We start from the raw sequence: 140,135 nt of genomic DNA, 5'->3' as shown, positions 1-140,135 counted from the left end.
CTCATAAATCAGCCACATCTTCAATTTCAGCAGTGATGGCTCAAGGAAACACCATCCCAACCAATGAGAATTTGATATCTCTCAATGCCTCATCTCAAATCCCATTCAAACTTGCTAAGAATGGTGAAAACTATGCATCATGGAAGTCCCAGATGACCAATCTTCTCTTCGGTTATGGACTCTTTGAATTTGTTGATGGCTCTCGATCCTCCCCCTCGCAAACAGACCCAAACTTTCTCTTCTGGAAACGTCAAAATCGTCTTGTGCTTCTGGGCATTCAAGCCACTGTTCATAGCACAATTGGTCCAACAATAAACAATTGCACCACATCTGCTGATGCTTGGCATAAGCTGGAAACCAGTTATGCAAATCGCTCCAACACTCGGATGCTCTCCCTCATGACATCCCTAATGACAAACAAAAAGGAAAGCAAATCTGTTGCTACCTACATGAGCAGAGTTAAAAGCCTTGTTGATGACCTAGCTCTCATCGGTCATCCACTAAATGATGCTCAAATCATGTCCTACACCCTCAACGGTTTGGGCAATGCCTTTAAAGAACTGACAGCATCAGTTCGTATTCGAGATACTCCCATTTCTTTTGAGGACCTCTATGACAAATTACTCGATGAAGAACTAATTCAGTCCAGCGGGGAACCGAAGGAAGAAGATGTCCCAATTACCGCACAATTCACCCAAAAGAGATTCAATTCCAGAGGCAACGCTGGCAGAAATCGTGGTGGCTACAATAACACTTTCGCTGCCTCAAACAACCATGTTCATGGCTACTCTTCTCCATCTGGTCACATTTATAACAATCCTCAACGCTCTTATTACAGGCGAGGTACGTATCATTCTAATCCTCAATCTAACTCTTCACCCTGGTATACAAACTCTTATCAGGGAAATCAAAACCAAAATCGTATTGTCTGCCAACTATGCGACACGCCAGGCCACAGTGCAAAATATTGTCGATCTCGCGGCAAACCTTCCTCCAACTACTCTCAACCCCAAGCAAATATAGCTGAAGGAGAATCCAGCCGCACGACCAACAACAACAGTTGGGTCCTTGATTCAGGCGCAACACACCATATCACATCGGACCTCCAAAATCTCTCAACGCACTCAAATTATGTTGGCAACGAAGATGTGGTCGTTGGAAATGGTAATGGTATAACTATCTCTCATGTTGGTTCATCTACTATCAACTCTCAAACAAACTCATTTAGATTAAATAATATGTTGTGTGCTCCTTTAATTAAGAAAAATCTAATATCTGTCTCCCAATTTTGCAAACATAATAACACTTCTATTGAATTCTTTCCTAACCATTTTCTTGTGAAGGATCTGACTACGGGGGCATTCTTGGCGAAAGGCCGGAGTAGGAACAACCTCTATGAATGGCCATCCTTGTGCTCTCCTACCAGAATATTCGCCGTTCCACCTTCTACTTCTGTTGCGCTTTCATCTCGTCTTTGGCACCAACGTTTGGGTCATCCGTCACTATCAACTCAAAATAAAATCCTAGCTAGCAATAAAATTGTAACTTCAAACTCTCATAGTGACAGTGTGGTGTGTGACTCTTGTCTATGTAACAAAAGTCACAAATTAGCTTTTAAAACCTCATCCATTAGATGTGATAAACCACTTGAAGTTATTTATTCAGATGTTTGGGGTCCTGCCCCTATTACTTCTTCTGAAAATTTTCGGTATTATGTTATTTTCATTGATTATTTCTCTAAATATGTATGGTTATATCCTCTTAAGCTCAAATCTGATGTAAGTAGTATATTTATAAAGTTTAAAGCTCTTGTTGAAAATTTCTTTCAAACTAACATCAAAACTTTGTATACAGATGGTGGTGGAGAATATACTGCATTGTCTCATCTACTAGCTCATCATGGAATCCAACATCTCACTTCCCCTCCTTACACTCCCGAACATGTTGGGTCTGCTGAACGCAAACATCGTCACATAGTTGAAACCTGTAATACCCCAAAATATTTTAAGATAATTACGTCGTGCCACGTGTCGTGATTTCTGATAAATTAAATTAAGAAGAATTTAATTTAATTATATCGGGAAATTTGAATAAATTTTAATAAGTTAAATAGCGGGATTTGAGGATTTAAGTTTGGAAATTAATATAAAATAATTTATAAATCCCGTAAGGAATTTTATTTCGCCAAAGTCCGCGAAATATTTTATAGTATTTATGGTAAAAGTTTCAAGTCAATCGGAGACCGTTTAAAATTTGGACGCGAATAGGTTTTGGACTGAATTGAAACTTTTGAAAAGTTTCAAGGACCAAAGTGTAAATTGACCATTATATATTAAAAACCCTTCAGATGAAGGATCCAGACCTTCATCTTCATCTTTCATTTCTCTCGTTCCGTTCATCGTCGTTTCCGTCGCTCGATTCCGTTTCTCGTCCATTTTCGACGTTTAATAGCTCGAATTGATCGTATTCACGAGGCGAATCACGGTAAGCTTGACGTTTTACCGTTTCGTTGATTATATTTTGAGTTATATCGATTCAAAGTTTTATGCCACGAAACGATTTTATCGTTTTATTGATTATTGGATTCGATTATAGCGTTTAGAGTTTAGAATTAGTGTTTTTGGCACGTTTACGCTTCGTTTGGATGTCGAATCGTTGAAAGCATGTCGGAATCGGGTCCGGGGTTGAAGAACCCGTACTGTGCGAACGCACAGCACCCTGTGCGTTCGCACAGGTGCTGTGCGAACGCACAGCAAGACTGTGCGATCGCACAGTCTGAAACAGACTGTGCGATCGCACAGTCTGAAACAGACTGTGCGAACGCACAGTCAGCTGTGCGAACGCACAGTCTGCTGTGCGAACGCACAGTGGGACGTGCTCTCGCACAGCAGTTCGCCCGGCCGTTTTATTTTCAAATCTTACCCCGTTTCGCGTAGGATTGTCGGAATCGATTAGTTATCGATTAACTTGAATAGTTAACCTAATGAGTTTAAACGTGAATGGATTTTGAAGTGGTATACGGTCCGTAAACGAGCTTGATATCGTTTATCGGAATATACGTGAGAAGCACGACGATTAATGAAAGTAAAGCGTGTCGAATCTCGAGTCTAGAGTCAATCTTAGAATAGGATTCTGATGTGAGTCAAATGTTTTTATATTGCTTTAGATCCAGCGAGACCAGAAGGAGCTGGACCAGGAGTTCGGGAAGCTTGACGTTCTAAAGCCCCGACGTATTTTTGGATAAGCGTTTTCTGTGAGTTTATACGATTTGCTTTTAAAGTATTTATCTAAGCAATTATTTTATATTGCTTTATATTTGAATTGCATGTTTTATATGCGAAACACTTATATGAATTGCGCATATGTGTGATTTGAAACCGGTATTGATCCGATGGAACGTGCTACCTATTGGGCGACAATAGGACTGTGTGATCACCAGTTTTGATATGACTCAGCTGGGAGCTGATGATGAATATGAGATTTACGATTGGGTTATGATTTAGATACGCAGAGTGAACTCGGCTACGGTGTAGCCTGGAAGTCCCCGTATCTAGTGGCTGGGCCACCAGCGAGTTGGACTCGCAATTGATATTTATGATTGGGTTGATCGATTGATTATTAGTATGTTTGAGGATTAAGGTTTCAATCGGATCCTGTACTTGGCTGCATATGATTGATCAAAATTTTATGTTTTATTTGAATACTTATCAGTAAATGTATGAACTCACTCAGTATATCCCAATATACTGACCCCTCACAGATTTCCTTTCAGGATAAAGACGCTTTGAAGCAACGGACTTCTATCCTACTTCCAGAAGTCTGTATTTTTGAGTATGTAAAGAAACAGTACTTTACTCTTAAAGCTGCAGTAGATAAGTATTTTGTGAGTCAGCTGTAATATATAGTTTTCTGTAAATATAACTTTAACGTTTTAAATTTTTAAACGTTTTACGCTTGCTGCGTTATTTATATTGTGACTGCCAGAGGATATGTGTGCCTGGCATGTGTGCTTCTGCATGACACGTGTTTGCTTATGTCATGCATGACGTTTACATTTCGCGAAAAATTATTTTACGTTTTTAGACTTGCTACGGGTTTCGGAGCAACCACTCCCATTCCCTAGCGCCGGTCTCGGCCCTGAGATTGGGTCGTGACAAAGTTGGTATCAGTAGAGGTGGCCATGGGCCGGGTCAGCCCGTGAACCGGCCCGGAACCGGCCCGGTCAAACCCGGCCGGAACGTGTCAAACCCGGAACCGGACTAAAACCGGCCCGGAACCGTACAAAGGGCGGTTCCGGGCCGGTTCCAAATTTGTTGAACCGTGAACCGGCGGTTCCGGGTCGGAACCGGCGGTTTAAGGGTCGAACCTGTTAATAAAAAATATAAATTATATATTTAAAATATATATTATATCTTTATTATATAATATATTTACTTTTATAATAAAATATATGTTATATTTGTTTTAGTTAAATTTTTGGTTAATATTATAATTTAAAAAAAAATCTTTATTTTCTTGTAATACTATCTCCGTGTGAGTTATTTTATTATTAAAATACATTTTTAGTAATTAAATTTTAATTTTAATTTTAATTTTTTTTAAACCGTCCTAAACCGGAACCGGAACCGGAACCGTCCGGTTCCGAACCGTTATGGAACCGTCTCTTAGGCGGTTCCGGGCCGGTTTCACTTTTTCTTGAACCGTGACCCGACGGTTCCGAACCGGAACCGTCGGGTTATGAACCGTGGCCACCTCTAGGTATCAGAGCATGGTCCAGTTACCATTGCTTATGTCAGAAGAGTGATTGATTTTCTTAGGGTTCTACTGCAGCACATAGGACTCGAGTCTTGTCTTTGTTACGTATTCATTTGATTTTCAAACTTTCAGCTTTCCCTCGAGGTTGTGAGTCTGTCTTACGTGTGTGTTCGCATGTGATGAGATGCGCGTGTTATACGGTATGCGTTTGCGATAATATGTGATTATGTGGCTAAGTAACGCTGTTTGTCTTGGTCAGGATGTCTGACCAACGACAAGAAGTAGAGCGAGCTGCCGTTGCAGCACGAAATGTTATTGAAGGGGCGCATGACGTCCACCCAGAAGCTCAAGATGAGTCTTCTGTTCAGGGAGGAGGAGGTGGCCAAGAGGCCCAGGCGCAGGCACCTGGAGTGCAAGCGCAAGCCCATCAACCTAATGTTGTGGGTTTTGATCTGAATCAGTTTCTTACGGGAATTGCGGCTATGCAAGCCAATCAGGCTGAGGTGCAGAATATGCATCGTGAGCAACTACAGCAGCAACAGTTGCATAACGTGGCTTTCACTGACTGAGATATCGTATTGGCTTACATGCGCCTCAAGCCAACTAAGTTTGATAGTACAGGCGATGCTCTCGATTTCCTCGAAGAAGTAGAACGTAATGCTCGACGCCTGCAAGCTAATGAGAGACAGACCATCATTATGGTGGAAATGTCATTGAAAGGACCTGCGAAAGATTGGTTTCAGCAGCATATTCAGCCAACCATGGATACTATGACATGGGCTGAATTTGCAAACCACTTTAGGGAATACTTTTTACCTTATGCGGTGACGGAGAGTTATCGTAGTCAGTGGTTGACCCTGAGTAGAGGCAATCGGTCTGTGCAAGAGTATGTGACGGAGTTCACTAGAGTGAGTAGGTTTGCACCAGACCTGACTGCAGACCTAGTCAGAGTGAACTCAAGGTTTGTAGAGGGTCTAGGAGCTGAATTTGTGAGTCTGACGTCTGATATCGGAAGAACCCTAGTGCAGCTGATTGATAGTGCTAGGCAAATGGAAGTTTCTCTGATCCGTTTTGGAAGAATTCCTGACCCTTCCAATGATGCGCCTGTGAGAGATACTGTGTTTCGCAGCGCACAGAGCGCACCTACCCGATCATATACTGGGAGTTATTCTCGACCTCCATCACGTCAGCAGAGAAATAAGAGAGCTCGGTATGGAACTAGAGTCAGTACTTCAGGCACCGGATTTAGTACCAGATCGATGAGTGACATGGGAGGCGGAGTCCCTATATGTCTGAACTGTAATAGGAGGCACTACGGCGCGTGTTACACTGCTAATGGAGCATGCTTTAACTGTGGTCAACGGGGCCATTTTGCTAGAGACTGTCCGAGGCAGATACCCCAAGGTTCGATGACTACTGTAGTACAGCCTTCTTATCAGCAGCAGAGGACTGCACAGCAGACAGCATCAGGATACGATCAAACAGGAAGTACCTTCACTAGTCAGAGGGGCCGTGGTTATACAAATCGAGGAGGCAGAAATGGCGGAGGACGCGGTACTGGTCAGACTTCGCAGGCTGGCGGGAGTCAAGCCAGGGTCTTTGCACTGAATCCCCAGGAGGCTCAGGCTTCCAATGCTGTGGTGCAAGGTACCTTTCCTATCGCTTCTCGAGACGCACTAATTTTATTTGATCCGGGCGCTACGCATTCGTTTGTTTCGCCTAGTTTTGCTAGTAAGTTAGAAGTGCAACCAGCGTACCTTAGGAATCCTTTGTCAGTAGCTACCCCAGTTGGCGAAGGTGTGGAAGTTAGTATCGTTTATCCGTCCTGTCCTGTGAAAGTTCAAGGACGAGATTTGTTAGTTGACTTGATTTTACTCGAAGTATTAGCTTTTGATGTCATATTAGGAATGGATTGGCTAGCTCGGCACTACGCCAATGTGGATTGTCGAAAGAAGACGGTGACGTTTAACACGCCTGGAATTGAAGCGGTTTCAATTCAGGGCGATAAGATGGAATCTTCTACGAGTATTATTTCAACTATTAAAGCTTGTCGCATGTTAAAGAAAGGATGTCAAGGATTCTTAGCAGTAGTACGAGACGTGGAGAAGAAAAGTGTAAATTTAAGTGACGTGCCAGTTGTGTCGGAATATCCAGACGTTTTTCCAGAGGAATTACCTGGACTACCCCCAGATCGTGAGATTGAATTTTGTATCGAATCGGCTCCTGGAACGAAGCCGATATCAATACCACCTTATCGAATGGCACCAGCAGAGCTCAAAGAACTTAAGGATCAGCTAGAAGAATTGTTTGATCGTGGTTTCATCAGACCGAGTGTATCCCCATGGGGTGCACCAGTGTTGTTCGTGAAAAAGAAGGATGGATCGCTTCGGTTATGTATCGATTATCGACAGCTGAACAAGGTGACGATCAAGAATAAGTATCCGTTACCTAGGATCGACGATTTGTTCGACCAGTTACAAGGAGCGAAGTTTTTCTCCAAGATTGATCTGAGATCAGGCTATCATCAATTAAAGATTCGCGATGATGATATTCAGAAGACTGCTTTCCGAACTCGATATGGACATTACGAATTTCTCGTTATGTCATTCGGATTGACGAACGCCCCAGTAGCCTTCATGGATTTGATGAATAGAATATTCAAACCGTACTTGGATCAGTTCGTGATCGTGTTCATCGACGACATTTTAATCTATTCGAGTACAGAAGAAGAGCACGCACAACATTTGCGGATAGTACTACAGACGCTAAGAGAGCATCAGCTTTACGCCAAATTCTCTAAATGTGAATTTTGGCTAACGGAAGTGGCTTTCTTAGGTCATGTGGTTTCACAAAGCGGCATTAAGGTTGACCCAAAGAAGATCGAAGCTGTGATAGAATGGAAACGACCTGAATCTGTTACGGAAGTTAGAAGTTTCCTTGGTTTAGCAGGATATTATAGACGATTCGTACAGGACTTTTCGAAGATCGCTGTACCATTGACGAAGTTAACTCAGAAGAACGCAAAATTCAACTGGACAGATCAGTGTGAACTCAGTTTTCTGAAATTGAAAGAGTGTCTGACGACGGCACCAGTCCTAACGTTACCAGAAGGAACGGAAGGATTCACAGTTTACTGTGACGCGTCAAGAGTTGGGCTAGGATGTGTTCTTATGCAACACGGTCGAGTGATTGCATATGCTTCGCGACAGCTCAAGAAGCACGAAACGAACTATCCCACGCATGATCTAGAGCTAGCAGCGGTGATTTTTGCGTTAAAAATCTGGAGACATTATTTATACGGCGCTACGTGCGAGATCTTTACAGATCATAAGAGTCTCAAGTACATTTTTGACCAACGAGAGTTAAACCTCAGACAGCGGAGATGGATGGAACTACTGAAAGATTACGACTGCACGATACAATACCATCCAGGCAAGGCCAACGTAGTGGCAGATGCCTTAAGCAGGAAGTCAGCTGGAAGTCTCGCGCACGTTACAACGACATGGCGGAGACCATTAATCAACGAGATACATACGATGTTTAGCCAAGGAGTGGAGTTCGAGATCTCATCTCTCAGAAACCTAATGGCTCAGTTAACGATACGATCGACGTTGATAGATCAGATCAAAGAGTTGCAAGCAGACGACCCTCAATTGAAGCATCTAATTGAGGAAGTGCAACAAGGAAAGAGTCAAGATTTCAGTATTGTCAACGGAATCTTGAAATATGGTAATCGAATATGCGTTCCAGACGTGGAAGACTTAAGACAGAAGATCATGGAAGAGACTCATGGAACAATTTATAGCGTTCATCCGGGTTCTACGAAGATGTATCACGATATCAAATCAACGTATTGGTGGAGCGGAATGAAGAAAGACATTGCAGAGTTCGTGGCGAAATGCCCGACTTGTCAGCAAGTCAAATTGGAGCATCAACGGCCTTACGGATTTCTTCAGCCGTTACCCATTCCGGAATGGAAATGGGAGCAGATCACGATGGATTTCGTAATCGGACTACCCAAGACGCAAAAAGGTTTTGATTCTATTTGGGTAATCGTGGATCGTTTGACGAAGTCAGCGCACTTCATTCCTATAAAGACGACTTATTCTGCAGCAAAGTTGGCGGAGATTTATATCGATAAGATCGTGAGCCTACACGGAGTTCCCGTGTCAATCGTTTCAGACAGAGGTTCTGTATTTACCTCTCATTTCTGGAAGAGCTTACAAGACGCGCTGGGAACGCGATTGAATTTCAGCACTGCGTTTCACCCTCAGACAGACGGTCAGTCTGAGCGGACGATTCAAACGTTAGAAGATATGCTTCGACTATGTGTATTAGACTTCGGAGGTAGTTAGGATACGTACCTACCTCTAGTCGAGTTTGCCTACAACAACAGCTATCATTCAAGCATTGAGATGGCTCCTTACGAAGCGTTATACGGGCGAAAGTGTCGTTCCCCTATCTGTTGGGACGAAGTCGGTGAACGAAAGCTCACTGGAGCAGAGATTATTCAGATTACGTCAGAAAAAGTTCCGTTGATAAAGCAGCGTTTGAATACTGCTTCCAGTCGACAGAAGAGTTACGCGGACCCCAAGAGGAAGGATATTGAATTTCAGATCGGAGACTACGTGTTTCTCAAAGTATCACCGATGAAGGGAGTAATTCGTTTTGGAAAGAAGGGTAAATTGGCTCCGAGATATGTCGGACCATATCAGATCGTGGAGCGTATAGGCTCAGTTGCCTATAAGCTAGACTTGCCACAGGAGATGTCGCAAGTTCATCCTGTCTTTCATATTTCCATGCTTAGGAAATATGTACCAGACCCTTCTCGAATAATTCAACCGCAAGCGGTGGACGTGAGCGAAGAGCTAACGTACGAAGAACGGCCAGTGCAGATTGTCGATACCCAGATACGACAATTGCGAACAAAGAGAATCCCGATGGTGAAAGTTCTTTGGAGGAGTCAGTCCATAGAAGAGTGCACGTGGGAGACAGAAGAAGATATGAGGCAGAAGTACCCATATCTATTTACGCAAGGTACGTGGCTAACTTTTAAATTCGAGGACGAATTTATTTTAAGGGGGGGTGAATGTAATACCCCAAAAAATTTTAAGATAATTACGTCGTGCCACGTGTCGTGATTTCCGATAAATTAAATTAAGAAGAATTTAATTTAATTATATCGGGAAATTTGAATAAATTTTAATAAGTTAAATAGCGGGATTTGAGGATTTAAGTTTGGAAATTAATATAAAATAATTTATAAATCCCGTAAGGAATTTTATTTCGCCAAAGTCCGCGAAATATTTTATAGTATTTATGGTAAAAGTTTCAAGTCAATCGGAGACCGTTTAAAATTTGGACGCGAATAGGTTTTGGACTGAATTGAAACTTTTGAAAAGTTTCAAGGACCAAAGTGTAAATTGACCATTATATATTAAAAACCCTTCAGATGAAGGATCCAGACCTTCATCTTCATCTTTCATTTCTCTCGTTCCGTTCATCGTCGTTTCCGTCGCTCGATTCCGTTTCTCGTCCATTTTCGACGTTTAATAGCTCGAATTGATCGTATTCACGAGGCGAATCACGGTAAGCTTGACGTTTTACCGTTTCGTTGATTATATTTTGAGTTATATCGATTCAAAGTTTTATGCCACGAAACGATTTTATCGTTTTATTGATTATTGGATTCGATTATAGCGTTTAGAGTTTAGAATTAGTGTTTTTGGCACGTTTACGCTTCGTTTGGATGTCGAATCGTTGAAAGCATGTCGAAATCGGGTCCGGGGTTGAAGAACCCGTACTGTGCGTAGCACAGCTTAGCTGTGCGAACGCACAGCACCCTGTGCATTCGCACAGGTGCTGTGCGAACGCACAGCAAGACTGTGCGATCGCACAGTCTGAAACAGACTGTGCGAACGCACAGTCAGCTGTGCGAACGCACAGTCTGCTGTGCGAACGCACAGTGGGACGTGCTCTCGCACAGCAGTTCGCCCGGCCGTTTTATTTTCAAATCTTACCCCGTTTCGCGTAGGATTGTCGGAATCGATTAGTTATCGATTAACTTGAATAGTTAACCTAATGAGTTTAAACGTGAATGGATTTTGAAGTGGTATACGGTCCGTAAACGAGCTTGATATCGTTTATCGGAATATACGTGAGAAGCACGACGATTAATGAAAGTAAAGCGTGTCGAATCTCGAGTCTAGAGTCAATCTTAGAATAGGATTCTGATGTGAGTCAAATGTTTTTATATTGCTTTAGATCCAGCGAGACCAGAAGGAGCTGGACCAGGAGTTCGGGAAGCTTGACGTTCTAAAGCCCCGACGTATTTTTGGATAAGCGTTTTCTGTGAGTTTATACGATTTGCTTTTAAAGTATTTATCTAAGCAATTATTTTATATTGCTTTATATTTGAATTGCATGTTTTATATGCGAAACACTTATATGAATTGCGCATATGTGTGATTTGAAACCGGTATTGATCCGATGGAACGTGCTACCTATTGGGCGACAATAGGACTGTGTGATCACCAGTTTTGATATGACTCAGCTGGGAGCTGATGATGAATATGAGATTTACGATTGGGTTATGATTTAGATACGCAGAGTGAACTCGGCTACGGTGTAGCCTGGAAGTCCCCGTATCTAGTGGCTGGGCCACCAGCGAGTTGGACTCGCAATTGATATTTATGATTGGGTTGATCGATTGATTATTAGTATGTTTGAGGATTAAGGTTTCAATCGGATCCTGTACTTGGCTGCATATGATTGATCAAAATTTTATGTTTTATTTGAATACTTATCAGTAAATGTATGAACTCACTCAGTATATCCCAATATACTGACCCCTCACAGATTTCCTTTCAGGATAAAGACGCTTTGAAGCAACGGACTTCTATCCTACTTCCAGAAGTCTGTATTTTTGAGTATGTAAAGAAACAGTACTTTACTCTTAGAGCTGCAGTAGATAAGTATTTTGTGAGTCAGCTGTAATATATAGTTTTCTGTAAATATAACTTTAACGTTTTAAATTTTTAAACGTTTTACGCTTGCTGCGTTATTTATATTGTGACTGCCAGAGGATATGTGTGCCTGGCATGTGTGCTTCTGCATGACACGTGTTTGCTTATGTCATGCATGACGATTACATTTCGCGAAAAATTATTTTACGTTTTTAGGCTTGCTACGGGTTTCGGAGCAACCACTCCCATTCCCTAGCGCCGGTCTCGGCCCTGAGATTGGGTCGTGACAAAACCGGTCTAACGCTCCTTCATAATGCTGCTGTTCCTCTGCGTTTTTGGTCTCATGCTTTTCAAACCGCTGTCTACCTCATAAATCGTATGCCTACCCCCGTACTACATAATGCAAATCCATACCAAAAACTGTTTGGACATACTCCCAACTATACATCTCTTAGAGTCTTTGGCTGCCTATGCTATCCTTGGCTTCGCCCATACAACACACACAAACTCGCACCGCGATCTCGTCCTTGTGTATATCTTGGGTTCTCTATTCCTCATCACTCATTCATTTGCATTGACACGAAAACTAACAAAATATTCACTTCTAGACATGTAGTTTTCTTCGAGCACATTTTTCCTTATAAAAATAATGCATATTCAGATTTATGTGATACTAACAGTACCCTCTCCAAGTTTTTTTCCACATTTACATGCAGGGACTTGGATAATAATTCACGTAACATCTCTGATTCAGCGTCATTTCACAGTACACCATCATTGGCGCCAGTACTACTTCCAACCCAATTCTGCACTACTTCACCGCAACTTACTCCTTCATCACCACATGACAAATCCCACTCTGCTGCTACGCCCATATGCACATCTGCCACACCTTCCAAGCCATTAGACATAACCCCTATACCATCAGATATCCCAAACCATGAAACTACCCAATCCAATGTCAGCCCAACCCCACCACCTCCACAATGACAAATGATCACTCGTGCCCAAAACAATATACACAAACCTAAGCTTCCTTTCTCACTTCACACCACAACTTCATCGTTCCCTTCTCAAAACGAACCTACCTCCTTCACACAGGCCAACAAACACTCTGAATGGCGTGAAGCCATGCGCGAAGAACTTCGTGCTCTTCAAAAGAACAAAACATGGTCCCTAGTTCCCCCATCACCTGCACAAAATATAGTTAGCTGTAAATGGGTATATCGGATTAAAAGACTTCCAGATGGCTCCATCTCTCGCTATAAGGCTCGCCTCGTAGCTAAAGGCTTTCATCAACAAACCCGGAGTTGATTTCACTGAAACCTTCAGTCCTGTAGTCAAGCCTGCAACTATTCGGATAGTTCTTACACTCGCCGTAACTCGTGGATGGACCTTAAATCAATTAGATATTAACAATGCCTTCTTGCAGGGTACTCTCTCTGACAGCGTTTTTATGCAAGAACCAACTGGATTTGTGAACTCATCCTATCCTACTCATGTATGCAAACTTCACAAAGCTATCTATGGTCTTCGTCAAGCTCCACGTGCCTGGTACAATGAACTTGGCTCTTTCCTTACTGCTAATGGTTTCAAAAATTCTCGCAGCGACGCTTCTCTGTTCATATACACATCTGGGTCGCATATAATGTACTTACTTGTTTACGTGGACGATATCATCCTAACTGGAAATAATTCAGACCTCATTCGCAAATTCGTTATTAAGCTGGCTGCACGTTTTTCTCTTAAAGATCTTGGCCAGCTGAGTTACTTCTTGGGCATTGAAACTCATCGATCAGCTAATGGTATGTTTCTATCTCAGCATAAATATGTTCATGATATTCTTCATCGTACTAACATGCATGCAGCTAAAGAAATAAGCACTCCCCTATCACAATCTGAGACTCTCAAAATTGATGACGGATCTCCTGGTCACAATCCGACTGAATATCGCCAAGTTCTCGGCTCTCTTCAATATCTGTCACTTACAAGACCAGATATCAGTTTTGTTGTTAATAAACTAGCTCAATTTATGCACAAACCTTCTGCCAATCACTGGAATGCAGTGAAACGTGTGCTCCTTTACTTGAAAGGCACATCACATTATGGAATATTTATCTCTGCTCGCTTCACGCTCTCCCTCCATGCATTTACGGACGCTGACTGGGCAGGTGATGCCGACACTCGACACTCTACATCAGCTTATGTTGTATTTCTCGGTTCCAATCCTGTTAGTTGGAGTTCCAAAAAGCAATCTACCATTGCTCGGTCCTCTACTGAAGCTGAATACCGAGCCATTGCCTCTGCCACCGCCGAGCTCAACTGGATCACAAATCTTCTTCAAGAACTACATATTTCAATTCCTGCTTCACCAATAATCTACTGTGACAACATTGGTGCCACCTATCTCTGCTCAAATCCCGTGTTCCACTCTCGTATGAAGCACATTGCCCTTGACTTTCACTTTGTGCGTGAACAGGTTGCTAAGAAATTACTTCGTATCTCTCATGTTCATTCTTCGGATCAACTTGCTGACTCTTTAACTAAACCGCTAGCTCGCCAACAATTTCAGCTCCACCGTTCCAAGCTTAGCATCCTTCCCGGACCCTTGCGCTTGCGGGGGCATGATAGAACACAAACATAGCAATCTTCCTTAATGGTCTTGATCATTCTTTATTGACCCCTTGATTATTGTAATATCTTTGTGTATAATTATTTTCCTTTCATTCATATTTTGTTTCTATTGTAGCTCCTTGATTAATGGGATTGTTTCTCCTTTAAGATGTATTTATATTGTAATTCTACTCAATCAATAAACACAATTTCTCAGAATTCTATATTAATGAGTTGATGTGTTGAATGATGTTAACACTATGGATTGCAAAGTGTTTGACAAAGATTTGAAGTTATTTTGATTTTTCAAATAACAATAAGCTAAATCTTTAAGTGTTGCGCTATTTCTATAAAAAAAATTCCAGTCACGTTCTAAAGAAAAACAAAATGTTTCTTTATCAAAGTCACTTATTGTTGTGAAACCCACCGAGTCATCCACTTATTTTAAATTGTTGGCTTTGATATTCAATGATTTAGATCAATCATTTCATTTTGTTTGCTACAAATGAAAAAGATTCTATCGTTAAATGATAACACTATGTACAAAATTAAATAATATATAGGGAATGTATATAAATAAGTAATTGTTATAGAAAAGTATCATTTATAATTTAAAATCAGTGACAAAATATATTTAAATGATAAATAATTATTAACTTAAATAATTTTACAGTTATTTGTAAATTAAATTTCAATAAACTGAAGTATAAAAAAGTCTTTTGTTTTAACTATTATTTAGAATCGAACATTAACCAACTCATATATTAAATATATCTCAAATGTACACTAAACGTATATAAAACTTGTGTATTAATTTCTTTCAATATTTATAGTTTTTGTTTCAAATATTTCGATAAATAACACTTTCCAAAACCACAATACTAGGATGCATTTGGTCCAAATTCAGTCCGTACGAGGACCTTGATGAGTGTGTCAGACTTGTCCAGCAAGAAAGACCATCTCTCTTATTTTCTTCCATTATTTGCATTGACTTGATCTTCACGGCCACTTGATATATCCAAATAAAAAAAGACCGATCTGAATCCTTACAAATTTCAAAAAAGAGTTCTAGAACAAAAATGATAACTACTTCACATAGAATTGTCAATTTTGGAACCACCTAACATTTCTAGAGGCCACATACTGTTTAAAGAGGTTTCCTGGAAATCCAGGTTGAAAATAATGCAACTACACTACTTTTTGAAAAGTCCTTTCTTAATTTTGTTGTTATCAGAAATCTTGAATTCTAACTATGAGTATGAAGCAATTTTACAATTTGTGCGATTTTTTTTTATCGTTTTAAAGGTTTTTATCTAATTCAGTCTAAATTAACTGGGACAGTGATGAAACTAGAATTTATACATTAGAAACATCAAATCGTAATATGCTTTATATGTGATGAGACATTTTAAAAAAATTGAGGAATCAAATTGTGATATAATTTAACTTTCTATGCTAAATTAAACAGTTTTAAAAAGTTGAGGAGGCCAAGGCTATTACATATCCCCTCATCTCCCTCTGTTATCGGAGTCCGGTTATCAGACAATATGTATTTTTAATAAAAGGATTATTTGCATATACAATTTTGATTTTTCATATTTTTAACAATTTAAGTATAATTTTTAGAATTTGTCACAAAAATACAAATACCGAGGAATATTTTTTCATAAAACGATGTCGTCATGACGGTTTTTAATGATGGAAAGAACATTTGCTAATGATATTGAGCTCTAAAATAAAAGGTTGAATTTTTGTATATCCAATTTTAACCGATGTGCTTAAATCACTAACAAGTTGCCATAAAAGAATCACTTACAAACAAGAAGAAGAAAGTTTCTTTAATTAGAACACGGTACCGTTTAACTGAAGGAAAAGCCAATGCGCTTTCGTTTTGTGAGTAGTACTGATAGGCCTATTTATGTTGACTATATTGACCCGTAGACTAATGACGTTCTTCTAGTTGACTATCACACTATAAAACTCTTCCCTAACATCTATCCCTTCAATTCATTTCAATCATCTCCCTTTACCTTATTCTTGTTCCTCTATTCTCTACTTCTTCTTTAATTTCTGCTTCTCGTCCGTTCTTTAATTCCGATCGCCGATAGCTAACGCGTTTTGTTAATCACAGCTCCACGAACACTAAAAAAAATGAAGGTAACAATTTCTCTTATACTGTACTTTTTAGAATATTATGTATGCTCGTCGTGAACGAATTATAGCTCAAATAGTACAAATAGTATAAACGCTAATCAGCTTTCTGTTCAAGTCGTGAATTCAATATTTTCCATTTTCTTCCCATAGATAAAAAACATTACGCGTATTGGATGATTACTTTTGGCAATTGTATTAATAATTTGATTGTTTATTAATGTCATATGGATCTAATTATAATATATGAATATTCTTGCAGAAAGTTGTTTTGAAATTGGATTTGCACGATGATAAAGATAAGAAAAAAGCAATGAAAAGTGTCTCTGGCCTTTCAGGTACTATTTAAATTCTTTATATTATGTTGATTAACTTAACTATAACTTAAATCAAAGGAAGAATCTGAAAATGTAATTGAATTATTGCAGGGGTAGAATCATTAACCTTGGACATGAAGGATAAGAAATTGACGGTAACCGGAGATGTTGATCCGGTCAAAATAGCGAGCAAATTGAGAAAACTGTGTCACGCAGAGATAATTTCAGTAGGTCCGGCGAAACCCGAACCTCCGAAGAAAGAAGAGCCTAAAAAAGAAGAACCCAAGAAACCCGAAGAGAAGAAGAAAGATGACGTGGCTGATCTTGTTAAGGCGTACCAGGCTTATAATCCTCATTTAACTCAGTACTACTCTGTAAGAAGTATAGAGGAAGATCCTAATGGCTGTGTGATTTGTTAAATTAATTTATTGTTTGATCACCTTAAGATAATCAAAACCTGTACAGTAAGATAATGGTGAGTTGTTCAACTCCATGTTTGTTGTTGTTTTAGTATTTGGATGTATCAAATTTTGATGGTGGTTTTCATTAATTAATATTTTTTAATAATTGTTTTTCAACAATTGTTATGTCATATACATATGAGAAATTCTTACGATAAATGGATGGTTCACAATCCTACGTGGTGAAGTTGGTTCACATAAGTAATCGTCCATATACTACTAATCAATTGTTGCCTTAGTTTTGGATGTCTCAAATTTTAATGGTGGTTTTCTTTGATTAATATTTTTTTATTATTATTGTTTTTCAACAATTGCTATGTCATATACTACTAATCAAAGCTTGAGATGTTGGAAAATTCGCCTCTTAATACTGTATTTGAACTTAGAATTGATCGTTTCAATTTTCCTTCTCATTCAAATAAAACAAAACATCAAGTTAAATATGGAATTATGATTTAAAGTTTATGTCATTAGGATTAGGGGTGTCAAAATATGTTAGAGGACCGTATTCCTGTCGTGCTAGAATTATCACTAACACGATCAAGACCTATTTAATTAATTGTGTCAAAATCTTCAAATCTGACACGACATGAGTTTTAAACGGACGACACGACACAATTTACACATTAAAATAAATAGATAACACAATTACATTACTAACATAATACGATTAACGCGACCCACTTAACCTATAAAATTTTTTAAATCATGTAATTATCAATTTATACTCAAACCATAAAATATTAAATATAATTAATTTTATTTATATATTAATATAATCATATTTAATTAATTTTATTTTTTGAAATTATAACTATTTTATTTTCATATTATAAGATTAGACAGATTTTTTTCAACTAGTAACACAATCCATTTATTTTGTGTTATAAACAAGTTGACATGTTCTCGACACGAACATGTTAAGTCTCAATATAAATTCGCCGAATTATGCATTAGACGAATCGTGTCATTATCTTTTGATGTTGTTGTTTGTTTAAACAAATCCAATATTGTGTCATGATTCATTTTGACACTTTCTTTTTATCACGAGTTTGTTACAAAGGTCCAAAAAATGATTATTATGTCATGTTAGATGGATTTAGCATTTTTCAATAGATTTTTACGGTGAATATTTCTTGCATCTCATATTTGAAATGGTATTTTAAAATTCTTAATTCATATTTTTAAATAATTTATTAAATTTACCAATAATAGTTAATTAATACAATTCAAATAATAATAATATTTGAAAAAAAATTATGATTTTTTATGGATTCCTTAAAATTAATTGTTGACACAGTGATACACTTATCTATATAGAATAAAATGTCAAACCATATTAACAAAGTTGAAAATGATTTTCGGCTTTGTTTAGTGGTCCTATGATTAAAAATTAATTAATAAAAATATTCATTTGATACGAAATGTAAAAGATACAACATGAAACATACATTGACGAGTAAAAGAAGTATGACGTACAAAATAATTTTTGTATTAATGTTTTATTTGATATGGAATATATAAGATACGAAATAAAATGTACATTTGCAGACAAAATTTTATTTCATATATAGTATACTAAAATTAAATTTATTTTCTTTTTTGATATTTTTTTAAACAAAATAAATAATGTTTTCTTAAAAAACGTAGCTCTCAGTTTTATTATTGAAAATTATGCTGATTTAAAATTTAAACAAAATAATTATACATAAACACCAATTTTAAAAATAAGTATGAATTATTTTTCTAAAAATTTATTTAATTTTATAATTTTTTTGTCAAAGAAAAATGAATTGAGATATTAAAATAAATTTTATTTATAACATTTTACTATTTCACTAAAATTAATATAGCTGACTTAAATTCTATTTTGGTAACTAAGTCACATAGATTTTTCCTACTTCTGGAACCACCTTCGATGTTGCTGAAGGAGGAATGACTGAAACCAAGTAACATGTCTAGAGGCCACATATTGTATTAAGAGATTTCCTGGAAGTCCAATTTGAAAATAACATTACTACACTACTTTGAATAACTTAGAAAAATATGACAGACCTTTATTGTAATTAAGAATTTGCAGTATTAAAATATAACTAAATTAACCAATTGAATTAAATTAAAATTATCTTTTTAATTAATTAAATTTGATCTTATGTTTTTTTTATATATAATTTAGTTCAGTTCGAATTTCGATATATTTTTAATTAAGTGATCCAATTAAATTAACTGAATTAAAAATAATGTTATTTAAATTTATTTAAAAAATTAAGATATTTGTTTAATAATAGAACTTTAAATCAATTTGCCCTCTACATTTATAAGTAATGAAAAGTAACATCCATTTTTCTAATAATTAACATTAATATTTTTTTTTTGTCTAAAGGTAGTATATTAAGGAAATAACCCGTCTTACAACTTAAGCAGTACTCTATATGAATATTGATTTCGGTTGATCATTTTATAAATATTTTAGTAACAATTAGATTTATTAAAAAAATGGACAAATTCAGTTACATACAGTTAACTCGATTTGGTGATCAAACCGACTAATGCGCACAATTAGTTCTAATGGATACTACCTGACTCAATATAAACTGTATCAAAAAAATATAGAAAAACTTGTGTTTTTCAGAATACGGTGTCGTTTAACTGAAGGAAAAGCCAATGCGCTTTCGTTTCGTTATTAATATTGATAGGTCAATTTCCTCACTGCTGAGTATATTGACTTATAGACTAATGACGTTCTAGTCGACTCAGTCTTCCTCTCTTTTACTATAAAACTCCTTCATTTCAATCATAACCCTTGCCCTATAATTGTTTCTCATTTACTTCTTCTTTCTCCTTCCTATTATTCTCTACTTCCGATCGCTATTCCGTTCCGCAAATTACACTCTCTCGAGTCATTAAAATGAAGGTAACAATCTTCACTTATATTATAATTATTATAATATTTTGTGATCAACTATCCCGTGACAATTGTTTTTGTTGTAATCCTCTAGCTCAGCGTTTCTGGCTAGAATTGAGACTTTTCTAAGTCGTTTTTAATGAATTCATCTTTGGCATAAAAAAAATATCCGTGTTTGATGATTATTTTAGCGATTTTAATTATAATTCAATTGTTTGATTGCAGAAAGTTATTTTGAAATTGGAGTTGCACGACGACAAAGATAAGAAAAAGGCCATGAAAATTGTCTCTGGCATTTCAGGTACTAATTAATTTATGCATTCTGTGATTATTAATTAATATATACTTTAAAAAACTGTAATTAAATAAGAGATTGAATTATTGCAGGTGTGGAATCAATAACCTTGGACATGAAGGACAAGAAATTGACGGTTACAGGAGATGTTGATCCGGTGAAAATAGCGAGCAAATTGAAAAAACTGTGTCATACAGAGATGCTTTCAGTAGGTCCGGCGAAACCCGAACCTCCGAAGAAAGAAGAGCCTAAGAAAGACGAACCGAAGAAACCCGATGAGAAGAAGAAAGACGACGTGGCTGATCTTGTTAAGGCGTATCAGGCTTATAATCCTCACAACACGCAGTACTATTTCGTAAGAAGTGCAGAGGAATATCCCAACAACTGTGTCATTTGCTAATTCATAGTAAATAAATTTATTGTTTGATCAACTTAAAAATAAAAAATCAAAATCTGGATCAAACCAATAAAAAATGATATACTGCTATTTCTGTACAGTAAGGTGACGGTGGGTTGTTCAACTTCATGTTTGTTGTTCTTGTTTTTGAATGTATCAAATTTTTGATGGTAGTTTCCATTGATTAATATTTTTTTAATTAGAGTTGTTCAACAATTGTTATGTCACGGCATATAATTATGATTATAATACTAATTAAAGCTTGAGATATTGGAAACTTCACCTCTTAATTTGTCACATTTGATATCTACAACAAATAAACTCTACAAAAATTTATCAGATTTTTCTATGGATCTATGGTAGCTCAAATTTGTTGAGAATGCAGTATTTTGATCCTGAGTGTTCGACCTTTGGTAAGTCGGATTTTCACCGTGGAATAAAATATGGAATTTATGTTAATCGTGTGATTACCAATGCACTTTAATTCAAATGGTATTTGCCTTAGACAAATTTCTATTAAGATTTAAAATCAATTTTTTCTGTAGGTGCTAAAAAACTTACCTCACCATTTCTTAAAAAATATGCTTATGTTATTGGGACTAAAAGACTAATTAGTGGTATTAATCTTTTTGTTAAAGTTGCTAAAAGGTGAAACTTTATTAATTTTCAACTCGTTTTTGCACGTAATTTTTTAGTTAGCATCCACGTTTTGACTAGCAAAACAACTTTTAGCATGAACTTTGACAAGAATTAAGCAATCATTCAACAATTTAAAGACTAGCATTTAGCTTTCTTCCAAATTAAAAATTTCCCATTTTATTATGTGAACATCACCTTGTCTTTTTCATAATATATTATCATGATAGACTGAAATATAATAATTCCAATATAAGGATTTAAATATTATACGTGGTTGATATTTATCCATGCGCAACGCAATTATATACGTATGTATGGCTTTGTGCAATTCACCATTTGATGTTGAAGTGTTGCATATAATAAATTAATAAGAAATTAGAAACTTTAGCCGGCAGTCTTGTCCAGGTTAAGAAAACAAAAGGGCATTTTTATGGATAGTACTACAAAACTAAACTTTCATATCCATCGTCTCTATCTTCTTACCTCTATCAAATAACGTATAATACCAGATTAAAAATAGCACTAATAAAATTATTATTTTAACCTATTTTACAATTATGCCAAATTAAAAATAGCACTAATAATAACAAATAAAATTATTATTTTAACCTATTTTACAATTATGATATCAATTTGATAGAGGTAAGAAGATAGAGACGATGGATAACAAAATTGCACTTGGTAATAAGTTTGAATTGTCAAAAATTAAAAATTAATGTTTAAAATTATTAAAATTAAAAATTAGCATATTGCACTGAAATCATAATTTTATTTATGATTAACCCTTTTAAGTACAAGTTTTACTTATTAATGGCTACTAATACATGTGATAATGATCAATTAGTCTTTTTCAAAGAATTAATCTTATACTAATAATGACTCCAACAATATATACCATCAAACGTATAAATTAAACTTCATATATTAATTGTGGACCATGTGGTCTATATTTATCTATATCATACATAGACAACTCAGTTAAAAAAAATTCAAGAAAATGAATTGCCAATATTTTTTTATCTCTCTTTTTAATTTTTAATTTCCACATTCATTAAATAGGTCATAGCAAAATATCCCGGGGTTTGACAATAATATTGAGTTTCGACTCAGTAGAGTGAGTCCTCGTCACCAAAAAAAATAGCTGTATGTATCATTAAATAATACAATAAAATTTTCTAATTTTTTATATTTTACTAATATATAGTTTTTGACGGCACATCTTTAACAAGAAAATTTGGAAAAATTATCAGACAGAAGAGAACATGATCAATCAGTGATCTTAGATTGATAGGCAGATGATAAAGTATAAAATAGGCAAGTGGCACATATAATAATTCCTTATAGTTGATTTGCAGCGTTTAGGTGAAGTAGATACTAAAATACTTAAAAAAGCTGTTGGTCTTTTGCATATGCTTTGTTTAATTATTCAGGTTTCAGTTGATGTGTGCCGACTGAATAAAACTTAAAGATACTAACATTATGTATCCCCAAGGCATATATGTATACACATATACTTTGTTATCCATGTAAATAATATATCACTAATATTTAGTATTAAGTTATATCCCATTTTTGAAAAAAAAAATAGATATCTAATTACCGAAATGAATATAAAATAAATAAAATTACCATAATTTGGAAATCGCAAACATTTTAATCCGTAATTTGCACATATTGATAATTTGGATTGCAAAAAAAAATCACCAGTCCAAAAATTATAGTAAGAAATTTTCAAATGCATAAATATAAATTAGTTAGTTCTTGATAGAAACTCCGAAATAATTAAAAAAAATATAGATTGAGTTTTAATTGGTAATACAAAAACAAATGAGTAAATAAGAGTATATTAAAGACAATTCTTTTTTCTTATCTTTCAGGACTCATTAATTTAAAGGGGAAAAAATAATACTTTTGAGATATAAGTATTTAAATTTGGGTCATCTTTCAGAGCAAAATAGTCAAAAAAATGCAGCCACGAAGAATAGTTATACGTCGTAATGTACCCATCAGTATCCATCTTAATTATAATCAGAGATTATAAATAATTAAAGCTACTTACAACCATAAGTCATAGTCATGGACAGCCTATTTGTAGCTACTGATTTTTGTTAATGTTAACAATTAAACTTATGGCAAGCTCAACGCCAATAAGAGTAGAGAGCACTGAGTCAACCGGTAATCATTTAATATTTGGAGCTAGTAGCTGAGGCGGTTTACTCATAAGCATCCACAAGAGATTATCATAATTAATTGGATGATTTAAAAGGTTAAATTATTTATTTGGTGAACTAAACATAATTTTAAACATATGGCAGCAATAAAGATACTGGAAACGGTTTGTCAATGGCGTACCTTTTAAAATAAGCAAATAACAACTTTTGATGAACAAATTTAAAAGCTCTTATTTTTTTATTTTAATAAAAAAATAAAAAACTTATATTTATTTTATGTTTTAAATATTATAATCTTAGAAGTACTCCATTTTTGGTGATTTACCAAAAAAAAGACTATAATCTTTTTAGATCCGCCATTGTAAAAACATTTTGATCAATATATGTAAAGTTGAAATTAAACTTATCTTTATATTAGAATCAGGGTGGTGATCGGAGTGGGACTTAGTCGGGCCGGCTGTCCCTATGTACATGCCTGGGACTGTAAAACCGAACTACTCATGAGCGGCACGGTGTCCGTCTCGATAAAAGTTCGGTTCATGTTTATTCGTATCCTCAATGAATCGAGTTTGAGTCTAATTTCATATTCATATATTTAAATGAATTGAACATATAAACAATATAATGTTCGATGAACGTAAATGTACATGAACAATGGGGTACTTTTTTTCTTCACATTTCACTCACCTCCTTTGTATTTCTGGCTACACTACGAGCTAGGCCTGTGCATCGGTCGGTTTCGGTCGGTTCGGTGAACCGAACCAAAAAACCGAAACCGAAAATAGGCCAAAATCCAAAACCGAATCGGTTCCGAAAAATTCGGTTCGGTTCGGTTAAAAACCGATTTTTTAATTATTTTTTTCTTCAGTTTTTTAATATAAAAAAATTAAAAAATATTGATTAATAATAATTTTACATATGTTATTTGTATATTTTATCTATTATAGTAAATTTATTAACTTATATATTACATATTATTAAAGAATAAATACTAAAAAAGTATAAATAAACATATAAATTTTAATTTTTTCAAAAAAAAAGATAAAAATAATTTGTTATTCGGTTTTTCGGTCGGTTCGGTTTACAAAAACCTAAAACCAAATTGAAAACCGAATATCAAATTTTTAAGTTGACAAAAACCAAATTAAACCGTTTTAACCAAAAAACCTTACCAATATTAAAATTTTGGTCCGGTTCGGTTCGGTTTTTCGGTTCAATTCCTACTACGAGCTGTAGTTAAAATAATTAATTCTAACATGTGATGTTTATCATGGTGCTAAACAAATTTGGTGTTTAAATTGTATTAATTTTCAAAATATACATTTTAAAAAAATTTGTTCATGTCAAGTACTCTATAACATCCCTATTCATTCCATATATAACACAAAAAGAAGCAAAAAATGTACTCAAGTTAAACAAGGGATCAATCTACTATCAAGAAAAGAAATAAAAGTAAAATTACAAACATTTCAAGAATCAATGTGATATTCATATCACCCTCTACTTAATTGTATTAGTATATATCATCTTCTTTCTCTTCATTTTCTTCTTTCCACATCTCAACCCAATTTTCTTGGATTTCTTCCAACCCAAGCAAAGAACCTTCCCTATTTGCATCCAAACTTGAAGATAAAGCTCCATAGGCAATTCCCAAAGCAGAAGCCCCAAATGTTAGAAACAATGTACCAAATACAACCCCAATAGGCACATCCCAAATCCCTTCCTCTTTAACATATCCAAAAAATTTCAAGGATGCTAAGCCAAGAGCCATAGGTCCACCAACAGATATCAAGATTCTTTTTATAATCCTATAGACAACTTCTTGTGGTATTTCGTCGTCTTCGTTCTTTTTTCGATCTTTCGAGTTGGTGGCGGTGGTTTTGATGTCAAGCTGAGTGTTTTCTTTTGCATTTTGCGGTGGTTTTCTGCTTGTAAAGCCTTTGCCGGCGTTTGTGTTGAGTTGACATTTTATTGATGAATTAATATTGTTTTGGTTTAATGAGGTTGAAGAGAAAAGAACAAGTGATGTTTGTCCAAGAAGTAGAGTATTCATGGTTTGTTGGATTGATTTTTTTTAATCATCGTCAGTGTAATATTTGAATGTTTTTTTATGGTTAGTTATCTTATCCGAGAATAAATGAATGGTTGAGTTTTATTTTCTTTAGATTTTTCTTGTTTACCATTTTTATTTTTTGTGTGAGTAATTTAATTCCCAAGTTTTTTGGCAGATGGACAAATATCTATAGGCCGAGGCATATTAATTGGGTTGGACAGCATTCAGTTCAATAGCAATTCACCAGCCTGCAATGGCCCAAGCATGAAGTAATGTTAAAAGAATATCGGTTTTCAGCTTAAAATTCTGTTTGATTCACATGAATTTTTATGATTTAAATGTGCATATATACTCTAAATACAATATTTATTTTATTTAAAATTAATGTTATATTTAAAATTCGAAATACCAAACACAAAACTTTATTTTTAAATGAATTTCAAATAAGATTCATTTAAAACTAAAATAAAATGAATTTACATTATAATTAGACCAAACAGAGTGAGTTTCCCTCACTTTCCCACTAATACTATATATTAATTTTATTCGTTAAATTGTTGATACACATAATACGTATTATATATATATAATTGAAATATTTTACAGTTAATAGACAAGAAAGTACATTTTTAGGAAATTTCTTCTTTCTTATTGATTTATACCCAATAAAACAAAGTCTAATTTTACATCTAATTCCGAGGTATAACATTTTCAGGGTTTACACACTGCTCCTCAAGCTCTTAGCTTCTCGTATGAATTTCTCAAAACCTGCCAAAAGAAGAGCTAGGTTGATGATGAAACCAAAGTCTATAAATATCATAGTTTATAAAAATGTATAAGATATTAATGATACTTAGCAGTCGTGAACTTGGCCACGTCACTGACAGTATAAAAATGGTTTTATTTTAATTTAAGTAGCAATTTATCCCTTCAACTTATAAATAATGATTAACATATAAACAACGAACTTGCTGGTCATAAACAATTAGCTTCATTTTAACAAATTAATTTACAACTTGACGGGATAAATTGCCAATTGAAGGGACAATTAGCTTATAAGTTGAGGGTGTCAATTGCTAAAATGAGGCTAATTGCTCATAATCAGCAAGTTTATAATTGATTTGCCCACAAAATTAATTTATGTATTAATTACCCATTACTTACAAATTGAGGAGACAAATTGCAACTTAAGCTGTTTTATTATAATTTTGTGGTGCAATTTTTGTGATTGTTAACTTAATTTTATTTCAACATAATATTTCGTATCAAACTATACACATGATGTGACGAGTTTCAAGTAGAAAACCCGATTGTCATATAGTCAATTTTCATGATAAAATATACATATGTAACAATTTTTTATGTAAAAACAAGTGAACACCTGGCTGTCATGTTACATGTATGCATTACCGGCTTGAAAATTTTCTATTTAAATTAAATTAACTTTTAATATTTAAAATAGAATAAATTAAAACTTAGTCACTAAACGATAGTAATTTATGCAGAAGAAATACAGAAATTTTGTAAACGTACCCGATGGGAGGACGGTGAGTTGCTAGCTATGGCAGCCGGGGGAGATTTTGCAGGACAAGCTAAAAGAGTTGGTCTACTTATTAAAGGAGACGGAACAAATTGTGAAATTGGAGAATGCAGTACTGGAGAAAGCGGACTCTGATGATACGAAGAAACTGGGGAAGACATTGGAGTTCTCCACTGAATTTGGGTAACACATGATGCGCCTGCTAATGGTGACCTAATTACCAGTGGTGATCTTCTCGTAGGTAACATGTTGATTTTAATTCTTCCAAAGGAGGAAATTAAATTGGTTAGTCAATGAATCCATGGCAAAATAAAATTTGATCAAATGGTCAATCTGACAGTTAACTTGTATCTCGAATTCAAGTTAATTACTTTTAAGTTTTTAGTCAATTAGATTATAAAGTTTGTGTCTTGGAGTCAAATAAATAAGTCATTTATAATTTTTTTTTTTAGTCAATTAGATCTTAAACTCTCTTAATTGACATCGAATAGCTCTTAAATCTCTATACCTCAAACGCTACACTGATTTGATTCTGATATACAAATTCTATGATCTAATTAACGAAAAATATTAAAAATAATTTATTTGACTCCAAAACATAAGTTCGAAAACCAGATTGATCTTTTTCTCAATTACATGCTGATTTTTTTTAATTTTGTTATAATGTCAGATATTTTTACTTGGATTATTTAAATTGTATTAGGAAAATTGAATCAGTGATTAAGTTATAGCCCTTACGTATTGTGAACTTCGGTGTACTCGTCCGTCTCATCCAAAATTTCTTCCTGCAAGAACCGGAAGTGCACATTTTAGCTAGGTGCGACAAAAAAAAAAATCATAAAAACTAACAGCTTTAATTTTCAGTTTATATAGTTCTTAATTTATCACCTGCAACAGTTCCTCCATTACATCTTCTAGTGTTATAATGCCGATAACTTCGTCATCGAAATCTGAAAGACAATCCAGTTCTTCTTCCGAATGGTTTTCAAATTTATGTATTTTTTGTTGCAAGCAATTTTCTAAAGTGCTGATATTATTTGGCATTGTTGGACTGTCAGTGTCGTTGGAGTATAGCGGTGGCACGTGAATGCAGATGTTAAAACGCTTGTTTCGATCAGACTGGCAATCAACGTTCCCTGAGTACATTTGTAAGAAGTAAATGGTCAATTCGGTTTCTGAATTTGACACTCGAAATTAAAATAACTCACTTTCAACTATTTTAATCAATTAGGGATACTACTCTAGATTTTTGGATCAATTAAGAACAACATTCTCTATTTTTATATCAATTAAAGATAAAATTGGGTCATTTCAGTCCCTAAATTTATTCATATTATCCTTAATTGACTAAAATATAAAGAATATTGTTTTCTAATTGATCAAAATATATAAAATTAAGTTATTTGATCCTGAATTATAAGTTGAAGGACCAAGTTGATCTTTTGCTCCATTTTAAAGTGATGACCCACAATTACCTAATTTAAGTGATTACTTACATTTGTGTATACATTAATTTCAAGTGATTATATACCTTTCATGTTTGTTTTTCTTTGGTTTTTGTTGGGCTTACTATTTGGCTTGAACATGCTAGGATTTGGTTCTGTTTTTTCTCCAGTCTTCTTAATGTCATCATTCTTACACTTGATGACAACAGCCATATGGCTGTTGCCGATTTGAAACTGATTTAATATATCATAAAGAGGCAAATGGTGTTGTACCCTGAGGCAAGAGAGAAAATGAAAATAATAGGTTTTAAATTTAGGTGAGAAGAAATTAAATTAAAAAAATGAGGAATTACTATAAAATGAATAATTCCAAATCCAATTGAGTAGTTACCTTGGGATTTTCCTGATGGTTATATCTCTTAGAGGGGTTTCATCATCTGGACGAAACTTGATCAAATTTTTCACCTATCAAAAATTGGGGGCATCAACTTCTGAAATAATTGTGCAAGGTATGTAACGATTGTATCATATGTCATTCGTTTAAAAAAACTAATATCGTGTATCAGGATATCTAAGAAGAAAACAATAAAGGGGTAATGTTATATAAATTTATAAATTATTTATGTTTTTTCAATTTGACCACGAACTTTAAAATGTCTCAATTATATGTAGAGAGTTTAATTTATTTTTTTCTCAATTCGATACACGACATCATAATCATAATATGATGACGTGACTGTCAAAAATGATGTACACCTCAGCAAAATCGCACCAATAAACGAGTGCTACGTCAGCATATTGAATTGAGAAAAAATAAAACTTTCTGCATACAATTAGACATTTCAAAATCCATAGTTAAATTGAGAAAACATATATCGTTTATGAATGGTCAAAGGTACAAAAAACCCCTCGTAGTTTTCACAAAAGTACAAATCAGCCCTTTTACTCTTTTAGGGTATAATTAAGCCCTCTTTGTTTTCAAATCGAACAAAAAACCCCTTTCATCTAGCATCATTAGAAACACTCGTTAATGGCTGACATGTCTCTCATAATCATATTGGAAAAAAGTTCAAAAATAATTTTAACGTTTAAAATATTTACCGAAAATTTGAGGGGGTAAGTGACCCAAAAATAAACTAAAAGGGTTTATTTGTTCGATTTTAAAACAATAAGGGTTTAATTATTCAATTTTAAAAACACGGGGGTTTAATTGTGCCCAAAAAAAGTAAAAGGGCTGATTTATACTTTTGAAAAAAAGTCGAGAGTTTTTTTGTACCTTCTGCCTTTATGAATTTATTAACATTATCCCAAGAGTAAATAATATTTTAATACCGCACAAATATTTACTGACTTGTTGTAAAAATGTGTTCTTCTGTATTATTTTAATAGTGATTGAGGTTTCAATATCAAATGGAATATATAAAACTTTGGTACTACTTTGAGTTTTAACCCACAATTTTTATTTTCTACAAAATTTTACCAAAATCAAGCCGACTATGTTTTCTGGGTTTCCTGAATAAATGGGCACACGGCTATGCCCTTTGCTTATGATGAGCCCCATTGTTTCCCTGAGAGACAATAACATTTTTTTATCAGATTATGATGATGCAAATTAACTACTGCAAAACTTGACATAGTTTTAATTAAGCGGCGCCATACTCGTCAAGTTTAGAATTGATGTCGAGCGAAAATATTTTAGATAAAGGAGTCATAGCATCTTTAGCAGTCTTCTGAATCATGTCTAAAGCTCCAGTTATAATTGTGGTTTCATCATGTGTCAGCTCCCCACCTTTCCCTGCCTGATATTCAGTTACACATGCAATTATTACTAACTTGTGCAATTTAGTTTTAAAATACTGAACCGTGACATTCTTTTAAAAATTGAAAACTCTGATTAACCTCATTTCCATGCAAGCTAACTAACGTCCGAAGCTCCGCCCGTCGTAAGAGTGCAGAATGCTTTTTTCCAAGAATCCAGTCCAACAACTACATCAAACAGATTTTAAGTTAATTAATTCATGCACAAATCTAATTTTATCAGCCAAAAAAAATAAAACTGAAGCAGTTTACCTTACTGATTGGATAAGCTAATGGGAAAAAAAGAATAAGTATGAACCGTACTACCACAGACATTTTAGCACCAACACGCAGTCCATACCGAGAACATACAGCTTGAGGGATGATCTACACAAACAAACAGTTACACAAAATGAGCTATAATTGGATTGGCTAATGAACAAATTAATTAACAGACTGTAGATGTAAGTTTCAATTACCTCTCCAAAGGCAAGTATTAGGGTCACTGATATAAGTATAGCACCCCAAGCCGGAAGAAGCGCGTCCAGGAAGATAGGCAGAGCCTTTCAGAACAATAATTCAGAATTAATCAACTTAACATAAAAAATCAATTATTCATGGACGCAAAAAATTTAAGCCTACATATATATATACCTCCATTGCAAGGGCATTGCCTATGAGGAGGGTACACAAGAGCAAATGCTGATTCTTAACAATTGGTAGAATCTTTTCTGCATTTTGGCGGTCTTGTGGCTGACCAGCCTTGATGAGAACTTCAAGATCAACAAGGCTGAGAGACATGAGTCCGAGTGTAAGACCAGACATCAGGCCAGCAAAAGACACTAATGCTATGCATATGATTAGGTATGTCCAAAACATTGGTTCACAACATGGAACATCATTTGCTGCCATTTAATCAGACAACAATTGTAGAATCAAAAGGGAGTGTTGGATTTTGTTATAAAGTGATGAGCTCTTCAAATAATTAAACGAAGCATGAGTGGACTTAATATATATAGTGAGATAATGCATCATTAGGCAAACAATTAGTGGGTTTCTAATTATAAAGTGGATTACAAAAGGGTGATAAACTGACACCGACTCAGTCGTCATTTAATACAAAATTCTTAAGCTCTAACTGTGTGTTTATGTATGTATATGGATAAGAATTTTGAGGGTCACCAAACTTTTGGTTATTTTATTGGTTTAATCATCAAAAAATACCTCACATTTTCTACTTTTTTTTCTTTTATGAATCATATTTTCAAAATCGTCAATTTTATCATATTTCTTAATTTTCAGTTTCAATTATAGTCATTTGTTTAAATTATAGTAAATAGAAGCTCAAATATGTTATTCATATTGTTCGCATTTACCTTTTAATCATAAGAAATTCCAAATATGAAGGGCATATTTGATTTTTCTTCTTACTCTAATTTAAAGAAATGGTTGCAATTAAAATTGAAAATTATAAATTGGGTTAAAATTGGAGATTTTGAAAGTTATGCAAGAAAATAAAAATTTAATGGCCGTGAAAAATCAATACTCATTTGGTATGAAATTACGATGCTATAAAATCCAGGTAGACTCAGGGATCATTTTAGAAAACACTTCTGAAATTGATATATTTTTGCAAATATGTCGTTTGACTATTTTACATTCTGATATTGGTCGGTATAAACAGGGTAATTGATTCTGACCATCATTGAACTTTCGAATTTTTCATTTCAGTCACTAAACTATTTTTTTTTTTCATTTTGATCACTGAACTTTCATTTTTTTTCATTTTAATATTTCAGGCCAAAAATGTTTAGGTGGCAGCCGGAATTTGACATGTGACAACCGGATTTTACAAGTTTTACTTTGAAAATTTATCACATACATACATACTTTCACTTTAAAAATGAGTTTTTAGATCAAATAATGCATATATGGCAAGTTTTCAGGTTAAAAAAAATTAATTCCGGCTGCCACCTAAGCATTTTTGGCCGGAAAATACCAAAATGAAAAAAAATGAAAGTTCAGTGATCAAAATTAAAAAAATTAGTTTAATGACTGAAATGAAAAAATTCGAAAGTTCAGTGTCTTCAGGATCAATTACCCATATAAACATTTTTATTTCCGTGCTAGATATCAAAGAGCAATATAGATGAGTATCAGGAAGCGATACTCAATTTAGAGTATTAGCAGAACTGGCAGAATCACATGATCTCAACAATTAATTATTACTCAATGCCACTTAGTTGATGCTTTTTTTAAGACCTGTTTAAGCTTTGGTAAGATGACATTGCAGCTGTACCAATAATTCTATAACTAAATTCGACGATGATGCTATACAAATATATAAAAATGAAGCAGGTAACAGAAGTGCATAAATTTACATCTTATTTGGTGTTATCTGACTGGATTTGCAGCAAGTGAAATGGCATACAGGAGTAGGTCTTAGATTCGATCATTAAAAAAGGCTCAATTATTAAAAAATATCTCGTGTTTTCGACTTTTTTCATTTATATCCTTCATGTTTAAAAATTTGGCAAATCAAAAGTGACTTATTTAATTTGCTTCTTATGTGGAGAAGTTTCGGTAGAGGTCGCTATAAAGATCTTTGTTTCAACATTTGGTTATACTCATATTGGGAAATTTGGACGGCGCGAAATAGAAGAATTTTTAATCAAGAAAACACAGACATTTATTGGCTGGTTAACACAAGCATCTCGAAGACGGTTGGTTTTTACAAAAATTCTCATAGCCAGTTTCCTTAATCGGTTTTGGATGTTGTTAATAATCTTGATTTTCGGTTTTTCATCTAGTCTAGTTTTCGTGTTCTAGATTGTATCAGATTATTCATTTTGCCACTTTTTGTGACTTTTTATAAAAACTCTAATTCATAAAAAAAATGACTTATTTGACCAGCCTTCTTTTGACGTTAATGTCCTTCATATTTTACTTCATTTGAACAAAATGGCTACAATTGAAACATAAATTTGAAAATAGGTTAAAATTAACGATTTTGAAAGTTTGGTCATTAAAAAAAAAGATGAGGCATTTTTTTAATAAGCCTTAAAAAAATATTACTAGAACAAATGCATCCTTTCAGAATTCGAAGGGAAGAGTCATTTTCAAATAATAAAAAAAATGTAAGGTTTCAAATTTGAACAATATTTTAATTAAACTAATAATCACAGAAGCTGAAATAAAACTCAGAAAAAGGAAATCCTATCAAAATATGTCAAATTAAACGATCATAGCATAGGACTCTAATAGAGCCAAACTTAATTTGGTAATGTTTATCACCAAAGATAATAATGATAATAAAAAAAGCAATTGAACAAGGATAAACCAAGTAATGCAACAATCCATAAAACAAATTCGGTGATGGAACAAAACTCATCACTTTTAGTCTTTGATTCCGTCGCCGATGCAAGGGCAAATTAAGTGCAATATATGGCGTTGCCGCCAATGTGCCAAATGAATTACAGACAAACTTGATAGGAAATTAGTATCATACCATAAATTAATACATCAAAGAATATTTGGATTAAGTTATTTTGACCTGAGATGATCTTTTTTGCTAATATGAGCTTCAAGAATCACTAGCTAGAATGTCTTGGCTACATCCACAAACTCCAGCTAAAGAATTAATCTAATTTCAGAAATTCCTATAGAGTTGATATTTCAGGTGGTGGCTGAATGTATGTACGTATGCAACTATCAGAAGAGGGAGTCTATGGCTCCGGAATTATCCGATGAATATGATGAGAAAAGGAAGGTCTTCTGAAAGATCCTGATGACGTTCTTGAAATTGGCAGGTTGATTCTAATTCTGTAAAAACATAGATTCATACATATACCTCAATTTGAGCAGAAAATGATACGAGATAGAATGCATTAATACATGTATAGATTCAAAAACAGTACTACTTACTTGTTATGGACAGCAACATATTCATCAGTTTCATCCAAGATATCTCCCTTCAAAAAGTTCGTGCAAGATGAGAAACGTAGGAATAAGAAGAACAAACAAGACATGAACAAAGACTAACCTGTAACAGTTCCTCCATAACATCTTCCATTGTTATAATACCAATAACCTCTTCAATTTCATCCAAGTTGCTTGGAATAAATTCTAAATCTTCATGTACAATGTCTCCTGCCCCTTGCTCGGAGAGTTTCTCGTGCAAATGCAACTCTTTTTCCTCTTCAATTACAGTCTTAAGTGGTAGACTTTTGAATTCTCCGTCGCTCGAGCTCATAGATGTAGTATTTGTGATACCAATACTTGCATTCTGATCGTATATAGATCTGATTCCTGTTATATGTCAGCCCATAAGGTTAAAATCTGCTACAATTTGTTTGCTGGAAAACTCGACTTCCAGACCAAGAAATGGCAAACAAGAAAAGCTTATCAGAAAAAGGACCTGAATTTTTATAGGTTTACCTTTCTTCTGTTCTGAATTTGAGTTGATGTCAATATTCAAGATAGTAGACTTTCCTACTTCATCATCACTAACAGAAATCTTCATATCCGTCTTGCTCTTTACGACAATAGCCATATGGCTGTGACCACTCTGGAATTCACTCAGCATATTATATAGTGGCAAATCTTCAGGGACCCTGTTGCAAATGATGTACAGGGTAATATCATCTATTCAAAAGATCACAAACGCAGGCAAATAAAACAATGCATGCAAGCATAAAAGGTACCAGAATCCGCGACCAACTATTTTTTTAAAAAAATTGGTAGAATCTGAATCTGAGAGTTATTTGATTTAGTTAAGAAAATGATACCTAAGAATTCTCCTGATATTCATATGTTTGATAGGAGTTTCATCTTCAGGACGGCAAAAGATCAAATTTTTTGCCTGATTTAACATAAAGATGCAGTGAGATTAAATACAGAAGTTGGAATATCAAAATATTCAAAACAACCTACACTTATATCTTTATAAGAATTATAGTAAATGCATAACTGCAAATTCTGGGATTGCTCACCAGAATGATGCCAATAACATTATTTCGGCTTCCAGAGTAGATGGGTATACGACTGTGTCCTTTGCTCACTATTAGTCCCATTGTATACCTGAAGATAGAAGATGAAAAATAATTCCTATGGTAAGTAAAAGAAACTCCACAAGGAATGATGGACAGAGCAGAAGCTAAATACAGGTCAAGCTTGGAATTAATATCTAGACAAAAGGTTTCAGATATGGGCGTCATTGAATCTTTAGCAGTCTTCTGTGTCAAATCCAAAGCACCAGTTATAATAGCAGTCTCGTGATGTGACAAATCTCCGCCTTTCCCTGCCTAAAGAGTAAAGATTATTTTCATAACTATAGTCTATAAGACTAACACAGTACAATAGATAATGTTCAGTGAATGAAAGTTACATCATCGGCATGCAAATCTACTAATGTCTTCAGCTCTGCTCGTCTTAAGAGTACATAGTGCCCCTTCCCTAGCAGGCAATCTAGGAGCTAGCAGAATCAAAACAAAAGAGAAAAGCCATTTTTAGTAATTAAGAGGGTTAAATATTCATTGTAAATTACTGCAAAAAATTAGCTTGCTACAATAATGTCATTAGTACTACCTTGCTAATCGGGTATGCTATAGGATACAAGAACAGCAGAAGAAGGCGAACCAAGAGAGATAAATTAGCACCAAGAATTAGTCCATATCGAGCACACACAGCTTGAGGGATGATCTAACCAAAAAAAATGTTATCATCAAAATCTTAGCGACCTATTGAAACAAATACTTTAACGTATAACCTTTACCTCAGAAAATCCAAGAACAAGAATGACCGACACTAAAATGGCAGCCCAATCTGGGAGCATAGAGTCTAAGAAAATTGGCAGTGCCTTGCAGAACATAATTATCCACAGTAAGGTTAATAAAAAAACAAGAAATATAAACCATATAAAGTGACTTTTAAGAATGCACAAACCTCGATCGCTAATGTTTTGACTATCAGGAGTGTACACAGTAGTAAATGCGTATTCTTTACAATGGGCAGAATCTTTGCTGAAATTATTCAATAAACAAATATAGACTGAAAAATGAAAAACAAGAAGTATATATAAAGGAAAGACACTCTAAACAGAAACAACTAACCTGCATTTTTTTGGTCCCGGGGCTTACCAGCCTTGATAAGGACCTCGAGATCAACCTGGCTGAATGATAAGAGTCCTAAAGCAAGGCCTGACGTGATACCTGCAAGTAACACAATGCCGAGACATATAATTACATATACCCAAAATCCGAGCTCACAACATGGCACACTCTCAGCCCTCATTTTGCACCTTGAGGACTAACAATCAGAAGTTGAAATAAAGAAGTTGCTTTTATAGATTGTTAGTGAAAATGCAGTATTAAAAGACACTAGAAGAAACAACAATGCAAACGTTAATATAGACTACTCATTAGTATGAATTCCAATCTCAGCTGGAACAGAAAAGTTAAAGTGGAAAAGCTGTACACTTTTTTTTGGTGACTGAGGACTCACTCCCCTTGTGCCGAAGCCGAGGAGCCGAGGATCAAAGTCAAACCCCGGAATGTGGACAGCCTGCAAACCCACATACCTAATAATTCCCGACTATAATGGCAAGCAGGCAAGTCAGAGTCCCTTCATTTATTAGAAAGGGCGTAGTCAGGGTTTGAACCCGCGACCATTGCGCTCAGACGGCTGAGGATTTGACCACTAGCCCAAACCCCTGGGGGGTGGGGGGAGGCTGTATACTTGCTAAAGGTTAAAACATAAGTTCAAAAGCAGGGACGACCAAACAGACGCCGTCTTCACCACAACTTTCTCAAATTCTGATGGGAAAAACAACCTCATTTTGGTTCAACTTAAGGAAGAAATAGTATTTGTCATGAACCTAATTAACAATCAAATAAAAACAAATACTATCATTTACATTTAGCGATGGTAACAAGATGAATCTGTCATTTTAAATTTATGAAAATAACAGAAGATTCAATGATGCATGCGCATACCTTAATGAATCGAGTTTATAGCTCCATTGAGTAATAATCATTTCTAAGGTTGTAAGGCGAACTGAATTATAACTATTTTCAAGATTGTAATGTCTTTAGATTAACTTGAAATTTTGTTTGTAATCTATCAAAACGAATAATGATGATTCTTTGACTTGAAATTTTGTTGGAGGTAATTTACCAAAAAGCTTTCGCTGCATATCCATTTTGTAGGAACTACCACAAACAAATGTTCAGAGTAACCGTTCACGGGTATTAAACTTGAGAGTACTGAACTATGAAAAGTAGGGGTGAGCTCGGTTCGGTTCGGTTCGGTTCGGTTTAGAAAAATCCGAAACCAAACCAAACCACCTCTATAAAATGAAAACCAAATTTTAGCATTTCGGTGAGCGGTTATTTCGGTTCGGTTAACATCTTAATAAGAAAATATATACAATATAAACACAAAATTTTAATTACAATTCTTAATAAGAAAATATATACAATATAAACATAAATATCGTTTGATTACATTAACTACAATTTCATATATTTCTTTACATTTTATCCACTGTAAATAAAATTATCAAAAGAATAAAACTTGATAAGATAATGGCCATACCAAACAACCTCCTGCAGAAATCAAAAAAGATAAATTAATTATTTATTAAATAGAAAAGAACAAATAAACATAGAAAGTGAAGGCAGAAGAAAATTTCAGAAATTGTCTTAAATTAAAATGAAAAAAAAATTAACCAAAATTAACCCTAATATTCTGTATCTCCGCAAAATTTAAAGAAGGAAAGAAATTATAATCAGTTCTCAAAAATGGAAAATACAAATATATATAAGAAGACCAAGAAATTAACACAATTTGAGAGATTTACCTTAAAAGATTCCAAAAAATTAACAAAATTTACACTATAATCTTGTCTTTCTACTAGATCTGCAAAAATAAAACAAGAGCAAGTTAGATCTATGGAAAAAACTTTATATATAACACTAAATCGAATTTATTAATTTTAAATTTCGAAAAAGCAAAAGCAAAACGAAAAAAATTAGCATGCTCAACATGTGAAGTTGTTTTGATCGATAGAAAAATATCAAAAGTCTTGAAGATCCGGAGAATAGAAAGGAGAGAAATCAAAAGATAAGATTTTGTAAGTTATATTTAATGGATAGTTGAGAGAAGATGAGATGAAGGAGAGAAGTGAAAGCTTGTTTAAGAAATGAAAAGAGAGAAGCGGCAAAACAGTGAGGAAAATTAGGGTTTGTGGTTTTAAGGGGGATATTTATAGTATGTTAAAAATCTATTAAAACACAGCCGTTTTCACTACTTCGGTTTTCGGTTCGGTTCGGTTAACCGAGCCTCAAAACCAAACCAGAACCGAAAACCGTAAATTTTAATACTCTCAAACCAAACCACTCCATTTAGACCATATTAATCACTCCATAATCTATTTCGGTCTGGTTCGGTTCGGTTTCTCGGTCCGGTTCGGTTTTTGCTCACCCCTAATGAAAAGTTTGAAAATGGATGGTGAACATCTTTTTGTTACTAAATGGGTACTGAATTTATTTTTATTATAAAATGTATACTGAACTATGTAAAACGTTACAAAATGAGTATTCTTAGCCACTTTTTGTTGACGTGGCTTCTTTTTTCGTCAAATCAATGAAAAACACGTTGCTGAGAGTAGGTCTGTGCATTCGGTTAGTTCGGTCGGTTTGGTCACTGAACCGAACAAACCGAACACCGAATTTTGGTAAAAATTCCAAAGCGAACCGGACCGAATTTTAATTTTAGCTTACACCAAACGGAACCGAAAAGTTCGGTTTGGTTCGGTTCGGTGAAAAACTAAAATTTTTTACTTTCTCCATTTTTTAATTTTTTTATCATAAAATAAATTCTAAGATTAAATAATAAGTGTCTAATAAATATTTTTATATGTTTATTAGCATAATTATGTGTTGTATGAAATTTATTAACTTATATATCAATTATAATTAAAATATTAAGACCAAAAAATGTAAATTTACATATATTTATATATATTTTTTATTTTTTATTTAATTGTTCGGTTTTTTGATTTTTTCGGTTTTTAAAATGCTCAAACCGAACCGAAAATCGAACACCAAACTTTTACCTAATTACAAACCGAACCAAATCATAATCACCAAAAAAACCGAACCGTAATTGTAATTTTGGTTCGGTTCGGTGAAACGGTTCGGTCTGGTTGCCCTAGCTGAGAGTATCCATTTTTTATGGAAGTATTTATTTTTGTAATTTTTTCCGTTCTTTTTTGTAATTTTTCTGTAATTTTTCCAAAAAGTCCGTACAGAGCCCAAATGCTCAATTAGATAGGCCCACTATGATTACCCCCTTTACAATTTTCAAGTTCCCGCTTTGTCTGCCATTGCTGAAGAACAAAACACTACAATTTGGTGAGTAGAGTGAAAGAAATGACATCAATGGACGACGTTGATCGATTGTTTGAATGCTTCAAATGCGGCGTTTCTCCTCCACGTAAGTTCCTCAGTGCTCAATTTCTCACTCTACAAAAGAAACATGATGCAAATTTGATTTTTATGAAATTTCTGATGCCTAGGTTTTAATATCATGTTTTATTTATTAGTTTTAATTTTTTAAATGTTAATTGAAACTTGAATTTGCTCATTTTATTTTTTTTGATGTGGCGGATTCATTTTCTAATGCGACAATTTACGTCGGCGATTTTTGTTGGTGATGTTAGAATCTGCGGTGAGAGAAAGAAAAAGAAGCAAGAGCAAATTGAAGCAAGAAATTCCTGAAACTCCGTCGCCAGGGTCATCCATCCAACCGAAGAAAAAGAACAATGTAAGCGCTTCACATCTTATTATTTATATTCAATTCTTTTCAATATCCTATATAAATGTTGTGTTACATCTCATGAGAATTGTGTCAATTAATTTTTAATTGACTTTATTAAAGTAGTTTATTAAAGTCGTAAAATCGACATCGTTTCTAGGATTGTTTTAGCTGGACTCATTTGTGTGGTAAAGCATTTTGTGCTATAATCTTAGAGCTTTCTTATTATGAAATTTGGAAAAATAAAGACTGTGTTGCTTCAGAATCAGATATGTTTTGGATTCTTTTTGTCCAGGTTGGTTCAACAAGTGAGAAACGGATTTCTCCTGTTGTATTTTACGGATCTCCAAATGGAGTGCCGCCTAAAAGGCCAATTAGTTTGTTACGACTGCTTCGTGAAATACGTATTGATCTTGCACAACAACAAGAATCCAACTTGAGGTACTCATCATGCCCCTCTGTTTTGTTTTTTGGAAGCAGCCTTATGTTTTCTCTTATCCTTTCTTTTACGTCATTTTATGTTACATAATCTATAATTTCTGACTTCAGTTACTGGTTTTCTTAGGACGGAAGTATGGGCTACATTTCCAAGGCAAAATGAGGCATTGAACTTCGCAAAGGAGCATGTCAATGTGCATGTTTTCAGTTATCAGGATCACCATAACGGACAAAGAAGGTTTCTTGTTTCTTCATTCAAGGAGTTCTGGAGAAGGTATTCTTGTTTACATTTCTTTCAGTGATTATGAAATTGTGTGAAGTTTGACTTCGAACTATATTCTTGTTTGAATAATTTTCTCATAGCAATTTTTTTTTTGATTCTTTAGATACAAAATCATGGATCCCAAGTTTCGCCACCACTATGAAGTAATTCAAGAGGTGACCATCTTTATTTTTTGCTTTTATTAATTAAAAGTTTAAAACACTTTGATATGCATGTGCACACTCATGACTGTATAGTTGGTTTACTTAATATTGGGCATGGCTTTATTTTAATGCTTCATGCTTACCTTCAATGCCTCCTTTCTAGTTGCTGTATGAAACCGGTCTATTGGACTTATTTATGTACTGTTGTTTTTTCCCTCAGGGTTTTCCATGCCATCTCTATTTCGATTTGGAGTTTAATAGAAGAGAAAATGCCGGAAACAATGGAGATGAAATGGTTGATCTCTTGATATCTGTCGTTCTAGAAGCATTACTGGAAAAGTATCTTATTCAAGGAAACTGTGACTGGATAGTAGAGCTTGATTCCTCCACTGAAGGTATTCTGTTTTAGTATGAAAGAGTATCATCTGTGTGGTGTCATTTATTTCATGATATGTCACCATATACTTAGATAATGCAACTTCACATAGTTATGGAACTGGCTACACATAACTGAGTTTTAAATCACATTTTAAGTGCACGTGAAAACTCCGGTCCTTTTTTTCTTTTTTCCTGCCTTTTGTTGCTGTTCTTCAACGGCAGATTTACCTGGGAACTCTTCCTTCTATAAGTCTGTCTTAATGTTTTTGTTTTTGGATATTCATACTTCAGATATGCCATGCTATGCATTTCATTTTGCAATGCATTGGTTTCCAAACTCAATAATGCTCGTGCAAATGCAGAAAAGTTCTCACGCCATTTGATTTTCCGCATACCAAAGACTGCTTTTAAGGACAACTCACATGCAGGTGCATTTGTTTCAGAGGTATCGTTTGAGAATAATCATATTAACAATAGAGTGCAGATGGGGTGTGGAACATCATATCCCATGCATTATTTGCATTCTGATTCTTGTGAGGAATCTGCATTTGTCTCTGTATTTTTGTTTTTGTCCCCATTTCTTGTAAAGGTATCATTGTTTTCACTAGTAATGACATTTTACAGATATGCTCTCGGATCTTAAGTTTGAAGGAAAAAGATGGAAGATATGGCAAACTCTTCATAAGAAAAGATTCATCTTCTGAACTTGCTACCCAGTCTTTTATTGACACTGCTGTCTATTCTAGAAATCGGGTATTTCGTTTAGCTTTATCATCCAAGGCAGGGAAGAGTTCTGTCCTGCTACCCACTGGGCGCTTCAAATGTAAGGACATGGTATGCTACTTTCCTTACCTATGAATAACAACTAAAAGTTTAGTAATTGAAACTTCAATATGTTGTTATCAACGACCGCTTTTCAAGATATATAAAATGGGCTTAGCACTCCTTTTAGGTTTTCTTCATCTGGTACTGTTCTATATACCTGAGCAGTTTCTTAGAATGTAAATTAAATGAGACCAACAATAAGCCAATCTTGTTTTGCACAGAATTTAGTTATCTCTTCTAAACGTCAGTAATGTGCCTGTATTGGTGAATAACAGTGTGAAGAGGAGATGTTTATGGAATCATTAATCTGCAATATGGATGCCAATTGCAAGAAGCTTCTTGTCTGCAAAATGGACTTGGATTGTGTGAAGACCCTGCATTTTGATACAGAGGTAGTTCTTGGCTAGCATTAGTTGTTCCAATATAGAGTTGTCGTATAGACACTTCTATGACTTTTTCAGTTGTAACAGATTTTAACATCTTTATTTTGCATTAACTTGAGATCTTTAGAACCCGGTGTTAAGCTCAAGATCATCTAGTGTGCAAATGTCTTTAGAAGCACGCACATATTGTGTTACTGAATGGCTTACAATCTGAAATTCTTCTTATGCAGACAAACTATTCTAGTAGAACGTATGCTATCACTCAACTAAATGATGCTCCAGTGACATATAAATTGGGAAAGTCGCCATTTCCATATATGGACAATTTTGTAGAATCTATTGCCACAATTGGAAGTGTATCAGGTAATTCCACTTTCGCATGTCTATTAGGATGTCAAGTCTCTGGCACATGATTTTTAAAGAGTAAAGAGTGTACTTTATGAAAACAAAAACTTATAATACTCTACCTTGCACAAATTGACAGAGCTTGTTAAGCTATTTGGGCAAATTGTTTTGTTTTACTTCCGTTACGTTAAAGAGCATCACCCCTTTCTCCAGCTGAGTTTTCCTTTCTAGTTCTAATAATGCCACTTTAATCTACAAAGTTCATTGGAGGTCCTCACAACACACTAGTCTATCGAATTCCGTGTTTTAATATCTACTCTTTAGAAAAACAAAAGTTCTGCATGATCCTTATACGAAATAAGACATTTACTAATGCTATCCAAACTTTTACTTCTTTTTTCTTTCTTTCACCTTTCCCATCATTCAGGGAAAATTCGCAGCTGGTATTGGTTCTCTGAATTTGGATTGATGGTCTACAGCATGTCAAGAAATCGATATTGTGAACGAATTGGCAGAGAGCATAAAAGCAATCACGGTATTTGTTTGTTTGTTTTATCATTAAATATTTGAAGCTAATTCAATATATTGAAGATACTTAACTGGGATATTAATTGGACGATTACACAAATTTAGTTGCCAGTCTTTGTATTTCGGAAATTTTCATACAAATAAGCTCATGAGAAGTATTTTGTCTTTCTTGTTCAGTTATATATGTTGTTGACCTCAGAAGGGCAGTGTATTATCAGAAATGTCATGATCCAGATTGCCAAGGTGCTGGACGGTTTATTTTTGTGTGTTTCTGTAGATTTTACGACTCGATCATTTGATGTTAATTTTTTCTGCGTAACCAGGCTACCGATCTCCCTTGCGACCAGTTCCATTAAATTTGATCCCAGATCCTGAAATTCTCTGCGGTTCAAAGCAGGATTCAGATTATATAGGGTTAAAAACTGATAGCCTGGGCTGTCACTATATGGATGATCATGAAGGTATTCTGCTTTACAATGATGAAAATGATACGGACAGTGGTTTTAAAGATTCTTGGTGGCTTGAAGCTGTGAAAGTTGCTGATGGTATAGAAAATGAAAAGACATTGCAGCTTAGCATTGCGGTTAGTTACTCCTTAACTTCCTCACCGACAGCAGCTGTATCAGAACTTATTGCGGTTGTTCACTTTTTATTTGCTAGCCTCAGAGGATGGACAGCACAAAGTCCTACAGGCTCAAACCTGAATTTGTTACTTGTTAAAATTGAACAGATTCCTTGTTAATATAATCATTAATCCTATCTGTATATTTCCTGATTATTGCTGTATTTCCACTAACAGAACATTGACGAAGAAGATGACAACTGGTGGATGCTTGTGGAAAAGACTGCATCCCAAGCTGAGCTAACGCTCGCTGGTTAACATTTTACATCCGTTCCAGCAGGTTATATTAAATTCCAGCTTGTGTGCTGATAAGAAATGCTCGGTGAAGCCAACAAATGAGGGATTTGATCTGCAAGACCTAGCTCTGCAGAACTCTTCTCGTGAAGTAAGAAGTTCATCAAGTGACACATTGATGAATTCTCACAAGGTTCAAGCTGCCATTGTTGTTGGATTTAAAGAAATGTTGGTTCTTCATGTTTATGGAGACGACAGTATTCATTTCTTGCTTCAAATTCTTATGTAGTCGGAATCAGCTGCATGTACTACTTCAAATTCACTCGGAGGTTGCTGTAACTACAAATTAAGTTTGATCAAGTGAAGTGATCATCCTTCAGGAAGCAGACGTACTCCGGCCTTGTGCGCATGTTTTATCTGATTGCTATTTTTTGGTCCTCTTATACCGACTACAAAATTAGCTTAACTTCCCACTTTTGTACATTAGATTTTAATGATTGTGTTGTATCGAAGTCTTAGGAAAAATAAGAATTATATGTGTAATTATTTAATCAAACTGTTTATTAGGAGGAATTTGTCTGAATTCACAATAAACAACGGTTACATTACTAATATTTCATTACCTACTGATATTTTAAATTGCTAGCTGATATTACTGAAGCTCACAGAAACTAATTTATATTAATATTAAAAATGAGTCCCAAGTGTCTAGTTATGTTTTAATATTTCTTTTGTTTCTACGTGTAATTAAGTCTTGGCAGAAGTCTTGGGATGCAGCTTCCAGTGGTTTCTAGTTCTACTAGTAGTACCTGCGTTAAAGTCGCTGCAATTATACAGAACCAATGTAATTACAGGTATATCCTTTCTACTTTTATAACTGTGGATTTATTTAAGGATAATTATTATTTAATCATGTTGTTTTAATTATTAGGTGATCACGTGCAACCATACACAGGCTAGCTGTATAGGGCCGCTAATCCCCTCTCTATCTCTACAAGTTAGAATTTGGCAGTTGTGGTCAAATCGACTATCTTTGCGAAGACTTCCTTTTTTTTTATTGGTCTTTGTCCCATTAGTAGAAGCTGAATTGGTCAAGTTTGATTTGATTGCAAGTCCAATCCAACTTAGCATGTTATTGCTTTATTTTAATTCTTTATTTTAATTCTTACTAACAACTTTTTGATGAACTCTTTCTTTGCTTAATTCCTCACTGTTTCTTTTTTTCTTCCTTAGGAAAATGGTTTCCTTAACAGTCTTTCTTGATTATCTTATGATTGCTTCTTCCTTATTACTACTTGCCTCTTCTGCCCAAATTACTGCAGAAACAATCCCCATGGGTTCCAGAATGACAGCTGGGAGTAATTCTTCATGGAAATCACTTTCTGGTGATTTTGCTTTCGGGTTTTATCCCCTTCTTGATGGTTTATTTCTAGCTGGTATTTGGTTTGATAAAATCCCAGAGAAAACATTAGCTTGGTCAGCTAACCGCGATGATCCTGCTGAGATTGGATCAACCATTAACCTGAAAGTCAACGGTCAATTTGTGCTCATACATGCAAATGGAACAGAGTACTTGATATACAATGGCACATCCACTACTTCAGCTCTTTTGCAAGACAATGGCAATCTTGTATTGCTAAACTCTTCCTCAGAAATTATCTGGCAAAGCTTTGCTTTTCCCACGGACACTATGTTATTAGGCCAAGTCCTGGTAATGGGACAGAAATTGTATTCTAACGCTAATGGAACCGTGGATTACTCGACAGGACGATACATGTTGGAGGTTCAGCCTTTTGATGGAAATATTGTTATGTCTGCATACCAGTTTGCGGATCCTGGTTATTGGTTTACTTTAACTGCTGGAAACCTAAGCGCGAGCTTAGTTTTCAATCAGAGTAGCGCTTTCTTGTATGCAGCGAATGGCTCTTCAGTTATATACTCAATGACTAGAAAAGTTCCTACTCCAATTGAAGATTATTATCATCGAGTGACAATCAATGACAATGGAAATCTGCAGCAACTTGTTTACAGAAAAGAAAAGGGCACGTGGATAGTTGTATGGGAGCCAGATTTCATTGCTGCAGAGCCTTGCACAGTGTTTAATGTTTGTGGGGTTTATGAGTTCTGCACTTCACCTGATAATACAACTGTTAAATGTGAGTGCTTGCCTGGGTACTCTCCGTGGGATCCCGACATTCCTTCAAAAGGATGCTACCCAAATGTCGTGATGGATTTTTGTGCTCCGAATTCTTCCACTTCAGATTTCACTATCCAAGTGATTGATAATGCTGATTTTCCAAATGGGCCTTTTACAGATATGGCAAGAAGCTCGCCAGCTGAATTGGATGAATGCAAGACGGAACTCGCAAATGACTGTTTTGCAATGGCAGCTGTCTTGGTTGAATCTGTGTGTTACAAGAAGAGAATGCCTTTATTGAATGCTAGAAGAAGCTCTCCTTCAACAAACAATGTAGTGGCATTTCTTAAAGTACCAAATGATAACAGCACGCTCAGAATTCATGATAAAGACAGACATGAATCTCTGCTGATTGGACTTGTGCTGTGTTCAATCATGGCTTTGCTCTTTGCAGCCATTACCATTTACCATCACCCTCTAGCTCGTAAGCAGGTTGCGAGTCAAAAGCCGTTGGAGATAAATATGAGAGGGTTTTCATTCCAGGAGCTGCTTGAAGCTACAAATGGGTTCAAGAGTAAACTCGGAAAAGGAGCATTTGGTACTGTTTATAGTGGAGTTTTGATCTTAGAGGGTAAACAAGTTGAGGTTGCTGTTAAGAAGCTAGAGAAAATTGTGGAACAAGGGGAAAAAGAATTCCTGACTGAAGTGCAAGTAATTGGTCTAACTCATCATAAGAATCTTGTCAGGCTGTTGGGTTTCTGTAATGATCGAAATCATCGACTTCTAGTTTATGAGCTGATGGAAAATGGAACCTTATCTAAATTTTTGTTTGATCAAGAGATTAAACCCAGTTGGGATAAAAGAGCAGAAATTGCACTTGAAATTGCTGGAGGGCTGTTGTACTTGCATGAAGAGTGTGAGACCCAAATTATCCATTGTGACATAAAGCCACAAAATGTTCTTCTTGACAAAAATTACAGAGCCAAAATATCAGATTTCGGTCTGGCAAAACTCTTGATGAAAGACCAGACTCGAACGAGCACCAAAATTAGAGGTACCATGGGATACATGGCTCCAGAGTGGCTCAAGAATGCTCCTGTGACGACCAAAATCGACGTCTACAGCTTTGGTGTGATGCTATTAGAGATTATTTTCTGCAAAAGGCACTTAGAGTTGCACCAAGTTGACGAAGAAGGCGATGAAATGGTTCTAGTCGATTGGGTTGTATGTTGTATCAGAGCTGATAAGTTAGCAGCCATTGTGAGCCATGATCATGAACTCTTAGAGGATTTTACGAGGTTTGAGAGAATGGTGATGGTGGGACTGTGGTGCGTGTGTCCTAATCCGACTCTTCGCCCATCGATGAACAACGTTATACTCATGTTAGAAGGAACAACCCAAGCTGGAATTCCTCCTATAATCAATGCACAATATTTTTAAAGTTCATGCTTTTAATTAGTCCATAGCATACTTGAAATCATAAGAATTTTAAAGCTTTTGTATAACAATCAAGTGTAATTTTGTAATCTCAATAAAGTGAAGTTGATTGATTTAGTTACGGAACTTTCTTGCTAAATCATTATTGGAATTTCAAATACTGATCCTAAACTAATGAATTATAACTCAAATTGTATAAACGCTAACATTCTACCAAAATAAAAAAAAAATGATTCCTCTCGGTTTTATCTAAATTATTGCATTGACCAGGCATTCATCCAGTTTTTTTTTTTTAGATAGTACATAGTTGGAATTTGATTAATAGCATTATTGCGTGAAGACATAAGCTAGTCCGGAATTCCATTTTACGTGGTGGAATTTTAATTTCTGCGTGATACTTGGGTTTGACAAATTCTAGATGTTTCTAAAAATAATTGCACGAGTAACCCATTCAATAAGCTACATAGATACATGCACTTGGAAATATATTAGTTTAGTCATAGATCCAGTCATTAAATTAATGATAATTATGAAGAGGTATTAAATTAATAAAAAAATATGAGAACGTTAAGAATATTGGATATTTACTCCCTGGAGAAATGCCTAACCGTCTCCCTCTTGTTCTCTCTCTCTTCAAATTTTTTATTTTAGCCATCGCCAATTATTTTATTGGTGAGCGGCGGTTCATTTCTTTTGTTATTTTAATATTTAAGTTATTTTTATACAGTAGACACAAATTTTAAATTTATTAGTTTCTTTTTGTAGATTTTTATTTTATTTTTTTGGTAGATATTACGTCTTTCTTGTACTATAATCTTTCATGAATTTACTATTTTCTTCGTGAACACATTAGTAAAACACTAAAAACTTACTTGTCTCAAATACTATAAGAGATGAACATAAAACACCTGGTATAACCTATAAGTAAGAATTTAGCACAAAAATTACTATACTTTTATCCAAAATCCACTTACAAGTTAGAAGTCATAACCAATAAATTCCACAAGTCAACGACCTTTACCTGTAAAATTTATTGCGTTGACTTGACTGTCTGATAATGGCTTCAACCATCGTCGGTAGTTTTTATCTGTAAAACTTTATTTCCCTTTCAGTTGGCAATGGCTACCACCAAATTTCTTTCATTTCTTGTCATACTAACAAATTTGTATAGCTTATTGCATGCCCAGATTCCACAAAATATTAGCTTAGGATCCGGTATTACCGCCGGCACCAATGTTACTTGGCGGTCAATCTCCGGCGAATTTGCATTCGGTTTCTACCCTCTCCATAATAATCTATACCTCATGGGAATTTGGTTCGACAAAATCCCGGAAAAAACACTAATCTGGTCAGCCAACCGAAACTCTCCTGCAGAACCTGGATCCACCATCCGACTAACTTTTGCCGGTCAGCTTTTCTTGACATACTCCAACGGTACTGTTCGTCCTGTATACAACGGTGCAGCTGCAGGTTTAGGCTTCATGCAAAATGATGGCAATTTTGTGTTGAGAGATGACAGTTCAAGAATTGTCTGGCAGAGCTTTGATTCTCCGACGGATTCGCTCGTGCCAGGTCAGGTTCTGAGGAATGGCCAGAAGATTTATTCTAACGTGAAAGGGAGTTCCGATTACTCGGTCGGGAACTTCATGTTGGAAATGCAATATGATGGGAATTTGGTGCTGTCTGCTTATAAATTTTCTGATCCTGGTTATTGGTATACAGGAACTCTAGTTGGCAATGTGAGTCTAGTGTTTAATCCTGACGCTAGTCTGTACCTTGTGAATAGTACTAATGATGAAATTTACTCGTTGAGAACGAATTTCTCGGCTCCTGTCGGGGAGTTTTATTATCGTGCAACGATTGATGATCGCGGGAATTTCCGACATTTTGTTTATCGTAAATCTAACGGAACTAGATGGGCGAGTGTGTGGCAAGCTGTGGATGAACCTTGCTTTGTGAATTCTGTGTGTGGTGTCAATGGCTTTTGTACTTCTCCTGATAATAAAACAGTGAATTGTGGTTGTATACCGGGTTATGTTCCGTTGGATCGTGATGATGTTTCGAAAGGGTGTCGTCCGGAAACTGTAGTGAACTATTGTGCAGATGCTTCGGTGAGGAACTTCGAAGTACAAGTGATTGATGATGCGGATTTTCCTTTTGAGGGTTTCGCGGATTTGAGTCGAGTATTGAATGTTGACGAGGAGGGATGTAAAGAAGCTCTTATGAACGACTGCTATAGTTTGGCGGCTTCTTTGATCGATTCTAGATGCAACAAGAAAAGAGCGCCCCTGCTAAATGCTAGAAAGAGCGCGTCTACTAAAGGAAGAAAGGCGTTCGTCAAGGTACCAATGAAGATTAGCAATCCTGAAATTCCGAAAGATAGCAAGGAAAATGATTTTAATGTTGGAGCGTTTCTCAAGATTAGTCTAATTGTTAGTGTTGTATTTGCTTCTGTGTTCGGAGCCACTGCCTTCTATTACCATCCCACTTCCCGGAGACTTTTTATCCGGGGGGGCTACTCTTCTAATACGAATACCATCGGAATTAACTTTCGAGAATTCAACTACTCAGAATTGCATGAAGCAACCAACGGGTTTAGCAGGACATTAGGCAGAGGATCCTCTGCTAAAGTTTACGGAGGAACTCTACGCTTCAAGGACGTACAGATTGATATTGCAGTGAAGAAGCTAGTGAAAGATATTGAAAAAAGCGATGAGGAGTTCAGGGCGGAGCTGAAGATAATAGGCCGTACACACCACAAGAACTTAGTAAGATTATTGGGATTCTGTGCTGAAAACAATCAGAGGCTTCTAGTTTTCGAGTTGATGGCCAATGGGTCGCTATCTAATCTTCTATTTGGGGAGGGAGTAAAAGCAAGGTGGAACCTGAGGGCAGAATTGGTGCTCGGAATTGCGAGAGGATTGTGATACCGACCTAATAATATTCGAACTCCAGGCATCGCCTAACAAATGCTATGCTCGCCCAACGGGTCTCCAAATCTCCCATCGCCCATGTCTGTCTCGGGCGGACTCCTCCAGGTCTGCCATCCAGGCGACCTCATCCACTCTGTTTCCTGACACCCACTACCCGGGATAATCGGGAACGTGCCTTCACCATTATCAATAATCGTGGGACAAACCCACGATTTACCAGATAACCACCGCCTTAAAATCATTATAAAAGGAAGCCACTGAATGCCGAGAAGGGTAAGCAGAAATCAGACTTAAATACTCTTACATTCATTTACCTACCAAAAAACCCTCTCTGACTTAAGCATCGGAGTGGCTTTCAGGCTGAGCAAGCCTGAGGTCCTTTGAGCTTATATTTGTTACTTGTGCAGGAAAAACAGTACAGGCGACCCCTTAAAGATCGACCTGTATCATTTGGTGCGGTGAGCGTGGAACTTATTAGTTTCGTCGTTCCTTTTAGATACTTTTCAGAATTTGCTTTTTCAAGAATGGATCCCCCACAAGATAATACTCCACCAGCTACCAACCGAGAAGACAGGGAAACAGAACCACCGGCCCTAAATCTGTTTCCCCCGACCAGCGAAGAAGGAGAAACCAGCGACCCCCTGGCGATAAGACAGACGATGCCTCCGATAGCCATAGCACCTGATGAAGGGCCAATCAACAACCAAGCAATGTTCAAGGCTTTCCTAGAAATCACCAGTCTACTCAAAGATATCAAACAGAGTATCTCGTTAAAATCGCCAGAACAGGGATCAGCGAAATCACCAGTACAGAAGTCAACATCAACCATGGACAAGGGAAAGGAACCAATGCGAGAGGAAGATGCCCCTGGAAATTCCGCAAGGAAACAAAATGCCCCCATCGTAATTCCAGACGAAGAACGTTGGATGGATGAACAACACACCCTCAAAGGCGGAGAAGAGCATCTGGAGGAAAAAGTCCGCCAAGTCATGAGCAGGCTTGGAATAAGATGTGAAGACGTGGACATCTCTCTTCGAAGTGACTCACCACTCGCAGATTTCATCATCTCTCACGAGTTCCCTACAAAGTTCAGATACCCCCCAAATTTGGAGTCGTACGATGGAACAGGCTGTCCCAAGAGCCATATTCACAAATTCCAAGCGGTGATCAATGTTCAGACAAACTTGGATCACGTGCTATGCAAACTTTTTCCTACTACCTTAAAAGGTCTGGCGCAGGAATGGTACCAGAGTTTAAAGCCAGGATCAGTGCTGACGTTCAAACAATTCTCAGGACTTTTCCAGGCTAGATTCGTAGCGTGCATCCCTCAAAAGAAGCTATCCACAGATCTGCTGGCCATCATGCAATGGGAAGGAGAGACACTCAGGAAGTACGTAGAAAGATTCAATAAGGAGGCGATGCAGATAGAAGACCTGAGCCAGGAGATCGCCTACACAGCATTACTCAATGGAACTACCAACTCCGACCTACGAAAGGAATTATTGGCTAAATCACCAAAATCATTTACCACACTGATGACCATCGCACATACACAGATCAGGGTGGATGATGGCCAGAGAGAAATAGAGAATCGCCTCGGACGGGTAGAAGAACGAACGTTTGCAGAAAGAAGAAATGGGGAAAGATCGCCCATAGGAAAGAGGTTCGGAGAAAAAGGCAATGACCATTTCAGAAACAAAAGGAAAAAAGACGAAGATAGGCGATATACGCCCCTGAACACAACCAGAACCAACGTACTGTTTTGGGTAAAAGACAGCCGAGAGAAGGTCAGATGGCCAAGGAAGATGAACGTTGCATCAGCCAGCAAAAGAGACAATAGCAAATACTGTGAATTTCACAGAGACAACGGCCACACCACAGATGAATGCTGGCACCTGAAGGAGGAGATAGAGAAATTGATAGAAAGGGGATCCCTTTCCCAGTTCGTAAAAAGGGACACCGAAGCCAGAGAGACGGAACCAGAGAGAAAGAAAGAGCGGAAAGAAGAAATCGCCAGAAGACCCAGACCAGAGCCAGCAGGCGTGGTTAATGTAATAATGGGCGGATCGACCGGAGGAGACAGCAATACTACAAGGAAGAAAGCTGCAAGAACAGTCTACTCGGTTAGCCCAGGTGCACCGAATGCTAAGAAATTCAGAAGCGTATCTTTTTCGGAGGTCGATAGTCATGGCTTATCAGTCCCTCATGAGGACGCCCTAGTTGTCAAGGGGCGACTCAACAATTTCGAGGTATCTCGGATGCTCGTAGACACGGGAAGTTCGGTAAACATGATCACGATGGAGGTGTTCGGCAGAATTGGACTCAAGAAAGAAAATTTGACACATGTCACTACTCCACTAGTGGGACTAGGAGGCAAATCTGTACAGGTGGAAGGATCACTGGAGATAAACATCCAACTGGGGGATGGAGAGATCTACAAAGAGATCCGAGCAGAATTCATGGTGGTCAATATGGATTTCGCATACAATGCAATTCTCGGAAGGCCACTCTTGCACGATACATGCGCATCCATTTGCATGAGGTACCTACTAATGAAAATCCCAACCAGAGAAGGCGATGCCGAAGTCAGAGGATGCCAAAAGTCAGCCAGAGAAGCATACTTTACAGCTCTCAGGAAAGTACATATAACCTTGCCAGTACTAACAATGGAACCTCCAGAGAAGAAGGAAAGGGCGGAGCATTATGGGCGAACTGAGAAAATCGAATTATCCCCAGGAAAGGAGATAGAAGTGGGAGATGAGCTAGAAGAAGAAATCAGACGATCTCTGACCGAAAACCTCAGATCGCTTGGAGACTCCTTTGCCTGGACAACAGACGAATTGATCGGAGTAGACCCGGACGTCATATGTCATCGGTTAAACATAGCGACCGACGCGAAGGCAGTAATACAAAAAAAGAGAAGGCACTCGCCCGAAAAACAACTCGCCATCGCAGAAGAGATCGCCCGGTTAAAAGCAGCAAACGTGATCAAAGACGCCTATTACCCCAAGTGGGTAGCAAATGTGGTGATGGTAAAAAAGTCCAATGGCACTTACCGAATGTGCGTGGACTTCACAGATCTGAATAAAGCATGTCCCAAAGATAGTTTCCCACTTCCACACATTGATCAGTTAGTAGACTCCACAGCAGGTCACGCCCTCTATACATTCCTAGATGCCAAGGCGGGATATCACCAGATACCCATGGCACCTGAAGATCAGGAGAAGACGGCCTTCATAACAGACCAGGGATTATTTTGTTACAAGATGATGCCCTTCGGTCTGAAGAACGCAGGAGCCACATATCAGCGGCTGGTGAACTCAATATTCAGAGATCAGATAGGAAAGCACATGGAAGTTTATGTGGATGACATGATTATCAAGAGCATCCGAGCTGAAGACCACCCAACAGATGTGAAGATAGTCCTGGAGACGCTAAAGAGATACCAGCTAAAACTCAATCCGGAAAAGTGCGTATTCGGAGTACCGGCAGGCAAGTTCTTGGGGTACATGGTCTCTCAGAGGGGTATCGAGGCTAACCCAGATAAAATCGAAGCGGTCTTAAAGATGACACCGCCACGGAGCATACATGAAGTCCAGAAGCTCAACGGCCGGATCACGGCTCTAGGACGGTTCATGTCCTGCTCGGCAAAACGATGCCTGCCTTTCTTCAAAACCCTGAAACAGATCAAGAACTTCACATGGACCGCAGAATGCCAGCAGGCGTTTGAAGAATTGAAAAGCTTCCTATCCTCGCCCCCACTGTTGGCGAGACCGGATCCGGGCGACGTGTTATATTTATACATCTCTTGCTCTGACGAAACAATAGCAGGAGTATTGGTGTCAGAAAAAGGAGGCGAACAATACCCGATCTACTACATCAGCAAAGTACTCAGAGATGCGGAGCTGAGATACCCGAAGTTGGAGAAGCTGGCGCTATGCGTATACACCGCCACCATCAAGCTCCGACATTACTTCGAAGGGCACCAAGTCATTGTACGGACCGACCAACCACTACGAAAAATCCTCCAGAAGGCAGAGACAAGTGGACGCATAGCAGAATGGGCCGTCAAAATAGGAAGTCTGGGCGTTATCTATGAAGCTCGGAAAGCACTGAAAGCACAAGCACTAGCCGACTTCTTCGCTGAACTAACATTCAAAGAACCCATGGAGGACAAAACGACTCCCTGGGAGATGCACGTCGATGGAGCAGTTTGCGGAGAAGGAGCAGGCATCGGAGTCGTGCTCAAAGGACCAGGAAGAATCCAAATGGAATACTCAGCAAGACTCGAGTTTCCAGCCTCCAACAATGTTGCGGAATATGAGGCGCTGATAACAGGGTTGCAACTATGCGAAGAGCTCAACATCTCCGAAGTCCAGATCTGCAGTGATTCACAACTGGTCGTGAACCAAGTCTCGGGGAACTTCGAAGTAAAGGAAGCTACGTTGAAGAAGTACGCCAAGCAGGCCAAAACCTTCTTTGCCAATAATGGGCGATCCTGGTCGCTACAGCAAATACCCAGAGCAATGAATGGAAGATCAGACGAATTGGCAAAGTGGGCAGCAACAAAGAATTACGACTCGATGAGAAACATTCCTCATGAAATCAAACGACAACCTAGCTTTCAAGAAGAAATTGAGGAGGGCGAAGTACTGATGGTAGAAGGGGAAGAAACCTGGATGTCCCCCCTCACAGCATACCTGGCTAATGGAATACTCCCCGAGGATAAGAAGGAAGCCAAAAGGGTAGTGATACTCTCATCAAAGTTCGGAATATACAACGGCCAGCTGTACAAACGGTCATTCACCCATCCCTGGCTAAGATGTGTGAACAAAGAAGAAGGGGAGTACATCATAAAAGAATTACATGAGGGGACCTGCGGAGCACATGACGGAGCATCAACACTGGTCAGGAAAGCACTACTACAAGGCTATTATTGGCCCACGATGAAAGAACAAGCTACAACGCTAGTAAGGGGATGTTGGCCTTGCCAGCAACATGCCTTGGTACCAAGAAAGCAAGCTTCAGAAATGAAACCCATCGGCAGTGCATGGCCGTTCGCCCAGTGGGGTATGGACATCCTGGGACCTCTCCCTTTGGCCACAGGACAACGGAAGTTCCTGGTAGTGGCAATCGACCACTTCACCAAGTGGATAGAGGCAGAACCACTGGCAAAGATCACCCAACAACGCATAACTAACTTTTTCTTTAGATCTATCTTGTGCAGGTTTGGAATACCGAAGGTGCTGATCACAGACAACGGAAAGCAGTTCGACTCAGCAAAGTTTAGAAAGTTTTGTGCCGAGTATCAGATCGACCTAAGGTTCACTTCGGTTTACCATCCACAATCGAATGGGCAAACCGAAGTGGCCAACAGAATCCTACTGGCCGGACTAAAAAGAAGACTAGACGAGTGCAAAGGAAGATGGGTAGAAGAACTCTACAGTGTCCTATGGAACTACCGTACCACCCCTAGAGAATCAACGGGCGAAACTCCATTCGCCCTAGCCTATGGAACGGAGGCTGTAATTCCTGTAGAGATCGGCGCACCCACGCCAAGGACAGAAGACAACCAGCTAAACCTAGAAGAAAACGAAGAAGAGCTCAGGAACAATCTAGATCTCCTGGTTGAAAAAATCAACAGATCAGACATCAGGATGGAAGCCTACAGACAAAAGATGGCCAAACATTTCAACAGCCATGTAAAGAAAAGAAAGTTCAAACTAGGCGACCTAGTCATGCGAAAAACCGAAGTCAAAAAAGGAGAAGCAGGAAGCGGAAAACTGCAGCCAAACTGGGAAGGACCTTACACCATCAGCGAGGTCATCAAAGAAGGAACATTTAAACTCACCAACTCCATGGGAAGAATCATACCAAGGACATGGAACGCCAACAACTTGAGAAAAATTTAGTCACAATGGGTCGCCCTCAGATATGATTAGTTATTCCTTAAGAAGTAACATAATTAGTCAAGCGATGTTTAGTTTCAATATTGTATTTCAATTCCTCCAAGTGATGATTAATCACAGCATTATGTTTCAATTTCTACAAGTCATAATTCATCACATTATTGTATTTGAATTTATGCAAGTATTTTAATTTACCCTTGCTCGGACAAGGAATTTCCACAGATATCGTCTCTTTACCATAGTTACCTGATTACTTAAAATATTTCCGAAGAGGAGAACTGACGAGTTCATTCCCAAAAAAGGAAAATACACAGTTAAAATATATATCGCCTAAAATAAAGAGAACAAAAATAAAGAAGGCAAGAAAATTTATATATTTTCTCAAAAAAAAAGATATATATTTAAAAGAGGACGAATGCCTCACAAAAATTACAAAGGAAAATAAAATTCCTAACAAAAGAAAATATACAAATGTACAAAGTACATAACAAAAAAAAAAGAAAGGAAAATTCTTCCTATACAAAAACAAAAAAGAAGAATCTAAAGCTTGATGATCTCTGGCTCAACCTTCTCCGGGGCAGCCTCTTTGTTCCCCTCCAAAATATTTGGGACAGATAGCCCCTCCTGCGAATCCCGCCTGGCTGAAGAAGAAGCATCGACACGAATGTTGCCAGAACGGGTGGGAGAAGGGACATCGGCAAGACTAAGAGGATCGGACCCCGGAAGGATAGACTCCAGATCAGAAGGCCGATCCAATAAGTCCAGAGCAGCAAAAGGCCGCTCCGAAGATATAAGCAAGCCGAAGTCCTTCTCCTCAGGACTACCTCCCAAACCGGGAACAAGAGGCTTCTCGCCAGCCTTGGCAGGTTCCTGGACCCCCGGGGCAGACTGTTCGGCAACCTCAGCAGCACCTCCACCATTTTCAGACTTGATGGAGACAAACAAGTCTTGGGGAGAATCTGGCTCACTCTCACTGTTAACCCCTTCGGGAAAGCCATATAAGAACTCAACGTCCCCATCAGGATGACGCTCCAAGTAGGTACCCACAATGGCTTCAGTGAAGTCAGTCAGATCATTGGCTAGCTGGGCGGTGTTACGGCGACGCCTCTCCTTCTCACGAATCAGCCTGCCTCGCTTCAAATAAAGCCTCTTCTCAGCAACTGAGACTTTATCGTTAAGGGCCGTGACGGTGGTGTCGAACTCCTTCTTGAGATCGTCATAATCAGTGCTTTTCAACACCACCTCTGCCGCCAGATTTTTATTTTCCTTCTTAAGGCGGGCGACCTCATCAGACAGCACACGCTGCTGCTTCACAGCACTCTCCCTCTCTCTGGATAATCTATCCACATCAGCACGAAGAGAGTCCAGCTTCTGAGTGCACCCGCCATGTTCGCTGCGAAGGGAGTCATACTTTCCCTTCAGCAGCTTGTACTCCGTCTTCAACTTCACCTGCCTCTCATCGTCGTTAAGACGGTTGGAGCGGTATTGACGGATGGCATAGGCAACCTAAACATAAAATAAAACTGAGTTAGAAAATAACCATCACGGGAAGAAGAAGGCAAAATGCTAAAGATAGAAAATTCAAACCTTTGCCAGGTTGGAAAAACAATCGTCCATCAGTGCGTGGTCCGGCCTCTTCAAATAATAGTCAACGTCCGAAGGGCAGCAGGAACCCCGGAAGATGTCATGGGCAACGGCAGGACAACGTACAGAGGCATCGGCCCCATACTTCTGAAGGAGCAGGTCGACCTGAGTCACCATCACATCCTTCTTAGGCCTTTTCATCGAAGGTCCCTCCCCCTCAGTATCTTCGCCCCCTGAAGAAGGAGCTCGCCTTTTGCTACCGGTCGAAGCAGCCGGGGCAGTTTGGGGAGCCGGAGGAAGGGGTCGGGAAAGCTTCTCCTTCGCAGGAACCTCCATCTTATCCTTCCCCTTACCAGTGTAAGAGGGAACAGCAGGAGGAGGAGGGCCAGTGACAGGTTCCTTTATCTGGAAACCCGGTAGCACCACCCTAGGAGTGGGAGCAGAATCATCACCCTTCTGAGAAGAAGGTGGCTTGCCTCCAGCCGTGGAAGGAACATCGCCTCCTTTCTTAGCAGGCGCCTTCTTAGCTTCAGAAGACGGCTTGGGATCAGCTTGGGGAAGGGCCTCCCTCTCTCGAGCCTCTCGACGAGCTCTCCTGTCCTCCATGACCTTCTGCTGAAGTTCTTTGAAGTTCGGCACTGAAAAATCAAAGTAAACAAGATTCAGAAAACGATTCACAAAAATTAAAAGGGAATAAAAACTTCATGGTACAAACAAGATACCAGAAGGACTAAGAGGCATAGAAGAAATATTAAGAGGGGAAGAAAGCAGTGGTTCGCCCATATCAGGGAACTCATCTCCATTATCAGGCGATGTCTCCCTCTTGTCCTCACTCTTCTTCCTCTTCCCCCTTTTTTCACCCTGCGCTCTCTTATTTCTCTTGGAGGCAACACTTTGGTCCCACCCGAAGTAGGAATCTATCAGATTCACTACATGCACCTTAGCGCCACCTCGAAGCAGACGCAACGTCTCTTTATCAACCTCGCTCAGGTTCGCCTTTTCCAGCTTAAGGGGCCCTTCCACAAAAACATTCGGAATGGAGCCCCAACCACCTTCCTTTTTGGCGATGACGAAGTTACCTTTCCACCGCTTCAAGGAATTGGGAAGGCCAGTGAAGGGAGATCTTCCGGGTTGCAAGTAGAAGAACTCATCGCTTTTCTTCCTTCCCAGAGAATAGATCGCCCTAACAATCTCATAGCCCACCTGTCTCTTCAGTTGGAGACCACGAATAAAAACTTCGGTCAAGTGACGGTGGGCATTAGGATGGAGTTGACCCAAGGGGATCTTGAAATTATCGAACACTTCTTGGGTGAAGAGATCGAGTGGTAGTCTCAAACCCGCCTCAAAATCTTCAACGAATAGCAACTGTTCATCATCCTTTAAGACCTGGCTAACAGCCGAGCCCTCAGATGGAATCCGAAGGCTAATGAAGGGGGGAATTTCGTACCTCGCCCTAATCCAAACAAGGGCTTCTTTACCCAGACTGATGGTCCACTCAGACAAGGGTTTTTTATTACTAGAAGATGTCCCAGAAGTCCCTTTACGTCTCTTAAAAACAAAATCCTCCTCATCTCCTTCATCATCACCCAGTCCACCATCTCCGACCTCATCTTCACCAGCATCCTCAAGGGGAGCCTCGCCCTCTGGCTCCCTGTCATCAACACCCTCCTCACTGTCAGGGATTACCTTCTGAGACAACCCTTCCTCGTCAGATGACAACTCAACGAGGGTAGCAAGAGGAACAGGGTAGGTTGGGTCACTAGCAGAACTCTCAGAGGAAGAGGAAGAAGAAGGGGAAGACACCGAAACCCCTAAAGTAGACATCCTAAAAATATACTATCTGAAAGCAAACAAGAAGAAGGAAGCAAGAAGACAAACAAAAATAGCTAAGCCACTTACTGATTGAGAGAGAAAGTCCGGTGCTATGTAACTCGAAGAAAGCCTGGTTGAGAAATAAATCAACAGAAGAAGAGAATCAGAGATAAAAATTAACAGGGAATCAGAGAGAAAAGTTAAGAGTAAAAAACTTTTAATTAAAGAATATATACCTCTTTTATACACTCGAATGCCTGACAGCAGGAAACTCCTCGAAACAATCAATGAAAAACCAAAAGTCGCGTTCTTTTATAGTCAGAAAACGCTTCAGATTCGTAACCGTTGAAAGAAACGTTTGAAATTCAAAATTGTTTCGAAAATTTCGGAAATTCGAATTTTGAAAAATTGGCGCTTCAAGTCTTTGACTTAGCAAGATTACAAGGGGGGGACATCTGATACCGACCTAATAATATTCGAACTCCAGGCATCGCCTAACAAATGCTATGCTCGCCCAACGGGTCTCCAAATCTCCCATCGCCCATGTCTGTCTCGGGCGGACTCCTCCAGGTCTGCCATCCAGGCGACCTCATCCACTCTGTTTCCTGACACCCACTACCCGGGATAATCGGGAACGTGCCTTCACCATTATCAATAATCGTGGGACAAACCCACGATTTACCAGATAACCACCGCCTTAAAATCATTATAAAAGGAAGCCACTGAATGCCGAGAAGGGTAAGCAGAAATCAGACTTAAATACTCTTACATTCATTTACCTACCAAAAAACCCTCTCTGACTTAAGCATCGGAGTGGCTTTCAGGCTGAGCAAGCCTGAGGTCCTTTGAGCTTATATTTGTTACTTGTGCAGGAAAAACAGTACAGGCGACCCCTTAAAGATCGACCTGTATCAGATTGCTTTACTTGCATGAAGAATGCGAGACTCAGATTATTCACTGCGACATCAAGCCTGAAAATATTCTGCTCGACGCCAAATACGAGGCTAAGATTTCAGATTTCGGCTTGTCAAAGCTCTTGAACAAAGATCAAACAAGAACAAACACTCTTTTGAGAGGAACCGTCGGATATTTGGCACCCGAATGGCTAAAGAATGCACCAGTGACATCAAAAGTTGATGTTTATAGTTTTGGCGTAATGTTACTCGAAATCTTGTGCTGCAGAAGGCACATTGAGTCGAGTCGAGTTGAAGAAGAAAGCGAAGAGGCTGATATTGTTCTGTCAGATTGGGTCACAAGCTGTATGATCAATGGTGAGCTAGAGATGGTAATACGGCATGATGTTGAAGCATTGAGTGATTTTCAGAGGTTTGAGAGCATGGTCTTAGTTGGAATCTGGTGCATTCATCCGGATCCAATTCTTAGGCCTTCATTCAAGAAAGTCACTCAAATGCTGGAAGGAACTCTGGAAGTTGGAGTTCCACCTCTGCTTCATGAATTAAGATCAAATGAATTGCTAGTGGATAATAACTGATTTATAATAAAAAGCAAGAGTTATTTACTAAAGATGTTTGATAGCAAAATTTGTAATTAAATTATTATCATATTAATTTTACAATCCCATGCATGTCTATGAAAAAATTTGTAATGATACGAATTGCTTGCAATTATGTATATATATATATAAAAAAAAAACATACCCTCAAATCCCGGAAAGATGCCAAAAAATGATATGATGAAGGATCATTGAGGACACAGTTGATCCTCGGACCGAACATATATCATCTTTCTTGTATAGTTGTTCTTTTTTTAAAACGTTAAGGGTGTTTATGAATCTTTCCAGACTTTGAGGGCATATATAACCATTTTCCTTAATTATTATTGGCAAAATGTATAAAAAACCCTCAAAGTTTCTCCAAAAGTACAGATCAGCCCTTAAAGTTTTTTTGGGCACAAAAAAACCCATGTTGTTTTTAAATTAAACAAAAAACCCCCTGTTATTTTTAAATTGAACAAAAAAGCCCTTCCGTCTATACCTTTAACAAACTGCCGTTAACTTACTAACGCGGCAATAGGAAAAAAATTCAAAAATATCCTTAATATAAAATGTTTACCAATTTTATATTTATAATTTTTTTAATATTATTCCACCCTCTTCTTTCTAACAAATTAAACCCTAAAACTACAAAAAAAAAATGAAACTAAACATAAGCTACTGCCATCCCTCCACTCCGCCTCCGTCCCCTAAACTCAATAATTCTGGGCAAAAATCAAATAAATACCCAGACAAATCCAAACCATATTTCTCATCATAATAACTCTATAATACCAAATTTAATTACCTCTATAAATTTTATATTTCTATAAATTTTTGGTCTCAGATTGATTAAAATTAAAAGAAAAAGTGAGATGGGAATAATGCAAAGACAATTGGGAATTGGTGGGTTTTTTCGATGCTCATCCCATTCTTAATGCACATGCCGTTATTTCATTCTTTTCTTTTAATCTTTCTTCCTTTCAAATTTCCTTTTCTTTTTCTCAATTTATTTGTTCAAATGTATATATCTGTTGTCTTGTTTTGGAAAAAATGTAAGGTTTATATCAGTATGTTAATGGAAGAAACAAAATGGAATGAAAAAAGGTAATTTTGGAGAGATAAACCCGGTATGGACGATGATGGCACAGGCGTTGCAGGCAAAAGGACAACGGTTATGAGGCGAAGACGGCAGTGGAATTGAAGGCGGCGGCAGCTGCTGCATATTATCTTGAGGATTTATTTTTAAAGTTAGGATTTTTAATTGAGGCTATTTTAGAAGAGGGTGAAATAATATAACAAAAATTATAAATATAAAATTGGTAAGTATTTTAAAAATTAAAGATATTTTTGAATTTTTTATGAGGGTGAAATAATTAATAAACAAGTTGAAATATGAATTTGTTAAGTATTTTAAAAATTAAATGTGTTTTTGAACTTTTTTTCTAGTGCCATGTCACCAGTTTAATGTCCATTTGCCGAAGTCATGGACGGAGGGGTTTTTTGTTCGATTTTAGAACTATGAGAGTTTATTTGTACTAAAAATAAGTTAAAGGGCTGTCTTGTACTTTTGAATAAACTTGAAGGGTTTATTTGTACCTTTTGCCATTATTTAAGCAGACGCGCACAAGAATTTCTCAATACACAGACGAGCTGTGTAGAACCGCTAATTCCTCTCCCTACTGGTCCACCAATAACATTCAAACCCCATAATGGATTCAACACCCAGCCAAGTGAACATCGTTACCGGCGAGGCTAACCCAAATCCAGATAATCTCACCGCCGGCACCAGATCCCCTATTTTCATCACCAATGATTCTCTACGCTCCATCCTCTCACACTCCTCTCTAATCCAACACTTCCACACTACTTTACCCGCTCTCTCCGCCACACTCCATACTCCAATCCGCCAAAGCCATTCTATTTCACCCTCATCCTCTCTCCTTCTCATGCCATCATGGTCCTCATCACCTTCACTTCCTTATATAGGTGTAAAACTTGTCACCCACTTCCCACAAAATTCCATGCTCAACTTGCCTGGAATCCACGCTAGCTATGTGCTTTTCAGCTCCGTCACCGGACAAACTTTGGCCTCTATGGATGGGACTGTCTTGACTCTTTACAGAACTTCTTGTGTTTCTGGGTTGGCATCAAAATTCTTGGCTAGGGAGGATAGCAAGGTTTTGGTTATGATCGGTGCCGGTGCTCTGGCTCCTTATTTGATCAAGGCTCATCTTGCTGTGAAACCCAGTTTGGAAAAGGTGATCATTTGGAACAGAACGATGAAGAAAGCTGATGAATTGGTTGAGAAACTGAGAGAAGAATGCAGAGGTGTGAGTTTTGAAAGTAATGATAATTTGGAGGAGATTGTTGGGTTGGGTGATATTGTGAGCTGTGCTACTAATGCTGATACACCTTTAGTCAAGGGTGAGAAGCTGAAGCTGGGGGCACATCTCGATTTGGTGGGATCGTTTAAGGAGACGATGAGGGAATGCGATGATGAAGCGATAAAGAGAGGGAAAGTATACGTTGATAATGAGGCAGCATTGGTTGAGGCAGGGGAGATTGTCGGAGCGCTTGACAGAGGAGTGATTGAGAAAAAAGATGTCGGGTACCTAGCGGAATTGATCAATGGGGATGCTGCTGGAAGGAGGAATTCTGAGGAGATCACTGTATTTAAGTCTGTTGGTTCTGCAGTTGTAGATATGCTTGCTGCACAGTTGGTCTATGAGCTGTACATGAAAAAGGTTAGTACCGAGAGAGATGTATAATGCTGATGTAGAAGATGATTAAGTCTTCAGAAATGGATGACAATGAATAATATATCAGCTTTTCAGAAGATTTGGTAGCATTTAGTATATGATTTACTTTAAATAATTGAAAAAATGGGAAAGAATTGATGCAAATGATTATCAATAGCATCTAACAAATATATGCTGCAAGTGTTTTTTCACACTTGCCGCATTTGTAGGTTACAACAAACAATCATTATTTAAAGTGAAATGCGGTACTCAAACAAAATTAGTGTTCATTTTGATGAGTTGGCTTCTTTTCGGGCGCTCTTCGTGGTATCCTTGGGAATAATATATCATTGAGTTGTCTCTCAGCACCATATTCTGATGTGGCCTGCAAATAAAATTTTGGTCAGGATGGAGTAAGCCATCAATATCATTATCCGAGGCGCTTTTCAGATATCACGCAAAATTATACTATAAATGCTACAGTGGCCATTGAAGGTTGAAGCCTTCGACAACCATTTTAGGGTGACAGCAGCAGTTTCAGTTGTGCAGCTGAAACCATTAACTGCAGATATATTTTTCAATCACAACATTTTTTCTATTACCAAATTAAAACTCCAAATTTTGAAAGTTTGTGCTTAATTCTTACCTACTGAAAGTTCCAAGACATGATAATAGAGACCACACAGAAAGTAGTACAAATATTTTTTCAGTTTTTTCTTATTTTGGAGGGGAAAGAGAGAACTTCATATGAAGAGGATGAAAAGCAGTCATAAGAAACAATAACATGAACAAAACAAACAGCTTCAAGACAATTGGCATACCCGTGAATTAAATGAAAACCGCAATGTCTCAACTCGGGTTCCAGAACAAACCCTCAGATCAAAGCCGAGGGAATCTACGCCGATCACTGCTGCCTCCTATGATAAATTAAGAAAAAAGATTATCATCTACAACATAGATAAAGAGACAAACATTGACCACAGCCTCAAACTCATAGACAAAGAAATGACAAAAATAAGGCAATGATATTCTCAAAAATGGGTTGCCCAGTTTTGACATTGTCTCAGGAAAATTGGTTATTTAAATAAAAGAAGCAATTAGGTGCTTCCAAGGATGATTTAGCACTTCTAGAATGATTTTAAAATGTTACCTCCACTTGGAGACCCTTATACATCCAACACAAGGACTTCAAAGTCTCTGTGATTTTCTCTCCCCCGGCTTTCAGACGGGACATAATTTTTCTCGCTGAATGTGCGATAGCATCAGGTTGAGCCTTTCTATAGTCCTCTTCTTCAACTACAGTCTGCAGAGCGTTAGGGAATTAATTTCTACAATGTAAATTTAAAAACAGAAATTAAGCTGAAGGAGTATATGTTTTAATGCTACATGATGCCGGGGGTACTTGATTATCAGTATAGTAAGTCACCAGTCATTACTATTACAATTTTGAGATGTTCTAAGGAAATGAAGACCACAGTTGCTAAAGAGTAAAGAATCTAAGAAGAGGTGCATGTTCCAATAGAAAATAACAAGTTAAGGAGCAGTCAGTAGCCTCCAGAACAGGTAAAATAATTGAAACCAAACAAAAGCACATACCTGATGTCCATCGGGAGAAATCAGCTGAATTTTAATCATCTCCAGTTTGTAGAATGAAGTCCCATTTGTAGGTGCCTTATCATTCCCCGACTCTTCAGCACATTTAGAAATATCTTCAGGAATCCCTGACTCATTTTTGTGACCATTGATCCCACCATCATTCTCCAGTTTGCCATCCACATTTGTCCCTGTCTCATTTATATCAGCATGGCATGATGGATTGCCAGATATATGCTTCTGGATGCCAGAATGTTCTTCAATTAGGGCGGGTCTTATGACACCCTGAATGGTTAAACCTGCTGGAGGCTGCTCCATCCAGTCTATAGGATCATCTGAAGTAACCTATACAGCAAAAAAGAAAAAACATTAAAATAAGAAGAATTCACCTTCAACCAGGAAACCTTGTAACACTGCAATATCATAATGTCAAGTAAGAAATAGTCCCAGTGAGTAGGAATATGAAAATAGCGTATAGCTACATTTGAAGATTATGATGGAGGAAAAAAAACCTAAAAGTTTTTTCGACACCAATCCATGTAATATCAAATAGTTAAAATTGAGAATTACCTGGGCAAGTTTTTTGGCAAAATACATTGGATGAGAAGATCGCATAGTCTCCAACTTTGCCCAATCACCAAGTGCCTCATCAGAGTCTTCATCTTCATCGTCAAGAATAGCTACCAAATCCTATAATAAAGAAAAAGGAAATTCACATTATATCTTGTAGACTTTGGCATCTATTCTGAGAAATCTGATCTCAAACAAATGGGAAACCAGACATCATCATCATAGTCTTCATCATCTCCATCCTCATCCTCGTCTTCATCCTCATCATCTTCAATATCGCTATCTAAATCATCAATCTCTTCAATTCCAAAATCAATATCTGATGGACCTAGCAAATCCATCTCATTCATCATTTCCAGAGTATCAAAGCCTATAATGGCTTGCTGCATATTGCATAAACACGTACAGACTTAGAAATTGTGTAAATAAGAAGCACTTCAGATATCCCCTTTGTTATGCTTAGTCAAAAGTGTAGGTTATCTAAACAAAATTAGACCGACTTGGCAAGAGGTATTGAATAAAATGCATAAGCCAATCCATGAGAAAAGATATTACATACCACAAAATTATTTTCTGAAGTAAGAGTTTGCAAAATGTCTTCATCATTCTTCACTTGAAAGTATATGTCTGCAACACATGAAACAAAATTAATACTTTGAGTTTCACAAATGAAGGCTTCAATTTCCAACCTAATTAAAATAAAAAAGCACGACTATAACGAAATTCAAGAACTATACATACTTCCATGTTCATCAGTAACATAAGGCAAGTCTGGCCAGATAATATTTTCATGAATGGCATCATTAATTAAACCAGTCAACGCTAGTGTCGCTTTGCTGTTGACCTAAACATAACAAACTACAGGCAACATTAGCCATTGAAAAAAAATAAAATCTAACCCCAATTACATTGAAGTAAAAACTACGTTGTTAGCTAAACTATCTACTTTAACCGTCAAAGAAGCATTTTTAAAACAGTAAATAGTACATGTAATATGATACCTCAACAACGGTTCTAGCAGTTTCTTGAGGTGTGAGAACTGTGTCTCCACTATCATTTAGTGATATTTTTTCCGCCATCTCCTCGAACGGATGATATTGCGATTTACCAACATTCTGCTTTGAAGAATCTGAAGACGAACCTAATTTCTCGGAACATGCTCGAATTCTACTCTTTAATAGACTACCTCTTCTCACTAAAGAACTTCCGTATAACCTTCGAGCTTTACTCCTGCATAAATTATCATCACTACAATTACTATTGACATCCTTAATCTTTGAAGTTTCTACTTCACCTTAAATTTCAATTCAATTTGCAATTTTCTTTAGGTTTAGTTTAATGAATCATTATTTAATAGATTTAAACTTAAGCTAGCATTAATTTCAAACTGCAACTAAACAAAAGCTTAGAAGTAAATGAATTCAAATACCAAGGCAAGGAGGAGCTGCGAGAGACTCCATTGACTTCCTCCAAGTTCCACTGACGATAATCTACATATGAACATATAGAAGTTAAAAAATAGCACAAAATTCATTAAATTCTTAAGCTACATTTTATAAAAATATAAATATCTATAACATTAGCAGGAAGAACTGGAAGTTACGGGGTAAGGCGGCGGCGGAGAATCGAACGCCGGTGGCGGTTTCAATCATACTTTATTATTTTACTTTGTTTTGTATTTCTTTTAGAACAAAGTATTAAATGAAATGAAGCATGAGATCTGTGTGTGAAGCTAAGTAGGAGGGCTTTTAGCTTTGAAAGATGACTGGTGGATGAGGTACGGAGACGGCATATTCTGCAGACAAAGATATTTTAGTCTCTTGCGATTGAATTAAATTGGATAATTATAAGAAAGGCCTTTAGTAACTTTTATAGGACAAATAAGTCCTAATGTGTCGAACCTAACTGTATTATAATTAGATTTTAGGGTCTATTTTGTAATTATATCTTGGTACCTGGCTGTAGTGTAGCATGAACAGAACGCACCGTTTTGATGTGCAAAATAAACAGAAGATATTAACTTCTGTTTGGATGTGACCGAGAAGACGCGAGAAAAAATCTTTCAGCGAGAAAGTTTTCTGGTGCTCAGCTCAATTATTAACAGCGCCTCGTATCGTTTAAAATCGTACCCTAACAATTTTCTGATGATAATGCATTGTCTGAGACCGCCTCTACCGCTCATCTTCACTAGATTTGAACGGATAAAAACCTTCAAGAGTACGAGCAGCGTTATTGTAAGCTTCTTAACGAAACATTTTTTATTTCTTCAATTTTATTTGCGTGTTGTAAGTAAATTTTATCAAGCAATTCAACAAAGTATTTTCAAGCTGCTTGTAATTTTGTTTTCTGCTTGATTTATATAAAATTATCATTCAGGTTTGTGCTTTAAAAGGTCCACGACCAAGGTCTCCTAGAGTATGGAAAACAAAAACTAGAATTGGAACTATCTCCAAGTCTTCTAAGCTTGTTGAATGCGTAAGTTTTATTTGTGCCACCTCATTCATGCAACAAATCAGTGTGACATTTGCAATGTTTCGATATTTAATGAGAAAAAATAAATAATTATTAAAAATGATGTGATACAACCGTTGCGTGCAATAAACACTCTAGCATGAAATGTTTTGAGTATCTATCAACTAGTAGACTTATGATTTCGTCGATTGTTGGGTTGAGTAGATTAAGGGATTATCAAATGTGAAGGAGGAAGTGTATGGGGCACTTGATTCCTTCATTGCTTGGGAGTTGGAGTTCCCTCTAATTGCTGTTAAAAAAGCGCTGAAGACTCTTGAGAATGAACGAGAATGGAAAAGGATAATTCAGGTACGGGGTTTTTAATTATAATTAAACCCTGTTTTTGGCGCGCTTTGGTGGTAATTCAGGAAGAACGTGTGTTAATTTGTAGGTGATAAAGTGGATGCTAAGTAAAGGTCAAGGACGGACAATGGGGACAAATTTCACCTTACTAAATGCATTAGCTGAGGATGAGAGGATTGATGAAGCTGAAGAGCTTTGGAATAAAATATTTGCGGACAACTTAGAAGGCACGCCTCGCAATTTCTTTGATAAAATCATTTCCATCTATTACAAGAGAGACATGCATGATAAGTTGTTTGAGGTATTTTGACCTGCTATCTCTTTGTTATCTCTACTCTTTCATTCCTGTATAGTGAGTTAATTTTCTGCAATGCAATTGTCCTGTGTTGCTGGCAATTGATGGAGTTGCTGATTTGGGTTTCATTTACTATATTACATCTAGTTTGGTTTGGTTTTAAAGATATGTTTTGGAAGATCATTCACCATCATTGTTTACACACATCATGACAACATAGTGATGACTGAACTTTATGCGTTTAAAGGATATACTCACAAGTCATGATTGAACTTATTCTCATACAAGCCCTTAGAGCATTATCTAGCAACTGGATATTTGATACTATCTAGTGTATCCTTTTGGTGAAATTATGGAATGCTTTGTGCAGTTGGTCAAAAACTAAGACTCTGTGTCTTGTGAGCCACATTATTATGGAGTTCCAAATATCAAATTTTCTTTGTATATTTTCCGCATCTGTTTTCTGATCTTCCGGTTCACTATTAAAACTTTTTCTTTTCTTATCAGCATGTTGTTTCAAGTTCAAGTATAATAACAATTGGTTGATCTCTGTTCTTTATAAGCAAACTATTTGAACTGAAGTAACTGCTACTGCGCATCATATTTCCCATGAAATACCTTCTTGGTTGCTCTTGTAGGTATTTGCTGATATGGAGGAGCTTGGTATCCGACCAAGTGTTTCAGTTGTCAACATGACAGGAAATGTATTCCTGAATCTGGGTATGCTGGACAAATACCACAAATTAAAGAAGAAATACCCACCACAAAAGTGGGAATATCGATATTACAAAGGAAAGCGTGTTAGGGTTCGAGCAAAGCACAACATTGAATCTGATGGCGCCAATGAAGGTGTAAACAAGGACAACGAAACTCCCCATATTTCGAATGAATTACAAGAAGAAGAGTATACAGAGTTAAATGAAACTAATATCAAGCCGGTTTCAAATGAATTGAATGAAATCGCCGGTACAGAGTTAAACATTGAAGCTATTGTTGAAGCGTCCTTTTTAAATGAAGCTAGTATTGAGGAGGTTTCAACCTTATTTGATGACGAAACCAAGACATAATTAGGTGACTAGTACTCAACTTCCTGTGTAAATGAGGCGAATATTGAGAGGTTTTAGACCAATTCGATGAAGAAGCTAATATCAGTTGAAGCTTATGTTGTATCTACCTGCATTCTCTACCAGCAAACAGTCTAGAGTTAACAGAATCGGGTATCATTTATAGTCAAAAGCATTCTACAGCTTCAGTTTCAGGAATATCCAAAAGATCAGTCTTGTGGTCAATGTCTAATCCTCGTGCCATCCTATGTGACAGAAACATATTGTATACGTAGACATGTGAAAGTTTATTTTGATAGATGAATGGCTAAACCCTAAAACATCACTTTTCTCCAAATGACACTTCTACTCTTTTACTTTTTATTAATCCTTTGAACTTGTACATATATAATTTATCTGATTTAGTAAGCCGAGCCACCAAAAAATAAATTATAAGCATCTGAGGTGATTCTTTGGTTATAAATTGGGATGCTTATAACAATGCTAAATGAGGGTTAAATTATATGAAAATCCACTTTATGGAATCAAAAATATCAAAACTTTTCACTGCAACTATCATAAATTTAATAGGCCTGAATAAGTAAAGGAGCTCATTCCTCATTCTAATTGACAATCAATGAAGTGTCTCATTCCTCATCTGTGCCCGAATCCTCCGAGCTCGAGTCACCTTTATGCACTGCGCCATTAGCTGCAGGGGCCTTCTTTTTTGTATCTTTTTCATCTTCCTCATCTTCACTATATTCACTCTCGTAATCATATTCCTCCTCATCATCCTCCTCTTCCTCTTCAACCCCGTCCTCAGCAATCGGTCCCTCTTCAGAGATTGAAGCACCTCGAGTGCCAGCCCGTGTTCGTTTCAATATTTTGACCTTCAAATTAGTCTTTTTGTCGCAACCTATCCAAGTGTCACACAAGCAGTAACAAGTCAAATTGTAGTTCCCCTCCCTGGGTGCTGGGAACTTGCCCATCACCAATCTAGCGCCATTCCGCACCTTTTGCGCCGCTTCTCTGACTGCTGCACTTGTCTCCTTGACACTTGCTCCAGACCCCTCCATGGTATCCTCAATTGTCTTAGAAGCAGCAACTATAGCTGCTTCTTCGTCCATAAAATTTACCTTCTGAGAAAACCACACGTTATTTGCGGTGGGATCAGCAAGCAGAAACCAGAAGTTCTCTTCCTTGTGGACTGGGAAGTGTGGGGTGTGAGGGAGAGCACGGATTAGGCCATTGGGACGTTTGAGAGTTATCGTAGCTTGAACAGTGACAACATCTTCCTCTTGTATACCTTCTTCACCTTCAGTCTCACATTTAACTTCTATTGTAACAGAAGGCATCATTTCCAGTACCATTTCAATGTCTTGTATTTCAGATGAGGAGAATCCCGCAGGCTCTAGCAGCTCACGGCGTTCTTCCATGGTCATATCACAAAAATCTTCAAAATTTCTCACCTTCTGCAATTAGGATAACATCTCTCATAAGCAGGACTAAAAGGATCCATGAGCATAAATTCAAACTGACTACGGCTCAAGATACTAATTTTCACTTTCCAAAAATGTCTGGAGCTTTACAAATTCAATTTCAGGAGGATAAAAAGCTATGTCATTGCACCTTCATATTTGCATTGAACAAATCAAATGATTGACATAATCACACAATAGACTAGAGCGAATAACAAATCTAAGATGTTACCCACATCTGATGCAAATAAGTTAAAAATTAAGACTTCTAGATTTAGTCTTGTTAAATGATAATTTTTCAGCAGCTCAACAGAACAAGAAACAGAGCAATAGTAATCTTTCTATGGACCTTTCTGGAAAGAAAAGGGAAAAAAAAGAGAAAATCAACTTGGCCATCAAGTGCTGCCAGGAGGCATAGTTGAACATGAATGAATTATGAATCACGATTGTAAGTTTTAATACAATTACCTTGCGTGTTATCTTCTTGACAACTGACTCGCTAAAATGTGGAAGCTGCAAAAAGGGTGCAATTCCGTCAGGGGATCCTCCAGTAGACTTTCTTGCACTAAGAGGAACAGCCTGCATCACAGTTCATAAGAAAATTAAGAATCTTTTTCTTTTCTTTAGTGAACCATATTTCTTGAATATTGGTACAGAAGAAAAATAATAACTAAAATGTGCAAACATGTTTCTTTAACATCAAACAGTGAATGATTGGAAAGCTGAGTGTAAGAAGCGGAAAGTAATGTAAAGAATTGGTCACATTATCTGCTCTTGATAATAATTAGAGAGAAAAAGAACCAAGTAGTAATCAGGTTTTCCCAGGATATCTGATACAAAATTTAAAGAATTACATTTTCCAAGAGATCTCAAACAGCATTCAGTCCTGACTGCTTTATCAATAAAACATACTAGAAATCAGACATGCAATAAAGATTGGCAAGTATACAGGACAGAACAAGGAACGACAATGATATATGAGTATACAAAAGAATAATACACCGCCAGCAACAGTTCGAAGACCTATAAGTTAATAGGAATTAACCAAAGAGTTTTTATTCTAACAAAAAAGGGAGTCACTGGTCTCGCAAGCATAAATGAAACAACATATTTTATTCCAAGTACGTGGAGCGTACTGAGAAGACGGAATCCGGACGAGCTTTACACTTCTCCTACTGACCACACAATATGTCAATTAACATGAAGATACATCATAAACTAATAAATGGCTATTATCTGATTCAGAAGTTTCAGTAATCGTATCCAGAAACTCTTAATCTCTAAATCCTCACCTGAAATACACACTGAGAGAGCTCAATAACTCCAATTGCAGGTCTTAGCCATCCATGGCCTTGTGCAGTGCGTGGTATGACTGCCATCTACAAAATAATACAAATACTTTAAAGATTGAATAGCACAAAGACCAAAATATAGATGTACAACAAATTAAAAAGGCTGCAAAAGAAGGCATAAGAAGCAACTATATTTAAGTAGATTGAACAAAATAGTAGGTGCCACTACTGACAGCCCACTGGAACAAATGAATTACTGCAGCCACTGGATAAGTAAGTCAATTAATAGATTATGGCATGCTTAATTTATCAAGGAGCTCAAGATAATCTAAAAGAACATAATACAAAATGTTAAATTACCTTCATTAATTCTTCAAGAAGTCGAGGTGCAAGCTCTAGCACACGTCTAAAATCGCCTAGCAAAGCTGGTGAAAGGGCTGCTGATTCACGAGTTAATTGAGCCTGTATTAACAATTCCGTCTGTAGGAAAAAAAATGACAAAGGAGTGTGTGAATCTCGTCAAGGACCAAAACAGCTGTAACTGTTTTGCATAACCACATGATAGTACAAAACGCTACCTTAACTATGGCAGGGTGCTGCTTCCAGAACTTCGCCTGTTCTTGCTTAATGTTCTTAAGATCTAGATTCAACTCACTTCTAACTGACATAAACAGCTTTTGAAGAGGTTCGTCATCCGTCCTACGAACTGGAATTTCCATATATTCAGCAGCCTTAGTAAAGACTTCCATGACTTTGCTGTATGGTCAAAGTACAAATCAGCATGACAATCATACAACAGCAAATACGTTTATTTCAAGTTCTAGTGAAAGAAAAAAATTAACTAGTAGATAGAATATAACTGAATTACCTCGGTGCTAAAGAAGGTTTCATTAGGTAGTAATATGCCGAAAGAGTTTGATGCATGACATAGTTTCCAGTATATTTTGATGATCTTGATAGATATACCACTGCAATTACCAGTGGCAAGAGAATGCAAATACCAACAATCCAAAGTAGAAGTATCCCACCAGATGGCCCATCAATATCTAGAAGGAACTGAGGAAGAGCTATGCCCATTTGAAACCCCTGCAGGAATGCATTATGAGCTTCAGATTTCACAAGAGATAAAATGAGGATGACCAAATGATGTAAAGGTTTGTTAAAAGAATTGACAATCATTCTTCTAGAGGAACGAAGCATCACCTGTCTACCATCTGGATGACCATATTTTTCATAATTCTCGCGGGACAATGGATCTGTTAGAGCCTGATAGGCCTTTGTTATAAACTCAACAAAAAATTTGTGGGCCTCTGCAAATAGTAAAATCAAAATGCAACTGTCAGGAGGTACTCATCAATGATGTAGGCATGTAGCTGAAGTTGCCGCCATTTGAAACTGACATAGAAACATAAATTAACATATAACTAAAACATGTTCAACCTGGATCAGGATTTTTATCAGGATGGTATTGAACAGAGAGCCTCCTGTATTTCTTCTTTATTTCTGACTCTAGAGCTCCAGGTTCTAGTCCAAGTATAGAATATGGATCAAAAACTTGAACCTGATTAAGAAAATCAAAACAAAAAACATAACTACCAACAATACACAACATAACTGAAACTCCCACTTAACTACACTCGAAAATCATATAAAAAAAATTGAAATATGAAGAACAATTAACATCTCAAGAAATGAATACTTACATCACGGCTCATATTCTTTATGTAGTAAACCAGGAATATCATGACGACCCATAAAAGTATCAATGTCAAGTTACTGAATGTAGAGAAGTTCGAAATCTGCCAAAAACAAAAAAGGAAGAAACAAAATGACCACCATTGCACAATTACACAAAAAAAAAATACAAGCACAAGATACATTAAAATTAAATATGCCAATCAATATCTCACCCGCTTAAATATAGATCTGCGATACTTCCCCGAGTGAAAGCATTCGGAACAGTTACAGTGAATACTTTTGCTTTTCTTCGAGAACGCCCGGCATAGCTTTGTTATCGTGTACGGAACTAGTGGCAGCGCCATTATTGTCAAAATAAAAATTGGGAATAGGGCACTAGTTTCTTCAGAGGCAGCCATGATAATCTCTTACCTATATAACCTTTCAACATAAAAAAAAACCTCCAAATTAAACGCCTAAAATCCAAATTTCAATAAATTCTAATAATCAAAACAAATTCCTCAAATTCTAGTTTAAGTTTAGTAATAGTAATAACTGGGCAGAGTAACAAACCTAGTTCATAACGAAACACTAAAGCCAAACCATATTCATCCAAATGAATTAATAAATAAATAGAATCGAGTGAATTTAATTAATTGTATCCATAAACCCTCAAAATTAAACTGTAATCCATGTACACTAACTAAGACTAATCAATCAATCAATTCTTAATCAATAATTACTCGTAGAAACTCAGAATTGAAAATTAATTTAGTTTAATTACCTGAATTAAAAAAATTGAGATCGAGATCAGGCACGGGGACGGCTGTCTGAAGATGGCGCGCGAATATTGGTGGAGTGCGGAAGAAGAAGGGGCAGCTAGTGTTGAGATGGGATTTATTGATTTTTTTTAGATCCGAGAGAAATTTTTTGGAATTGCTGGGTTTTTTGTTTTCAAGGATTTTACTGTTTTAGGCTTCGGTGTGGTGTATATTTCCAAGGTTATTTTCGTTATTTTGGGCTGTAATTAAATGTCTTTGATTACTCAAATCTTGAATTGCCTGAAAATGGAATTAAAAATCCTTCTCTTCAAGTAATATCAGAAAGAATAAAAAAATCAAAATATGTAGTAAGAGTTTCTAAAATGTATGAAGTGTTGTATTAAGAAAAAATTGAAATGTACGAAATTTTACTAAATTCAATAAATTATAAATAAAACTTTAATTATTTAGATTGAATATATATAATAAATCATAATTATAAATATTAAATGAGTATTTATTTTTTGAAAATATCAAAAATTAACAATGACATGACATAAAAAAATATTCATTACAACAAAATTACTATATTTGTCAATTATGTTTTATTTTCTATGTTATCATTTGACATCTAATCAAGTTTTTAATTTCAACAATTATTCTGGAATAAAAGTTTGGTTCTTATTCTTTCTTCTCTATTATCCATGGAGCTATCTCCATAATTGAAATTTACGATCAGCAAGGGCGGCTAATTTTGCCTAATTTGATCAACACTACTTATAATTGTGATGATTATAGTTTTGTGGTTGATATAGTTTGTACATTTTTTTAAAAAAGTTATGTTATTCATTGTGGTTGTCATTGTTTTTAAAATATAAAATTCCCTAGAATTATTGATACTTTTAATCTGCGTCAACCGTCATGTCATTTTTATTATTTAATTGTCGTCTAGTATGATTTCTGCAACACAAAACAAATTTGCGTCATGTACAATAGTTTATGGTTGTGGGAGAAATTAAACTCGCGACTTTAACAATTTATCGTCTAGTTTATATACCATTTGAGTTATAGCTCATTGGTTAAATATCATTCGTTTATCATTGTTCATATTAAACAATTATATAATTGGATGAACATAAAATAGTTAAATGATTTTATGTAACTCTTTTTACTATAGTTTATCTTATAAATTTATTGGAGTATTTTGCTAAATTTATGTGCATAATTTTAAACGTCAATCAAATAAAAATGATAAAACTAAATTTTTAACGAGAGTTGAATTAATTTTTGAATTTTATAACAAAATAAATAAACGGTAAATTAACTTGAAATTTTATTTAAAATTAATATAAATTATTTTTTACACGGAAATTTGAGGATTTGAAACTAATATAAATTTAATTTTCTTCACATGGTAATTTTTTGATTTTATATATCTGTATACTATTAGTATTTCCTTAATTATAATCTAAAATCAAAAAATATGCAAACTCAATTTAAATTAACTAAAATTTAAAACCTTAAATCTACGTGACAAAGCCAATTGCCACCTCTCATCATCTTCACTTCTAATATTCCAAATCAAAATCGTCAATCAAAATTCCTTATCCACCAAACCACCATGGCGAACCAGAACCAGAACCAGAACAAGCACCTCCACCTCCACTCTAATCTCCTCCACTCAGCAACCGCCGCTATTACCTCTCTTATTTCCACTCCAAAAACGTCGCCGTCTCCAACAATCCCACTCTCTCCACCCAAACTCTGTATCCCCTTTCAATTCGCCGACTCCTCTTCTACACAGCCTCAGCCTGACTCCGTTACTCCCAAATCCTCCGCCGTTAAGGGCTTATCATCCTCCGAGTCAAACCCTGGCTTTCCTTCAACCGTCAGAATTACCGGCCTTCATTCTAACGGCAAAGGCGGCGGTGGGCCCGCTTTTGTCGGTCAGGTTTTTAGTATGTGTGATCTTTCAGGCACTGGACTCATGGCTGTGTCTTCTCATTTTGATATTCCTTTCATTTCCGAAAGGTGATTTTTTAAAATTTACTTCTGTGGTAATTGTGAGACGTTTTTAACTTAATTAACAATATTAACAGTGTTTTATCTTATAGAACACCACAGTGGTTGAAGAAGGTGTTTGCGACGGTTACTAAGAGTGAGCGGAACGGCCCGGTTTTTCGGTTTTTCATGGATTTAGGCGATGCTGGTATGTTTTTTGGCTGGGTTTGCTTGAATTATATGATTTTAGATTGATAATATGTGCTTAAAATTTAATTTGATTTGTGTTTTTTTTTTCGTAGTTACATATGTGAAGAAGCTGAATATTCCGAGTGGCGTGGTGGGCGCTTGTCGTCTTGATTTAGCCTATGAACATTTCAAGGTATTGCTGGCTTGAATACAGTTGGCAATGCTTGTGAAGTCTATGCTGTGTACCTACTTATATGATCATGACATTGCACATTTGTAACACTATCATTTACTTCCTATTTCCTAGCGGCAAATTTAACATTGTTCCAGAGAGCACACAGAAATATTAACAGATCTAGTAAAGCATGAAATATCAGTTCTTTCAACTATTTATATGTTTTGTTTGAATTGTATTATCGGAATTTAGAATTATATGCATTGATTGTTTGTCATTGAATCATTTTGGAGGAGTTGAGTGATATAAGTTGTAGGAATTGAGAGAGTGCACTGCTGACATTGATGCAGGATGGCATAGAGAAAATTGTGATTCTGTATTGAGATAGTTTGTTTTTTGCCAAAATTTGTATGCTGGAATATATCATTGAGCAGCTGAATATTTATGTGAAAGCACATAATAATATGAAAAAAATTGCATAATCAAGCTGAACTTTTTTGTCTCTATTTGAATTTCCTATCTTTATCTGCCTATTTGGGCTAGTGCCAACTTCTTTTTGGCTTTGCTTTATGCAGGAGAGGCCTCACCTTTTTCAGTTTGTTCCAAATGAGAAACAGGTACTATATATTACATGAATGCTGAAAATTGTGTCATCCTCTAATGGTATGTTTGTACTTCATATTTAAAACTATATTTTTTTCCTGCTCACAGGTCAAGGCAGCAAACCAACTTCTTAAAACAATTCCTCGTTGTGATGGTAGGAGGAAGGTTGATGGAGTTCCTGTTTTCAGTGCTCAAAATTTAGATATTGCAATAGCTACTGCTGATGGGATTAAATGGTGCGTTTTAATGATGCTGTGTAATGAAATTCTAGTGCATTTTTTTAAATCATCTCTTCTTTGTATGAGAATCAGAATTTATTTTTTCTAAATTGGTGTGGATTTAAGTTGCTCGTAACATTTTTCCAAATTTGTCTGAAATTCAACATTTATGAAATCGTGCCCATGTTTGAAATTCCATTGCTGATTAGTTGGCCCTTTCTTATTCCATGACTCTCATTCACCTTCCAATCCTTATAACAGAAGCAGTTCTTGCAGATGTTTGTATTTTATTTAGATGCTTGTGTAATAAAACAGAAGAAGGAAGAGCAGAGAGTAGAACGCCATCTGTCTATTAGTAAAGAGCGGGTTTCCTTGTATTATTTGAAATTTATGGCAGTATTGTTTCATTTCTTCTGTTACTTTTCTTGGTTAGGTATACTCCATACTTTTTTGATAAAAGCATGCTGGATAACATTCTCGAAGAATCTGTTGATCAGCATTTTCATTCTTTGATCCAAACTCGGCACATGCAGCGCCGACGGGATGTTGTTGATGATAACTTGGCAGCGGAAGTGATTGAAGAAATGGGAGACAGCATGTTAGAGCCACCAGAGGTACGTTATGTTGTCTATTCTTGTTGAGGGATGCAAAGTGAAAGCTGATAAATACGAACAGATTGATGTTGGGAATTCAGATTTGTGTTTGCTATTTTTTAATATTTAGATCTGTGCCTTCTGTTTGTTGCTATTTTTTTTAACCAATCTTACATGATTTGATTGATGTTTGACATATCCAATTTCCATTACAAGAATAGTTTTGTATGCTCAATTACTTACTTAAAATATTTTAGAAAATAATGTGAACATAATTTAATAAATGTTTGAGTGTGCTTTTCATCTTGTACACCCTTCCCTAAATATCTTGGTTCTTTGTTTTCAGGTTCAGGAAATGATGGATGAGATTGGCCATCCCGCAATACCTTTGAGTGTCATTTCAAAGGCTGCTGAAATTCAACTCCTTAATGCTGTTGACAGAGTATTATTGGGTAACAGGTGGTTAAGAAAAGCAACTGGCATTCAACCAAAGTTTCCATATATGGTCGACTCATTTGAAAAACGGTACATCCTATGGGTCTTTTTGAGCATTTGTTTCTTCTAAAATTGTATTTGTTGTGGCGCGGGAATGTGGAGACTTTGTTAATCAATGATCTTTCCTAAGATCAGCCTGGTTATGAAGTTGAGTCAGTTGACAGGCAAACCTACTTTTTGCCTGCTGTAATATAGATAGATAAGAAACTATATTCTTGCCTAGCTTACAGCTGAATAACTCCTTACTTTAATTTAGAAGGTAACCTTGATTCCTCAGTAATGATTTTGCAGATTTTTGGTTAAACTGAGTACTGAGTAGGTTTCAGATTTTTGGATCCACCATGCTGCAGAATGCAGATATCCTTCTTCTAATTTCTGTCGGTGGTGGTGTTGTAACATATTCATTTTATCGATGCAGGAGTTTATATTCTTCTCAAAGAGCATCTGCGCTTACTAATTATCAGGCTAACTCTGAAACAGATGCTGAGACTTCAAAGCTTGGAGTTGAAGACAATGCTCAAAACAATCATGAACAAAGTGCAGATTTGCGTCTCCCATTCGAAGACTTGTTTAGACGTCCCAGGTTAAAGCGACAACATACACCAGAAAAGTGGTCAAAGATAAGGTAACATGCATTGCTTTATTTAATACTAGCGCGTAAATTTATTGTGGCAGTTTTCACGCTTCTCACTTCCTCCTATCTTGTACATCACATGATTCATCAAGTGAATGCAGAAACCAAAAGTTAGAGACTAGTCCTTTTCTTCCAAAGATTACTATGGTGGGTATCTCGACGGGAGAAGCAGGAAAAATGAGTAAAGCTAGTTTAAAGAAGACGATGGAAGATCTAACAAGAGAGTTGGAGCAGCCAGATCGAGAAAATTCCCCAGGTAATAGCAATAATAATAATGACTTAGAAATCGAAGACCGGGATCCACTCTTTGTGGCTAATGTTGGTGATTATTATTCTCGTATGTCGAAAACAAATTCTCCTCGATTGGTTCGTGGAGGAACCAAATAAAGAGCTTGTTCAGGAAAAGAAAGCTTTCTGGCGGGAGTCACTTAATTCATTTAACTAAACGGAAATAGAAATTGTAAAGTTTATAATGCCGGTCCATTAATGTGGATGCATAATTATGCATTTGCATTATGCTATTTCAATGTTGTAAAATGTAGCCTAATTCGGAAAGGGTGATCCGTTAGCTGAGCCGTAGTTGTCCTAGCGGCTTGTAATTTTGATGATAAATTAGTTTCACTATGTTATAGATTAATTATTTATATATAGCAGACAAACAGTAATTTTGATAAACTTCCGTGAATGTCGAAATTTATCCGACGAATCTAGGAAATTATAGATAAGTATAGGAGTGTGTTGTGTTGTTGTGGAGTTGCTGCAAGCTACAGTGTTCGACACTTTGCTCTCTATGCGCAGCAAAAGTGGTGGGTGATGGTGAGCCCCCCATTGATCTCTTTCTCGACAAATATGCACTCAAGAGAAAAGAACCAACTCAGTAAAAAAGTTGGATAGTGGGATTTATTTGGTTCTAGATTGTGAATCTTCGCCTTTTTGACAGCAATTCCATGTATCATTATGAACTATTTTCGTATTTTAAATACTATTTTCGTGTTGTTTTTAAAAAATGATTTTCAGGTTTTTTAAAAAAAAAAAAATTGTTACCTTTTTGCATATTTTATAGTAGACTTTAGATCACCATCCTATTATTTACTGTTTTACCACGTACCATCTTGTCGTGAGAGGACTTATATTTTGACTTGCAAAGCTTCCTATTCAACGTATACATTCTTGATAAACAGAAACTAAGATGAATACTAGAGATAATATATTTACCCAAATAGACTGAAAAAGAAAGGCCTAATCACTCAAAAATCCCTCACCTTTAAACTTTTTTTCAATTCCACCCCGACGTTGAAAATTTGTCAATTTTACCCACTTTTGAATTTTCCGTTTTCAATTGTATCCCAATATTTTAATTTTTGTTAATTTTTTTACTTAAATGATGAAATCATTCAATTAATTAAGTCTAAACATGAAATTAAATTCTTTTTTATTCAAAAAAGTACAAATAAGTCCTTTATTTTTAAAAACTAACTAAAAACCATAATCAAATTAACACTAATTTAAATTCTTAATTAATTTAACTAAATTTAAATAAATTTTAAAAATATACAATTAATATATGCGAGACATGGAGAATATTTTAAACAAATTTCCAAACGCAAAAGACGTTAATTTAATTTTTCAGGGTACAATTGAAACACAAAAATGCAAAATAGGGTAAAATTGACAATTTTTCAACGTCAGGGTATGATTGAAAAGGGGCTAAAAGGTCGGGGGTTTTTAAGACATTAGGCCAAAAAGAAACCATGTATGAATTCACAAAATTTAAAAGGAAAGCAGGGGGGTTATATAGTGGTGGGCCAAATATTATAATTTTTGATTGAAAGATTTGTAAAAAAGTAGCTAATTTTGCTCGTTCTAGCTACCATTTTCAATCAAAAAATGCTATGATGTTTGCTAATTATTCTTCATAATCTGCCCCAGCCAATACTCTCATAATCATCCAAATGTCAATTCAGAAACATGAAGCAAATCATTTGTCATTTTGAACCGAAAATTAAATAATGGCCGAAACCTTTTAGGATGAGGTCAATTTTAATCAAGACTTCCCACAAATACCAAATTTTCAATAAGTACATTTCAGTTTTAGCCAATAGCTCATTCTTTTAAAAAAAGAACGAATATTTCGAATATTTTTAATCTAACCAAATCTAATTGTTTTTTAGTTGAAAAATATTTATCAAAACTAAAAAGTTATTAACGAAATAGTCATAATTGAAATAAATAGAAAAGTTAAGTATTGTTTCGAAAACGATTGAGCGATTGGATAAAGATAAAATATTCTTATTAAAAATTGGTTAAAATTAGTCTTTTTTAGAAATGACCTCAACCGAAAAAATTTAGTATTTTTAAGACAATATGCCTTAAATAATTAGTAAAACATAAGAACCAAAAAGAGTATATATGTTCGGATATTTTCCCTTGTGTCTAGAAGCATATATTCCAAATTATAAGTGATATTCTTTTTTTCTTTCTATTCATTTCCTTGTTTTCTTACATAGCAATGTGGATCCCCCATCTTTGCTTTTGTTGAGAAAATTAATGTGCATCTAGCAAAAAATTCGAGAAAGGATTTTGGTTTTGATCATTACATGCTATTAGGTTAAAGAAATGATGAATTAATCCCCACTTTTTTCGCCTTTTAATATCAATTTATAATCTTAATAAACATTAACCTTTTTTCAATCATTACCAATGTTTATGTTATTATAATTTTAACTATTGAATTTATGAAAAAATATTGGTTAGATCTATAGATAGATTATTCTCATGTTAGTGAGCTATACAATTTAAAAATAGTGGGGTTCTTGTAATAGAAGTCCATAAAAACCTGGCTATATGATTTTTTTTTATGATTATTATAAAACAGAGTACAACTAGAATGAAGTTGGATAGTTGCTAATTTAAAGATTTTACAAATAAAAATAATTAACAAGCTATTTGGAAAAGATTAAAAAATAAGATTAAAGTTGTTTTAGAGTAAATTTTTCTCCTACATTTACTTCTTTTAACAGTAAGGTTTTCACTATATTAAAATTTTAATAATTTAACTTTCAACTTATATTATTTTACAGAAGATCAACCAACTAACTTATTTTTTTAAAGACAAAATAAAAAATAACCAGCCGCAACATAAATTTCAAGAGTTCACCCTACCAACAATTGATTTATATAAATTTTTGATAATTGCTTATAAGATTTGGATACTAGAATTATTAACCTTTTAGCACATTAAATAGTTAAATGTATATAGTCTCGTAGCAATTCATCTTGTTATGCTGTTGGTGTGAGCAAAAGAGTAACAAATTTAACGATAACTTCGACTGGTTCGCGCAAGCAAAGTGAGAGATCGCTTCCGCGAACTGCTATTTTGGACAACATTTCAACAATGGCATTTCTTCATAAGTCCCTATTACGATCCGATTAAAATCATCTTTTGCATTATCAATAATAAGACATGAACGCATACTAGATCGCTTCAAATTTGAGATTACAACTTTTTTATTTTTAATGTCTCGAATATTCCATGATATTTTTGTATATTTATAAGAATAAATTATCATGACGCTAGAATATTACCATAATTAACAGTTTCATTCTTCCTATTTATAAGTTCATCGATGTTTTTTTATCTTGTTAACATCATTTCATTCATTTTTTTTATGTTAGTCAACCAAATCAAAAAAACTTAATTCATATAATTAAATTTCAATCAATTTTCAATATAAATGTAAATAATTTCATGTAATTAATTAAAAGAATTATAATTTAGTATTAAGAATGTCAGTATAATTGACATCATATGGTTAACAATTTAACATTATTTACATTAGTATCTTGACAATGGACATAATATAAATTATTTAATAATACAAATAATTTATTAAGAATGTCATTATGATTAAGAATAAAATTAACGGTTAGAAATAAATGGAAGATCCAACATGAAAATTAAATAAACAGGCAGTTCAAAAAATTAAAATCAAGACCCCATTTTTTACGGCTGAAGATTCTTCACTGAAAAAAATGAGTATATCTGAGCTCATGAGGCAACCAACACAGGAACATCTCCTTTTCTTTTAACTTCTAAAACGTGTCACTTTGTGGTTGGCGAATGGAACCCACCAAATGACAGCCACGTGGCGATCATCGTACGGCCAATATTGTTCAATCACCACGCGGATCAACGATACAAGTCGTAAGCGTTATGCGTGCAGCAACATGCCAAACAGCATCTGTAGCATTCAATTTTCGGATTTTGTTTGTTCTTTTCTTTAATTGGCTTGTGGGCCAACGGTTCTACTGACTGCACCTGCAGCGTATAACAGCTCAATTTCAAAAAGAAAACGCCGTTTTCACCTTCTCAATTAACTTATTTGTGAGGACCATTCTGATAATTTCCTTATATTCTAGTTGTAAATAAATACCAAAGTAAATTAACTTTATTTTGGTTGGCATGGCTACAAATAAATTATGATCTATGTATAGACAAATACATATAACTTATTACTCTTATTTTCGAAAAAAGATATATAAATTTATCACTTGAGCATGCAACACTTCAATTATAACCGACATAATATGAATATAATATGAACTCTTTTGAATTTAATTGTCATAATTTTGTTTATATCATTTTTTATTAATCTGAATAGTATACAAAAATAATTTTTTAATTAGATAGGGATAAAAGGGTAATATTTATTATGAAACCTATTTACTTATCTACTAATAGTTACTTGAATTGGAGTTATGGATGAGTTTTGCACCATCCTACAAATATAGTGGGGTTAACATCTTATTCAGTTATACTTTTAGACCTTTATACTTTATTTTTTCCAACTGCTAAGTGCTATTAGCCCCACCCTTAATACAATATACTTCAAATAAAATTCGCCTTTAAGCCATTTGTAAAACATGCCAAAACCAATATAATTACTAGTCCCTTCCTAAACCAAACAATAAAATGTATTTAAACTGATAAATTTTGTCTGTATTTACTTATCCAATTAAATATAAGGAATTCAAGAAATCAATTAAATTTAACGGTTTTAACGAATTAAAAAAATTCAACAAATTTAACGACTTTAACGGTTTTAACGGTTTTAACGAATCAAAAAACTCAACGAACTTTAACGAACTGCATGCACCCTTATTACAATATACTTCAAATATAATTTGCTTTTAAGCCATTTGTAAGACATGCCAAAACCAACATAATTACTAGTCTCTTTATAAACCAAACAATAAAAAGTTTTAAACTGATAGATTTTGTCTGTATTTACCCATCCAATTAAATGTAAGGGATTCAATAAATCAATTAAATTTAACGGTTTTAATGGTTTTAACGAATTAAGAAAATTCAACAAATTTAACGGTTTTAACGAATAAAGAAACTCAACGAACTTTAACAAACTGAATACACCCTTCATACAATATACTTCAAATAGAATTTGCCTTTAAACCATTTGTAAGACATGCCAAAACCAACATAATTTCTATTCCCTTTCTAAACCAAACAATAAAATGTGTTTAAACTGATAGATTTTGTTTGTATTTACCAATCCAATTAAATATAAGGAATTCAAGAAATCAATTAATTTTAACAGTTTTAACTAATTAAGAAAATTCAACAATTTAACTGTTTTAACGAATCAAGAAATTCAACGAATTTAACGAACTTTAACGAACTGCATATACACTTAATACAATATACTTCAAATAGAATTTGCCTGTAAGCCATTTGTAAGACATGCCAAAACCAACATAATTACTAGTCCCTTCCTAAACCAAACAATAAAAAGTGCTTAAACTAATAGATTTTGTCTGTATTTGCCAAGCCAATTAAATGTAAAGGATTCAAGAAATCAATTAAATTTAACGGTTTTAACGAATTAAAAAAATTCAACAAATTTAACGGTTTTAACGAATTAAGAAATTCAACGAACTTAACGAACTTTAACGAACTGCATACACATTTAATACAATATACTTCAAATAGAATTTGCCTTTAAGCCATTTGTAAGACATGCCAAAACCAACATAATTACTAGCCCCTTCCTAAACCAAACAATAAAAAGTGTTTAAACTAATAGATTTTGTTTATATTTACCAATCCAATTAAATGCAAGGGATTCAAGAAATCAATTAATGGTTTTAACGAAATAAGAAAATTTAACAAATTTAACGGTTTTAAAGAATCAAGAAATTCAACGAACTTAACGAACTTAACGAACTTTAACGAACTGCATACACCTTTAATACAATATACTTCAAACAGAATTTGCTTTTAAGCCATTTGTAAAACATGTCAAAACCAACATAATTACTAGTCCCTTCTTAAGCCAAACAATAAAAAAATTAAACTGATAGATTTTGTCTGTATTTACCAAGCCAATTAAATATAAGGGATTCAAGAAATCAATTAAATTTAACGGTTTTAACGGTTTTAACGAATTAAAAAAATTCAACAAATTTAACGGTTTTAACGAATCAAAAAATTCAACGAACTTTAACGAACTGCATACACCCTTAATACAATATACTTCAAATAGAATTTGTCTTTTAGCCAATTGTAAGATATGCCAAAATCAACATAATTACTAGCCCCTTCCTAAACCAAACAATAACAAATTTTAAACTGATAGATTTTATCTGTATCTACCAATCCAATTAAATGTAAGAGATTCAAAAAATCAATTAATTTTAACGGTTTTAACGAATTAAGAAAATTCAACAAATTTAACGGTTTTAACGAATCAAGAAATTCAACGAACTTAACGAACTGCATATACACTTAATACAATATACTTCAAATAGAATTTGCCTTTAAGCCATTTGTAAGACATGCCAAAACCAACATAATTACTAGTCCCTTCCTAAACCAAACAATACAAAAATTAAACTGATAGAATTTGTTTGTATTTACCAATCCAATTAAATGTAAGGGATTCAAGAAATCAATTAACTTTAACGGTTTTGACGGTTTTAACGAATTAAAAAATTCAACAAATTTAACGGTTTTAACGAATTAAGAAATTCAACGAACTTAACGAACTTTAACGAACTGCATACACATTTAATACAATATATTTCAAATAGAATTTGCCTTTAAGCCATTTGTAAGACATGCCAAAACCAACATAATTACTAGCCCCTTCCTAAACCAAACAATAAAAAGTGTTTAAACTAATAGATTTTGTTTATATTTACCAATCCAATAAAATGCAAGGGATTCAAGAAATCAATTAATGGTTTTAACGAAATAAGAAAATTTAACAAATTTAACGGTTTTAACGAATCAAGAAATTCAACGAACTTAACGAACTTAACGAATTTTAACGAACTGCATACACCTTTAATACAATATACTTCAAACAGAATTTGCTTTTAAGCCATTTGTAAAACTTGTCAAAACCAACATAATTACTAGTCCCTTCTTAAGCCAAACAATAAAAAAAATTAAACCGATAGATTTTGTCTGTATTTACCAAGCCAATTAAATATAAGGGATTCAAGAAATCAATTAAATTTAACGGTTTTAACGGTTTTAACGAATTAAAAAAATTCAACAAATTTAACGGTTTTAACGAATCAAAAAATTCAACGAACTTTAACGAACTGCATACACCCTTAATACAATATACTTCAAATAGAATTTGTCTTTTAGCCAATTGTAAGATATGCCAAAACCAACATAATTACTAGCCCCTTCCTAAACCAAACAATAACAAATTTTAAACTGATAGATTTTATCTGTATCTACCAATCCAATTAAATGTAAGAGATTCAAAAAATCAATTAATTTTAACGGTTTTAACGAATTAAGAAAATTCAACAAATTTAACGGTTTTAACGAATCAAGAAATTCAACGAACTGCATATACACTTAATACAATATACTTCAAATAGAATTTGCCTTTAAGCCATTTGTAAGACATGCCAAAACCAACATAATTACTAGTCCCTTCCTAAACCAAACAATACAAAAATTAAACTGATAGATTTTGTTTGTATTTACCAATCCAATTAAATGTAAGGGATTCAAGAAATCAATTAACTTTAACGGTTTTAACGGTTTTAATGAACTAAGAAAATTCAACAAATTTAACGGTTTTAACGAATCAAAAAATTCAACGAACTTTAATGAACTGCATAATGGATTTAGTTTAGTTTCTATGGGGAGCACGTGGTGACAACATTAATAAATTTAACGAACCGGTTAAATTTAACGGTTTCAACGGATTTTAACAAACTGCATATTCAATTTAGTTTAGATTCTAGTTAGATAATTCAATAGATTTTATACATCATCAAAAATCTAATAAAAACAAGTGATTTTTAATAAGAATACACTTGCACAATTTATTCTAAAATAATACATAATTATACTTTAATGTAAAATACAAAATAAATTCAAAAATTTATTAGAATATAAATTTAAATTTTAGTTGACGATTAAACTATTAAACTATTTTATAAATTAGTAACCAAACCGAATTATCTAAATTAAATTTATACACAACCCCAATTCTCAAGTGACTCTCAATTTATCTGAAGAGCGCGTGGAAACTGACTAATGCAAACGAAACACTGAGTAGATGAGAATAGAGTAATGCATGTAGGCTGTAGCCAATTTTACAAGCATTGGAACCTCTGATTCACGATTTGCGGTAGGCCCCACACTTTGACAATTTCCCAAAGTCAAAGAAAAAGCAAAACTAGTTTGCTTTTTGTCTATCTCTCAACAGAAAAAAAAATCACACAATTTTTTAATATTTTTTTCCTTTTTTTGTGTCTGTATAAATAATTAAACAAATACCAAGTCAGTGCTCCATTATATTTTTTTCATCTCTCTCTTAGTTCTTACTCTGTTTATGCATATTTGATTTTTTTTCTGTGTCTGAGAGTAAAATTTAGTTTCTGTCCCACACCACACCCAAAAGCCAAAAGTCAGCGCCGTCCTTTCGTATGTATTCACTCTCTGTCTGAACCAGAACCATGAATAACAACACAGAAATAGATAAGAAATTAAGGTTATAGCTTCTAGGTAGATTGACTTCTAGTTCAGTTCTGTCAATGGCTGATGACTGGGATCTGTCCGCTATAATCAAGAGTTGCAGTTCAGCGTCAGCCACCACCGTGAACACATCAAAAACCGACACAGCCGCCGTCGAAAATGGCGGCTATGAGAACGGTTTAGAGTGTTTGACTTTCGGTGATGACGACGGTCCATTTTCATTTTCTGATTTTGGACAAGCTAGGAATAATGGGTGGGAGGAATTACAAGATTCGTATAAACCATTTCTTCCTATCTCTAGAAATCATGGTAATATTCCTATATCCCCCATTAATCATTTTGGAGAATTTCTCATTAGTGGCCAAAATGACCCACAACTTGCACCACCATTACCACCACCTCCACCACCAGTACCGCCGCCGATGAGTGCACCATTTAACCTCAGCTTCGATAGCATAGATCAAGAACCGCGTCAAAGCCAAAAATTGCACCAGCAAAGCAGGCCTATTCCTGTCATTTCTTTACGAACTGCTCAGTCTGTACCAGCTTCAAGATCAAGAAAAAAGTAAGTCGTTACAGAAACTAAATTATCTTATTTTTCTGCCAAACTCTGAAATTTTATTATTTTGCAGAAAAGGTCATCTCAAGAAGCAAGTAATGCAGGTAGCAGCAGAAAATCTCTCTAATGATGTGTGGGCTTGGCGGAAATACGGACAGAAACCTATCAAAGGCTCTCCATTTCCAAGGTGAGCGTTTGTGAGATAATTAAATTTAAGATCAAGCAAATTGCTGGCTAACGTTTATACCATTTGAATTGTAGCTCGTTCGGAGGAAAAAAATTATTTTCTCTTATTGAAATTTTGTCTTCAAGAATAAATTTCGATTCTTTTGTGTTACAGGAATTACTATAGATGCAGCAGTACAAAAGGATGTGGAGCAAGAAAACAAGTGGAGAGGAGCAACATAGATCCAGCTATGTTCATCGTCAGCTACACCGGCGACCATTCTCATCCGCGTCCAACTCACCGGAACTCACTTGCCGGAAGTACAAGAAACAAGTTTCCGACGCTTCAGAAGGCTAACTCCGATGATCTTGAAAAGCTGGGTGCTTGTTCATCATCTCCACTTTCTGGGACAAGTCTCTCTCCAACAACCCCACTGTCAGCTGCTTCTATGGACCACGAGGTGGCAACAGCACCAGCTAAAGAGAGCATCATGAAACCAGAGGATCAGGGCCATAGAATGGAAAGTGACGGTGGTGATGATGATGATTACTTTGGCGATGATATTTTGATTCCTAATTTGACTTTAAATGAAGATTTATTAAAGGATTTACATGAGCTGAATAGTGCTGGTCAAGGAGCTTTTGGTGGTGGTAACCGGACCGGAGGTTTGGGACAGAGCTTAGATTTTGGTGATAGTTTCTCTTCTTGGGTTGTTGGTAGCTCTGCTGCGGCTGCCGGAGCCACCCGAGGTGGTGGCTTATGATGATTGGTAAGGTTCAGAAAAAGCTGGTTCGTTAAGTTCATCGAGCCTTCAAGGAAGTTTTTTTTTCCTTCCAAATAATATAAACAAAAATTAGAATATAGATAAAAATTAGAACATGAGAACTACAGAAATTTCTCATTTTTTTTTGGTTTGATGAATAGGTACAGATGATGTACAAGAGGAAAGAAAAGAATTTTCTCTCCCTCTAACTATGGTTCTTTTTGTCTTAACTTTTCTTCCCCTTCATTTCTTCATTTTCCCATATTTTTTTATTTTTATTTTTATGATATATGGGTGAAACGGTATTTTGGTTAAAATTGATTTTTTTAAAGATAAAAAAATAATTATTAAATCTAAATCTAATTGTAACGTGTTATTATTTCACGGCATTTAAACACATAAAAGATTATATTACTTCTTTTTGGAATATTTATATAGTTTTGATTTTCAGTTTTTTTTTTTACTTTTTTAAATATTTTATATAAAATAAATTCGATTAAACGCAAAAGGTTGTTGATTGAGATGCCAGTTTGGTTGATCATATTGTTAAACATAAATCTATAATTAAATGGCATATTTCTTAATACAACACATAGATATTTATTAAACATTGGTATGTTAATTAGTATTATTTCCACTTCTTTATTAATTAGAAAAACAACAATAGTTTTTTTTAAATTATCATTAAAATTTAAAATGGACAATTATTTCAATATAAAAAAATTGAAAATATTACATCTAAAAAGGAATAAAGAGTTTAGTACAAAACACCAATCATTTATAAAGAACATAATTATTAATAATTCTTTTAAGGTGGATAAAAATTATTTTAAAATTCATATTATTACATATAATTGAAATAGTTAAATTTATAAGATGGATAATTGTTTAGGTTACGTTCTCGTGATGGGCAAAGTCATTTTCGGTTAAGGTTTTGAACTTATTGCCTCCTTTTACCTTAAACTTTAATTTAATTTGAGAATCAAATGGTCAATAGCAGCCATTTAGGTAGCATGGACGCGAAAACGAAAATACGGGACACTTATACACGGTAAAATAATGTTATTTTAAGATTTTTTATGTAAAAGATGAAGTTCGTATCAGAAACGTCTAGTGTCTGAAACGTTTCTAAAACAGGATACGTTGATTGAATTAAGTGTTTGCACTACCTAGATAGTATTATATATTTAAATGAAAAAGGGCAAAAATCTACTCTATTCGCTATAATATTTGTTGCTCTTTTGGCTATTTCATTTAGACTAAATAGATAATAAATGGTCCATAATAATTACAGCTATTTTCATGTTTATTGCTAATTATTAAAAAATATCTTATTTTTTGACTTTTTTTGTTTATGGCGCAAACTTTCAAAATCATCAAGTTTAATCTATTTTTAATTTCAGTTTTAACTGTAGTCATTTATTTAAATAAAAGTGGAAAAACAAATGTCATTCATGTTTGTAGTTTTTGATGATATAAAAAAAATCAAAAAATATGAAAGATTATGTGAAGAGCATATTTGATTTTTTTTCACTCAAATTTAAACAAATGACTACAATTTCTATCGAAAAATAAAAAATTAATTAAAATTGACGATTTTAAAAGTTTGATTTATAAATAGAAAAAATTGAAAAGGTGGAAATACTTTGGATAATTAACCTTTTTATATTCTTTTTAATCTTACTAAATTGTTTTTTGATAGTGGTAAATTTGAAAAATAATAAATATCTTTTGAATATTTTAAAATAATATATATTATAGGTAAAAGGGCGAAAAGCCGTGAATTTAAGAACGTGAAAGGAGAAAAATATGAAGGCATGATCCTTGTCTTATTTTGTAAAATTACTGCATTAGCTTGATAAGTCATTTTAAATCTTAAGAGGCATTTTAACAAAATTAATTTTAAATCCTATTTCTGGTACAACTTATTAATTGTGTACTTTAAGTTACTACTATTGAATTTTACAAGTGGGAACATGACAATTGTCGGATCCATGTTCCATACATCACACCATGGACTCTTTCAAGGTCAAATCTATTTTATTTCTTAGATATTAGAGTCGGTCAACATATTTCTTATTTTTTTCTTTTTCATTATTGGTTAAATCTCAATTCTAATTTTTATAGCTTTAGCTTTAAACACATAAATTTAAAAATATATAAATATTTCTACCAGAATAAATTAAATTTTTAAATTTACTGACATTGGTGATTGACTTTTTAATTACATTATTATATCTTTTTCATACATTAAAATGGTTTTAATTTAGAAAAATAATTATTTTAATATTATAAATAAACAAAAAATTCAAAATGATAAGTATTACGGACCGGACGAGTAGTACCGTTTTCCCATCACTACACGTTAATATTCAAGTAATAGCCAAAATTCTAACTTTAGGACAGGATTTGGATTATTATTTAAATACATTTGAAGATCATATTAAATTATTAACAATTTTACAAGTATGCGAATCACAATTAAAATGGAATTTGTATAAAGATTAAATTTAATATCAAAAGTAACCAGCTAATTTGTAGTGTTATTTAAACAGCAAAAAAAGTTAACTTAATCTAATAAAACAACAAAGTATTTGATAAAATAGAATATAATTATAAACAACTGAAGATGTTCTTTTTATATGTGATTTCTTTTTATGAATTTTTATATGTGATTTAATAAATACATTTACTTTCTTGAGCAGTACGCTATTTAATTATTCATACAATGAAAAATAAATCTAATATATTGCTTAGTAATAATTTTTCTAAGCTATAATAAGTTTTAATTATATACTAACACACTTAGTAGTCGATAACGTAGTCTCTATGATGTGTTACCATTACATTATCAGTGGTGATAATTATTTATTATAGTTAATGCATATAAAAATTAATTTATTCATAGAAACTAGCTAGTAGAAAACAAATTATTTTGTTTCGTGCCAAACTTTTACTTGTGTCCTTATTATCTTATTTCAGATAATTATGTTTATTGTTTGTTCATCGATTAATTTTATAACCAAGCAACTAGTGATCAAGTTATAGCAAAGCTTTAAACATAATGAATTAAAATGCATGAATTAAATATCAACTTCATCAATCTCTTATCCAAAATTAAACATTTGAATGACCGTATGATCAGCCTGTGGTCTTCATAATCCCACAACCTGTTGAGCTTCTGAACGTGGTACTATTTTTCTTACTTCCTCCGGTCCATAATATTTATCGCATTTGGCTATTTCATATAAATTAAGAAAATAATAAATATGTCTTGATTTTTATATAGTTTTACTAAATTGTCCATATTAATTACCAATTGTTTTATGTTTGACTAGTTCTTTTAACCTTACAAAGTATTTATTACCAGGAATAATTTTGGAAAAATAGCAATTAAATGCTTTTTTAAAACTCTAATGTGACAAATATTATGGACCAAAAGAAATTCTCAAATGCGACAAATATTATAGACCGGAGGGAGTAATTTTTTTCTTGTTTAATAGGGTCCAGGTGAAGTTGCCAAAAAATATTTTTTCTAAAATTAATTAGCCGCTATAATTTTTGAAGTTTATGTTGTGAGTTGTTATGTGGAAGAGATGCTCTATTTATTCTAAAATATTGCAATAAAATCATATTTTGATTTTTAATAATTAAGCTAAACTGAAAAAAGCAATTATACGAGAGTTTTAAAAAAATCAGTAAGATAATGAGTTACTCCTATACCAGATCAATCACAAAATTGAGAAATGATCGAATGATGTCAAAATTAAAAAAGTTATTTATTGGACTTAAATTAGAACTCCCATGGACTTAAATTAGAGTATTTGGAGTTGGCCAGGTGCTCAGAGGGTGCGAACCTTTTTATGGCTTGCAGCGAAGGGTAAACTCCTAACAAACCATGAACGGAGACGCCGTCATATGACAGAAGACGCTTCTTGTATTCTCTGCGGAGCTGCTAATGAAGATATTAATCATGTCCTCCGCTCTTGTACTCTCGCAAGGGAAGTTTGGCGAAAACTGATTGATCCCAAGTTTTATCAGATTTTCTTTAATACTCCTTTTCATGAATGGTTCTCTGGGAATTTGCAGAAAATCTGCAGCTGGGAGAAAGCAGATTGGAATCTTTTGTTTGGCATCTCTTGCTGGTCCTTTTGGTCTCAAAGGAATGCTTTTATCTTTCAAGATGTCAGACGCAGTTCAGTCGAGATGATTCATTTTATTCGAACTATGGTGAGCTGCACTTTGAGTGCTCGTCAATTCAGCCTCCTCTCGAATCCTGGCGTAACCTCGAGAAGTACTTATCTCATTGGTTGGTCCCCTCCTCCAATCCATTGGATCAAAATCAATACTGATGGGGCAGTGCGTTCGCCTTACAGTAATGCCTCATCCGGGGGTCTAGCGCGGAACAAGGATGGAGATTGGGAGTTCGGCTTCAGCAGACACATTGGCACATGTTCCGTCCTTCAGGCAGAATTATGGGGTGCGTTAGATGGTCTTGAGATCGCTTGGAACAAGGGATACCGTAATGTAATTCTTGAGCTGGACAGCAAAACTGTTGTGGATGCTATTCGAAAGAATGCAAATTGCATTAACGCTAACACGAGCCTTTTTCGTGCCATCAGATCCCTTCTTGACAGGCCTTGGCAAGTGTGTGTCTATCACACATACAGGGAAGGCAACCGTTGTGCGGATTGGATGGCAAACCATGGTTTTTCCCATCCTATTGGAGTTACGCTTCATGATCAAATGCTTTCGGACATCGCTAATTTCATTCTTGAAGACATAGCCGGTGTCTCTATTCCTAGAGCTTGTATAGACTCAGTTAATAAGTTTTCTTGGCTTTGAGCCATTCCTTTTAGATCAAAAAAAAAAAAATTAGAACTCCCATGGGAAAATATAGCTTTAATGAAATGTAACCCTTAAAAAAAAGGTCAAATGTCTTAAAAATCCCAAACCTTTTATAAAAGTTTCACAAAAGTCCTGATTTTTCAATTTTATCGATTTTGGCCAAAAACAAATTATTTGGTTTCAATTGTGGCCAACTCTCAATTTGATTTCAATTTGCCTATGTGGAGCCTATGTGGCATGCCAAATATTGAAAGGTCATGACTTTTGTGAAATCAAATAATCCATTTTTGGCCAAAATCGACAAAATTGAAAGGTCAGGACTTTTGTGAAACCAAATAATCAATTTTTGGCCAAAATCGACAAAATTAAAAGGTCAGGACTTTTGTGAAACTTTTGTAAAAGATTTGACCTTTTTACAACATTTGGCCTAAAAAAAAAGACCTAATAGTCCGACAGTTCATTGAAGTTATTTTTGCACTGGTCTCAACAATTTATTTGACATTACTATTATTTTTGGTTATTTTTCTAAAGGAATATGCTAGTATTAATAGTAAATATTAAGTTACAAAGGATAATTTGAAAAAACGTTATTATTTTATAAATTAAATTAACAACTATTATGTAGTAACTTAATTTGCCTCGTGTTTGATAATATTGATTTTGTTTTTATGAGGCGATCTGCGAATCAGTCGGCGCATGTTCTAGCGCAATACGCCAGTTCCATTTCAGGTCATCAGGAGTGGTTTTGTCATTTTCCTGAATTTCTCACCAATGTAACTGCTTCCGATTTGATTTAACAGAATCATTTTCCCATTCAAAAAAAAACTTAATTTGCCTCGTAAGATATATTATACAATGTGAATAATAATGTAATTTTTCCACATTGAACTATATTAAAATGTTAATAATAATGTAATTTTTCCTCATCTTATAAGCAATAGGCAATTAACATATAAATTAATTTTTTGGCAAATCAATATACAAACTTGGTGCCCGCACAGGTGTCACGACCCAATTTATTGAGCCGAGACCGGCGCTAGGGAATGGGAGTGGTAGCTCTGAAACCCGTAGCAAGCCTAAAACCACTAATAATATTTCAATTTAAAAATATAATATTATATATAAAACATTTTCGGAAAAACTCTTTCGGATAAAGCATTTATAAATATTAAAATATTATACTAGCGTTTACAATATAAAATATTGTTTGAAGTCAAAATGTCTATCGAATACCGACACCTACTGACTACTGCAGCTTTAGGAACTTATACTTGTGCTAGTCCAATGACTTCGGGCACAGTGGAGATGGTTTGTCTGATCCGACTCTGTCTACCTGCAAACATCAGAGTGAGGGGTCAATATTTGGAAAAATACTGAGTGAGTATGCAACTTATTATCGGTATTATGAAAATACACATCGCATACTCAAACATATGCATAATTATTCCAATATAATATGAAAATAACATAATATTCGCAAATAGCATATCCGACCGAAATCCTAATCTTAAACTCTTAATTTATCTTACTCGGGATATTCAAATCAAACTGATCCAAATGGTCCGACCCAGGAGTGTTCACACTCAACCACGTCAGCCGCGACCAATCTCTTAATCTCCAAGTGTGAGTCCAACTCACTGGTGGGTCCAACCCACTAGATACGGGGCTCAGGCTACACCGTAACCGAGTTCTCACGCGTATCGCATTCATATCATGTGCGCATCTCATAATCTCATAGACAATCTAGACACGCTAGGCTGATTCAAATACTGGTGATCACACAGCCTATTGACACCCAATAGGTAGTTGATTTCTTCGGATCGCACACTAGATATTTATATTCAAAACAATGAATATAACAGCATTCATATAGTCAAATTTACCAAACATAACATCTAATACGAGCAAATCATTTAAATGCGATAGATTAATAATAATATTCATAATATATGAAAATAGCTTTAATAATAATAACACGCGAAAGTAAATTGCCACTCACAGTGACCGCTATCCAAAACTGCACTATTATAATCCCGCAAGCGTAAGCTCCATGCGTTGTCCAATCACATAACCACTCTCGCTAACTGGCTTGGTAGCTTGTCGGTACGTCAGTTACTTAATCGAGTTACCTATACGTTTAATCCATAAACGTTGACTTAGTATCAAAACCCTAAGTTATAAACTTAGGTTAACATAATCGTATTTCAAATACGATTCTTAACTTTGATAATCTCTTAATCACACTTCTCTTTTAAACGTCCTAGTTTACGTTTTGATATTCAATCGAATCACGATTGATTACACGACTTGAAATTGTTTGAAATCGAGTTTCCGCGTCGCGTCAGTGCCCAGAAAGCCAAAATCAGGAATCCTCGCTCGGCGAAGGACTACACGTTCGTGCAGCAGTGTGCTGCACGTTCGTGCAGTGTGCTACACGAACGTGTACTGCACGTTCGTGCAGTGTGCTACACGAACGTGTACTGCACGTTCGTGCAGCAAACGGCTGCCGATGTGTAGCCCCGGGGTTCACTCCCCGGGCCATTTCCGACATGCTAAAACCTTCTAAATCCAATCCGCAACGTTTAGCAATATTGAATATACGAAATTCAAGTTTAAAACGTCGAATTCGAATCGAAAATCGTTAAAACGATAAAACCGCTCGAAACCCAAAACCAAAACGTCAAGCTTACCTTAATTTAATGCTCGTAATCGATAGAGAATTGAATTCTGAACGAATCGATATAAAGAACGCTCGATTTGGACGAGAAACGGCGAAACGTAATCGTTCGTCACATTTCTCCTTTGTCTCTCTGATACCTTCTGCTCCTTCTTCTTCTTTTCTTAATTCCTTTGGTTTTCTTAATATATCATGGCTAATTAGCCACTTTGATCCTTCATTTCTTTAACTTAAACCAATTCTCCTTTTAACTTTCTAATTTAACCCAATGGTTAAATTATCCTTTTAACTTAAGTACTTATGTATTATTTATATTCAAATAAATAATACTAACCCAAAATTATTATTTTCCGTCAATAATCTTAGAATTGCTATTCTCGAGACTTTCTTGGCTAATTTACGTTTTGGCCCTTGAACTTTCCAAAAGTTGCAATTTAGCCCAAAACACATCCGCGTCCAAATTTTAAAAGGTCTCTGATTGACCCGAAACTTTTACCACATATATTATAAAACATTTCGCGGACCTTGGCTAAATAATTTCCCTTCGGAATTTATATGGCTAAATTACCACTTTAGTCCCTGTACTTTATCTTACAACTTTCTTAGCATTCTTCCTTTCTAATTCCAATTCCAATTCCAATTCCAAATTTAGAACTGAAATAAAACGTTAAATTCTTTGCTATAATCTCTTTCAAAACCGATCTACTAAAACTTATTTTACCTTACTTTTATCGGAAGACTTTCCGATATTGCCACTCTGGCGACTCGAAACTGGACACATAGCCCAATTGGATAATTAAACATTTTGGGGTATTACAACAGGTTTGGTCTAATGGTCTAAGTCTCAGCCATCTGGGCGCCAAAGGTCGTGGGTTCGAACCCCGGCTACGCCCTTTCTTAATATGGAGTGGTTGAGGTTGAGTTACTGGCCATTATAACCCGGATTTACCAGGTATGTGGGCTTGCGGGCGGTCCACATCCCGGAGTTTGACAATGATATTGAGTTTCGGCTCAGTAGAGTGAGTTCTCGTCACAAAAAATATACGAACTTGGTGATTATGGACAATTAGCACGTTTTGACAAATTAATTTACAAGTTAAGAGGTAAATTGCCAATTGAATGGACAATTAACTTACAAATTGAGAGGGCAATTTATCAAAATGGGGCAAATTGTCTATAATAACCAAGTTCGTATACTGATTTGCCCACAAAATTAATTTATGTGTTAACTGCTCATTGCTTATAAGTTGAGGTAGCAAATTGTCACTTAAGTCCAAAAATTTAAATTGCCTCATATATTAATTTATAATTAATATTCTTAAACGGAGTGTTTATTCCACGCAACTGCTGCGCCACGTCATTTTTACAACAAACCAATGATGATTTGCGATACGAAATCTTTTAATTATCATTTATTTATTTTTTATCATTAATTTTTATACATGGCTAACATATGATTGATTTGTTGCATGAAAGACATGGCGTAACGGTTGTATTCAATAATTATTCTCTTAAACGACGTAGCATTTAGAACGGATGACCCTATATAATAAATAGGGTTAATTACATATAAAATCACCACCTTTACACGAATTTTCAAAAATAACACGACCTTTAAAACGTGTCAATTCAGGGCATCACCTTTCGTTTTTTTTCAAAAATAACATGAGCACGTTTTTAGGTAAAATTTTGCTGACTTGGACACCTAATGAGAGTGCCACGTGTCATGCCACGTCAGCAAAAACGCCACTAAAAATGTGTCCATGTTGTTTTTGAAAAGAAATGAAAGGTGGTGCCCTGAATTGCCACGTTTTAAAGGTCGTGTTATTTTTGCAATTTCGTGTAAAAGTGGTGATTTTATATGTAATTAACCTAATAAATAAAATATTGCTAATAAATTTTGAGGATATAGATAAATAGGGCCACGAACAAGGTTGTTGAGGAATCTCATGATGCTATATAATAGTGATGCAACTTGTTCTTCCGCCCATCTTATTATCATTTTTCTATTGGCCAATGTGACTTGAAGCAGACTCGGTCCTTAAGCTTGAATTATTAAGAGCTCATTTCCTTCTCCTGTTGCCATCAAAATAATGAAGAATTACTTGTTAAATAATTCAAATTATATTTATTTACTACTTCAAATGTCCTATTTTTGTTGCCAGTGAGGTCTATCAGCGACGAAGCCAGTTTCAAAATTAAAATAGGATACAAATTCAATTTTAAAAAATCAAATCGTATAATTATAAGATTTTTAGGCTTATATTGAAGAGGAAATTACACCATTTATCAAAAAAAATGAAATAATTACAAAAGTATATGTTGACTTTTTTCATTTACAAAAATATTAATAATATTTACAAAAGTACAAAAAAATAAAAAATAATATCAAACATACGGTGTATACTGTGGGTATAATGTTAGTATACTAATAAACTAACATTATATCAACATTGTACCAAAATTATACCAACATTATACATACTGAGATTTTATTAATATTAAATAAAAATTTACCAAAATTACATCAAATCGTATACTGAAAATTAAATTAATAATATATCAAAATTATACCATCAGTATACCAAGAGTATACAAATTTTCTAGTTCATTATCAACTATAGTGAAAAATACACATAAAAAAAAAATACATGTTATCAACTAGAAAATATATATAAAAATTTATAATCAATATACCAAAAATATACTGAAATTATACCAATAATAAACCAAATATTATTTTTAAATTATCTGATTTATAGTTTTAATATTCCAAAATTATACCATAATTATACCGACATTATACAAATCGTACTTTTGTAATTAATTTTCATTTTTTGATACTTTTGTAATTAATTTTAAATCAGTCGTATTTTTGTAAATAAAAAAAGTTTACAGGTATTTTTGTAAATATTTTTAAAATTTTAGGTAATTTTGTCATCGTCCCTATATTGAAAAGCTTACTTTTAAGCCCAAGTTCGATGATCTGGGGAAGATTTAGAAAACGATAATAATTAATTAAAAGATTAGTCAAATTATTGAGTTGCTAATGCACATCATATATGTTATAGAAATTAAATTCACCATATTAACTAAAATTTCAAATTATTGAGTTAATAATGTACACCACGTGTACTTATAGAAATTAAATTCATTTTATTTGAAAAAAAAATAAGAGTATGTTTTTGAATTAAGAAAATGCTGAAAATTTTAAAATTGAAATTCAATTTAAATAAAGATTGTGCAATTTAAAAAATAAATAAATCGATTTATATAATGACTAGGATTTTCTATACATTTAGCTTTACTATACACTTTTTAACTGTTAATCAAATTTCACATTAGGTTTTGCTATAAAATAATAATTTTTACGAAGTTCGGTGGATTTTCTTCATTAGATTTAACTCAAACAAATGAATTACTTAGTTTTATATGCAACATTAATTAGGAAGCGTAGTAAATAACCCTGTTAGTTAGGTAATAATTCATTTTCAAGCGAGGTTGGACTCAGGCCTTGTTTGACCCTACCTTACATCCGTCCCTAGATCTAGTCCAAGTGTCTAGGTCCTTTAAGTATATTTTTGAGATTTTAATATTAAATTTCAGTGTATTTAGATTAAAACTGATTTAATATAAAATATATCTATTATCTCTAAAAAAAATATACTACTTCTTGTATCCAATATTTCTCTTTAGAATGTTTCGAAAAGTATCATGTTCAAATCATTTTATATTTTTATTTATTTGTCTATATTTAAATAATGAACTAATTGTAAAAAAATTAAGAGCTTAGTTAATTTCAAATAAATACTATTATATAGTTTTTCTTAAATTAAAGAATATTTTATTAACAATCTGAATTTAAAAACATCAACGAGAAAAAGAAGAGAGATGCGGCTGTAAACGAATTGAGTTGCTAGCGAATAGCCCAATATTCGCCTCGATTAGAGTTTGGTTCACGTTCGTTCACATTATAAACAAACCAAGCTCGATCTTGATTTTATATTCTTTTGTTTAAACGAGATAAGCGTGGACATAATGGTGCAAGACTCATTTAAGTTAACAAACAACTCGTTTAATTATTTCTGAACGGGCTCAATTAAGAGTTTGTGAACGATCTCGTATAGAAGCTTGATAAAGAGTTCATATGTTCAGCCCATTGCAGGGGCCTAACTCTACATTTTCGTGAAGCCTTAGCCTATAAACATCATGGCCCATACAAATTAAGCCCCAAATACATTAGCCCATCACATTAAGTTATAAGAACTAAAAAACTCTTTACTAAATCGCAATCGTTGATTCATCGGTCCCACCAAGTAATATCCACAGCCAGATAAATAAACGGTTAAAAATAATTCATTACCGTATTCCAAGCCTAGGCAATACAAGCCCAACCAAACAGTTCCCTTACTCAGCGAAAAAACACTGGAAACGAAGAAAGAAGCCGAAGAAGAAGAAATTCGGGTAAATTGAGAGTGCAGATCCAGAGGTGAGTCGGGTCAAAAACTAACGATGTTCCTCCGGGCGATCGCACGGCCATTAATGGCTAAAATGAAGGAAACAACCGGGATCGTAGGATTAGACGTAGTCCCAAACGCTAGGGAGGTACTGATCAATCTGTACACCAAAACCCTAAAAGAGATTAAAGCGGTACCAGAAGATGAAGGCTATAGGAAGGCTGTGGAGAGCTTCACGAGCAACAGGCTTAAGGTGTGCCGCGAAGAAGAGGATTGGGAAATGATCGAGAAACGACTTGGCTGCGGTCAGGTCGAGGAGCTTATTGAGGAGGCTCAGGATGAGCTTAAGCTTATTGAGAAAATGATCGGTCCGTTTCTAAAACTTTTTTTTAATTGCATTCTTTTTTATTTTAATTAGTATTATTGACATTTATTTAGCTTGAAATTGATGAGATTTTAGAATAGTATGACATAATTTTAGTTTTAGGCTTTTTTTTTTTGAAATTATGCATATTACCTGTGATTTGGTTTGCTTTAATAAAGTCATCAGTTCTTAGTTTAGAGATATAGTGTTGAATTTAGACTTAGTAATAGATAACAACACCCCGTTTATCAGCTACATCTCCTGGATTGGAACGTTATGGCGGGTCTTATAGGCACCTGCATTCTGATGCTTTATTTAGAAATAGTGGAAAATAAGAGGGTCTTTTAAACACTTAAGTCTTCGTTTCTAGGAAGCACAATTTGGTTCCGTAACGCCATTAACATGTTCATATTATATCTACTTGAAGGCCATGAGCTAGTTAGTACTAGTTAGCTTTGAGAGAAATAATTTATGGAGAACTTTTATTTCACACTTGTTTATCTTTATGCCGGCATTTAGAATGAAGTTTGATTCACAGGACCATGTCAATTGACGCTATTTTGTACTGTTGTGGTATTGATAACCGAAAGATGAAACTAAAATGTAGTGTTAATTGGCGTAGTAGAGCACTATCATTTCAATGTTCTTCTCCGTGGAGGCAAAATTGACCAATTTGTTTCTTATGTTTTTCTTAGATACTCTGAGAGAACTTGGCAGTTGGTTCTTTCGTCTTGTGCTTATTATGTCATTTAGAATATTTAAGATTCTCAACAAACTGTATGAAACCTCTGTATCTATATTATAAATCCATTAGCCAACTAATAAATGAAACATAGTTATATCTTGTTACTAAAGTTGCCTTATTTACTATGCTGTGTTGCAGAGTGGGATCCCTGGGGTGTTCCTGATGACTATGAATGTGAAGTTATAGAAAATGATGCTCCAGTTCCAAAGCATGTTCCTTTGCATCGACCTGGACCTCTTCCCGAGGAGTTCTACAAGACGTTTGAGGCTGTCCAGACCAAGAAGGAAGCGCCTGCAGTTTCCTCTGGTCAATCAGAGTTAAAGGAGTAATGCTCTGTAAACACATTTTGAGGAACATTGAGTTCGGAGTTGAATCAGTTCCAGTGTTCTCGTTTTATTGTTTGTGTTTGTTCTCTTGTAATTTCTGTTTACCAGATAAAATAGGGTATTCGTGAGACAACAGCCAGAAACCATTCAGTTAATAATCCTAACAAGAGCGGATGTTACAAGAAGTTGTTTTATCAAATCTCATTTTTTCTTTTCTCTTATCAGTAACGAGAACTGTCTCTAATTTCCGTTCAGTATGTATTATTCTTACATTTGAACATTTTTTTCAGCAGTACTCACGAAATTTATTTGAACTATGTTGATTCTGAATTTAATGGTGATGTCAAATATGCGAAGATGCGTTCTTTTTCTGCTCCTACACATAATCTTGATTTAATCATCAAGATATCATGACATAAGGATTCCAATTTTTAGAAATAACCTGAATCTAAATAACTTTATGGAAGAGATGAATCTTGCTTTTATCTGCTCCAATCCTAACCAGTGTTCAGCAGCGCTTTATCTTGCATTGATCTGCGAGTTTGTTCACCCAAATCAAATCGCCCACAAACATCATACAATTTGGCGAGCAGCCCGTAGAATGCAGGATCTGAAGGATTTAGCTCAAGCCCTCGCCTTGCTAGGTCTTCTCCGAGAGGCACATTCCTATGAATCCTGCAGGCAGCCAACAAAGTTTTGTAGATCAAAGCATCTGGCTTAAAAGGCATAGTATCTAAAATATCCATTGCCTCCTCTAGCCTGCCAGCTTGACCGAGGATGTTAACCAAGCAGGTATAGTGATCAAGCTGTGGTTCCACACCATACATTTCTTTCATAGAATCGAAATACTGGAGACCTAGGTCCGGTAAACCTCCATGCCTGCAAGCCGAAAGCACTAACAAGAATGTAAAGGCATCAGGTTTATATCCTGTTAACCTCATATCATCAAAAGCAGAGAGCGCTGAGTAGATATGCCCATTCATCGCTAAACCCGATATCAATCCATTCCATGACACAACGTCCGGCTCTATTATTTCTGCAAATGCTCTACGTGCCTTGTGTATTAGCCCGTGTTTCCCGTACAAGTCTATTAAGGCATTTGCAGCAGAAATGCAAAAGCTTAAACCAGATTTTACAGAATAACAATGAAGTTGCTTTCCAGCTTCTATTCTGCCCAAGCCGGCTGATGCAGACAAGAAGCATGCTAGGCTAAATCCATCAATCTTCACATCATCATTGAGCATAATATTAATTACATCTAACGCAAGCTCATGATTGCCAATCTGATTTAATCTTGTTGCGAGACATGTGTATGTGATGGCATCTGTGCGATTCATATATCGTACAACAAGCCATGCATCATCTACGCTCCCGGAACCAGCATAAGCATCTACAAGAGCATTACCAACCACAATATCCTGATCAGAGTTGGTCTTAACTATACATGCATGTAGTTTCGATGTTTGAACTCGAGATTTCAATCTACTGCAGGCCCTAAGAACGACGGAGAGAGTAACAGAATTTGGCTGAACGCCTACAGCCGTCATCTCCATATACGAGTTCAAAGAATCCTCTAGAAAGCCATGTTCAACAAAACCAGAAATCAAAGATGTCCAAGAGATGACATTAGGGGATTCCATCCCTCTAAAAATTCTCAACCCATATTCTACCGCAGAAGAACATTTCATATACATATCAACAAGTGCATTTCCAACAGCAACATCATTCTCCAAGCCACTCCTGACCACCTTACAATGAATCTGTGTTCCTAAATCAAGCGACAAAATAGATATGCAAATACTCAACATACTCAAATATGTAACATTATTAGCCAAGATTCCTGAGATCTCCATCTCATGAAAAGCAGCAACAGCCTCGTCGAACTTCATATTCTGCGCCAGCGCAGAGATCACAACAGTCCACAATGATACATCATATTCAGGTGTCAACTTTGAGACCTTAACAGCATCTTCAATTCTCCGGCATCTCGAGTACATATCAACAAGCGCAGTCTTCACTGCCAAATTCAATTCAACTCCTAAAACTATCATATTCCCATGAACCAACTTCCCATAATGTAAACCAACAAAACAAGGCGCGGCCAAGAGTTTAACAAAAGTAATCTCATTAGGAAAAACCTGAGCATTTAACATACTCTTATAAAGCCTCAAACCCTGAGTCCACTTCCCACCTTGTAAGCACGAAGCAATCATAGTTGTCCACGAAACCACATCCTTACTCTCCATAGAACTAAAAAATTTACAAGCTACCTCAGTAGAATCAAACCAAGAATAGAATCTAACCAAAGAACAACCCAAAATCTGGTTCGATTCAAACCCAAGCTTGATTAAAGAAGCATGAATACGTCTCCCATAACTAAACTCTCCTAAAGCAAAGCAAGAACTCAAAACACTCGAGAATGTGAATGCATTCGGACATTCACCGGAAATAATCATAGAATCGAATACATCAAGAGCTTCTGCGTGTTGTTCATGTTTAGTGTAAGCAGAGAGTATCCCGGTCCAAGACACGACGTCTCTGTAAGGCATTTCGTCGAAGAAGTGACGTGCATGGTCAAGTCCGTAGCATTTGGCGTATAGAGTTAAGAGATTGTTGTTTAGATATAAATGGTCTTGCAGACCCAGTTTGATTATGGGAGTGTGGATGCAAATGCCTTGTTTTAGGGACTTGGAGTTGCATAATGAGGCGATCTTTGAGCAAATGTCTTCGAAACAGTGGAGTAGTTCTGCTCTGTTTATAAAGGTGGTTGCTGTTTTGCATATCATTTCAGTTTTAGTCAGCGTCATTAGACTCATTGCTAACCAGAATTTTCTTAAAGGTTGTTGGAACGTTGATCCTTGGTGTGATCTTTTACATGAGTATATCACGAGAAATTCTTAGGTGGACTAAGTCCACTTGGTAGGATTATGAACCATCACTATTATATATTTATTTTATTTTTACATGCAAAATTACAATTATGTAGAGTTTTCATGTTATTATAAAGCTAAAAAATTTCAGTCGGGTTTATATACATATTCATGTTCACCATAAAACAAACAAAAATTAGGTAGATATTTTAATTATATTTTTTATAATTATTTGTTTATAAGTTTAATTATATATATTTCTAATGATTATAAATAAAATATGTAACACTAAAACACATTTGATAAATTTCAATGTTAAAGATATCAAATACAATAATATACTAACTAATTAAAGATTTAAAACATTATTATATTCATTATTTAGAATTTAATACTTAATTCTCAATTTTATATAATTTTATGTTTAAATTCAATAAATTGTATAATTTCTTTTCACAAAGGGACCATTTGGTTTAAAGAAGAAAATTCTTTCTTGTTTGGTATAACTCTTCTGGAAGTTTCATTTGTTTGAATTCATTTTTTTTCCTTGAAACATTATGGAAATTTGCTTACTCTTTTAAGATCAAGAAATGTATTTCTCGATTGCTAGACAGTAGACACAACCAAATGATAAAGAATAAAATCTATACCCCACGAAAAAGTTCAAAGTAAATCAGTTATCAAGTAAGAATGCTTATAAAATGGGTTGTTGTTACTTAATAAGGAATCGATTCGATCGGATTTTTTAATAAATTGCCGTTTTGAATAAATAAAACGATATTGTTTGGTAAAAAAGACATTCCAGTGCTATAAAATATATATATAAAAATGAAAGTTTAAATTTTTATTTAGTATTAAACTTTAAAAGTATGCTTATATTGTTATAAATGCGAAAGAGTAAGGTCTTATTTTATTTTTCAAATAACCTCCTCACTGCCGTACCATTCGAGCAAAGCATGGATTCCATCTTTTATCTTTGGAAAAACAAAAAAAGCATGGATTCTATGCCCCATTCTGTTGCTACACTCAAACATTCATAGATTAGAACCAATTATCAACCGTATAAACCACCTGCCTTCATTGCTAAAAGTGGGCATTTACAGGTTAATGGGCTAAAAATTGGCTTGATTTCAAAATCAATCAACTGATTAACTACTACTTTTTTTGGAGTTTAATTAATTAATTAATTGTAGTATTATTTTGGAACAGGAAAGCAAAAATTCAACTTTGGTTTGTTCATTTCTAGACTATGTAATTGTATTAATATGACATGTTTATTAGAGCATAGAAGATAATGATAAGTTTAATTTATATTTATATAATTTGAGACAGTCAGAGAGAAAAAATGTTAAAACCATCATGTTTGTATCGTTTAAGTTTGTTAGCGGTAATACCAGTGGTTTTTTACCCTCTGATTGGAAAATTATTGATTTCCGTCCGTCTATTTATAATTTTATATTTTAGTGTGATTTTTCTTACCTTTTGATGATGCTTTTTTAATGAATCGATGTTTGATTTGATTAAGACTATTTTCGTGCTTGTTCAATTTCTGAATCAAAGCCTCTTAATAAATCAAAGTTATAGTGAGGTTATTGAAATATACGAGTATAAAAATATAAGTTTTGAGCTTGAGAATCTTCATCATTTGAACTTTTGCCGATAATTTTAAAATTTATTTTTAGATTTTTAATTTACATTTTCTGTTTTTTCAGTAAATCGACTAGCCGGTTTAGCTTATTATTAAAACATATTGTATCAATTGATTTACGATGTATTTTCATAGCAATTTTAAGGGTTAATGTCATAAAAATTCACCAACTTTACACGTTTTTTTATTTTAATCATGCAGTTTAAATTTTCTCATTTTCATGCACCAACTATTACTTTTTTCTCAAATTCATGCACGGTGTTGAGGTGTCACGGCTCCATCGATGTGATTCGCTGAGGTGGAGGTCATTTTACACCAATGAATGAGTGTCACTTCAGCACCGTGCGTGAATTTGAGAAAAAGTATTAGTTCGTGCATGAAAATGAGAAATTTAAACTGCGTGATTAAAATGAGAAAACATGTAAAGTCTGTAGTTTTTTTTTTGACATTAACCCTAGTTTTAATACGATCTATCATTTAAAAACTATTAAAATTATACAAATTAATTTACTTGTATTTAATTTTAAAGAAAATACATTGATTAATTTAAGGTGGTTCTTCATGTCACAATGAATATGAGACAATTCTAATGAACATCACAGGGCATTACTAATCGCACTACCAATCATTTACTTTAAATATTTAATTACTCGTAGACTTGGTTTAATTAAGTCTTCATCTCCCTAAATAAACAACAAAACCTCTCTCAATTTCAATTCAAGTCCATTCATATTTTTTCAACTCTATTCACTCTCTCTCAGTTCTAGACTCTTCCATGGCTTCCGATCTCGAAAAGAAGGCCAAAGAAGCCTTCATCGACGACCACTTCGAGCTCGCCGCCGACCTCTTATCTCAGGCCATTTCTCTAAACCCTAACAGCGCCGAACTGTACGCCGACCGCGCTCAGGCCAACATTAAACTCCACAATTTTACTGGTTATTTATTTTTGAGTTTGTTTATTAGATTTGTTGATTTAATATTGATATGATTTGTTAATATTTGATTTGTTTTATGTTATGTACAGAGGCGGTTGCTGATGCGAACAGAGCAGTTGAGTTGGATCCTTCCATGGCTAAAGCTTACTTGCGGAAAGGGTTAGTATATTTGAAACGTAATTTCATTAGAGGAGCTTATTTTATTGAACAGTTGACCTGTGTATATGCCTCTAGAATAGCGGTTATTTTTTATTTTAATTTGGTGATACTGTTAGGTTTTCACGTTGTTATGTTGGCTTAATTGGACTACAACGATTTAAATGCTGAATCCTCTGGATTATCTAATTATTTAATTGAATTTGATAACTGAAACTTTATGTCCGTGTTAGTATATTTGAAACATAATTTTATTAGAGGAGCTTATATTATTGAACAGTTGACCTGTGTTTATGCCTCTAGAATGGCGGTTATTGTGGATTTGAATTTGTTTATATTGCTAGGTTTTCGTGTTGTTATGTTGGCTTAATTGAACTGCGGCGCAATGATTCATGATGTGAGTTGGTGAATGATAACAGTTATTCTTTGATGCAGGAATGAAGATTTTGAGAACTTCTATAATTTTTCTATAGATGTTCACTCACCTGTTAAGAATGAAATTTCTGTATATTTGTTAGAATGTAATAACTAAATATGTTATCAATAGCAAAATCCTTGCTGCATCATGGCACTTTTTGACCTTTGGTATAATTGAATAATTGCATTACGTATCACTCTATCATGCATATCTTTAAATTTTTCTAGATTTGAATGACTGATACATTCAAAATGCTATATCCTCTTGATTATCTAATTATTTAATTGATTTTGATAACTGAATCTCGATGTCATGCTATTATATTAAAGATCAGTCTCATGGACGAGGCGTCTACAATATTATTTTTTGATATTTTGTTTCACACGCATGGATTGCTCACTTGGATGGGTTTGAACCTTAGCTTGGTTTGTATTGACTTGCCCGATTATGTTTTGACTGGAACATGTGTTACATGATGTATATATATATATTGTACTTGACTGTGAACTGGTTTCTTACCAATAAATACTATTACATATTATATCTATGGTATTATAATTTTGTATGGATAATAATTCGTTTCACTCTGCAAATTCGTCAGGTTTAATTTGTTGCACAGTGAGCACAATTTAATTATCATATTTAGTGTAGGATCATATATGCTAGTCTATTAATCTTTCCATTTCAATTTTACTGTATTTGGTTGCAGTACTGCTTGTGTAAGGCTTGAGGAGTATCAAACTGCCAAGGCAGCCTTAGAGATTGGTGCTTCTTTGGCCCCAGAAGATGCTAGATTCACTAAGTTGATCAAAGAATGTGACAAGTGCATTGCAGATGAGACTGCTAATCTTCCAAATAAAGAGTCAGAAACTCCAGAAAATGTTGTCTCTATGGAAGATGTACACCCTGTGGCTGACCATTCCAGCCAGGTGCCAATAGCTGTGCCATCCAAACCAAAATATAGGTTAGTGTTATCCTAAGCTTGCTTGGGCTATGTTGATTTGGATATTAAGTGAACTTGCTCTTGACATATTTAATCTTTTTCCCCGCATACTTGCACGTTCTTTCTTTCCAAATTGCATTTCATAGACGATAGGATCATAAACTATCATAATTATGCACCTACTTGCTCTAGTCTGTGATTGGCATGATAATTTATGCAGGCATGAATTCTACCAGAAGCCTGAGGAGGTGGTTGTTACTATATTTGCGAAGGGCTTGCCAGCTAGTAGTGTTGTTGTTGACTTTGGCGAGCAAATAGTATGCTCATTAACTAATTGCTTTCTTTCTTAGTTTTCTTTTTTGCTGGATGATTGACTAGTTTATAACTTTTTTTAATTGCACTGTAGCTAAGTGTTAGCATCGATGTTCCTGGTGAAGATGCTTACCATTTTCAGCCTCGATTATTTGGAAAGGTATTGCATGACATTCAATTTGCTTGGCAAATACTCTATTGCTGATCGTAAAAGTAATTATGATGACTGGCATTTATATCATGAGAGTAGTATTTATATTTCTTTTCATGATTATTGGAACTTTAATTAAGAAACCATCGCATCATGCTTTTTTCCTTTGTTTCATTATTTTTTGAAACTTTAATTAGGTACCGGGAGCTCCAGTAATTTTGCCACTTATTTTCTGTGAATTTTTATGGAAACAGATAGTACCTGAAAAATGCAGATTTAATGTGTTATCTACTAAGGTTGAAATACGACTTGCAAAGGCTGATCCCATACACTGGACATCTCTTGAATTTGTGAAGGATCAAGCAGTTCTGCAAAGGGTTAATGTATCCTCAGGTATTCAACCATGCTAGTAATATACAAATATTTAATCATCCAGACTGTAAACTTAGTAGAATTGATGGAATTTAACTCTGAATAAAATTGAATTTGAGATAACATAAATTAAGAACTCATATAGTTATGAATAACATAATTTAATTTTTTTTTGGGTTTCCTATTGAGTGATGCAATGGTTTCTTCCAACATTATAGTTGTGTTTATTTTGGAATACTGCTGTTTTCACTGTATATAATTTCTGAGGTTCAATGCTTTTGTTATCCTAAAATGTGGTTAATCTTGTGTCCTACTGTATTTTGTGTAGCTAATGCATCGAATAGACCTTCTTATCCTTCATCAAAACCAAAAGGAGTAGACTGGGACAAGTTGGAAGCTCAAGTGAAGAGGGAGGTAAAGTTACAATGTTTGTGATCTTATTCTAAGAACAAAAGAAGTAATTTACATGGTTTGTACTTTGTACTTCTTTCACAATGTCTTATGATCGGATTTTTAATTAAGGCTTGAGAAATAATGATGTCGAATTTCAGGAGAAAGACGAAAAGCTAGATGGTGATGCAGCTTTAAATAAATTTTTCCGTGGGATATATGGTGATGCTGATGAAGACACAAGAAGGGCAATGCAAAAATCTTTCGTAAGACATGTCCCCGTGTTGCTTTGTCTTTCTTTTTGTTTCTATTTTTAGGTTCTTGTCATGAAACCATCTACTATAGGTTTTATTGCTGATAATAAGAAAATGAACAAATGATCTTACCAGTGATACTGCTGTTAATGGTAGAACAAAGCATACTAATATCGTATTTGACAGGTGGAATCAAACGGGACTGTGCTTTCGACAAACTGGAAAGAAGTGGGTACAAAGAAGGTGGAAGGAAGTGCTCCGGACGGTATGGAGATGAAGAAGTGGGAAATCTAAGCTCTTGGTTTCTATGGATATATTGTAGTGTTCTCTTTTGGGATTTTGAATCATCCTGTCTCTGTTTTGGTATTCTTTTCCTCTTTCAGTTCGTATTTATCAAACTTGGAACTAAAGAGTAGGTTGTCTTTCTTCGGTTTACGCGATACATGTTCTGTTCATCTCTTGATATGCATGTCTGAAAACTTCGACTGCCTTGATCTACCAGTTGTAATTTTGTTTGTTGTTTAGTACAGTTTGCTTGCAAGTGCTGTTTCTGTTTCTGTTATTGTTATAGTAGCTTTTTTGGCTCACCACGGTGCTTTCCAGGCTCTATTTTGCTCATTGATAATTTCAAAATGTGCACGTCAGTGATTTAAGATTGCTTTCTAATATATTAACTGAAATTGAGAAGTTAAAGCTTTCAGAACTTTCTTTTGTACAAGTGTAAATTCAAACGGGCTCCTGGTAGATTTCTGCATTTTTTTCATTGGAAAAACACACAATTATTGCCAATACCTCTAGCTCAGTTGGCTAAGGAGTGAGGCATCAAGTTGAAGGGGGCGTGAGTTCGAATTTCTCATAAAAGAAGATGAAGATATTGAAGAATATTTGGAGGAAGGCTCGAAGCGTCAGAAGCAAGCGGCTGCGGCATCGTCCGCCATGTTTGACGAGTTCGGAATAACGATGTATTCAACGTAAACGATGTGGATGGCGTGAATGACGTTTAAATTTGTAAATAGTAGTATATCTTTAGTTTGTTTGTAATAGTGTATTTCTATCTTTGTTAAAAAATAACACACAATTATTGAAAAAATTCCTTAATTTTAAAATATATCTTCTAAATCCCAAAAAGTTATCTTTAACTAAAATATTATATATATTTTTTTTTTTATAGATTCCAAAAACACATCATCCTTACATGAGTGACACCAAACGTAAATGAAAATATATAGCAGACAAAAGTAATTTTTGAATAAAAAAGAATGCAATTTGAAAAAAAATTGATTGAGTTTAGGCTATCTTAATTTTAAATAATTTTTGTTCTTTTATTCTGAAAATCATGAAAATTAATAATCATTCATCAATAGTGTGCTATTAAATTCAAATCAATAGTGTGTTATTAAATTCATATCGAAGCCATCTAGTCTACATTGGAAAATATTACTCCACTTTTTCACGAAAAATTATTACACATACAACCGTTGCACCATGTTATCTAGACAACAAACTAATGATGCGTTAGTTGCGCCATGTTATCTAGACAACAAACTAATGATGCGTTAGTTATGTGAAAAAAATTAAAAAAAAAAATTAGATAATAATAAAAGATTTCATATCGCACATGACATGGCGCAACGGTTGCGTCTAATAATTTTTCATGGGATAAACACTCTTTTTTACATAATCATTGAGTATGTCCTACCGTTAACAATTGATTGTGATTATGAAGTTGATGGTAATGTTTACAGTCGACCCTCTAATAATTAATACACATGGTGGATCAAAAATTTATTAACTATTAAAATTATTAATTTATTGACTTTGTATAAAAATATTTTTATAAAAGATATAAAATATATTTTAAAGCATATACATTAATATACCTAATATTAATATTATATTATAAAAACTAACTAAATACACTTTACAATCACTCAATTCAAAAGAAATAATTTTATATTCAATTTAAAAAATATCAATTGATATCGAACCAAAAAATAATTATCAAAATAATTTTTAATATCGTTTTATACTAGAGATGCTTCATTTTTTTTGACTTGTTTATCTAATAACTTCCTTTAAAATTTCTCAAACGAATAAAAAAGTCATAATTTGATGGTATTTTAGCTTCCACTTTATGAATTAAGGTTAGTATTAATAAATAATCAATTGTTATATATATTTTTTTTTTAAAATCTCTCTAATAATTAATATTCATATAGAATATATTTTAAATTTTATTGATTATTATAGAATTATTAATTATCCGACGTGGAACGAAGTTGGTTCTCTTAATTTTCTATTAATTATTAGAATTATTAATCTATTGAATATTAACTATTAGAGGGTCGACTGTATATGCATCAATCTTTATAAGTTTAAGGAACAAACTGCAAAGACTCAAACTTTAGAAACTTAAAATACTCTTGGACAAAAGTTTGAGAGTGCATGAGTACCTTTTGCCTTCAACAAAATAATTTTTAGCTGCAAACCAGAGTTGCTAACCAAAAGAGACTGCAAACCAAACCGAAAAACGACGTCATCTGGTAATTTGCTCTTGAATACTGAAGCTGTTCCCGTTACTAGCTTCTCCCCTGCTCTCTCTCCAGTCTCAAGTCTCAGCTTTCGAACTCTCAGGTATGTCTCTTCTCCGTTATTAACTAGATTTTAACCTGTTCGAAAACCTAACAGATCGATTTGAAAGCTAATTTAGAATTCTCGAACCGGAATTGTGAGCCGTTGATTAAGATTATTTTTATCAATTATCAATCTGAACTGACCTGTATGCAAATGGCTAGATCTGTACTGATCCAAATTTCCATTTTCTAGGGTTTCTGCTGATCAGATTTAAAAAGAATAAGAAAAAAATGCAATTCTTCGGCGGATCAGACATAAGTCCGTCGCCGCCGGCACCGACTGCATCCGGTAACAATGCGCACATGATGTACGTGTTTAATAGGAATGGCGTGTGCTTGCTTTATAGAGAGTGGAACCGCCCGCTTCACACGCTTAATGCGCAGCAGGATCATAAGCTCATGTTTGGTCTCCTTTTCTCACTCAAATCCCTAACTGCTAAAATGGATCCAATCAGGTCTACTTTCTAATTTAAATTTTTTCTCCGTTATCCTTCAGGACTGTTTTATGTTTTATGTTTGATTTACCTCTGTGTGTTTTCTCGTGGTGCAGTGGCGAAAAAGGAAACCTCGGGATGCCTCAGTTACCTGGTCAAGGTTGCTCGTTTCATAGCTTCCGTACCAATACGTATAAACTGAGTTTCATGGAGAGTCCTTCAGGGATTAAGGTTCAGATATGTTCTTTATTTGCTTTGTTATTTGTTGTCAAACTTACAGATATTGATGTGAGTGTGAAGTAGTTTGAGCGGTTTATTCATTACTTGTGCAGATTATTTTGGTTACTCATCCTCGGACTGGTGATCTACGAGATTCCCTGAAGTATATTTACAACCTGTATGTTGAATATGTTGTCAAAAATCCTATCTATACTCCTGGAACTGCTATCAAGTAAGTGAATTAGTTTATGTTTTTAAAATTTTTTTTACTAAGTATACAAATCATGATTGAAATGAAGGTTTAAGTCCCTTTTGAGTGCAGTTCTTGCTGTTTTGATAATTTGTTATGCCTAGCTACTAGGAATGGGGCTGTCCGGCCATTTTGGGTGACTTGGGCTTTAGAAAGCTAACTGCTTTGCACATTTATGTTTTTCTATACTTTAGGAGGCACTGCTTGCTTTGATTGAAAATTGTTCATTTCAAAAAGAGTATAAGTTTTAGTTGTTAGGGAATCTACTATATCAAATGTTAGGTGTAAGATTGTCTCTTCAGATATCACTTAGCAGGGCTGTAGCTAAGTAATATCAGACTTTGGGATTATTCTCAAGCCAATCTTTATATCGGTTTGGTTTGGTTATTTTCTTTCAAACTCAAGTTGAAATGAAATGACTTATGTTATTGTTGATGAATGCTGGCTACTATGTATAGCTATGACTTAGGATTTTTTTATCATTGAGGTGGGGAAATTTTGAAATGATGAATTGTTAGAAAACCTCTAATACACCAGTCTTTCATTATGATCATTAAAATTATACTAGGTTTTATTTTTCAAGATACAAGTAACAAATATTTAAGGAATGAGCCAAGTAATTGCTAGGGATACTATAATCTGCCTGAATTTAGGTCCGCATTACTGTTTACCCTCTCAATTTTGAAACAACACTATTTCGCCTTGGTCTTTATGTTTTATATAACTGAAATCCCCTTACAAATGAGGGTTTTAGTCAAGGAAAACTGGGGAAAATAGTAATTTTCCAAAATTCATAGCGAAAACAATAATTCATACCTAAACTCATGGGGGTAATAGTAATTAACGCCAATTGTTACTAGGTTGAAAAACTGGGTGCTCGACTACTAATGGGTTTTAGTCTGACAAATTATGTTGAACCTTATGGTCCTAAGTTTATCTGCATTACCTTTTGTTGCAATCCTTTGTAAATACTAATACAGCTGATGTTTTTGTATGGATGCGCTTCGATTGTTTTTCTTGATTTGGAAGGAAGTGATTTTTTCAATAGCTGCTGTACTGTTAAGTGAATACTCAAAAATGGGCAAATGTTAGTGAATTAACTCAGCTTAAGAGTTGCAAACTTATTAAATTTAACTATACTGATTATCTTTCTTAATTGGCCTAATCATTAAAAAATACCTCAACTTTTCGATTTTTTTCGTTTATGGCCCAAATTTTCAAAATTATCAAATTTTAGCTCATTTCTCATTTTTTAGTTTCAATTGTAGCTATTTGTTTAAAATTGGAGTGGGGAAAGGTCCATATATGTCTTCATGTTTGGAATTATTGATGGTAAAAATGCAAATTGGAACAATGTGAAATTATAAATGACATATTTGAACTTTTTTCACTTTAATTTGAACAAATGGCTACAATTGAAATTGAAAATGAGAAACAAGCTAAAACTGACGATTTTGAATGTTGAGCCATAAACAAAAAAAAGTCGAAAAGGTGGGACATTTTTTTGGATAATTAAAAAAAAAAAGGACTTTTGAATCATTCTAATCAAGCGATCAAGGCTCTACTAAAAGCATATGATGTATGATATTTTTTTTTATAAAAGCACTTGTATCTGCTTGTGTAGGTGTGAGTTGTTCAATACATCTCTTGACCAATACATAAGGAGCGTAGCATAATGGGCTCTGGTAACACTCAAATGCTGTCTTCTTGTTCATAACATGGGAAAAATGTGAGTAATGATTTGTTTCTGGCTAATTGGTTGTAATCATAGCTCATTGGAATTATCCATTTTATAGAAATATTATGCCTGCAACTTTTCAAAACTTGACTGGGGTGCAGATTTTTCTTCATACTTTTCTATACAAAGTTTAAGAGTATAATTAACAACAGTGTTCTTTTTTTTATTGCATAAAAATATAATATAAATTTTTTAATTATACAATAATATTTATTTATATTGAAAAATTTATAAAGGTCTTATATTAATTAACAATTTGAAGAGAAAAATAAAATTATATAAAAGAAAAAAATGTGGCACAAAAAATCAAAAAGAAGAGTGCAAAACTGGAACTCTGGAAGGTAGGACCTAGGACCAACCAATAATCAACATATGCATAGGTTTTCTATGAATTGTGTTAAATGCCATCCATTTAGTCAAAATTGGAAAATACTTAATTTTTGTGGGTTGGTAAGTCCTTATATTATTTGAGTCGGATGCATTGCATTAACATTAACAGCCTCTAAAAATATAGTGGCAGCAATGGAAGAGGCCATTGTGTTGTACCCAACACCAGCAATAAGTCACTTGATATCAATGGTAGAGCTAGGCAAGCTCATTGTTTCTTACAATTCTTCAACCTCCATTCACATTCTCATTCTTGAAGCTCCTTATAATGCTGGATCTACTTCTTCCTACATTGCTACCGTCTCTGCAACTTTTCCTTCAATCAAATTCCATCGTCTGCCTACTATTGTTCTCCCTTCCACCGATACCAAACACTATGAAAGTCTCACTTTTGAGGTCATCCGACTCAGTAACCATAATGTCCATAATACCCTTCTCTCTATTTCCAAAACCTACGCCATTAATGCCTTTATTATGGACTTCTTTTGTGCTCATTCTTTGTCTGTCGCTACGGAACTGAATATCCCTGGCTATTTCTTCTTTACTACTGGTGTAAGTTTCCTTGCTACTTTCTTGAATTTTCCCTCCATTCATCAAAACACCACCAAAAGTTTTAAAGATCTTAACACGAATATCGATGTTCCGGGAGTACCATCGTTTCCTGCATCTTATATGCCACTGCCTATGCTCGATCGCAATGATAAGGCATATGATTTCTTTCTAGACTCCTCCAAATGTTTTCCAAAATCAGCAGGCATTATAGTGAACAGCTTTGAATTACTTGAACCAAAAGCTATTAAGGCAATATTAGATGGATTATGCATACCTGATTCTACAACACCACCTCTCTCCTGTATTGGGCCATTAATAGCAACCAGTAATGCAGCCAATGAGATTGTTCCAGATTGCTTAACTTGGCTCGACTCACAACCTAGTAAGAGTGTTATTTTTTTATGTTTTGGTAGCTTGGGATTATTCTCAAAGGAACAGCTATCAGAAATAGCAATTGGGTTAGAAAAAAGTGGACGAAGGTTCTTATGGGTATTTCGAAATCCACCTTCAAACCACCAAAAGTTGGCCATTTCAGCCCAATCAGACCCAGATTTGAAGTCACTGCTCCCTGATGGTTTTTTGGCTCGTACTAAACAAAGGGGACTTGTGGTCAAGTTATGGGTTCCACAAGTTGCTGTGTTGAATCACGATTCGGTGGGTGGGTTTGTGACCCACTGTGGGTGGAATTCGGTGCTTGAAGCTGTTTGTGCTGGTGTTCCACTAATTACGTGGCCTCTGTATGCCGAGCAGAAGTTTAATAGGGTCTTACTTGTGGAAGAAATTAAAATTGCTTTGCCAATAAACTGGTCAGAAAACCAGTTTGTAACTGCGCTGGAGGTGGAGAAGCGAGTTAGTGAGTTAATGGAATCAGAGTCGGGTAACTCGGTTAGGGAGCGAGTCATTGCTTTAAAAGAGGCTGCGGCTGAGGCATTGACCGAGGGCGGTTCCTCTCTTATTGCATTGTCTAAACTCACCGACTCATGGAGGCGTGAGTGAGTAAGTGAGTCTCAGTATTGTTTGTTTTTTACATTGTTGTTTTCGTGTGATGAGTGAATCAGTGAAATAAAAGGAAATAATTGTACCCAAGGTAAAGGTGTAAAAATGCTCCTAAAATTTTATCTAAATTTGAGATATAACCTTCACATTGTCCTGTCTCAAAAAGGGGCCCATAATATATATTTCAAAGTTATAGTTGTTACTTTGCTACTAACGATTAGCTTATCTTATATTGATTGAACATAAGATGCTCGACAATAGTTTTTAGTGATCAATAGAAGGTTTTAACTTCAGAAGGTTTCTTCAACAATGTTGAATATGTTGTCAAAAATCCTATCTATACTCCTGGAACTGCTAGGGTAACTGAATTAGTTCATATTTTAACATTTTTTACTAAAGTATACAAATCACGATTTAAATGAAGGTTTAAGTACCCTTGAGTGCAGTTCTTGCTGTTTTGAGAATTGGTTATGCCTAGCTACCAGGAGAATGGAGTTGTCCGACCACTTCGGTTGATATAGAAAGCTAACTGGTTTGTCTGTTCATTTATGTTTTCTTTACTTTAGGGGAGACTATTTGCTTTGATGGCAAAAGTTCATTTCAGAAAGAGTTTAAATGTAAGGTGTAACTTGTAAGATTGTCTCTTCCGAGATCATATAGCAGGGCTGTAGCTAAATAAGATCAGACTTGGAGTATTCTCAGGCTGACCTTTATATAGGTTTCCTTTGATTATATAGCAGGACTTATTTTTTCAAGATACAAGTAACATGTATTGAAGGAATTAGCCAAATCATTGTTGCTAGGCTGAGAGCAAAAATTAGGCTGGACTACATGCTGGTTTTAGTCTGACGAACTATGTTGAACTCTAGGTGAATACTCAAAGTGAGCAAATATTAGTGAATCATCTCAACTGAAAAGTTACAGACTAGTTAAATTCAAGTATACTGATGCGTTCTAGGATGTGACATTGTGGCCCTATAAGAAACATTTAGGACAATTAAAATCATTCTTCTTATGCGTTCTAGGATCTACTGCAAGAGCAGGTGATTTATGATTTTTTTACAAGTTGTACTTGTATCTGATTGTGTAGGTGCGAGTTGTTCAATACTTCTCTTGACCAATACATAAGGAGTGTAGCATAATATTGGTCTCCGGTAGCACTCCATTGTCGTCTCCGTGTTCATCTCAAGGAAAAAAAACGAGTGATGATTTGTTTCTGGCTAATTGGTTGCAACTGTAGCTCATTGGAATTGTTCATTATGTATAAGCATCATGCCTGAAACTTTAACAAATTTGGCTGGAGTGAATTCTTTTATTCATACTAGTTTTTTATGCAAAGTTTAAGATTAATTATAAATTTTAGTTATATAAGAATATTTATTTTAATTTATTTTGAATCTTTTATGTTAATTCATAATCTAAAGTTGATAAATAAACAAACAAAATAACATAAATGAGAATATCTTTTGAGATATCCAAAATAACCTAAGTAAAGAGTTCGGAAAGATTTAGAAAAATCTACTATTCAAACTCTAGCAGGCTAGGACCACACCAATAATTCAAATATAGATACCTTTTCTATGAAATGTTTTACACGCCATCAAAACAAGTAAAACATGCACTATAGAAAAGAATTGATTGGTAGGCGTTACCTTTTAATAAAACCAATTGGAAAGTACATAATTTTTGTGGTAGAAAAATTCTTATATGCAAGATAAGGCAAATACAAAATGTACTTTCTACACTGGAAAGTGCTCATCATTATTTCTTCTTTCTACATAATATTTACTCTCAAGTCTCACCATAGCCATTAACATATATATAGAAACATAGAGGAAGAAAATTATAGAAGTAGCAATGGAAGAGGCCATTGTGTTGTACCCAACACCAGCCATAGGTCACTTGATATCAATGGTAGAGCTAGGCAAGCTCATAGTTTCTTACAATTCTTCAATCTCCATTCACATTCTCATTCTTGAAGCTCCTTATAATGCTGGATCTACTTCTTCTTACATTGCTACCGTCTCTGCAACTTTTCCTTCAATCAAATTCCATCATCTGCCCACTCTCACTCTCCCTTCCACCGATACCAAACACCACGAAACTCTCACTTTTGAGCTCATCCGACTCAGTAACCATAACGTCCATACTACCCTTCTTTCCATCTTGGAAACATACGCCATTAACGCCTTTATTATCGACTTCTTTTGTGCTTATTCTTTATCTGTCGCTACGAAACTGAATATCCCAGGCTATTTCTTCTTTACTTCTGGTGTAAGTTTTCTTGCTACTTTCTTGAATTTACCCACCATTCATCAAAACACCACCAAAAGTTTTAAAGATCTAAACACTAATCTCGATGTTCCGGGTGTGCCTTTGTTTCCGGCTTCTTATATGCCACTACCTATGCTCGATCGCAGCGATAAGGTGTATGATTCCTTTCTAGACTCCTCCAAATGCTTTCCAAAATCAGCCGGAATTATAGTGAACAGCTTTGAATTACTTGAGCCTCAAGCTGTCAAAGCAATATCAGATGGATCATGCATATCAGATGCTACAACACCACCTCTCTACTGTATTGGGCCATTAATAGCAGTCGGTAATGCTACCAGTGAGATTGTGCCAGATTGCTTAACTTGGCTCGACTCACAACCTAGTAAGAGTGTTGTTTTTTTATGTTTTGGTAGCTTGGGTTTATTCTCAAAAGAACAGCTATCAGAAATAGCAATTGGGTTAGAGAAAAGTGGACAAAGGTTCTTATGGGTGGTTCGAAATCCACCTTCCAACCACCAAAAGTTAGCCACTTCAGCCCAATCAGACCCAGATTTGGAGTCACTGCTCCCTGATGGGTTTTTGGCTCGTACTAAACAAAGGGGACTCGTGGTTAAGTCATGGGCTCCACAAGTTGCTGTGTTGAATCACGACTCAGTGGGTGGGTTTGTGACTCACTGTGGTTGGAATTCTGTTCTTGAAGCTGTTTGTGCTGGTGTGCCATTAATTGCATGGCCATTGTATGCTGAGCAAAAGTTTAATAAGGTCTTGCTTGTGGAAGAAATTAAAATTGCTTTGCCAATGAACGAGTTGGAAAACCAGTTTGTAACTGCGGTAGAGGTGGAGAAGCGAGTTAGTGAGTTAATGGATTCAGAGTCAGGTAACTCGGTTAGAGAACGAGTCATTGCGATGAAAAAGGCTGCGGCTGAGGCATTAAGCGAGGGTTGTTCTTCTCGTATTGCATTGTCCAAACTCACCGAGTCATGGAGGCGGGAGTGAGTGAGTGGAGTCTCGGTATTGTTTGTTTAGTTGATAAGTTATTATGTTCTTCTGCACAATAGAAGAAATCAACAACCATTGATGAAATTGAAATGACTATGGCTTATTAGCTTGCTTCATTGTTTGCTGTGAAATATTCAAAATTTAAAAATAATTAATGAAATTTATAAACTATTAATGAAAGATACTGTAAATATTAAATATTGTTAGTGAAATATTTGTAAATGACTACATGAATGAAAAAGTTGGATATCACATGACAATGATGCAGCTGTTGCCACATTATCGAGATTTAATTATAATAGATAATAGTAAATGATACTAGGAATTATTATGTTTTAAAATTGAAGTTAGGAATTTTGCGGCTATAAATTAAAATTTAGAGGCTGATAGTAGAAAAATGCAAGTAAAAAGATACTATAGTTTAAGAAATGAGATTGAAGAAAGAAGAGATTTGAGGAACTCCATTAGGTGAATGGCTCATAAAAACATAAAATCTTATCATTTGAATTCAACCTATTTAATGTCGTTTTTAAAATTTTGTTTTTGGATTTTCTTTTTTTTATTTCGTTTTCTCTGTAGGTTGATTGTTCGACTTGATAGGTACTTTTTATTTTATGTTCAATTAATTTACGCTATATTTTCATGTTTATTTCAATGAAATATATCGCTATTGAAAAAATGCCTCATAGAAATTTGGAGAATTTACCCACTATACCTCAATCAAGCATTTGCTGTTTCGAATAAAGGTGGGCCTGTGCTATATCCCGGTCATGGGAAGTTTAGGTATTTACTCCAAAAATAAAAATATTTACATTTTATACCTCAACACGGAAAAGTTATAAGAAAATACCTCATGTTTTTTCCAGATTTATGTTTTTACTCTGGGTATTAAAATATTTATGATTTTACTCCGTTATCATCTGGTTATCATAAACACTTATGTAGTTTATTTTTTTCATAGGTTATTATACAATTATCATAACCTTATCATACTTCATTATCATCTAATTATATACTGCAGTGTTATGATAATGACATGATAATGTAGTGATAACGACATGATAATGTAGTGATAACGACATGATAATGTAGTGATACTGACATGATAATCAGACATTGTTTTATCATAACATAATCATAGATATTATCATAACATTATCATCTAGTTACCATAAATATTATCATCTCGGTATCATATGATAATATTATGATAACGACATGATAATATTATGATAACGATATGGTAATCAAATATTATTTTCTCCAGAAAATCATTTTTTTCTTGCAGTGTTATAATAACAACATGATAATATAGTGATACTCATATGATAATCAGACATTATCTTTTAAAAAAAATCATTTTTTCTACAGTGTTATGATAATATTATGATAATGCAGTGATACTCATATGATAATCAGATGCTGTTTTTTGTGTCAAAAATCGTTTTTTTTCATCATAAAATCGTTTTCATGCAGATTTTTAGATCTAAAATTGAGAAAATCAAAGAGTAATTTATTTAGATATAAAAGTTAATATAAATCGTAATAATCACCACGAATTTAAGAAAACTAAAATCAAATATGAAAAGAATGGCGGAGCGACGGTTGAGTGATGGCGGAGCGACGACGAGTGATGGCGGAGCGACAATGACCGTTGGAGGAACGGCGAAGAAGAAGAGAAGAAATAAAGAAGAAGAAGAAGAAAAATGGCGAAGAAAAGCCAAACAGAGAAGAAAAGAAGAAGAAGAAAAAAAAGAAAGAGAAGAAAAGAGAGAGGAGAGAGAAAAGAAAGAGAGAAAAAAGAAAATAATGACAGTTGTCATTTGAGAGTAAAAAAATTATGACTAGAGTAAAATAATAATAAAAGTTAGGTATAATTATAATATAAACATCTACTAGAGTAAAAAAATAAAAACAATAAAAGGTGAGGTATTTTCTTTATCTTTTTTTTATTGAGGTATGAAGTCTAATTATTTTTGAAAATGGAGTATTTATCCTAATTTACCCCCGGTCATCTAAGCAAGTTTGAATAACTGGGCCTGGGCTATATCGACTGGGTCACACCTAAGCAAGTTTGATTGATTGGTCCTTTTCTGAGGATCCTACTTGGCTGAACAATTTTTCTAGTGATTCTGATTTGATAAAAATATAGGAAAGAAACATTTTAGATAATTTTATTTAGATGACTAATATTCTCTCAACAAATTGTTTTATATAAATTATTGAACTTATAGTTCAATTACCATTGATTATATAAAATAAAAATTACATTTTGTTATTTATAATTTGACATTAGTTAATTGAGTAAACATATTTGGATGTTTTAATAAATATCATAAAATTCAGAGGGCTTTTTAGACTAAATTCTAGTGAACTATATCATTTTTTAATTCTTTAAGAACTAAGATGCAAAAGTTAATTGAAGTGAGGGTGTATCGGTGAATATTGTAAATTTAGAGGACCTAACATTATAAAGAGAAAGAGAAGGCAGAAATTGTGGAGGTTGTGGACAAAATTAAAAATTATAGTGGGAGAGAAGAAAATGAGTCCGTGAACTTTGATTTTTGAAACAGAAATTGACAAAAAAAACAGACCAAGAATTATGTCAGGGTCGGACAAAAAGTGAGTAGTACAATTGAATTTATCATGCATCAGCTTCACCTTCTTTTGGATTTTTTCACTCATCGGAATATGATTCAGTTCAGACCCGTGACAATTATGCTTCCCCAACGTACCAATCAAATCAATCACTGCACAACGTTAATCAACATTAACTTATGCTAAGAAGTTGGTTTGGGGTAATTGATTGTAGGAATTACTAAACTATATATTGCCTTATTTGAACAGAATTTTAATTTATTTCATTTTATTTTTTAACATAAATGTCATTTCAATAGAAGTTTTTCAGGTCAAAAAAACTATGGGTTGAGTTTTGCTTAATAAATGCATACGTAGCAATCCGGTTTTACCTTATCATTACGCATGCACATGTCACAAAAACAGATTGTCACATGCTAAAATTAAATAAAAACCGATAGTTATGTATGCATTTTTGACTTTCTATTAAAATTTAATAACTAAAAGTTAAGCTGCATGAAGTGATCAACTAATTTTTTGTTGAATGATATCTAAAAAAAATTAGAGTTCTAAATTTTTGCATTTCGGTTTCTATTTCTGAAATTGCCTCTAAAATTCTATATTTATAAAAGTATATTTATTTGCATGCTATTCTTTATTTCATGCATTTACATACATAATTTTTCACCAACAAATAAAAAGAAAGGAAAATTAACTTAAAAAGAAAATGAAAACATGAAAATGAGAATCAAGTTACATTATCAAACAATGAAGTAGGGTTTAATTCATTGATCAAGTTTTTGATCGTGAAACCCTTCTGATCAATACCATCAAGCAAAGAACACGATACAACACAAAAAATCCAATCAAAACATAGATATTAGTCCATCTATGCTTTACATCAAGCCCTCTCTTCTCCAACACATCCCTTCCATTAACCATGCAGCTCTTATTCGCCTCATACCACAGAAAACACTTCGTAACAAGGCACGAATACTCGTTAATCAGAAGCGCGTCGAGCGCATATTTATACATCGAAAGAAAATGCATGAACAGCCAGTACTTCGGCATGCTATCTTGCGAAATAAAATAACCCGAAAACAGAAAAAAAGCGCCGAGCAGTATTGTGACAAGCGAAGTTCCTGCTATGTAATTCGGCGCAAGTGAGCTCAAGAACAAAACAAATGAATTGGCCATCAAGACAGTCACCCATATAACCAAAACAAAATAAGCAAAAGCTTGCCATGAAGAGCAAAGACCGACTAAAAAATAAACCGAAACGGAGTAAATGACCGCGATCGCGAACAAATAGGGCAAGAAAACAAGAGTGTTCGCAACAAGATAAGATGATAATCTGTAAACCCCACTCGAAGTTTCGCGTAGTAAAATTGGCCTTTCGTTGATGAAAATCGGGAGGGTTTCAGTAGTTGATGATAGAAGAAATGTGAGAGTGAACGCAAAGAAACCGAATCTTTTCTCAATACCTATCCTATCATAACCAATGTTAATATAGATTGTTCCTAAAACAATTCCCACGATCAGAGCTTCTAATGTGTTCGTTAATAAAAGCTGTTTAGTTCGGTAAATAATCTTCCAGAACCTACTGTAAAGAACAATAATCTCATGGATTCTTGAACTTTTATATCTGATCGTATCTCTTGCTTTGTTTTGATCGGACGATGAAGAGTAATTAGCATCATCGTCTGATGAGGATGAAGGAGTACAAGGACTGCTATTTTGTTGTAGCTGATTGAGAATTTCCATGGCGTGTTCGAGCGCGTTTAACTGTGGAGGAACAGTGAAGCCATTGGAGAGTAAAAAGGTTTGAAGAGAACTAAGAGTACCATGATGAACAACGGTTCCTTTAGATAACAAAAGTATTTTATCAATGGTCGAAAGAATCTTGAAACTCGGTTGATGAATCGATAGAATCACTGTCCGAAAACGTGAGTTAGCTATGGATTTTAGGGTTTGCATGACACTAAGAGCTGATTTACTATCCAAACCAGAAGTTGGTTCGTCGAGAAGTAAAACCCCCGGGTCATGCAGGAGGCTCAACCCGATGGAGACACGGCGGCGTTCTCCGCCGGAGAGTCCACGAGCTAGACGAGTTTTAGCTAAGTGAGTTAAACTCAGCTCAGTGAGTAGAGAGTTAACAACCGTGTCTATTTCAGATAGTTTAGGGTGGAGAAGACGAGCAGTGAAAATGAACGTTTCGTAAACAGTGAGCATGTCAAGATACGCGTCATGTTGAGGAACATAAGCTGAAAGCTTCCTAAACGTCGACGGATTAATAGGGGAGGAGTTCAGAAGAAGAGTACCGCTAGTCGGAGAAGTTCTGGCAGCTAAAATGTCGAGAAGGGAAGATTTTCCAGCTCCGCTAGGGCCAACAATGGCGAGAAGCTGAGATGGATAAGCGGTAAACGACACGTCACGGAGGATGTAACTATCCGGTGAGGTGGTGGTGCAGTGTTTGAAGAAGAAGAGGTTCGAAACGGTGGCTGTAATGGTGGTGGATTTAACGTAGGAGAGTAAGGTGGCGGTTAATTTGTAGGTTTTGAGTGAAGTTGAGGGTGTTAGAGGTAATGGTGATGATGATGGGGAGGATTGTGATTGGAGTTCCATGGAGGATGAGAGGAAAATGAAAGGAGAAAGTATTTAGAGGATTTGTGGAAAAGATAAAGGGGGATGTGTTGAAGAAAGCTGCCATGGAGTTTTGTGTATAATGTTGGGGGTGGATAAGAAAAATGTTGGAATTAAAAAGATTGGATTGTTCGCAACTTGTGCATTTTATATTACAATTAATATATATTACTTGTTCATTTTAAAAAAATCACATTTTCAAAACACAATTATTGTGTGGCTACCATAATTTTGTTTAGATTAACCAAATCCACTATATAATTACAAACAATCGGTTTATAGTGTGACATGTGATTAATTGCAAAATAAAATCTTTTTATTGAAAAAATTAATGAGAGTATATTAAATTGTAACAAAATTGATAACTTATTATGATGTTACCAAAAATTAATTTTAAATTAGTATTGTAATTTAATTATAAAAAAAATTAGAATTGTAATTTTAAAACATGCTAATTTATTTGATTTAATATGTATGTAATAAAAAAATATCCAAGGCAAGCATTATGTCATGTTATTTTTACAAAAGTCCAATAGATCATTTGAAATGCTGAATTTTTTAATGATTATATATTTATTATAAAACACAAATCTAATTTTTTAAGTATTATATATGTTAAAAATGACATGATACATCCGATGAGTTATGATTATTAATTACTCGTATGTAACTCTTTTTTTTTTTCTGGTAAGCCCATCCGGTTTCCAAGGCTTCGCCCTGACTAATCCGGATCCGACCCGCGTCGCGCACCTGACATGGTGGGTGAGTCTACCAGTGGGAATTTTCTGCATTCATAAGGACTCGAATCCGAAACCTTGTTTAAGCGATATCAAGCCGCTTACCACTTACCAACCCCCATTGTGCCAAGAAAATCAATCAGTAGTTTGGTAAATAAGTTGTTAAAGTTCACGAGTTCACTGTTCTGATATTAGGTTGGTCATGCTCATGTACAAAGCATATGAATCCAACTCTACACTTGACGACGAGTTCTTGCATTAAGTAACTTTTGATCCGTGAAGCCATGGTCCACATTTATTCTTATTTATGTTCATAAAATACGCAACACACTTGATGAAAACTGATAGCTGATTGCTCAAGCTGAAGGATCAAATTGACAATGTAGGGACCAAAGACTAAATTAAAATTGTTTACGATACGGTTTAATGTTAAAAAACAAACAATTCGTTCTTTTGATTTTTGATATTTAAATTCAAATATTCAGTATGATCCGGATCTCTAAATTTCTTGTTCAATTTTATTAAGGCATATTATTCTTTATGCCATATGTCTTTCTGGGAAGTTCTTATCTAATCCCGGTTCATGAATTTTCCATGCACATATCCAATGAGGTGTTAGAAAATCTAACATAATTTTTTCTCTCTCTTTTTATTATTTTTTCTTTCTTTTCATTTTTCTAACACGTCATTGGATAGGTCTATGAATTTTTCATGGACCGGATCTAGAAAACTTCCCTGTCTTTATATGCATTTCTTTCTCGAACAAAAACAGGAAATCCTTACTGATATATAGAAATTAAACAATATTGGGACTTATTTGAACATTGTTTTTTTGTAATTAAAAAAATATAATAGTCTGAATTGTAAGAAATTCCGCTATATATAAAGGGAAAGGGATATAAGGGAGGAAAGTGAAAAATTTATATTTTGTAATAAGTTTAAAGGGATGATTAGAAAATTATTTCAAAAAATCACTTAATTTTTAAAAATGTGTATTAAATTCAAAAATAATAATTTTACCCAAAAATTTAAAAACTTTATACATTTTCTATTTTTTTATTATAAAAATAGTATATTTTTGATTGATATTTAATAGTGGCACTATTGTAAGTTGGTATCAATTGAGAGATTATTAGTAGACTCAGTATATCACGTTATCCATGAACTAGCCTATCACATTATGACAAGTCATTAAAATAGTGACACTATTGTAATTTGTTTATTACTTTTTAAATTTTTTGGATGGTAATATGACGATAGTGCCGTTATTTTAATGACGTGTCATAATATGATAGATTTAGTCCACGGATAACATGGTGGACCGAGTCTATTTAATAATTTTTTTGTATTAATTGTACTTTTTTTAGAAGTATGTAGTTTTGTAAATTTTTTTCCGTTTTTTAGATTTTTCTGTAATTTTTCAAATTTATATGGGTCTCCCAACATATGTCCATACCTGCTTGGGCTGGTTCAGCCAGATGGTGCCCTGAGATTGGTAGGCCCCTTAAACACAATATTTAGCCCATGTGCCTGCAACATATGTGAGCCCATTAAATTATAAATCTCCAGTTTAGAGTATGTTAGATTTGATATCTAGTTTGACTTTAAATTTAACATATGCCAAATTCACATATACATTTAAATTAATTATAAAATTATCATTAATAATAAATTCAATTTCATATTTTATAATGGGGTCCAATACTAAAATATCCGACTATAAATTTGCAATTTTTTTTGCGCCAATCTCACAAGAAAAATAACGAAGCCTTATTGCAAAAAAAATTAATCATCAAACACAATTGGTCAAAAAAGGACCTTAATTTTCCTTATTGTAACAAGAATGAACTTTCATGTACTTATCTTTTTTCTTATATGAAAAAAAAAACAATTATAAGTTCAAACTTTGAAAATTGAGTAGATACCCGAGTTGTCTCCACAAATGGCATATGATAACACAAGGAAATTACCAATAATATGGCATAAAGGATTCACACCAAATATATAAGACAAAACTTAGAATTATTTCAATGTCATGACTTTTTCCTAATGATGACTCTTTCAATTGTTTCATATTTAAAAACTAAAAAAAAAAACACTCCTCCCTTCCTATCTAAAAAATTCATTTGTCGTTTTCATTTTATACATAAAATCTTTATTTAATATAATTGTTCCTCTCTATCTTTAATGATTATAAATATATTTTATGAGATAATTAATAATATATGTAATTGTAAAGCAATTCATAAACGTTGTTGTTAGTTCAATTTTTTCCGCAAACACTCTTCTTTTTCAAAAATATATAAAAATAAAAAAACAAATGTATATTTAAATATTTTTTTAATATGTGCATTACATTAACAAAGGGACCCTCTAGATGAAACGGAATGGTACTAAGTATTCCATAACATTGTACTAGTTAATTCTGATTCAAACAAGACACATGACCATATATATGTATGGTAGAATTCTCTATACTTTTTCTTAAAGCTACTAATGCAATTGTATTGTTAAATTTGTTGCATCACATGATTATGGTCAAGGGTTGATATTTAATTTATATCGAACAGCGCATCAAATCAAACTAAACTGACATTCACTTTTTAAAATCAAATTAAACCAAATATATAAAAGAGTAAAAAAATATTATGCTAAACCGGACTGAACTTTACAAAAACTTAAAAGAATATTTATACTCCAAAACTAAACCGAATAAAAGAAAATAATGTTTTTTTATGCTTTGAAATATAATCGAACCAAATTTACTTGTTCTTCGGATTGGATTGATTTTTGCACATCCCTAATTGTCACGACCCATGATTTCATCTTGCAATTGAAGGTTCTACTAGAATTCAGCAAGTAAATGTTCACCACTAAAATTAATCTAGAAGTCAATAATCAAAGTCTCTAATCACATTAAAAAATGATTAATTAGTCCTTCCAGGGTTCAGTTGCTCTTCTATTCTATGTTTTAACTTACTCCTATATTCTAATTCTCAATTACTACAAAACAGCTAATTAACCCTCTTAATTCATCCATAAATAGCCTCCACTTGACCCTCATTCTACGACACCGCATTATCAATTTACTTCTAAAATAACCCAACACAAGATCAGAAAACAAATGGCAGAGAAGGAGCAACCACCTCATCCTTTTGTATCCAGCCCTCAAAACGACGACGCTGAGACAGCAAAAACCAAAGAGCTAACCAAAAAGAAACGCATCAAATGCATAGCATTCATTGCAGCTTTCACCATCTTCCAAACCGGAATCTTATTACTCTTTATTTTTACTGTTTTCCGCTTCAAGAACCCTAAATTCAGAGTAATCTCCGCCTCATTTGACGATAATTTTCAGTTCAGCAGAAACATTTCGGACCCTTTTCTTAACATTACGATGAACACTAAATTTGGAGTTAAAAACACCAATTTTGGCCATTTTAAGTATGATATTAGTAACGTAACGTTCGAATATAGAGGTAATGTTGTTGGTGTTATCAGTGTTGATAAGGCACGAGCTAGGGCTAGATCGACGAGAAAATTTGATGGTGTGGTAGTGATTAAGACGGAGAAACTAAATGATAGCTCTGAGCTTAGCGGGGATATAAGTTCAGGTAAAATTCCGGTGAGTAGCTCGTCGAGGTTGCATGGGAAAATTCATTTGATGAAATTGATAAAGAAGAAGAAATCTGCTGAAATGAATTGTACTATGAATATTGATCTTCAGACAAGAACACTTCAGGATGTTATGTGCAAGTGATTATGATCAGCTTTATGTTGTTTTTGTTAGATTTGTGTTTTTATACTTGTTTCATGAGTTCTTATGTTTTTATTTTCTTTTATTTTGATCATTTTCTAAATTTTAGTCTTTCATATTGTTATTCTTTGTGTTCCACTTGATAATTCACATTTTGATTGATTTATTTTATTAATTTAATTTACTTGCGGGTTTGATGTATGATTATATTTGTTCATGTAACGAGTTTGAGCATATTCTTGCCTCTTTAAAATTTAAATGCAATTTCGGTTTTTGTCCGGTTCAAATTTTATATTTATTAATTACATCTAGCTCATATATTAAGGCGTCGCATAATTCAGTTTATAATGCTTTTCGAAAAGTTAACTTTTGTAAAAATTAATTTTCTAAGATGTTAACTTTGTAGAGAGTTTAATATAAGTTGTTTATTTTATTTTTTATTTTTCAGAAAATATAAACTTATTCTTTAATATAATGTATCATTTTTAGGTTAAAAGATATAAATAAAATAAATTGAATTGTTGTGTATGAATTCTTATCTACTGATTCAAGTGCTATACATTGAAATAAAACAAATTAATATTTTGATAGTTGATTAAGCATAATATAAATATTGCTGATATGATATTAAAAGGAAAAAAATACTATTTCCATTGTAAATAATATAAAATTAGTTTTATATGAATTTCAGAGAAGGTTAAAAATGCTAGTAAAAAATAAATCAAAAATATACATTAGAAATATTTAGAAAGTTGAATTTACATAAATTTTGCTAAAAAGTCATTTATATAGGAATGTGCATTTTTTCAGAAAGTGAAATACAAAGATTGAACTAAACAAAAAAAATCATTTTTTTGTAATCTATTTACTGCTAATTAAACCAGAGCTAAATTTATACGGTTTGAACCAATTTTTTTAAAAATATACATATGTCAACTGAAAATAAAATTCAAGTTGGCACATAAAAAAGGTTAATCTAACACGAGTTAGAATTCAACCCGGATTTAATTAAAAATATGTCATTTCTATTTCAAATGGAGTGGGGTAGGCTAGTATCGGCTCAATTATCAGATATAGCTCCATAATTAGGCCAATTTAATGTATTTTTTTTGAAATAAGGAGTTAACATAATCAAACAATATACATAGAAAATGTTGGAATTTTGACTATTATGATTAATTAATTACTACAAAATGAAGTCCATCCAAAGAAATCATACATGTTTCAGTTAAATTAATACTTTAAGAAGGGTCAAATAAATTAAGAATGTGCAAGTTAGGTGTATTTCCACATTCATATTCCCCAACTTAAAATATTTCAGTGATAAATTATTGTATATACATATGTCTTATTCATTTTAGACTTAAAATTTATGAATGATATTTGACCAGAGACTTGAAATAGTTGGTAGTTAATTTTCTTGAAGCTGCTGGGAATCCACCAAACCAAATGAAGTCAACATCACCGGTCTTTGTGGATTATTACTTATAGCAGTAGTTAATGACTGAAATTTACCAATCGGAGTGGTGTAATTGTCATAATTTATAAGGATTTGGATCTTTTTGTACTTTTACAAAACCATTAATCTACAAAGATCATAGGCTGCGATCTCTGATCTGGGCCTATTTATTGGGTTGGCCTATTTTCTTTGCTAAAGCCCAGTATATACCGATTCAAAAAGGAGCATTTTAGCTGGTGCATGTATGTTTCAAACATTTTTCTTTCTAATACAATGTACGTCAAACCCGACATTTTTCTATTGAAAACAAGAGAACATAAATAGTACTTAAATTTCCTTAAAAAAATGTACTTAAAACGATTAAGACCACAAAATTAAAAAACTAGTTCTTTATACCATCAAATTTCAACAAGTATTTGAAAATTCGAGCTTTGGATGAAGTTGACTTCATTTATCCTATTTCTGTATTATCCTTTTTTTTTTCTTATGTTGAATTCATTAATGGCATAGCCACAAAATTTAATCAGAAGTGATAAATCACCAACGCCTGGACCGGTCAGATGAACCTGAAAGAACAAGAACACAGAAAGTCAGACGAAGAACCGGTGGAGGTCACCGGTAATTCGCTCCGACGATCAAGTCAGTATTTGCTTGGAGAAGAAGAAAGAAGAAGAGAAAAGAAGAGAAAAGAGTGTAGAGTGAGAAAAAAGATACCTTTTAGGGTTAGTCATAAGGTGGTTTATATAGTTTCACCTGGCACGTGTGTCCCGCAGTGGATTATTGCTCCTTCTTGGTCCCCACAGAATCAGTTATCTGACGTGGCTTGCTTACGTTGAATCTCGCTTATCGAGTAAGATTTGCAGTACACGGAACCGTCTATGCGTCAGATTTTGTTCAGAGTTAGTTAGGGAGGACGTTAGCTCGGTAGGAGACTTGATACCGTGTTCCGTCTTGATAGTGACCGTGGTATCTCGTCCCGAGGTGGTCGAGCTTTTATTCTTTTTCTTTAGGTCGGTCACAAAGGTTATTGGGTATCCTGTCTCGGTATTCGCTTGACCGGGTGAGACTTCCTGTTGACGAGGCTGTTTTACTGCCTTATTACTGGTCCCGTTATCACTAGTCCCCCCCCCCTTTAGTATGTCGGGTATTTATGCCCGAGATCTGGAGGTTTCGTTTGCCGGGTTGGTTCCAGATTTTTCTAATGATGAGGCCTCTCCTTGTCCGGTAACGTGTTCTTCTACCATGTGTCAGTCGGCACGTTGTCTCGCCTGTACTTTTCTGGTTCTGTCTGTTCTGTTTTGACAGCTGTTGTGGACGTGTTTGATTTAGCGTATCCCGATGTAAACCCTTGTTTAGATGGCTGCCACCTGTTTTTACTTATTTTTGAAATTCTATGTTTTGGCATAAAACTCTTCGGTTTCCCTCCTTTTTCAGTTACCTTCTATATCTGTGTTTAATTAGCCTTCTAACTGCCAAATCTCTTCGACTTTCCTCCTTATATTGATCCTTTGAGAAACATTTAATTCTTTTCAGAATTCTTCACCTTTTCGGCGCATCTGTTTCTTCTTGTTTTCAATTGCTTCCCCTGTGTTTGTGTTTCTTTATTAACGGTGATCGTGTCTGTTGGGCTATATTATTTTTTGAGGATTTGCAGCTTCTTATCACAAGTAAGTTTCTTTTTCTTTCCTGTTTTTCTTTCTTTTTTTTTTCTTTTTTATGGCATGTTGAATTGTTTTCGGTATTGTTGTAAATGTGGCCGTTTGTTTAGTGTGTTTAGTTTATTTGTTTGCTTCGTAGTGGTTTTGTAGGGTGAGACTTAAGTTTTTTAGGTTTGTGTAACCGTTTTGCTTATTGGTTTTGGGAAATCTGGGTTTTGGAATGCTTCGCGTTCTTCGTGTTCTTCGTGTTCGTCATTTTAGGGAGAACTCAATTTTCCTTTTTCTTTTTCGTTTTTGATCTTCTTAAGACGAAAATTTCTTTCTAGGATCTGTTAGTGACATCTCGGTGGTCGCTTTTATTTTAGGTCCTTACCTCCTTTAGGTATGTCGGACGAACACGATGAACGTGAAGGCCAAGGGTATACTGATAACTGCTCAAGTGAATCTGAGGATCTAGATCTCAACTTCCCTCTTGAGAGAGTGGATAGACCTCTGAAGCGCCTTCGGAGAGGTGGTGATCGCGACGCGGCTTCTACTGATCCGGAGGACTCTGTGGTTTTAGTCCGAAATAGGAGATCGAGAACTGGACCGGGACTAGGGGAACCTATGGTGAGTCCTGTGGAGACCGTAGCGGGGACCTCTCAACCAGCCCGGGAGGTTGAGGGTGCCAAGGTTGGTAAGAAAAAGGAGGAGGAGGAGACGTTAGTTCCTTCTAGGTGCACCGAAACTTATCTGGCCAAGATCAAAGGTTTGTTCGGTATAGAAGAGCCGTATACCTTGTCTTTAGTGCCTGAAGGAGAATTGGCTAACGTGACGACGGCCTCCGACACCATCACCCTGTTCACCGAACACCTGCAATCGGGAATCCGTTTCCCGTTAGACCCTTTGTACGAACAGCTGAGTCAGACGTACCGGGTACCGCTTGCTCAGTTGCACCCTAATGCACTGAGGCACTTTACTTGCTTCTTGGTTCGTTGCAAAGCCCATAGTATCGTGCCGAGCATTCGGCTGTTTGCATGTCTCTACAGCATGACCCTGGTGGATAATCAACACTTTGCTCACTTCCGGTTTCGCCCGGCTCGGAGCGGTTTTATAGAGAAAGTGGTGCTGGGGATGCAGGACTCTTTAAAGGACTGGCGGGAAGATTTTTTCCGAATTAGGAGGTCGGATCAGAGAAATTTTGAGTCTTGCAAACTATGGGTTAATAAGCCGCAGGCGTTAGATAAGTCTTTCTTTACCCCGGGAGATTTGGAATATGCTAGCATAGATGTCCTTCACCAATCTAACTTGGCTAAGGGGATTCCACATGCTAACCACCTCTTCCCAAAAATTCCCTTTAAATTTTGGGCTAAAGATGGAAAAACCGTTGCTGCTAACGGTATTTGAATTTTGGTTTTGTTTTGTTTTGTTTGTTTTTTTTTTATGTTTTATCTATTTTTATTTTGTATTCGTATTTTGACCGGGATTGTATTTTGATGTTTTGCAGTGGAAATTGATCCAGCTAAGTTGAAAAAGAGACTGCCGAGGAAAAAGAAAGTCGGAGCTTCGGTTGTGGGGAGAGCAGATGCGAGAGGTGATAACGTGACCCTTCCGGGTCGCGGCTCAATCCCTCAGGGGGGCGTCGCTGTGGAGGACGTGCCACCGGCAACCGGGGCCTTACGTAGCCCGGTTTTCGTTTCTAATGACGATCCCCAGGGTCGGGATTTTGTTCCTCCCGAGCAGCGCAACTTGCCTGATCGAGTATCCCATTCTGACGAGGCGAACCAGCCCCTCCAAGCTCCGATTAGAAAGATGTTAGAGGTGATCGAGCTGGATTTGACTACGGTTGCTACCGGTCAGACGGGTAAGCGTAAGAGGGACTGTGCTGGTGGTGAGACATCTAGCTCTTCCGGGATGCCAGTTATCACTCCTTCAAAGTTTTTTGACTGGATGTCTTTATGCTGTATGAAAAATCATCTCCCGGTGACTCTAGATACTCTTCCGGTTGCCTCTGAGGTGGCCCGGGTTACAATGTTCCCGGATGATCGAGCTCAGTACCAACAGGTTTCTCCTGGGCAATATGGTGCTATGATCTCTTCTTTTGGTTTGAAGGTATTTATTTATTTATTTTTTTTTTTTTTTTTTTTTTTTTTTTTGCCTTTCTTTTATACATGAGTTTATTGTTTTATTTTTATTTTAGGCTGCTCAGATGGGTAACTTGGCATCCGAGTCGTATGGGAAGCTATATGATGATTGGGAGGCAGTTTGTGGCCAACTGCAGATAGAAAAAGATCGTCTCTCGGAAGCGAGAAAGGAGCTGGAGCTAGAGAAAGATTTGGCGAAAGAACGAGCTATCCGGGCTGAGGAGCTGGGAAAAGAATTAGCATCTCGGGCTGATGAAGTGAAGAGCTTAACTGCTGAGGTGACGACCATATCTCGCGACCGAGATGCTGCAAAGAAGAACTTTGAGGTCCAGCTGGCTGATCTGACGAAACGGAATTCCGTTGTCGTTGATCAGCAGAAGAAGGATTTGCAGCATCTTCAGAGCCAAGTGAAGCTGAACGATGATACTTTGAAAGCTCAGCTGGCGAGCCGTGATGAGGAGTGGCGTGCTAAGCTGGTGGAGAAAGAAGAGAAGTTATATGATGATCTTCGTCAGATCCTCCGGGCTGCGGAGAAGAAAGTAGCTGATGCCGCTCGAGGGCTTGGTGGAGAGGGGGTGGATTTGGCGCCGTTTGAGTTGGAGGTGACCGAGCTTATTGCCATGGTTCCCACTCTCCCCCCGGAAGAAGACGAGGAAGACTATATTGTGACTCCCGAGGATAATATGTAAAAGTTTTTTTTTTTTTTTTTTTTTTTTTTTTTTTTTTTTTGCAAGTTTGGAATGTTTTGTTTTTATCCTAAATTGGGAACCTAAATGGGATTGATATCCCGGCACAATTTGTTTTTGTGAATGTGTATTTTTAGCATTCTTACTTTCTTGTATTCCCCATGTTTTGATGTTGTTTTAATATGAGTTTCCTTTTTACCGAGTTACCATTTTTCTGAAATCATGTTTTGTCTAAGTGTTGCTTCTCCTAAGTAGCTTTGTAATAAGGGGGAAAAAGAGTGTTTTCTCCTTTTAATAGTTTATCTCGGTATGTGGTATCTTGTGTGTTTTTCACTTATTGATTGGTCACCCAAGTAAAATCGAAAAAGATAGTTCTGAAAATGGTTAAAAAATCTGCTTTCTAGATGTGCAGTCGTAGGGCGGCCACAGGGTTCTTAGGACGGCCGAGGCCTTTCTTTGGACGGCCGGGGCCTTTCTTTGGACGGCCGGGGCCTTTCTTAGGACGGCCGAAGCCTTTCTTAGGACGGCCGAAGCCTTTCTTAGGACGGCCGAAGCCTTTCTTAGGACGGCCGAAGCCTTTCTTAGGACGGCCGAAGCCTTTCTTAGGACGGCCGAAGCCTTTCTTAGGACGGCCGAAGCCTTTCTTAGTGCACACGTCT

General features: G+C 35.1%; 21 protein-coding genes across 29 annotated transcripts; 14 read left to right on the top strand and 7 right to left on the bottom strand.

The window, feature by feature from the left end:
* The first annotated feature begins 16,328 nt into the window (after nucleotides 1-16,328).
* On the top strand, nucleotides 16,329-17,382 carry LOC126671450 (heavy metal-associated isoprenylated plant protein 39-like). The gene is made up of 3 exons (XM_050365222.2): nucleotides 16,329-16,490; nucleotides 16,747-16,822; nucleotides 16,913-17,382. Exons 1-3 carry the CDS (start codon nucleotides 16,485-16,487, stop codon nucleotides 17,218-17,220), a joined length of 390 nt encoding a protein of 129 aa, XP_050221179.1. The 5' UTR covers nucleotides 16,329-16,484; the 3' UTR covers nucleotides 17,221-17,382.
* Nucleotides 17,383-20,025: 2,643 nt separating this feature from the next.
* LOC126671405 (heavy metal-associated isoprenylated plant protein 39-like) lies at nucleotides 20,026-21,058 on the top strand. Its single transcript, XM_050365174.2, has 3 exons — nucleotides 20,026-20,176; nucleotides 20,393-20,468; nucleotides 20,555-21,058. Exons 1-3 carry the CDS (start codon nucleotides 20,171-20,173, stop codon nucleotides 20,860-20,862), a joined length of 390 nt encoding a protein of 129 aa, XP_050221131.1. The 5' UTR covers nucleotides 20,026-20,170; the 3' UTR covers nucleotides 20,863-21,058.
* Nucleotides 21,059-25,080: 4,022 nt separating this feature from the next.
* On the bottom strand, nucleotides 25,081-25,781 carry LOC126673963 (uncharacterized protein PAM68-like). Its single transcript, XM_050368301.2, has one exon. It carries the CDS (start codon nucleotides 25,720-25,722, stop codon nucleotides 25,183-25,185), a length of 540 nt encoding a protein of 179 aa, XP_050224258.1. The 5' UTR covers nucleotides 25,723-25,781; the 3' UTR covers nucleotides 25,081-25,182.
* Nucleotides 25,782-26,319: 538 nt separating this feature from the next.
* On the bottom strand, nucleotides 26,320-31,472 carry LOC126673961 (DUF21 domain-containing protein At5g52790-like). Its single transcript, XM_050368299.2, has 12 exons — nucleotides 31,159-31,472; nucleotides 30,984-31,067; nucleotides 30,778-30,891; nucleotides 30,607-30,693; nucleotides 30,367-30,506; nucleotides 30,188-30,275; nucleotides 29,099-29,172; nucleotides 28,794-28,981; nucleotides 28,151-28,398; nucleotides 28,001-28,047; nucleotides 27,256-27,523; nucleotides 26,320-26,490 (listed from the first exon to the last, which is right to left on the bottom strand). Exons 1-12 carry the CDS (start codon nucleotides 31,414-31,416, stop codon nucleotides 26,455-26,457), a joined length of 1,632 nt encoding a protein of 543 aa, XP_050224256.1. The 5' UTR covers nucleotides 31,417-31,472; the 3' UTR covers nucleotides 26,320-26,454.
* Nucleotides 31,473-33,863: 2,391 nt separating this feature from the next.
* LOC126673962 (DUF21 domain-containing protein At5g52790-like) lies at nucleotides 33,864-36,810 on the bottom strand. Its single transcript, XM_050368300.2, has 12 exons — nucleotides 36,615-36,810; nucleotides 36,448-36,524; nucleotides 36,278-36,361; nucleotides 36,091-36,204; nucleotides 35,891-35,977; nucleotides 35,668-35,807; nucleotides 35,496-35,583; nucleotides 35,292-35,365; nucleotides 34,942-35,117; nucleotides 34,547-34,812; nucleotides 34,429-34,475; nucleotides 33,864-34,326 (listed from the first exon to the last, which is right to left on the bottom strand). The coding sequence occupies exons 1-12, from the start codon at nucleotides 36,793-36,795 to the stop codon at nucleotides 34,230-34,232; spliced, it is 1,431 nt and encodes a 476-aa protein (XP_050224257.1). The 5' UTR covers nucleotides 36,796-36,810; the 3' UTR covers nucleotides 33,864-34,229.
* A 3,065-nt stretch (nucleotides 36,811-39,875) lies between these two features.
* LOC126674696 (uncharacterized) lies at nucleotides 39,876-45,113 on the top strand. Its single transcript, XM_050369181.2, has 14 exons — nucleotides 39,876-39,999; nucleotides 40,226-40,329; nucleotides 40,616-40,761; nucleotides 40,886-41,032; nucleotides 41,145-41,196; nucleotides 41,405-41,579; nucleotides 41,925-42,007; nucleotides 42,187-42,396; nucleotides 42,663-42,779; nucleotides 43,001-43,133; nucleotides 43,543-43,650; nucleotides 43,821-43,886; nucleotides 43,967-44,226; nucleotides 44,443-45,113. Exons 1-14 carry the CDS (start codon nucleotides 39,936-39,938, stop codon nucleotides 44,521-44,523), a joined length of 1,746 nt encoding a protein of 581 aa, XP_050225138.1. The 5' UTR covers nucleotides 39,876-39,935; the 3' UTR covers nucleotides 44,524-45,113.
* A 552-nt stretch (nucleotides 45,114-45,665) lies between these two features.
* On the top strand, nucleotides 45,666-48,194 carry LOC126674695 (G-type lectin S-receptor-like serine/threonine-protein kinase LECRK4). The gene has a single exon (XM_050369180.2). The coding sequence runs from the start codon at nucleotides 45,737-45,739 to the stop codon at nucleotides 48,074-48,076; it is 2,340 nt and encodes a 779-aa protein (XP_050225137.2). The 5' UTR covers nucleotides 45,666-45,736; the 3' UTR covers nucleotides 48,077-48,194.
* A 997-nt stretch (nucleotides 48,195-49,191) lies between these two features.
* On the top strand, nucleotides 49,192-51,000 carry LOC126673011 (G-type lectin S-receptor-like serine/threonine-protein kinase LECRK2). The gene has a single exon (XM_050366963.1). It carries the CDS (start codon nucleotides 49,192-49,194, stop codon nucleotides 50,998-51,000), a length of 1,809 nt encoding a protein of 602 aa, XP_050222920.1.
* Nucleotides 51,001-63,435: 12,435 nt separating this feature from the next.
* Nucleotides 63,436-64,642, top strand: LOC126671685 (protein SAR DEFICIENT 4). Its single transcript, XM_050365475.2, has one exon. The coding sequence runs from the start codon at nucleotides 63,516-63,518 to the stop codon at nucleotides 64,572-64,574; it is 1,059 nt and encodes a 352-aa protein (XP_050221432.1). The 5' UTR covers nucleotides 63,436-63,515; the 3' UTR covers nucleotides 64,575-64,642.
* Nucleotides 64,643-64,680: 38 nt separating this feature from the next.
* Nucleotides 64,681-68,490, bottom strand: LOC126671683 (uncharacterized protein At3g49140-like). Its single transcript, XM_050365473.2, has 11 exons — nucleotides 68,311-68,490; nucleotides 68,137-68,197; nucleotides 67,709-67,937; nucleotides 67,449-67,551; nucleotides 67,267-67,334; nucleotides 66,920-67,090; nucleotides 66,708-66,827; nucleotides 66,141-66,482; nucleotides 65,695-65,847; nucleotides 65,366-65,461; nucleotides 64,681-64,929 (listed from the first exon to the last, which is right to left on the bottom strand). Exons 1-11 carry the CDS (start codon nucleotides 68,357-68,359, stop codon nucleotides 64,825-64,827), a joined length of 1,497 nt encoding a protein of 498 aa, XP_050221430.1. The 5' UTR covers nucleotides 68,360-68,490; the 3' UTR covers nucleotides 64,681-64,824.
* A 245-nt stretch (nucleotides 68,491-68,735) lies between these two features.
* LOC126672080 (pentatricopeptide repeat-containing protein At4g21190) lies at nucleotides 68,736-71,178 on the top strand. The gene is made up of 5 exons (XM_050365981.2): nucleotides 68,736-68,941; nucleotides 69,084-69,182; nucleotides 69,384-69,527; nucleotides 69,610-69,822; nucleotides 70,455-71,178. Exons 1-5 carry the CDS (start codon nucleotides 68,852-68,854, stop codon nucleotides 70,881-70,883), a joined length of 975 nt encoding a protein of 324 aa, XP_050221938.1. The 5' UTR covers nucleotides 68,736-68,851; the 3' UTR covers nucleotides 70,884-71,178.
* Nucleotides 71,179-71,379: 201 nt separating this feature from the next.
* LOC126672079 (dnaJ protein ERDJ2A-like) lies at nucleotides 71,380-76,309 on the bottom strand. Its single transcript, XM_050365980.2, has 11 exons — nucleotides 76,091-76,309; nucleotides 75,540-75,747; nucleotides 75,333-75,428; nucleotides 75,070-75,190; nucleotides 74,833-74,939; nucleotides 74,498-74,715; nucleotides 74,208-74,385; nucleotides 73,990-74,109; nucleotides 73,630-73,716; nucleotides 72,806-72,916; nucleotides 71,380-72,331 (listed from the first exon to the last, which is right to left on the bottom strand). The coding sequence occupies exons 2-11, from the start codon at nucleotides 75,723-75,725 to the stop codon at nucleotides 71,507-71,509; spliced, it is 2,049 nt and encodes a 682-aa protein (XP_050221937.1). The 5' UTR covers nucleotides 75,726-75,747; nucleotides 76,091-76,309; the 3' UTR covers nucleotides 71,380-71,506.
* A 1,290-nt stretch (nucleotides 76,310-77,599) lies between these two features.
* Nucleotides 77,600-81,650, top strand: LOC126674114 (uncharacterized). Of its 4 annotated transcripts, none has more exons than XM_050368493.2 (9): nucleotides 77,602-78,098; nucleotides 78,167-78,276; nucleotides 78,371-78,450; nucleotides 79,008-79,049; nucleotides 79,144-79,271; nucleotides 79,687-79,867; nucleotides 80,193-80,371; nucleotides 80,760-80,966; nucleotides 81,077-81,650. In XM_050368493.2, the coding sequence occupies exons 1-9, from the start codon at nucleotides 77,689-77,691 to the stop codon at nucleotides 81,360-81,362; spliced, it is 1,623 nt and encodes a 540-aa protein (XP_050224450.1). In that variant the 5' UTR covers nucleotides 77,602-77,688; the 3' UTR covers nucleotides 81,363-81,650. The 4 variants fall into 4 exon arrangements, with proteins under 4 accessions (XP_050224452.1, XP_050224450.1, XP_050224449.1 ...); XM_050368492.2 differs by having other exon boundaries at nucleotides 77,603-78,098; nucleotides 81,068-81,650; XM_050368494.2 differs by having other exon boundaries at nucleotides 77,605-78,098; nucleotides 78,182-78,276; nucleotides 81,068-81,650.
* An 8,154-nt stretch (nucleotides 81,651-89,804) lies between these two features.
* On the top strand, nucleotides 89,805-91,742 carry LOC126671312 (probable WRKY transcription factor 27). The gene is made up of 3 exons (XM_050365076.2): nucleotides 89,805-90,565; nucleotides 90,633-90,746; nucleotides 90,900-91,742. Exons 1-3 carry the CDS (start codon nucleotides 90,060-90,062, stop codon nucleotides 91,486-91,488), a joined length of 1,209 nt encoding a protein of 402 aa, XP_050221033.1. The 5' UTR covers nucleotides 89,805-90,059; the 3' UTR covers nucleotides 91,489-91,742.
* Nucleotides 91,743-103,382: 11,640 nt separating this feature from the next.
* LOC126674465 (probable NADH dehydrogenase [ubiquinone] 1 alpha subcomplex subunit 5, mitochondrial) lies at nucleotides 103,383-105,126 on the top strand. Its single transcript, XM_050368911.2, has 2 exons — nucleotides 103,383-103,838; nucleotides 104,718-105,126. The coding sequence occupies exons 1-2, from the start codon at nucleotides 103,526-103,528 to the stop codon at nucleotides 104,906-104,908; spliced, it is 504 nt and encodes a 167-aa protein (XP_050224868.1). The 5' UTR covers nucleotides 103,383-103,525; the 3' UTR covers nucleotides 104,909-105,126.
* Nucleotides 105,127-105,226: 100 nt separating this feature from the next.
* Nucleotides 105,227-107,826, bottom strand: LOC126674464 (pentatricopeptide repeat-containing protein At5g52850, chloroplastic). The gene has a single exon (XM_050368910.2). The coding sequence runs from the start codon at nucleotides 107,719-107,721 to the stop codon at nucleotides 105,403-105,405; it is 2,319 nt and encodes a 772-aa protein (XP_050224867.1). The 5' UTR covers nucleotides 107,722-107,826; the 3' UTR covers nucleotides 105,227-105,402.
* A 2,243-nt stretch (nucleotides 107,827-110,069) lies between these two features.
* On the top strand, nucleotides 110,070-113,895 carry LOC126673973 (protein SGT1 homolog). Its single transcript, XM_050368309.2, has 9 exons — nucleotides 110,070-110,358; nucleotides 110,448-110,517; nucleotides 111,642-111,896; nucleotides 112,096-112,192; nucleotides 112,282-112,347; nucleotides 112,593-112,731; nucleotides 113,039-113,124; nucleotides 113,262-113,366; nucleotides 113,541-113,895. Exons 1-9 carry the CDS (start codon nucleotides 110,199-110,201, stop codon nucleotides 113,646-113,648), a joined length of 1,086 nt encoding a protein of 361 aa, XP_050224266.1. The 5' UTR covers nucleotides 110,070-110,198; the 3' UTR covers nucleotides 113,649-113,895.
* Nucleotides 113,896-115,845: 1,950 nt separating this feature from the next.
* On the top strand, nucleotides 115,846-121,953 carry LOC126671936 (UDP-glycosyltransferase 88A1). 6 transcript variants are annotated; one of them, XR_007639187.2, is made up of 6 exons: nucleotides 115,847-115,988; nucleotides 116,181-116,442; nucleotides 116,538-116,652; nucleotides 116,754-116,872; nucleotides 118,515-118,619; nucleotides 121,654-121,953. XR_007639187.2 is itself a non-coding variant. In XM_050365770.2 (6 exons), exons 2-5 carry the CDS (start codon nucleotides 116,219-116,221, stop codon nucleotides 118,564-118,566), a joined length of 510 nt encoding a protein of 169 aa, XP_050221727.1. In that variant the 5' UTR covers nucleotides 115,847-115,988; nucleotides 116,181-116,218; the 3' UTR covers nucleotides 118,567-118,575; nucleotides 121,654-121,953. The 6 variants fall into 6 exon arrangements, 5 of the variants coding, with proteins under 5 accessions (XP_055961296.1, XP_050221727.1, XP_050221726.1 ...); XM_050365770.2 differs by having other exon boundaries at nucleotides 118,515-118,575; XM_056105321.1 differs by lacking the exon at nucleotides 118,515-118,619 and having other exon boundaries at nucleotides 115,846-115,988.
* Nucleotides 121,954-122,037: 84 nt separating this feature from the next.
* On the top strand, nucleotides 122,038-124,016 carry LOC126671935 (UDP-glycosyltransferase 88A1). The gene has a single exon (XM_050365767.2). It carries the CDS (start codon nucleotides 122,421-122,423, stop codon nucleotides 123,831-123,833), a length of 1,413 nt encoding a protein of 470 aa, XP_050221724.1. The 5' UTR covers nucleotides 122,038-122,420; the 3' UTR covers nucleotides 123,834-124,016.
* Nucleotides 124,017-127,110: 3,094 nt separating this feature from the next.
* Nucleotides 127,111-129,180, bottom strand: LOC126675490 (ABC transporter G family member 4). Its single transcript, XM_050370134.2, has one exon. It carries the CDS (start codon nucleotides 129,036-129,038, stop codon nucleotides 127,206-127,208), a length of 1,833 nt encoding a protein of 610 aa, XP_050226091.1. The 5' UTR covers nucleotides 129,039-129,180; the 3' UTR covers nucleotides 127,111-127,205.
* Nucleotides 129,181-132,810: 3,630 nt separating this feature from the next.
* LOC126674820 (late embryogenesis abundant protein At1g64065-like) lies at nucleotides 132,811-133,716 on the top strand. Its single transcript, XM_050369340.1, has one exon. It carries the CDS (start codon nucleotides 132,918-132,920, stop codon nucleotides 133,551-133,553), a length of 636 nt encoding a protein of 211 aa, XP_050225297.1. The 5' UTR covers nucleotides 132,811-132,917; the 3' UTR covers nucleotides 133,554-133,716.
* Nucleotides 133,717-140,135: the final 6,419 nt, after the last annotated feature.

This window comes from Mercurialis annua, linkage group LG3, assembly GCF_937616625.2.
Source record: "Mercurialis annua linkage group LG3, ddMerAnnu1.2, whole genome shotgun sequence".
Classification (NCBI taxonomy): domain Eukaryota; kingdom Viridiplantae; phylum Streptophyta; class Magnoliopsida; order Malpighiales; family Euphorbiaceae; genus Mercurialis; species Mercurialis annua.
Note: the sequence above shows the minus strand (reverse complement) of the source record. Positions and strands in the feature narration are given on the sequence as shown.

Coding starts and splice junctions, on each gene's coding strand:
- LOC126671450 (XM_050365222.2), top strand. Junction 16,823..16,912: donor AAGTGTCTCTGGCCTTTCAG/GTACTATTTAAA, acceptor GAATTATTGCAG/GGGTAGAATCATTAACCTTG.
- LOC126671405 (XM_050365174.2), top strand. Junction 20,469..20,554: donor AATTGTCTCTGGCATTTCAG/GTACTAATTAAT, acceptor GAATTATTGCAG/GTGTGGAATCAATAACCTTG.
- LOC126673963 (XM_050368301.2), bottom strand. CDS start 25,722: ATGAATACTCTACTTCTTGGACAAACATCACTTGTTCTTTTCTCTTCA.
- LOC126673961 (XM_050368299.2), bottom strand. CDS start 31,416: ATGGCAGCAAATGATGTTCCATGTTGTGAACCAATGTTTTGGACATAC. Junction 29,173..30,187: donor ACATAGTCGGCTTGATTTTG/GTAAAATTTTGT, acceptor AATTTTTGATAG/GTGAAAAATTTGATCAAGTT. Junction 28,982..29,098: donor ACCATCAGGAAAATCCCAAG/GTAACTACTCAA, acceptor CTCTTGCCTCAG/GGTACAACACCATTTGCCTC.
- LOC126673962 (XM_050368300.2), bottom strand. CDS start 36,795: ATGAGGGCTGAGAGTGTGCCATGTTGTGAGCTCGGATTTTGGGTATAT. Junction 34,813..34,941: donor AAATTCAGAACAGAAGAAAG/GTAAACCTATAA, acceptor GACATATAACAG/GAATCAGATCTATATACGAT. Junction 34,476..34,546: donor TTATGGAGGAACTGTTACAG/GTTAGTCTTTGT, acceptor AACTTTTTGAAG/GGAGATATCTTGGATGAAAC.
- LOC126674696 (XM_050369181.2), top strand. CDS start 39,936: ATGACATCAATGGACGACGTTGATCGATTGTTTGAATGCTTCAAATGC. Junction 40,762..40,885: donor CAACAAGAATCCAACTTGAG/GTACTCATCATG, acceptor TGGTTTTCTTAG/GACGGAAGTATGGGCTACAT. Junction 42,780..43,000: donor CCCTGCATTTTGATACAGAG/GTAGTTCTTGGC, acceptor CTTCTTATGCAG/ACAAACTATTCTAGTAGAAC.
- LOC126674695 (XM_050369180.2), top strand. CDS start 45,737: ATGGTTTCCTTAACAGTCTTTCTTGATTATCTTATGATTGCTTCTTCC.
- LOC126673011 (XM_050366963.1), top strand. CDS start 49,192: ATGGCTACCACCAAATTTCTTTCATTTCTTGTCATACTAACAAATTTG.
- LOC126671685 (XM_050365475.2), top strand. CDS start 63,516: ATGGATTCAACACCCAGCCAAGTGAACATCGTTACCGGCGAGGCTAAC.
- LOC126671683 (XM_050365473.2), bottom strand. CDS start 68,359: ATGATTGAAACCGCCACCGGCGTTCGATTCTCCGCCGCCGCCTTACCC. Junction 66,483..66,707: donor TTGCCAAAAAACTTGCCCAG/GTAATTCTCAAT, acceptor TTTGCTGTATAG/GTTACTTCAGATGATCCTAT. Junction 65,462..65,694: donor ATAAGGGTCTCCAAGTGGAG/GTAACATTTTAA, acceptor AATTTATCATAG/GAGGCAGCAGTGATCGGCGT.
- LOC126672080 (XM_050365981.2), top strand. CDS start 68,852: ATGATAATGCATTGTCTGAGACCGCCTCTACCGCTCATCTTCACTAGA. Junction 69,183..69,383: donor CTTCTAAGCTTGTTGAATGC/GTAAGTTTTATT, acceptor TGGGTTGAGTAG/ATTAAGGGATTATCAAATGT. Junction 69,528..69,609: donor AATGGAAAAGGATAATTCAG/GTACGGGGTTTT, acceptor GTTAATTTGTAG/GTGATAAAGTGGATGCTAAG.
- LOC126672079 (XM_050365980.2), bottom strand. CDS start 75,725: ATGGCTGCCTCTGAAGAAACTAGTGCCCTATTCCCAATTTTTATTTTG. Junction 75,429..75,539: donor GCAGATCTATATTTAAGCGG/GTGAGATATTGA, acceptor TGTTTTTGGCAG/ATTTCGAACTTCTCTACATT. Junction 72,917..73,629: donor TCTCTCAGTGTGTATTTCAG/GTGAGGATTTAG, acceptor ACTGTGATGCAG/GCTGTTCCTCTTAGTGCAAG.
- LOC126674114 (XM_050368492.2), top strand. CDS start 77,689: ATGGCGAACCAGAACCAGAACCAGAACAAGCACCTCCACCTCCACTCT. Junction 78,277..78,370: donor CATGGATTTAGGCGATGCTG/GTATGTTTTTTG, acceptor TTTTTTTCGTAG/TTACATATGTGAAGAAGCTG. Junction 80,967..81,067: donor GAAAAGTGGTCAAAGATAAG/GTAACATGCATT, acceptor TGATTCATCAAG/TGAATGCAGAAACCAAAAGT.
- LOC126671312 (XM_050365076.2), top strand. CDS start 90,060: ATGGCTGATGACTGGGATCTGTCCGCTATAATCAAGAGTTGCAGTTCA. Junction 90,566..90,632: donor GCTTCAAGATCAAGAAAAAA/GTAAGTCGTTAC, acceptor ATTATTTTGCAG/AAAAGGTCATCTCAAGAAGC. Junction 90,747..90,899: donor AAAGGCTCTCCATTTCCAAG/GTGAGCGTTTGT, acceptor TTTGTGTTACAG/GAATTACTATAGATGCAGCA.
- LOC126674465 (XM_050368911.2), top strand. CDS start 103,526: ATGTTCCTCCGGGCGATCGCACGGCCATTAATGGCTAAAATGAAGGAA. Junction 103,839..104,717: donor GCTTATTGAGAAAATGATCG/GTCCGTTTCTAA, acceptor GCTGTGTTGCAG/AGTGGGATCCCTGGGGTGTT.
- LOC126674464 (XM_050368910.2), bottom strand. CDS start 107,721: ATGAGTCTAATGACGCTGACTAAAACTGAAATGATATGCAAAACAGCA.
- LOC126673973 (XM_050368309.2), top strand. CDS start 110,199: ATGGCTTCCGATCTCGAAAAGAAGGCCAAAGAAGCCTTCATCGACGAC. Junction 111,897..112,095: donor CCATCCAAACCAAAATATAG/GTTAGTGTTATC, acceptor TAATTTATGCAG/GCATGAATTCTACCAGAAGC. Junction 112,732..113,038: donor AAGGGTTAATGTATCCTCAG/GTATTCAACCAT, acceptor TATTTTGTGTAG/CTAATGCATCGAATAGACCT.
- LOC126671936 (XM_056105319.1), top strand. CDS start 119,151: ATGGAAGAGGCCATTGTGTTGTACCCAACACCAGCAATAAGTCACTTG.
- LOC126671935 (XM_050365767.2), top strand. CDS start 122,421: ATGGAAGAGGCCATTGTGTTGTACCCAACACCAGCCATAGGTCACTTG.
- LOC126675490 (XM_050370134.2), bottom strand. CDS start 129,038: ATGGAACTCCAATCACAATCCTCCCCATCATCATCACCATTACCTCTA.
- LOC126674820 (XM_050369340.1), top strand. CDS start 132,918: ATGGCAGAGAAGGAGCAACCACCTCATCCTTTTGTATCCAGCCCTCAA.